General features: G+C 38.8%; 1 protein-coding gene across 1 annotated transcript; it reads left to right on the forward strand.

Moving 5' to 3' along the window:
* The first annotated feature begins 29,600 nt into the window (after positions 1 to 29,600).
* STOX2 (storkhead box 2) lies at positions 29,601 to 121,471 on the forward strand. Its single transcript, XM_070948870.1, has 4 exons — positions 29,601 to 29,766; positions 105,516 to 105,668; positions 112,028 to 114,299; positions 121,276 to 121,471. Exons 1-4 carry the CDS (start codon positions 29,601 to 29,603, stop codon positions 121,469 to 121,471), a joined length of 2,787 nt encoding a protein of 928 aa, XP_070804971.1.
* The last annotated feature ends 22,448 nt before the right edge of the window (positions 121,472 to 143,919 follow it).

Genomic DNA, 143,919 nt, shown 5'->3' on the forward strand with positions numbered 1-143,919 from the left:
ACCTTCAGCCACTTCAGAACACTTTTGCTCAAATCACACACAGCTGAGGCTCACATGGAATACATATTTTGGTCAACTGTCCCAAGGTAGTTGTATGTTTAGAAATGTAGTAGATAATTCTGATGGCTAATTTGCAAATACATTAGGCTTTCAAGTTGCCTGTAACGTTTCAGTCAGATTGTCTACACAGCAACAAAGCTCATTTTGATGAATGTTTTGTAGAGTGTGTGTGGCTTCCCTATTTTTAAGCCAGAAAGGGAATAGATATAATACAAGCTATTCCCAAGAAGCAAAAGACTTTTGTTGTAATAGATACCTCATACTGATTTAGCCTGGGGAGAGAAGGAAAAAAACCTGTGCCTAATGATCAAATAGATAATTTTTACATATATTAGCTATATTTCAAGTTTCCTTTAGGCCACAAATTATTGATGAAGGCTTGTGCCAGCCATAAAATGTCTTTGGAACTTGTTGCTGAAGTTACCTTCTTGCTGAATGTCAATATAATTTTTTCAGCTAATAATTTTTATTTAGCATCAGGTTGTGAACTACCTTTTTATTTCATTGTATAACACAAGTTTGATTTCAACAGTTTCCTTAGAAATCAGTTCTAGAAACAGGAAATACCAGCAGTTTTTTTTAAAAAAGGGGAAATGAACTTCATTATTGAATGATATTTTATACCTTCCTAATAGTTGCCCATCTTTTGACCCTTTCTCTTTTCCTTTTGCAACATCTGTGGACCTGTTTATTCACAGTCCTCTGACCCTAGCTAGAATGCCAAAATGAATTTCTTTTGTTTGTACTTGAAAGCCATTAACAGGCAAATGTTATATATAGATAGTAAATTAATCATCAGCAGTATTGTGTTCATCCATTGTTTCTAGCTCAACATCCAAGGCTATTTGGAATATTTTCCTTCTTTTGTTTCACTGCTATATATTGTCCACTGATGTAGTATAAGGCTTCCTCTAGGGTTTTTCCATAATGCATGGTATCCATCACAAGCATTTAATAACTATGGCTGAGCTAGAGAATCTATGGCCCTCCAAATATTGCTGAAGTATAAGTTCAAGCAGCTCAGCTTGTAATTCATCAGTAGTTCAGATTTACTAAGTGACCAGACAGAAAATGAAGCAAACATTTAGAAGTTCAGTTTGAGGAAAGGGTATTGAGAGAAAATATTTGTCAGGGATGGGGAGAAATTGCTGCAGATTATACTAGGTCTAGGACATAAGGGTGACCCTGCCCACCTTATCAGGATAAACTAACAAATTCTCCATTTTGGGCACAGAAGTGCTTGCAGAGGAACAACAGTATGAAGAAATCTTCTTGAAATTAGAAGAAAGCCAGATGGACAGAGAGATGGAAAAACATGACCAAAGGATCAAACCTATCAAGAAGTGCTTTGATTTATTTGAACTTATTAGCCACCAACAAGTTTAGAAAACTTGGAGAACTTCAGAACAACAATCAGACATTCCCCAGGGATATTTCTGATCCCTTGGATGAAAAATAGGTACCACGAACCTCAGAGACTTGAGGAGAACAGACTTTGCAAAGGGAAGTATTTCTGCCTCTGTCCTAATTTTCACATCCTCTGTTTCTTTGAATAATTTAATAGTTACTTTCCCATCTTGGATATAAGCCTAAAGGGTTATGCAAATATATCTGCAAGTTAAACGTAGATGTTATTTAGTCCATAAACCGGATGTCTGATTAAATTTCAATGACTTTTAAAAGTAAATACTGCATACCAAAACTATTTTACATATAACATTTAATAATGTACAACAAAATTGCCACATCTCTTTCAACCACTAGAGGTCAGCATAAGCAAAGAAATAGCAATTTATAAAATATAAGTAAGTCTTTAGTTTATCTGAACTTGATTCTAACACTGCTTTTATTATTTTATTTTATTTTATTTTACTTCATTTTATCTTGTTATTGTTATTTTGATTTAGTGAACTTTATGATGTATTACATTGTTATGACCTGGGGTTATAATAATAAACATTTATTTATCATTGATTTGATTTTGATTTGATTTGATTTGTTTATATTTATATACCACCCTTCTCCCGAAGGATTCAGGGCGGTGAACAGCCAACAGATAAAACACAAGAAATACAAAATTTAAAAAAAGTATTAAAATCCAATTAAATTAATTTGGCCCACAATTAAAAGCACCCCTGTATTAAGACCCATTATTAAACAATTTAAAAATTAAAACAATTTAAAAGAGTGAGGCCAGCCCAGTTTGCTGGAATTGAACCCTTTGAAAAACGATAAATGAAAACAGCTAATGTATAACTATTGGATTACTTTATCTGCTGTTTTATTTGTTAAGACTGACAATAGGAGGTGGGTTTTTAGATCATTATTGCTAAGGCAATATAGTGTAGCATTGTTGAGCTGATTTCTTAATTCCATTTTAAATGCAATTTTAACTTTTAAATCATATTTCTTTTGCTTAACTAATTCCAGCAGTTTTTGCCTGATACTGTAATACTAATAATAGTATTATTTATATTTATATGCCACTCCCAATGACTCTGAGAGAATTACAAATTGTTTTAAACATTTAAAACAAAGAAATAAGACATAAATAAAGGTAGGATATAAATTACACAAACAACCAAATATCTATATCTGTCCTCTGTATTTGTCTGTTCATTTATCAGATGTATATGCTGTCCCAAGAGCCAGTTTGTTGTAGTGGTTCAGGCATCAGGCAAGAAACTGGGAGATTATGATTTCTAGTCCCACTTCGATAGAGTCAGCTGGGTGGCCTTGGGCCAGTCACTTTCTCTCAGCCCTAGGAAAGAGGCAATGGCAAACCACTTCTGAGAAACCTTGCCAAGAAAACTGCAGGGACTTGTCCAGATAGTTTTCAAGAATTGGACACAACTGAATCAAAAAAAATGCTGTCCAACTCCAATCCAACTTTGGGTGACATACAACATAAAAACAATTAAAAATAGAATAATATAGAGATCACACAGAACAGACATCTGGAAAAAGAATGCGTCCATCTCCACCCACCATAACCCAAGGTCTGGGGAAAGCCAGATTTTTAGGACTCAAGTAAATAGGGTCAGGATTGGGGGCATATGGACATCTGAGGGACATTGTTTCAGCGGGCGAGCACAGACAAAGACCACTTCCTAGGTCCAGACAGTTGATCCTCTCTAATTGATGGAAGATGAATTTCTGCTCAATGGTATATAAGATCCTTGGATATATCATAAATGATTGAGGAACGTGTACTGTGCAGATGGAACATCCTCTTCAGACATTTCTAACTTATTTCTGCTACTCAGCTGTAGATAATTTGGGGCTCAAAGGGGCAAGGGCACATGCACATTTTTTTTTTAATCAAGAAATCACGCTTTGTGTTTCCTCTTCCCATACATACAAACTCATCAACACTCTTTCAAATACCTTGCAGACAGCAGCTTTCTTGGAATTTTAGTCGTTGTGGTCTCTATCTTTTCCACCTAACAATTGTCCACTCATGAGCATGTATGGAATTTCATACATCACATCTAATTTTAAAGATAAAAATCAAATACATACATACATACATACATACATACATACATACATACATACATATTGCTTCCTTCAAACTTAGTTGTTTAGCAATATTTCAAGCTCTTCTTAAAACAGGATAGTTCATATATATCTAATTTAGTAAGTATTTCTTGAATGGACAATCCAATTTTTCAGTAATGCTTGCCTATAAAACTCTGCATTTGGCTTTCTCTCCCATTTCCATTGTTTAGTTTAGAGTTTGCATACTCTGTCCAAAGTATATATTTCAATATGGTATATAATCTTGCAAGATGCAATGAATCTTAAAAGCTAAAACTTGGCAAGCGGATTGGAAAAAGGGGTTTGAATGCTAAACACCCTGATATATAATTTTACCGATCTAATGATACTTGACAGTTTTCCCTCCTCAAGTTCGTCAAGAACTTTCTAAAGAAAACGTTTTGAACTAGCATGATTGTAAAAGCTATTTTAAAAAACGCTGGTTGCTGGATGAATCTGAAGCTTATGTTTGGGGCATGCATTCTTTTTGGCATTCATTTCTTTTTATCTCTGTCTGTTTTAGCTTCATGTTTGTGTAGTGGTTTCCTTTAATTGTGTATCTTCTGAGATTCTGAGGTCAACCAGCTACTATAGGGAGCTGAAATATTAGCAGAGTAGTAGTTTATAGGGTTTCCTCCCACTAATTAATTTTCTTAAAAATAAACATGGCATTTACAAATAAAGAACAAAACTATACAGTAGTTTGACTGAAGGAAGAATGGCAATACAGGCACGTAAGTATAAATATTTGTTGCTATAAAAATTTTCAGAAGCTGTCCTTTTTTTATTAAGAGCAACAGAAGAATCCAAAGGCACACTGTACATACCATGATCACATGAAAATTACAAAATGTAATTTTGTAATTGTGTACAGATGCCTAAATCACATTTTTGTGTGCAGTTGCAACACAGATTTCAAGTTTTGCCTCCCCTGCTTTCCCAGTACAGGTAGTCCTTGAGGGGCAAGCCAATGGGGAAGGTGCTAGGTTGCAACTTCGGATGATCACAAAGTGAGCTGTTGTAACTCGGGGATTACCTGTAGTCACCCATGAAAGAATCTACATTAAGATTATGGGTTCACTGTAGGATTTGACTTCTTCTCCTGTCCCTAATTCTAAAAGAACATCCTTAAAATTAGAGCCCCATTCCTTGCGATCATAGTTCTTTGGATAGTGGTTTTATGCCATTTTCGGTATTTCACCGATGGTCAATAATATTTTTATTTCATTGTTATGTACAGTGGCTCTATTAAAAGGGCAAATAATAAGAACTTCCAAGTACTGGATTAATCAGTGCAACATTCTCCTTTTGATACTAAATAGGTTTTCTTCCTTTGTCTTTTGTTAGGATTCTTTCCTCATTCCAATAAACTTCAATTTTGGGATTGTAAAATTCAAACAGTTGTTTGTCAAGTCTCTTTATTTTGATCCTTTTCTTCCACTGCTCTCTTTTCACTTTATAAGGCTATTGTATCCAGTTTTTTTAAGCAGCCAAGGAGTCTTTGTATTCCCAGCCTATCACCTAAATAGTTAAAATTGTTCATTTTATTTATCTCTCTCTCTATATATATATATATGTATTATTATTATTATTACTTTAAATTTCTAAGGCTGCTCACTTGTCAACAATCCTGGGTAGTTTACAAGGGTAAAAGACAGAAACAATGCAAAACTTGGCCACTGCAGAGGAGGAAATACTCTTAGCCATTAATACAGAATATACCACTTTCAAGTAGATGCATATGAATTCATACTCCATCCTAGCCTAAAAGATCTGGCCTTTGGGAAGAAGCCATGCCTTCAGGACTCTGTTGAAGGACAGCAGTCATCAGGGCTGTCTGAAACTTGGGGAGGTGAGGGGGGGAATGCTCTTCCAAAGAGAATGTGTGTCTCCTAATCCCATCAGATGGCTCTGCTTAAAAGGAGGGACATGAAGCATGCCAACCTGTCAGGTCTGAAAGGACAGACACAAACGGTTGAAGAAAGCAAGTCCCTCAGAACCAGACCCACGACTACGAAGGCTCTGTAGGTGACAACCAGCATCTTAAACTGCATCCAACCACTGTTAAAATATTTCTAGCTGAAGTAAAAGGTTTTCTTGAATTGGGTTGGCAACAGCAACAATAACAAAAAAAAAAGAAAATGATGGAAAGATAATTGTGTTTGGTTTTTACGTCCCAGTCTAATTCACAGTACTAGAATTTGCTAGTAATCTTGAGTCCAAATCTAACCTACCTTAATATTTCCAGACCAGCAAAGGTTGCTAGAGGCTGCCACCACATCAGGAAGATATAAATGTTTCCAATTGGGCATAGGGAACTAAACCTGGATACCAAAGAGAAAATAAAAGATTGTTATCTCCATTAAAAAAAACCCCTAGGTTACAGTGACTATACCTTGGACAGCAGAGAATGGAAAAGTTTTTTTCTGGCCTAGTCATAATCCAACAAATCCGAAAAAATTCTGTTGTAGGTTATATTGATTTTTCAAATACCTGGAGAAACAAATTGCTTAAGTCAGAATAATAATAATAATAATAATAATAATAATAATAATAATAATAATAACAACAACAACAACAACAACAACAACAACAACAACAACAACAACATTCTGCATTGGTCAGTTGCAGAAGGCCACCTTACTAGGATCTGCTCGCATAATCCGTCGATACATCACGCAATCCTAAACACTTGGGAAGTGTTCGACTAGTGATTTGGGATACGAAATCCAGCATGGTCATTTCATTTGCTGTGCATACTGTAATAATAATAATAATAATAATAATAATAATAATAATAATAATAATAATAATAAATCATCCATCACAAAGCTATGGATTTGAGCCTTCAAGAAAAATACGCCCCTCATTGGGGACATGTTTTCAAACATGTCTAAGATCCCTCTGTGGTATTGTCATTTCACTGATTTAGATCAGTGTTTCTCAACTCAGCAAATAAGAACTGTAGGCTTCAACTCTTAAGAATTCTCCAGCCAGGCATGTAAGGGTTAATTTCTTTTCTTTGCATTTAAACACAGTGATGAATTGCTGGTAAAGTATTGGCAGAGAATTGAGCCTTCACCACTAATAATCCCTAAATATACAGTACTGGGGATAGTATGCTGCAATATCCTACTGAAAAAATCTCCACTGTTTTTCTATGGAAACGTCCCAACAAAAATTGGTTCCAGGCCCTTATCCAATGCTGAGGTTTTTTTTAGTAATATATTATAACAAACCATTCTCTGTGCATAGTCCCTCCACCCACACATTCCCTTAGGATTCAGTGTTAAATCTCAGTGCAGTAATTGGGAATGATCAGTATTAAACATCTTGAATATTCAGCTCTATAGTTTCAATGGAACACGTATACTCAGGATATTGTATATTGAGTTAGGAGTTGAACTTGCTCTAACCATTAGGTGTTTTTTTAGAATTCTGCCTTACCTTTTTTGAGGGATTTTATAATTCCTGCATAATAACAAATTTTATTTCCAAAAGGAAAGTACTTTAAAAATATTCAAGAAACAACAGATAACTAAACAAAGAATATTGTGGTTACCTACATTTGTATTGCAACCAGTAACAATAAAATACAATGTCCTAATGGTCATTATCACTGTTTTAAAATTGAAATTAGTGGGACTAGTTCTATGACACCTCTAAGTCCCATTGAATTGGAGAGAGTGTACACCCAAACCTTATAGACATTCTTAAATATCACGAAGCTACCCAGTGATGAAATAATTGTTTCCTCATTTAGAATGTATAGCTTTCTGACAAGATTATTTCCCTCTTGCCCTTTTCATTGTGGCACCTATCACACTCTCTCAGAACACTCTCTGCCCCAAGTTAGATCATCTTCATCCCTACTTATTTTCTGTGAAGTCCCTCAAGACCTGGCTGTCATATGGCCAGGGAGGGGAAAGGAGCTCAGGGGACTGGTGAAATCTTAAGGTGGCTCCCTTGCTGATCTATTTGTGTGTGTGTGTTTAGTTTTTAATTTGTCTACTTTTGGTATGTTTGTTATTTTTATATTGTTTGCTGCACACTATCCAGAATAATTTCTTGTGAGTTAGGCAGCCATATAAATTTGATAAATAAATAAAGTATGCCAGAGTTTGGGTGAAAAAAGTATTTGTTATGCTGTGAATTATGAACCATGTAGATTTGTTTGTTTGTTTGTTTGCGGTTTTTCTGTAATGAATTCCAAAATGGCAATGGGAAGATAGTCCCTACATAGGAGTTTGTTTCTATAAAGGATCTCTGCTAACATGGATTGGGTACCAGTCATACAATTATTAATTTAGGACAATACAGATAGTCGTCAATTTAGGGCCATTCATTTAGTGATGGCTCGAAGTTCTAACAGCACTGAATAAGGTGACTTATTACCAAGACCAATTTTCAGACTTACAACCACTGCAGCATCCCCATTGTTATGGGATCAGAATTTGGGCGATTGGCAACTGGCATGTATTTGACAGTTGCAGTGTCTCAAAGTTATGTGATCACCATTTCTAATCTTCCCAGCTAGTTTCTGACAATAAAGTCAATGGCGGGTACCAAATTCTCGTAATAACTGCATGATTCACTTAACAACTGCAGTGATTTGCTTAACAGCTGTGGCAAAACAGGTAAAATGAGGTGCAATTCACTCAACATCTGTCTTGCTTAGCAACTGAGCTCAATTTGGGGCTCAATTATGGTCATAAATCAAGTACTACCATTATTAACTACCTTCTCTTGTTGGCAATGATTTCCCAGACTTTGAGAAGAGACTCTTTTCCACATCTGCCTAGCACCGACACATATTGAATCTGAGGCCTTCTGCTTGGAAAGTAAGTGCTGGGCTCCATTATGGCTTTTCCCTCTAGTTAATGATAAACGTATGCAAAATATTTAGTTACTAAAAATTAGATACTGGTCCTAAGATTGAGGTTGGTTAATTTGTTCAAAGACTCCTCAAATGTGTAGAGGTTTTGTAAGTAAGATTCTGAGAAACTGAATGAGGAAAGAAGACATGCCTGAGAAGAAGAGATATTTATTAAGCAACTTCTACCATGTCTCTTCCCCCTCCCCCCGCCCCCACTCCAGGAACTTCACAGTACCCTTGACAGATTCACTCAGTTTATGAACTTATTAATTTTCAGATCTGCTTTTAAAATAAAGGAATAATTCCTTCCTTCCTTCCTTCCTTCCTTCCTTCCTTCCTTCCTTCCTTCCTTCCTTCCTTCCATATTAAACTAATTAATACATTTATAGAACTACATGAAAAATCATAGTAGTCTTTACCCTTTTAAAACATTATAGGTTAAATGAAATATGGTTCTGCTCATGACATAGGAAATTGAGCTTTTTAAAGGCCTTTGTGAAAAATTGATGGCAGTTTTTGTGATAACTAAAGAGCCCAAAATGGATCACCATTTGTCACACTTTTAAAGAAGATGTGAATATTTGAGATCCTCTTTAAAGCTTTTTTTTAAAAATGTAGTCAAATTTGAAAAGATGGTTTAGGATTGCTGCTTGTAATTAGATAATAGCAGATTATAATAATAATCTTAAGAGAAAAGTTAGCAATAGGTAACTCTACTAGTTCTTAGTTTAAAATCTTCAGCAACGTGTCAGGGTTCTTGGGTTGCTCTGATGGACCAAAGGATCATTTGTCAAAAGGTCACTCACTATCTTTGACTTCAGCAGTATCTATTTCACACGTTGTAGGAGGCTATGTACGGGGACACCCTTTGGGGCAACTGTGGTGCCAAGCTGCAAGAAGCTTATTGTACCCTTGTCACCAGCCTCTTGAGCAGCTCTAGGTTAAATCTGTACCCCTGTACAGAATTAGCCAGGGCTCCTGGCATTTTAATTTTCACTCAGCAGCTTTTAAAAAGTCTGCCTGCTAATTTAAGTAGATTGTGCGAACCATTGTTTAAAAAGCCTAATGTATACATACTTCAGCATACTTAACACTGATTGAGTTAGATGCTTGGATAAGCTAATGCAGCCTGTAAATCCTAGTCTAGACATAGCCCTTGTGGCAATATGAGGGCTGTTATGGATAGCTGGGGTGTGCCTAATGTTTTTTGTAAATTAATGGATTTTCTGGCCCAAACCAGAGGATGTGGAATGGGATACAGCCGGTAATCTATGGCACACTATCTTTATGCCTGCTTCTGTTCTTACTGTAAGTTTCTTCCTCTTTTAGATACACGGGGTAAAGTCTCCCTATTCACAAAGGGGACTATTCAGCATCATAAGTGCTTTAGAGTCTATCTTTTGGATCATCTTAGAGCTTTTCACCATCTAGCAAGAGCTCCAATTTTGCTTAAGGCCAAGAATATAACAAAAAATTCCTCATTTTCAAATATAGATGTTTGTTTATTAAATATATTTAATTTGATAGTTCTGTATACTTTGCATCTCTGATTCAATTAGGAATACAGTATAATCTAAATGTATGCAGAGTTAGCATTTTTGTCTTGCCTTGATTGGTGTTTAACTACATAAATCTTTCTTCATCCTATGTCCTCTTTTGTCTGTATTTGACCAATTTTGGGCAATATGGGATGAAAAATCCAGGTGATTGCTAAATGCAGCATGCATTAGAATTTTCTTTATCTGTTTGTGGCCAGCTAGTGATCATCTGGATTTTTGCAGCCCAGACCTTGTAGCCTTAGGACAGTTGCTTTTGAGTCTTATTGCAGAAGACAAGCCCTTATTTTTGGAAATGCATCACTTCATTAGATAGTCAGAATTTGTGGTAGTGAATATTATGTTAAGGTCCTTAAAGAGAGTAGCTAAGATTTCTTAGCTGAATGTTTGTGTTCTGTGTAACAGAACTCCCTGGATCTACATGATGATCAATACGTTTCTTTGGGTGCTTTGTATTTCTGTCTGTGCCTTCCATTCATTTCCAATTGTGTGAATTTGTTTCCTTTATAAAACCAGCAATTGGAGCTGTTTACAGTGTTAAATTTTAAAATGGATAAAATAATGTTTTACTTGGTATTATCATAGATTTGCATCTGAAGTTAGAGACAGTTCAACATCTGTATTTAAAAGACAGCTCTTGAGGACAATGTGGACAGATTTATTCATGTACTTCCTTTGTCATAAAGGATGTCATGTGATGTGGTCTTTATTGCGATTCTGCTGAGTATTTAACATAAGAACAGCCTCCCTAGCCAATGAATGGTATGGCTAGACTGTTTGCTGCATAATAGTATTTTTATTTCAGATTCCCTAGTAGCAGGACTACCATAAAAAAAAAAACGTTACTAGCAAAATCATTGTTGATACCTGAAGGAAGAAACTTTGATAAATGGAAAAGGAGAAAAAGGTTGGGAGACTATTTAGAGGCTAGTATTATAAGTTAAAAGTATAAACTGAAGAAAATATTGCTTGGCAGGTAGGGAATGAGCAATATAAGGGCCTTTAGAAGTTTTGGACTTGACTTCCAATCAGTTCTAGCCAGGGTGGATTTGATTTAAATCGAGTTGATTTAAATCACAATTTAAATCATGATTTAAATCACTAGTAAAAAGGCTTGATTTAAATCAACTCGATTTAAATCATAATTTTTAAAGAGCAATTGTCATCTCTGCTACTCCTTTGACCCACTGTTGACTCACTGATAGTCCCAGTGCAGAATATACAGCCTCATGCTACATAACTAAGCTCCATTTCATGCTGAATAAACTAAATTATTTATGTATCTTAAATAGAAAATTATCTTACGATAGATTTTTACCTCAAAAGTTTTTTATTAAAATAAATTTGATAAAAATCAAAAAAATCCGATTTAAATCAAAAAAATCCAATTTAAATAAAAAAAATCTGGTTTTTTTTTGATTTTTTTAAAAAAATCATTGATTTTTATCCACTCTGGTTCTAGCTAGGATGACCAGTGGCAAAGAATTATGGGAAGTGTAACACCTGTAACAAGCCATACTGTATTACAATACAGTCTATTTAAACTGGAATACAGTATTAGTTATCATTAAAACCATTGTGAGATGGTGCTGTTCATCATATATGCAACAGAGGGCACTGTCTAATGTCAAAAGCTGATGTGTGAAATGTGGCTTTGTTCACTGAATGCCATTTGAAAGTTGCTTTTTAAAACTGTTCCCCAGGCATAGAAAGTGCCAATAGAGCCCTCCCCCATCTCCCCACATGCACCCACAAATCAAACTGAGTATCACAACAGAAGCAGCAGCAACACATAATGAGCTTGGCTAACAGCCACGATCCATGCTATCAGCTTCTCCCAAGCGTCTTATGAATAAGTGGGGTCTTGACAGCATGGCAGAAGACTTTAATCTATAGCAGATTTCCCCAGTGAGCCCACCAGATTCATTCAACTATTGTTCCCATCACTCCCACCCAATACTGGCCAAATTGGCTGAAATTGATGGGTGTTGTTGGAGAAGACTTAGGCTGTTGGATGCATCTGCCATAGAAACGTGTTGAGCTGTGTCTCTACTTGCTGTTCTACAGATGGTGGGGAAAAGTAGAGAAAGGCCTCTTGGTGTTAATTTAAAGGTAGAGGGACCCCATTGTTTAGGAGAATAAAGGGGAATAATTTATTTGCATGAAATGTAACATAATTGATCTTATCTTTAGCTAAACATAAATTATAGTATATTCTTTATGAGAATGAAAACTTACATAGTAGAAAGATTTCAAATCCCAGTTGAGAATAAGTTTCTAATGTCTGAAATATTTAGTATGGTCTATTTCAACTTGTTTTTGCAGTTAACTGTTTTTATAGGAAACCAGAAAGGAAGAATAAAGCATGTAAAGTATCTGTACTAATTTTTCCCCAATGCTTACCGAAGGACTATTTCACTGTTTATTTTTCTTTTTGTATTATATTCTATTTCATTTTATTATTCTTTCAACTTACGAATCATCCTGAACAACAGAGAAGTGTTTCGGTTGATTTTTTTGAGTCAAATAACCATGCAGAAATATTGAAGTCTTTTTTGTATAGTCCACTAAACTCAATGTTGCTCATGAACGCATGTGACTTACTTACAGCATAGTTAACATGGACAGCTTCCTTAGTATCCATCACGTTCTCTGTTCCACCTTGTCTTTTTAAAAGATTTTCACAGATAAAATGACATGTTCCAGTGTGGTACTATTTGTGGTAGTGAGATGGGGCCACGTTCACCTTCAGATAAATGGAGTTTTATTGTGACTGGTTATGCCTACTAGGAGATGCATCAGGTTTGAAACTGGAAGACTATGAATTCTAGTCTTGCCTTAAGGCATGAAACCGGCTAGGTGATCTTGGACGAATCACTTTCTCTCATCCCCAGGAAGAAAGCAATGCAAACCACTTCTGAAAAACCTTGCCAAGAAAACTGCAGGGACTTATCCAGGTAGTCTCTGAATTGAATTGTGTCTTGTAATCTTTGTGTAGGAATACTTGACTGCCAGGAAAATAATATAAAATTATATGAGGAGGAAATTGTTATTAAATCATCAGCATTATTATAATATTTTTGTTTCTTTTACAAAGAATTAAAAGTGTGAGCATACATACTAACTCATGTTTTAAAATGTTCTGTAACTTAAATGTCTGTTTTGCTATAATTTTGCTGTTAGAATTTTAACTATGTGTAGATATAATATCCATAGTCTGTGTTTTAGAGGATTGCACAGTGATTTTCCTGAGTTCATCCCTTTTTGTTGTTTTTGTCTCACATTACCCATGGTGCAGTTTCACATCACCAATTTATATTCTGTGCTATAGTATGCTGCCTAGTTCATATGTTGCATAAATCTTGCTGTCCTGAAGAAACATGAACCAGAACATAACAAACCATGTTAGAATTTTGCACAGTGTGAGTACTTAGTTTGACAATACACTGCGGCAAATACCAGTCTAGCTAAAATCGGTAAGTGTAGGCCCCGAGCAGGATGGATTTGATTTAAATCAAATTGATTTAAATCACGATTTAAATCAACTTGATTTAAATCATAATTTTTAAAAAGCAACTGTCATCTCTGTCCCTCAGTGGCTCCTTCTCTGACCCTTTAATGGGACGGCTGTTGATGCGGCACTGACACAACAAGCTGTGGGACGTGGCAGGTGAATGGATGCCCGCTAACAGGTGCTGCCATGATGGAACTGAAATGACAGGTGCCCTTTAATATTATATTTATAAGCTGCTTAGAATGTTTCACTTTCATTTTTACTGCTTGCCCTTCCTCTTCACACTTAGAGCCTGGTGGTACAGATGCATTTCTTTTCAAACAATCATACAGTTTGTAGCGTACATAGTTTTGCAAAACAATGGGATAAAGGAATATTCCTGAACTTTGTTTTATGATTTATCTCATGGTTACTGTGAAATTGTGTGAAAGCATCAATGCAGTGCATGTTATCTCAGTTTGCAGAGCTTGGATTCATTGAACAAGTTTACCAAAAATGTAAATATTGCAGAATATATAGCCTCATGCTACATAATTTATGTGAAGCCGCTGGGTGAGATCATCCGTGGTTTCGGGGTGAAGTACCATCAGTACGCTGATGACACTCAGCTGTACATCTCCACTCTGGATCATCCCAATGATGCCCTTGAAGTGATGTCCCGGTGCCTGGAGGCTGTGCAGATCTGGATGGGGAGAAACAGACTCAGGCTCAACCCATCCAAGACCGAGTGGCTGTGGTTTCCAACGTCCCGGTATAATCAGTTGGTGCCATCACTGACTATTGGGGGTGAGTTGTTGGCTCCCACGGAGAGGGCTCGCAACTTGGGTGTCCTCCTGGACTCACAACTGTCTTTAGAAGAGCATTTGACGGCTGTGGCCGGGAGGACTTTTTATCAGGTCCGTCTCATTCGCCAGTTGCGGCCCTTTCTGGATCGGGACTCGTTAAGTACGGTCACTCATGCCCTCATCACTTCCCGCCTGGACTACTCTAATGCTCTCTACATGGGGCTCCCCTTGAGGAGCACCCGGAGGCTCCAGCTGATCCAGAATGCGGCCGCGCGGGTGGTTATGGGAGCGACGTGGCGCTCCCATGTGACTCCCCTCCTGCGCGAGCTGCACTGGCTCCCGGTGGTCTTCTGTGTGCGCTTCAAGGTTTTGGTTACCACCTTTAGAGCGCTCCATGGCTTAGGACCAGGGTATCTACGAGACCACCTTCTGCCATCAGTAGCCTCTCACAGACCAGTACACTCCCACAGAGAGGGGCTCCTCAGGGTGCCGTCGGTCAAACAGTGTCGACTGGTGGCCTCCAGGAGGAGAGCCTTCTCTGTGGGGACACCTGGAACGAGCTCCCCCCGCAGATACGGCGGATCCTGGATCTGCGCGCTTTCCGCCGTGCCCTTAAAACTTTCCTTTTCCAGCAGGCTGGCCTGGCCTAACCTCTTTTTTAAATCGTTTTAAATTTATCTTATAAATTGGGGTGTTTTAAATTTGTTTTTGGGCCATGGTATTTAATATATTTTAAATGATTTTTAACATTTGTATTATGTGCATTTATCTTGGCTGTTCACCGCCCTGAGTCCTTTGGGAGTAGGGCAGTATATAAATTCAATAAATAATAATAATAATAATAATAATAATAATAATAATAATAATAATAACAACAACAACAACAACAACAACAACAACAACAACAACTAGGCTCCATTTGTTGCTGAATAAACTCAATTATTAATGTATCTTAAATGGAAAACTATCTTTAGATACATTTTTACTCCAAAAGCATTTTATTAAAATAAATTTAATTTTTAAAATTGATTTAAATAAAAAAAATCTGATTTAAATTTTAAAAATCCTATTATTTTTATTATTTTTAAAAAATCAATTTTTATCCACCCTAGCCCCAAGTCTCAGTATTTTGTGTTTCAAAATTACATGTAATCAAGGATTCAAATCCTTTAGAATCCATGAACTTTATTCTCAGACCATTTCAATCATATTACATTTAATTAAAACTTGTTATTTTCCAGTTAATTAGACTGAAAATGTATTGGAAGTGTGTTAGCAGGCTGGTGTTTTTAGCCAACTGAAAAACAATATCAATTCATCCCCTTATTAGAAATCAGAACATACCATTTATATACCATTGCCAGCATAATTTGGGCGGGTATAGAAATGCAACTATTTTTAAAAGTTTTACTGACAAAATCTGAACACATATTTTTATTTCCCTGCTTTCATTGATTACTATAATATTCCTGTTATTTGCTTTTGAAAGGAATACATTTGGATAGCTTGTTAAAACACTGCCACTATCACCTATCCATGTCTACCCATACAGAATAATCTGGTTGATATGATGAGGTGCTGAATTTATTATCTCCGTCTTCTGCCTGCCTATGTAATCTTTTAGATATTTTATTGCTTAATTGATAAGCAGAAAAGTCATTTTCACTCTACATTTACATTTCTGCTGTATGGCAATAAATTGTGAATCTAAAGTCAAGAAAGCAAAGTAGTTGTTGCATGCTGCTCTAGGAACCAGGAGTTTGTGAGTTCTAGTGAAAGCCACATGGGTGATTTTGGGTCAAGTCACTGACTCTCAGCTCAAGCCACTTCAACTCTCTCTCTCTCTCTCTCTCTCCCTCTCTCTCTCTCTCTCTCTCTCTCCCTCCCTCCCTCCCTCCCTCCCTCCCTCCCTCTCTCTCTCTCCCTCCCTCCCTCCCTCCCTCCCTCCCTCCCTCCCTCCCTCTTACACGTACATACAGACACACACACACCTCTCATATATACAAACGGGTAAAAGGCAGGATAAAATATAATGGTAATAGAACATGAAGCTAAAGTACATGAAGCGCTGACTGGGGGATTCTGGGAGTTGAAGTCCACCTATCTTCAAGCTTCCAAGGTTGAGAAACACTGCTCTAAAAGGATGCAAATGACCAGCTGTCTGCAAGGAATATAAATCCTTCCATTCCCCACTATCCTGTCAGAGCTGAAGAAACTTCTTGGATGAGAAGCAAAACGTCTTCAAATTGCCTCCTGAAAAAGCACCTTTGGGACAACCATGACCTGGATGGCTGAGAATCTCTACAGACTTTTAGTCATAAGTCACTTTTTTCAGTGCCCTTGTAAATTTGAATGATCATTAAATGAACTGTTGTAAGTCGAGGACTACCTGTAATTCAAAAAGACAAATTCCTGCCACATAACACCCCAGACTTAACAATTGCTATAAGAAAGACAAAAGAAGTCTGGATAGTGGATGTTGCACTACATGGAGACAGCAGAAGAGAAGAGAAAGATCTACCGTAGAGAAAATCACAAAATATAAAGACTTGCAGGTTGAATAAGAACTGTGGCAAAAGAAAATTTTAATTTTGAATCATAACATTTCTTCAAGCCTTTGTGGATCCCCTTTGATGACATCATGGAGCCCCAGGAGTCCGCTGACCACAGGTTGAGAATCACCGTTTTAAACTATTTGTAGGAGAAGATTTGGAACAATCATTATATTCTCACCTCTACACTTTTCCATGAAGAATACCATGTACTGAATTTGCTCACTAAACTTTTAATTTTTAAAATTATTTCTACAAAACCAATCCTATAGACAGGTGCCTCTTAAACATCTTTATTTTCAACATTGCTTCACTACAGACCCCTCAAATCCTGGAAATAAATTGTTTCAACTTCTACCCTCAAAACGACACTTTAGGGCTCTGCACACCAGAACAACAAGACACAAGGACAGTTTTTTTCCTGAATGCCATCACTGCTAAACAACTAATTCCCACAACACTGTCAAATTAACTACTAAGACTGTATTACTATTCTTCTTCTCATCCTTACTAGTACCTATCTCTTCCCACTTATGGTGATATCCATGTTGCTTGTATCTTTACAATTTATGTTGTTTTTATTGTTTCCTAGTATGATTTGATTGCTTATTAGTATCTTATGACTATCACTAAGTGTTGTATCTTATGATTCTTGATGAACATATTTTATTTTTTCTTTATGTACACTGAGAGCATATGCACCAAGGACAAATTCCTTGTGTGTCCAATCACACTTGGCCAGTAAAGAATTCTATTCTATTCTATTCTGTGGCATGCTGCTTTTCAGAATTTTCAAGGTAGATGGTTCTTGTTTCATGTGAGCTGATCTCTAAGAATTTTAATTGTTCCATTAATGTTTAGACTGCACTTGGTATTTTTATCCACCTGGTGAGTCCTTCCCGATGACCTGGGATAAGCAGATGTTGTTTGATAGTGTTAGAGGAATTGATGATTCAGGACTTAAGCTGTTCCAAGTGAAGTTTCCTTTTGCAACTGACTGATGGATTTTGTCAATACAGATGGCATTCAAATGTGACCCTGATGTTTTGGGATTACACTCAGGGCATCTATTTCTATTGGTACTATCCTTGTTCTAACAACTGCAGTGATTCACTTAAAAACTGGCAAGAAAGGTCGTAAAATGGGGCAAAACTCAACAGAAATTGTAGTCGTAAACTCTTCTTAAAACATATGTAGCAGAATAAGAAACAAGTAATTTGGAATGGAATCTTTTAATACTGGTGATTAAATGTTAACAATTATGTTGTATTTATAAATTACTATATAGTGGTATAGAAGGACCATCCAGATTTTTATGCTGGGGTTTAGATTTTAGCTTAGTCATGGATTGAATAATTAGGGTTCTATATTTTAATTATTTTTTAGTTTCTTTGTTATTGTGTAATATATTCCAGGTGAATTTAGCTTTTTACTTGGAAAATGCTACAAGTTTATATGTTGAAGTTAAATTTGATGGTTATATAGCAACTTAATCCATATTTTTCAAAGCAAGAATATATTATATAGTCTTTTTTTCCACTCCACATCAGACTAGTTCCTGACTTGACTTGTTTGTTATCTTGATGGTTGTATAAATTAATTGTATAAATTAATGAAAGTTTTGATTATATTTATCTCATAATTGAACCATATATATCAGTGGTCTGTTGCTACCGGTTCGCACCGGATTGGGCGAACTGGTAGCAGTGGCGGTGGGAGTATCCGCTCACTCGCCCGGACACTTCTCCACATGCGCAGAAGCACCCTGCACATACACATGAGTGAACTGGTAGCAATGGGATTTGGAACCTGCCCCTGATACATATATGTATGTATGTACGTATGTATGTATGTACTGTATGTACTGTGTGTGTGTGTGATATAGTGTGTGTGTATATATACATATGTATGTATACGCAAGATGTTAATATCTTGGGCGTCCTCCTGGATACACAGCTGTCTTTAGAAGAGCATATGACGGCCGTGGCCAGGGGGGCTTTTTATCAGGTCCGCCTGATACGCCAGTTGCGTCCCTTTCTAGATCGGGACTCCCTACGCACGGTCACTCAGGCACTCGTCACTTCCCGCCTGGACTACTGCAATGCTCTCTACATGGGGCTTCCCTTGGGGTGCACCCAGAGGCTCCAGTTGGTGCAGAATGTGACCGCGTGGGAGATTATGGGAGCGACGGGGCGCTCCCATGTGACACCTCTCCTGCGCAAGCTGCACTGGCTTCCTGTGGTCTTCCAGGTGCGCTTCAAGGTGTTGGTGACCACCTTTAAAACGCTCCATGGCTTAGGGCCAGGGTACTTACGAGACCGCCTTCTGCCGCCAATAGCCTCCCACCGGCCAGTTCGCTCACACAGAGAGGGCCTCCTCAGGGTGCCGTCGGCCAGACAATGTCGGCTGGCGACCCCCAGGGGAAGAGCCTTCTCTGTGGCTGCACCTGCCCTCTGGAACAACTTACCCCCAGAGATACGCATGATACCAGACCTCCGGACTTTTCGTCGGGCCCTGAAAACACATCTATTCCATCTAGCCGGGCTGGCTTGACCCCATCCTTACGGTTTTAAATTTATAATTGGTTTTAATTGGGTTATTTTAAATTGACGGCCAAAAGTATTTAATGTTTTTAAAATTGTTTTTAAATTTTATATATTGTGTTTTTACCGTGGCTGTTCACCGCCCTGAGTCCTGTTGGAGAAGGGCGGTATGCAAATTAAATAAACAAACAAACAAACAAACAAACAAACAAATAAATAAAATGGTGACTGAGCTGTTCATATTGTTCATGGAAAAATATGAATACCAATCTAAATGAGAAAATTTAGAAAATAAAGTTAGGGAACTTTAATATGAGCAACCACAGCTTGCTTTCTCTGTGGTAACGCCCACTCTCTGAAATACCATGTCTTGAACATATGTGTACACTCTATTCTCTAATATTCCATAAACATGTTGTGTTGATCCCACAAGGCTCAGTGGACATATTGACTGAGGGCACGAATCATAAGTCTTGACTAGGTTTTGTTGATTTTCTAACTGTTTTCTATTCTTGTGTATTGCCCACAATTCTTTGCAACTGGAAGTGATTATAAATAGATGGGCCAACATACAGAAAATCAACACAATTTTGTAATTATAATTTGATGATACTGCCAAAAATTATATTTGGGAGCATTGCATAGTTTACTTGTCCACAATTTCGCTATATACCATTCCAGAAGCAAATCTTATGTACAAAAGTGTGAAATCAGCACAGTGAAGTCTCTAGAGATAGTGTATTGCAGAACAATATAACTGTCACAAAACGGAATTGAAACAAAGCTTCAAATTGAATAATTGAAATGTCTAGTGCTTCCCATTACTTTAGCATGTATTAACTCGTACTTTTGGCTTAAAGTACGAGTTAGTACATGCTAAACTAATGGGCAAAAAAGAAGGGGACGACAGAGAATGAGGTGACTGGATGGAGTCACTGAAGCAGTCAGAGTGAGATTAATGGACTCTGGGGGATGGTAGAGGACAGTATGTCCATAGGGACATGACTTCATGACTAACAACAACAACTTGTACTTGCAAGTGTATAACCCAAAAATATAAATAGCATTGTTGGAAAAAAATAATTCATTGTAATAGAGAAATTACCAACATTTAAGTCCAAAGTCTGTTGCTTTACCAGAATGTTTCTGTGTTCAGCATTAATAAACTCCTTCGATAATTTTTGGGGGAGGAGGAAAGCTGCTTTTTGGGCTTTGAAAATAAGTAAGTGAGCCGTATTTGAGTATTCTAAGTATTAGGCAATACTTGTGTTTTGTGGTAGTCTAGCACAGAATTTCCAGTTCTTGTAGCAATAGCATTTAGACTTATATACCGCCCCATAGTGCTTTAATGCACTTTCTGGGTGGTTTACAATATAAGCATTATTTACATATTGCCTTGAACAATCCTCATTTTACCCACCTCAGAAGGATGGAAGGCTGAGTCAATCTTGAGCCTCATCAGGATCGAACTCCTGACTGTGGGCAAAGCTTGCACTTTAACCACTGCACCATCAATCCTTATTGTATTTACTTAAAAAGAAACCATCCTCAGCTTCATGTTCTCCAAAATGTCAAGTAGAAAGCTGACAGCCCAGGTTTGAAACCCAAGCACCATGTGACAGGGTGAGCTCCCATTATTTGCCCCAGCTCCTGCCAATATAGCAGTTAAAAGCATGCAAATGCAAATAGATAAATAGGTACCATTTTGGTGGGAAGGAATACAACTGGACAGGGGAAACCTTTACCTTTTACCAACATTTTCCAGGAGGCCTGCAGTTTTGGAGAATCCCACATTATGGAGGGCTGACTTTAAATGTTCTTGTCTAATATATCATTGACTATACCTTAATTTGAGGTCTTCAGATGAGTTTTCAGTTCAATTGGCTTCTTTGCTTTCTGTAGTAAAAGGAAAACAATTTGCAGAATAGTGAATATCTAGAATTCCAAAATGTCTTCAAAAATGCAATTCCTAAAATAAGGTACCATGCGTTTTTTTCTAATTCCTACAGTTTTTTATATATGTGATAAGAAAATTAGTTGATCTCATGGACTGTTCACCTGGAGGGAGTGGTTTTGACAACAAAGAGCTTTCCCGGAAAAAGGCCCAGGTTAAGAGATGGTGCAGTCCCAAACTAGATGGGAGAGAGGGAAGAGTTGTTCAGGGTACCCACATACTAGAATCTCTCATGATACATCTAGTAGGTTAGAAGGCTGTAGTTTGAGTTTGGTAAAATTTTGTCCATTAAGTATAAACAAATAAATGATTGAATTTGATTGGGTTTCACTGTATTGTCTCTGGGCTTGGGCATGACCATATGTAAAATATGCACAACTTATCCATCAAGTAAAACACTTAGCTTTAAGAAATAATAAAGTGCTGTATTAACTTTAAAAGAAAATTGAAATAACTGCAATTATTTAGTCTGGAATGAACATTCATCTCAAACTTTGTCTAAAGATCCGCAGCAAAAGGGCACACATTGACATGCTGAAGCCAGCTGCACTGCATATTATATTAAATGACATCCTGTTAAACGGAAGAAGATAATACATTTCTTCTAGCAAATACCATTACACGTTTTTAAATCTGTTGTCCAAATATAACAGTAGGCACCTGTTTGGCTTCCCCCCATCTTCATCAAAGAACGCATTGGCAAATAAGGGCAAGTTACACTATGCTTTTTAAAGCTACGATCTGCAATATCTGTTCTGTAACAGGAGTGCAGCTGTTGAATGTTTTAACATTTAGCACCATGCATTTAAAACAGTAATGTGTTTTAGTCTAGAAATGGTAGGGAAATGACATAAAGCAAAAGGCTCAACAGGTGGTCCGCAGACCAGATAAAGACCATAATGCTATCTTGTCTGCCTCTTCAGCTGATTGGATCGTCCTTTCCTTTTGGCTCACCATATATCACTATAGTGATTGTTGTCTCCTGTTGTTGCTGCTCTGCTGCCCATTTTCAAATGGCAAGTAGAGTAAATATTTGCAATAATTTATAGCTCACAAACATCTCTGCAGGAAAATCACAGGATGGAGATTTTTAGTTCCCCAGAGTGGGACACTTGTCAATCTTACATATATTCTGACACAATCCCAGATTGGAAGAAAAGACAATAATTCTTTGACTCTCTTCTCTTTGGTTAAAATTACTCTGTTGTATTGGTAGTCCCATCATACATTCCTACTAAATTGATAATTGTTCATATGTAGATAACATAGAAAGAAAGTCGTATTATTTTATTGTAGTGCAAAATCTGGATGAGCCTAATAGCATCCTTTTCAACTAACAAATACCATTAAAAAGCATTACGTTTTCATGAACTGCCAGTGACTTCATCAGATGCATGGAGCTTATGCCTGTTAATAAACTCTGTTAGTCAAAAAAGTTGCTATCCAAATTCATCTTGATCATTGTTCATATGAGCAATTCAAAAATTAAGGAACCCAACTCAAAGATGGTTACCATCTTGACAGCCTGTGACCATGCACTACATGTTAAATAGAGTGTTTGACTTCTCTTTTTCTAAGCGGTAGTTTTAGTTTTTTTCTGGTCCAGACCCTTACATGTAGACATTTTTTCAAAACAGTTCAGATATATGTTAGATGCAAATGGGCTGTTGTGTAAGAAAATATCTGGTTCCTTTGGGAGTTTAAGTTTTTCTCTGATATTCTCCGAATTGCAACATGTGACATAGACAAATTGCTGCATATACATGCACTGATAACATTACCCCGTAGAGTCTTGCATGATTTCTGCAGTATAATATGCTTGTGATTAAATCTTAAACCAGCTAAGTAAACTAAATGTTTTCTGGTACCTCTGTTTGTGGAGAGAAAAAAGGATTCAATTAGATGTGCAGGTGAGTCTTGGAGGTTTTGCTATGAACATGATAGGAGACTATACAATATGTTTAAGCTTCTAGTTTTTTCCTCTCTTCTGATACAGCTTCATCCTGAGAATAAATCATGTATACTTTGGCAAAAGCGTTCTTAAACTGGCAAATACATTGGATATTTGGATATTTAAAATTTGAGGTGCTATGTATTATATTTTCTGCATATTAAAACTTAGGCTATAAGCTTATATAAGTTTATATAACACTTGTAACCTGTGAAATACGTGCCTATGAGCATCAAGCTTTGTATCTAAGTGATACAGAAACCTTTGTGCTGACTCATCCAGTTTGTTTATATGTTGTAATGGAGTTATGAACTAAAAAAATCTGCAGTTTCAGAAGAAATGGAGTAAGGCGAACACTGATAAATGTTTCTTCTCCAAATAGACTTTTCAGGATATTAAGATTGTGCTTCAGCTGTTGTCAATCATGTTTTTTTTTCTTTTTTTAACTCATTATTTTTTTAATGTTTTGATCCTGCTGTGTAAGCTGCCAACTGCCCCTTCTGTGATTGAGGGAGCCTCCAAGCTGACTGAAAAACAAATCTATTATAGAGCAAAGTAAAGGTGGGGGAAATGATATGGATATAGAAGCATGCATTCCAGAATTGTAAAAAATAAGAGAAATATGATCTGAAATAAGCTTAAGAGGTTCTGTAATTATCACTGGATTATTTTAGCAGCATAATGTACTTGCCGCCTTTTTGGTAAGCAGCAGACTAGCCTGAAGATACTTGAATGGCTCTTGTCTTCACATTTTGGAGATCCTGTTCTTACTCTGACAGGCTATGAATTATCTATTTTCATTCTATCATTTTAAAAAATGCTTTAACAATATTTTTGCTGGTATGATGTCCACAAATGTATATCTTAAGCAAGCCAAATAGTAACTGAAGTGCTAATTTATACCATTATCAGTAATCATATCTAGGCAGTCCTTGCCAGTTGCAATCCTTGCCGCTTGGTGATAGATGCTCAGAATGAAGGTCTTCTTTAAAATAAATGATAGCTGCCACCAGATACCCGGCTCACAGAAAGCATCTTCTGAAACAGACCTGAAAAGAGATAATGGAAATACTCGCTACAAAATGACATCATGTATACCTATAGTGTTCCTCCATAACAATTTCTACTATGTCTCACTTAAAACTTAAACAAATTGTGTGAGTTATCTGGCAATCATTTGTTTTTACTTTGTGAAACAGGTATATCATTTCTGACCCTCATTTTCGTATTATTTCAGCTTGAGCAAAACATTTTCAGGTCTTCATTGGTTTACAGAAACTAAGAAATGTTCCCTGAACCCATGAACTCTGTAAGATTTCAAGAGATATTTGCACTGAATACTGAAATGCTGTATTTTCTTTATTGCTGAGCTGAGCCTTTGATCTCAGGTTAAGAGATTATATTTCCAGGGTGGAGACACTGGTGATGGCCCACTAGTGCCTTCTAGCTCTATTTGAAAGGCTGAAGAAAATAGCAGGAAGTCACTCAGAGATTGTATTCATCTAAATAGGGGCGTCTGGTCCATGACGTCTTCTTTGATTTTTTAAAAAATGTTCTTTGATATTTAGCTGCTTAATTAATTCTTACATAAAGCATCAATTCAATTTTAATAGTTATGTTTAATTATTTTTAATTTACAAGAAATATATTCAGCAAGGTTTGGGATTAAATACATAACATTTTAGGAGCTGAGCACGCAGATGGCCTTTGAGTGTTCTCCTCACCACATGTGATTGGAATTAGAGCAGAATAAAACTTCATATCCAGGTGTTTGGATAGTATTACATCTAGTTGATATGATTACTTTCCAGTTATATATTTCATTATCGTCTCTCCCCAATTGGGACAAGCCTGCCCACCTTATCCTAGCGGAAGAGGCCTGCCATGGATCCTGTCTGCTAAGGAATTGAAGCAGGCAAAGTCAAGCAAAAGAGCCTTTTCCTCTGTGGTCCCATCCTTATGGAACATTCTACCACTGGAGGTGAGCACTACCCTCTTCCTTTTGACCTTCTGGAAGGATATCAAAATTTGGCTTTGCCAGCTGTGTTGGGACCCCGAAGGGAGTACTCATTGCTGAAGATGGCTGATGGAGTAAGAAGGCCTCATCTCCATCCCGTCTGGCTCTTAGCTCTCTTAGTTCGGTTTTAGTTCTTAATATTTTTTTTTACTCTGTATTGTTTTAATATTTTAACTATTTCTTGCTTGTTTTATAACCTGTAAACTGCCCACAGTCATCTTGTAGGGGAGAGGGTGGCTTAAAATATTTAATAAAATAAATAAATAAGTTTCCTTCTTCCCCATTAAAAATACAGCTTGATACCAATTTCTAAATGTTTCTTGGGGCTTTCCCAAGACAATTAAACATTACAGATCTGAAATGGCATGGTATTGGCATGGCATGGTATTCACTCACCATGCTATTATAGCTTTTTAAAAAATAATTGCCAGGACTTTGTATTGTTTAAATAGGAAATTGATAAGATGATCAATTGTCAGTTCCATGTATGAATTATCTGCTTGTCTGTAAACAAACAAGCCCCTTCTTCTCTCCTCTCTGGGATTTAAGATTTCAGAAGTATATTTAAAGAATGGTTGTATTCTCTAGCGGTTTAATGTATTGAAAGAAACAAGACAGAAGGAAATATTTGACATGTTTTTTTCATTGTAAAGAAGGCAGATTATGTGATGATTGTTATTGTTACATAAGTGATGGGTAAATGTACTTCTTGGCTTGTATAGTAAATTGATAGGCATGGATAAATCTAAGGAAGGCAAAGGATATGCTTGAGTTAGGATTAATAATCTGAACTTTCTTCAACCTCTCACTTGTTTACGTTATCATGGGCAAATCAGATTTGAATAAAGGCAGTTCCACATCCTTATTTATTTACTATGTGAATAATCATACAAATAGTGGCCAAGTTGTCTGCTAGAGGGTGGGAATTAAATTCTACATAGTAGCTTTCCTCAAGATGGAGTCTAGTTTTCTTGGTCTATAATTCCCAATGTCAAAGCACAAGTCAGAATGGAAATGATGAACCAGGTAGTCCTCAACTTATGATCATAATTGAACCTGGAATTATGATATGTCATGCCAATTGCTAAATGGTCATCATGTGAATGACCTGATTTTATGTTATTTTTTTGCAATGGTTGCTAACCAAATTAATTGTCTACATTAATATCTGTTTTCACCAGAAACTGGAAGTAAACACTGGTTCACATTACTGCGGGATGCTGCAAACAGCCATAAATGCTGTCCAAAATGTAACCACATGATTGTGGAGAGAGACAACTGTTGGACTTTTGAATCCATGTCATAAGTCCTTATTTGGGGGTCCCTTTTTAGTTTGAGTGATTGCTGAGGACTACCTGTTCAACTCATCTGGATGGTACCAGGATGGGAGAGCTACCATAGGATAGCACATTCACTCCGAATGAGGTAGGATGGTAAGAAATTAGCTTTGTTCTTAGCTGGAAATATTTTAGTTAAAATAACCTGTTAAGCTTTTGCTTGTTTCTTTTCATTATCCTGCAATAAATTAGAGAGCTTTCAGTTAACCAGTTTCCATTTTGTCTGGATCTGGAGAGTACAAATCTTAGTTCAAAACAAGCCAGGGTGTTAACTTCATTTTTAAGGAAACGTTGCTTTTGCATTTCGTTTTAATATGCCACAGACACATAAGACGTTTTATTTCAGTTTAATTATAAGCTGATGTACCCCGTATGTCTGAATAAGAAATATGAACTTATTTAACTTCTTTTTTTTTGGGGGGGGGGGAGGGGGTAACAAAAGTAAGCGTCAACATCATGATGCTTTTCTGGAAATTATCATGACTTGCTGAACTGCCTGCTATTTCAATGGTTATCCCTGCTGATGCTCCTGAATCAGATGCTAAGGAGGATAAATATTTTGTAAGGGACTTTCTTCTGAGATTGTCTGCAGTTTTTTGCAAGTGGATATTTTCTTAGAACAAACATATTTTAGTTGATGGTTTTGTATTTGTTAGATATATATGTTCTATCTTCCTATTAAAGACTTAAGATGGCAGAATTGCTCTCACCTGCCATTTTTCCTACAACTATGTGAGATTGTTGGTCTAAGAGAGAATAATTGGCTGAAAGTCACCCAGTAAAGCTTCCATAATTGAGAACTGAACTTTGAGTCTCCCCAGTGCCAATCCATTACTTTAACCACTACATCATTCTATGAGTTTTGGTGAACAAACAATTCTGAGGAATGTGCTAAGTGTCTTTGGTAATGTAGATGAGATTTATGGTATTTCTATACATATAAAGTATGTATAAAAGGGACTCGGTGGCTCAGTGGCTAAGATGCTGAGCTTGTCATTCGAAAGGTTGGCAGTTCAGCGGTTCAAATCCCTAGTGCCGCGTAACGGGGTGAGCTCCCAGCTTCTGCCAACCTAGCGGTTCGAAAGCACGTAAAAAATGCAAGTAGAAAAATAGGGACCACTTTTGGTGGGAAGGTAACAGCTCTCCATGCGCCTTTGGCGGTTAGTCATGCTGGCCACATGATCACGGAGACGTCTTCGGACAGCGCTGGCTCTTCGGCTTTGAAACGGAAATGAGCACTGCCCCCTAGAGTCAAGTGATCCATAGTTATACGTCCTTTAATAGAGCATGGGGAAAATGGGGGGGGTTTCTTTAAGTCTTTGAACAAAAAAGAGAGATTTTTCCTCAATTCTGGTGTCCCAGTTTAAATGATTTCAAGTTTATATGGAAGTGGGCCTCTTTTATCACTGTCACTGTCTAGTTGGGTGATTGGCCTTGTTTTTCTTTTCTTTCTTTTGGTACAAAAATTACAGACAATAGAGCCTGTTGGACCGCAAGTATATAGAAAAGAAAGATTGTAGGTTCCATCCATTAGTCCAGCTCCAATGGATTCCTGTCCATTGGTTTTGAGTATTTGTTTCCAAAATAATATTTGGAAATAGTTGGAAAGGCAGGCTTAGTTTAAACCAGTTTAAGACTTTTATTTTGCTGCCTTTTCTTTGTGAGAAAAGGGTGTAGAACATATTGCCCATTGAAATAGAATAACATTATAATATGTAAATCCACAAATCTGATGGTAGCCGGAGCACAAACCAAGGTCTGGAGAAGCTCTAGGCTGGGTTCTATGAAAGTTTGCAGGCTGACTCGCTCAGCGCGCGTAACCTAAGACAGCTTCTCGATTAGCATAAGGCTGGTTTGTTGCTTTCTTTCCTGCCCTTCAGTAGCTATTCACCATTTTCGGAGGGGAGGAGCAACAGCAGCAAGCAGCAGCAGCAGCAGCAGCAGACAATCCAAGGCGGATTTTCGGAGAGAAAAACATTTCGGATTAATCTCGCAGTCCGAACGCTTTCGGGCTTTAGCTGCTGGCGCGATTGACAGACAGACGTAAGCGCGCGTTCAATGAAGGGAAGAAGAGAATAACCTTGCAGGCGACCAAGAGGGAGGAACGGCTGGCGAGGGATGCTGCTGCCGCTGCTGCGGGAGCGCGATGGAGATGGGCGCCTCAGCCATCTGCAGTGAAGGCGATTGTTACCGTTGCCGCCGCTTGTAGGTTTAGGCAACTGGAGTGCGCGAAGGAGGAATATGCGCGGCCAGGGCGGGAGGAGAGGCAGTGAGTGCTGCGAACGGGAAGAATGGTTGCTGCAGCCATGCTTTTTAGGCTGCCTCCTTGATGGTTTGCTTGGATTCTGATAGGCTGACGGAGGGAGGGGGGGAAGCCAGCCTTTGGCCGCTGCCAGCCCTTCGGGCGATTCCTATGGCTTTACAGCTCGGAGGCTTCTTTGCTTTTTTTTTCGCAGCCTTCGGGGTCAGCGCCCCCAGGCCGAGCGCGCTGCCTGATTTGCTCGGGCCTTGGGTGTCCCGGCTCACCGCTGGTTGAGCTCTATCGCGCCGAATCGAAGCTATTGTTTTGGAACCGCCGCGCGCGCTTCTTCCACGCCGTCGAGGGCTCTGCTCTTCCTCCGCCGCCTTCGAAGCCGCCCCATTTGCCTTTCCTCCACATGACTCGGGATGGAAGCTGGTTGGAGTGCCCGTGAAGGGGGATGCGTTGCGGGGCGCGCGTAACTAAGGCTCTTTCGCGGGAGGGAAACCAGGCACGGAGGAACCACGATGGACGAGGCAGGGACTCCAGGTTGCGCGCTGCGCTGCCAGCCCGAGCGCTGCCTGTGAGGCGGCTGAGATAAAGCGAGCCGGGAGGCCTGCCTGGTTCATGCCGCCGCGGCGGCTCGTGCGGAATTAGCTTGCGGGGGAGCCTCACCATGAAGAAGACCCGAAGTATCACCTTACGGCGAGCCTGGCCGAGCTCGGATTTCTCTGACCGGGCTTCGGACCGCATGAGGTCCCGCAGCGAGAAGGACTACCGCCTGCACAAACATTTCCCACCAGCGTTCCTCTCCCAAGCATCACGGGGCTACATGACATCAGGTCTGTAACATCAGTGTCTGTGGGGGGTGGTGGGTAGGTGTACACACGTACATGCAAATCTGCCTGTTTCAAAGGGCTGGTCTTGGTGTGTTTGTTTATCTCCTCCGCGCCGTGTTAAGGGTTGCCACTGATTAGCATAGGTTGCAATGAAGGAGCCAATTTCTTTTAAAGCTCGCATCCACCATTTTGTACCTCGGGAAGGTTTATTTGAAGCAGGGCCTTCTCAATATGGAATTTAAAACCTTCCAGCTCCCTTAAAATAAATGGGGAGACAAGGAAACGCTCAAGCCCGCGTTTGGAATCTTGCACCCCTTTGTGAGAGCCCAAGCACCATCCCCATCGCTGGGCTCACGAAGGATGATCAAACCAGATACTGTCTCTTGTTTTACCTAAATGCAATGATCTCTAAAGGCATTTCTGAATTTCATTCTCCATCTGGAAGTGGCCCTGCCATCGTGGCCTTATTGGGAATATTGTCTCCAGTATCCATTTGGCTGGGGGCTGGGGGGGGGGGTCGGGCGGGTTGAAGGGGGAGTTTTGTTTTGCTGATAAAAATGAGTACATATGTAAACATTAGTGGGTAGGAAGGGAAGAGTGTCTGGGGGTGTGTATCATATGTGTGCCTTTCCCTATCTATTGCTTCAGCGCAGGCTCCTTAGTAATAATGGATACTGCATTAACATGTTTGTGCATGCATAACAAGATCAGAGCACAACAAAATGTGACAGGAGGGCTGCAGAAAGCTATGTATCAGGGCAACTTGATCTTTCAGTCAGGAATTATGGAAGGAAATGCCTTCTTGCAATAATGCATGTTTGCTTAACTGATGGTTTTTAAATTTCAAACTTTGAAGAAAGACCAAAAGGAATATTTTATAAGAATCCTACTGGAAAGGACATAATATGGAAATATTTTTTATTGTTTTAATTCTTGGTTAGTTTTAGTCTGAGGTCAGGTTTCATTATTACAATATTAAATTTTCTTTTATTATTGGGAATTAAACTCACTTCAGCATAAAAACATGAACCTTTATTACTTGGCAAAGGGTAGCTTTTCTCTTCTCTTCTGGCCCAGTTCTTAAAGTTAGTGGTTGTGAGTAACTTGTTTACTTAACTTGATTTCTTTTGTTAATAATTATGTTTTTTCTACTAAGCACTAAATTTTAAAGGTAAGAATAGATTGTTAACAGCCTTTTGTCAGTAGATGTAAACATAGAGGAAAAATATTTTATGGGAATCTTGTTTGACTGAGTTTTGGTCTACAAGCTTTTAGGCTGCCACATAGGCATGCATTCAGAAAAATGCCAAATCTGTATAAAAAATAAAAACCAGCCACACTTTTTGGAATATTGTTGCTTCGGTATATTTAATACTGCATTTGGCACATGCTGTATACTTCTAAAATTTGAATGGGAGTTTAGTAATTCATTATGCAGTTATTTTTTAAAAAATAGTTTAGAGTAACCAGTATTTAACTGCATTGTGGTCTGGTCTTGTGTCACTAGAATTACAGTTTCATATTTTTTCTGCAAATCTGTATTGTTGGTAAGTTTAACATATGTGTTTAACTCATATTACTTATGTAAAATCCCTAGGGAACAGCTTATATATTTGAAATAGTTACTACAAAATTTGAAGAGCAGTTTTTTGATCTAATCTCATCATCAATACTGAAATTGATATGAATTTTTTTGGGGGTGCTAGAGTTACTTGTGTTGGGTCAGGACATTGTAAAACAAAATGTTCCATCTCCCTAGCCTGGTGGCAAAGTCTGCAAAATTAACTGCAAAAATATATGGTGTCTGGGGGGGGGTGAGAAAAGAGCAGGTGACACATCAACTATGAGTAATACTCTATAATTGTTAAGAGTATATCAGAAGTTATATAAAGCAAACTTAATATATGATGCTATGACTGAAAAAAAATTAGCCTCATTCTGAATTTACTTGTGTCTTTTGTCGTTCTGTATATTGGTTGGGGGAGGAATGAATTAATGTTCTAAAACCTGGCTCTTTTTATAGGCCTCTTTGGGTCAGGAAATCTATAGGAAGCAGCCTTGCATAAAATTGACAGACTGAATACAAATGTTTTCTTTGTCGTTCAAAATGTTATACAAAAGGGACGGTCTTGATTTTTCAGACTGCCAAATTGTGTTTGTCCTGTTACTCAGCCTAATTGCTATTAACATTGTTGCAATTTTACTTCAGTAAGTTCTTGGAAGAAGAAAGAAAAGATAGGTGGGTCAATAACGGGTGAAATCCTCCCGGTTTGGACCGGCTCGCCCGATCCGGTAGCGATGGAGGCGGGTGGTTCGGAGAACCGGTAGCAAAAATCCCCCCCGCCATACCCAGCTGAGCCGCACAATCATCAGAGGCTTTTTTTTTTTACTTTTAAAAGCATTTTTTCTACAACTTCGGCCAAAAAAATGCTTTTGAAAGTTAAAAAAAAAGTCTCTGATGATTGCGCGGCTCATCAGAGGCATTTAAAAGAAAAAAACCCTTGTTTTCTTTTAAATGCTCTGAGGATCCCAGATCAGGGAACTCAGCTGGGATCCTCAGAGACTTTTGAAAACATTTTTTTACAACCTCTTAGCCGAAGAGGTTGTAGAAAAAATGATTTTAAAAGTAAAAAAAAAAATTGGCCACGCCCACCCAGTCACATTAACCTCCCACCAAGCCATGCCCACAGAACTGGTAGTAACAAATTTTAGATTTCACCCCTGGTCAATAATGTTAAAATACACAAGCAAATCATTTTTTCTTTTCCCTAAATCTCCAGGTCATTCCATCTGTAAGATTTTTTAAGCTGGAACATCCCTAGAATACCTTATAAAGGCATTGAATATAGAAATATCTAAGTTATGTATTCTGATAGGTTATGATTTTCAATTAGCATTTGGTAAGGGTCCATTTTTAAACATGGTTTTCCTTTCACTAATATAGATAGCTGAGATTTTGTGATATGGTAAATAATATTTGATACTAAAATTTTGATCCCTTTTCAGAAAAACAATAGAAAGTACAGGTAGTCGTTATGATCACCAATGAGCCCAATATTTCTGTTTCTAAGCGAGATATTAAGTGAGTTTTGGCCCATTTTGCAACCTTTCTTAACATAGTTAAGTGAATCACTGCACTTGTTAAATGAGTAACACAGTTGTTAAGTGAATCTGGCTTCCCCATTGACTTTGCTTGTCAGAAGGTTGCAAAAGCTGATCACACGTCCCCAGGACACTGTCACCATCATGAATCGGTTGCCAAGCATCTGAATTTTGGTCATGTGGCAATGGGAATGCTGCAATGGTCACAAATGTGAAAAACAATCATAAGTCACTCAACTTAAGAACCACAATTGACCCAAATTTCCATTGTTAAGCAAGACAATTTTGCCCCATTTTATGAACTTTCTTGCCACTGTTGTTAAACGAATCACTGTAGTTAAGTTAATAACACAGTTGTTAGGTGAATCTGGTTTCCCATTGACTTTGCTTGTCAGAATGCCGAAAAAGGTGATCGCATGAATGCATGCCAGTTGCCAAATGTCTGAATTTTGATCATGTGACCATGGGGATGCTGCAACAAACATGTGAAAAATGGTCATAGGTCACTTTTTTCAGTGCCATTGTAACTTTGGTCACTAAATGAATGGTTGTAAATCAAGAACTACCTGTAATCCAAAATTTCTTGAAGTTTCTGAGCCACCACTTTGTAGAGCTTATTCATGTTTATTTCATGTTGGAAGTAGAAATTTTCCATAGGAAAACTCACTGCCTTAACTTTTTCAAAGGAATAAAGAGTAGAACAATCAACATGTTTGGCTTTTGTATTTTGAGACAAATTTTGAATAGCCTCATTAATTGTATAATTTAAATACTCTGGTAGTATGTATACCTTTTATTTTCTTTGCTCTTTCTCATATCTATACCAAAGAAGTTTTCCGGTTATTGGAAATCTTTCGCAGATGGGCTATTAGTTCCATTAAAGACTTATTTGGAACATAGATGTTAAATACTAATTTTGGTAATGATTAGATTAGATTAGTGTTGAATTGAAGATATTTTTTAAAAAGATCCATTCAGATAGTTTTGTTTTGTTTTAAAACAAGAAACTAGGTGGTTTGAGGTGAAAAAGGGTTTACCTCAATTAAAATGTGGAAATGCTGGTGCTCAAATTAAGGAATAAATTAATTCACTAACTGTTTCTTATTGTCTAAACTTCCAGATTTTGGAATATTTATCTGGACAATAGAAAAAAGTTTAATCTAATAAACATTTTACCTTATATCAAAATAAAAAGTTGTTATCCATTTTATTCTACAACTGTGTAATCCATGCATTTGAATAAAATCAGAAATCAAGGATTCAGCATATTTTTGAATGAAGAAGTTACTTTTATTGTGGAAGGTTGTGGAGATCTTAACTGTTTTTAATCACTAAATGTATTCCTGCTGAGGAGTAAGATAGAAATAATATATTAACAGATCTGTAATATAAGTATTACAGAATCCTCTACATTAAAGAAAGATACTATAATGAGGAAAAAGCAAGCACCAAATTAAAATTGTCTCACCAAAATTCCACTTCGGAGAGTGAAAGTATGAATAGTTTTTTGGTTAGATTGTCAGATGGAGAATTAGATATACTTGTCACCTCCAAATCATTGTTGGTAAAAATCTGTTTTTTGTTATAAACCTGCCCAATCTCACAGTCATTGTTAAAATAAAGAAGGAATATGTATAGTGCTCCAGTTCTTTGGAGGAAGGATGAATACAAATAAGTCAATAAAAATGTTACTTAAAAGGGGCATTAGTCTTGCTTGATAGCTTTAATTATAATTACTGATTCTAGACATCACCTATTCTTTATTTTAAATTGAGAGCTAGGTAAGGCATAACCCATAGGATAGAATAAAAATGTAGTGTTTCCTGTGCACCTGGTCTATTATCTAATGTTGGAAATTATCCTCTTTCCACTTTTTGCTTAGTTTAGCTGTATAACTTGCCAAGTGAGTATATGCTCTTCTAGAATGACTTGAAGTTGCCTTGGGCAAACAGCTTGCTGGCGAATTGCCTTTGTTACAGTGATGTGTCTCTATTTGTGTGTGTATAGAAAAGTACGGTATGCAGTGAAATGACAAAGGAAAAACACTCTTTAAAAATCAAAGTCTGAACAGAAAAACAATTAAAACAAAAAATTTGCAAAATAAGAGAACAAAAATGTTACTGGATAAGAATTAGAATTGTAGCCTGATCCATAGTAATTTATTGTCTGAAAAGGCAAGTCTGTAACAGATCTTATAATAGTTGATGATTGGCCATATCATATATGGGGAAAATAGTCTTTCAAATATTGTAGCCCCAGAACAGTTGTGCCTGACCCTACACATTACAGCAGATTTTTGAATTCTAGTGAGATATATGTCTGAATTAACAGCTTTGATGTCCTATTTTGAACAAGTTGAAATGCCCAGTGCTTTTCAAAACTCACCTAATGTATAATGTTTTAGTATCCCTGCTTGGATAATTCCATAGCAGGATAATTGTGAAGGATTATCCCATTCCAGGAGACAATTAGAACAGATGCACTAACTAAAGTTAATGAAAGAAGTTATGCTGAGAATTTCACTTGGGAATTACAGTAATTGATGAAGTAGATCTAAAAGTATTCCAATCTTCTGTTGGGAAGGTTTAAGGATGTGAAAATGAATACCTCTTAATTTGTTTCTCGTCAATAGGCCTTTGGTTAGAAAGGTAGAGTATTACTATCTGGAAGTTTGCTACTAGATACATGATGAATCTAGATTTAACCACTCGGTGCTTATTCCCCCCTTATATACCTTATAAGGAATACATTTTCTGGAGTAATATTTAGTTTTATAGTGAAAATGAATAGTAGGGTCTTTGGTGTTCTCTGAGCTTTTTCTTGAAGATATTTCATTAAGAGCCTTGGTGGCGCAGTAGACTAAAGCACTGTTAAGTAACACCAACTGCCTGCAATTACTGCAAGTTCAAATCTCACCAGGCTCAAGCCTTCCATCTTTTCGAGGTAGGTAAAATGAGGACCCGGTTTGTGGGGGCAATAAATTGACTTTGTATAAAAAAGAACACCGCTGGGGGGGGGGGGGCGGTGAAAGCCCTACTAAGCAGGTATTTACAAAAGTATGAAGGCTATTGCTTAACGCATTGTAAGCCGCCCTGAGTCTCCGGAAAAGGGCAGCATATAAATCGAACCAATAAATAATAAATAAATAAATAAATAAATAAATAAATAAATAAATAAATAAATAAATAATAACCCAATAGCTAACATCATCAGTGCTAGAAGTGGGTGTGGTTTGCTCTCTGTTTATATACAATGGGCTGCCCTGTTGGTGGGGGTGGGTTGTTTTCTTCTTTGTAATTCCTTGATTAGGCTGTTATTAGATGTTTGATCATCTGAGTTGGTAGTTCCTTGTAAAAGTTTAGTAAGATACTTGGAATTTGCACTATATTTTTTATTTAGAATGTATTACTAAAATTTCTCTTTTGGTATGCATGAGGTCTTATTGGAATAGTAAATTAGAGGACAGAATCCATAGGATAGTGGTATTTAAATATAATATTAAAAAGTTGATATCTTTTGTTTTTAAAGGTGACTTCAATGAGCACTTAATGTGTGTCCACATGTATACCTTGAAGAATATATGGTTATTTGATCGATGATATCTCAGGAAGTGTGGTCAAATTATGAGATAGGCTGGGAACTATAATTGTAGCCCATGACTCCCCCATCTCTTTTAACTGGATTATTTGATGCCATTGAGCACATAGTTTTCTATTATAATATTCTGTAATTTCTTAATAATCTGGTTACTGTTATACCAGTTGATGGATTTTTGCACATTGTAAGAGCTTAAAATACATGAATCTTTTTTCCTTCCTTTCATTATCTAATTTTAATTTTTTTGCTTCTATAAATAAAACTAAGCTGTTCTATTTAGCAGTATACATTGGGCCAACATGAATAGACATTTTGTCTTCAACTAATGCAATGATAAGAACACTTCTAAATGTGTTGGGGAACAGTGTGAATGTCCCAAAGGTGCTTTTTCAAGAGGCAGCTGGACTTTCTGGTTTTTCTTGGAAGAAGTTTTGCTTCTTATTCAAGAAGCTTCTTGAAAAGCTGAAGAAGCTTCTTGGATAAGAAGCAAAACATCTTCCAAGAAAAACCAGAAAGTCAAGTTGCCTCTTGAAAAAGCACCACTGGGACAACCATGATCTGGATGACTGAGAATCTCCATAGACGAACAGTGTGAATATTTTTAATAAGATAATCTATACATGATATGTAGAAGACTCAATCTGGTAGACTGATTAAGGCATCAGACTAGAAACTGGGAGACCATGAGTTCTGATCCCCTCTTGAGCACAAAGCCAGTTGGGTGACCTTGGAGCCAGTCACTTTCTCACCCCTAGGAAGGAAGCAATGGCAAACCACTTCTGGAAAACCTCAGGGACCTGTTGAGGCAACCTCTAAGCATCAGATACAATTGCAAGGAAGAAAAAAATGTGATATTTAAAGTTGAGGATTTTGTTGTCTGTGCAGTCATTGACTCAAAAATTACATGCTGCCTCCTCCATGACATTTTTCAGGATTTTATCCCTTTTTCTTCTTGATGACAATATAAGAATTTTGTCCATCCAGAATGTCTGTGGATGATGTAAAATTACTGTTGCTAAGTACTGGTATATTTTTTTAGTATGTCAACCACTTGCTTACCAATAAATGTTTGCATTTAACAATACTAATGCCTTGTTCTTGGCTTGTTTCTCTTTACTGCTCTGTATGGATGTAGCAACTGAGAGCCTGTCAAACAAGTGTTGAGATATAACTTAACCACAAGAAATAAAATATCTGATGTAAAATCTATTTGAATTTCCATTAAGACTATTGAACTCAGTAGACAATTTTGTTTCAAGTAGATGAGGGAGCAACAGGTGGAGGGAGGGATGTCACTAAAACAAAAAGTTAGAGATTTTCTGAAGGATTTGAGTCTAAGAAGCCTGACAGATGAGCGAAGTTGATTTATTGCAGGAACTAGGCAAGTTCCTAGTGTTGAATGTGAACACTAGTTCCTTGAGAAAATCTTAGAATGTGATGACTGTTTCCCCCCACCCCCCCCCCCCTCAAAAATAAGGATGTGAATTTTAGAACAGGATGTTCTCCATAAAGGAGGGAACAGCAGTCAGGAATTGGTTAACTCTGTCTGTTAGCTGCTAGGACTGAGTCTGCAAAACTGTTAAGCCCTGCCTCTTCCTGTTGCTTCCCAGCTTTTTAGACTTAGTCTAGCTTGGACAGACGTGTCCCTTTCTGCTAATGCATTTCTAACTACTTTTCTACCTTTGAGGAGAAATATTTCTTCATAGAAGCTCCCAGGACATTTGGTTGAGCAACCAGCTTTCCAGCGTGAAAGGTTTTTAGCCTGACCCCAGTGAGGGCCGCGTGGGCGGCATCGGACTGCCAGCTGGCAGGTCTGACTGGGCAGTACTCACAAGCTTGCTTCGAAACGCTGACCCAGGGGTTTGCTTCGGCAACCCACATGGCTTGCTGATATTGATGAGGAGAGCAGTGGTGGAGGTGATGGCTGCGTGCATGAGCTTTTGCTCCGCAGTGCTACCCTTACAGTGTGAGGGACAATTCCACACTCATTTCAATCGCACTTGAAACTGGAAGGCTAGCGAGTCAGAGGGGTGAGTGAGAACAATGCCACTCCCCACACCTCATTTCTCCTCTTTGGCAAGGCAGCAATTGCAAGTCTCGGATCAAGCTGTGGATCGCAACATGGAGGGCGGTGAGTAGCGGGGCATTCTTAGCACCCCCGCAGCCCTTACCACATTGGGATGGTCTTTAATGCCTGGCCAGTGTGACTCTTCCAGCAGCAGGCCTACAGGCTGAGACTGCTAGGTCTCAATTTCAAAATGGCAGCCGCCATGCCGACAGATGGCAACTGCGTGGCTGGTACCCGGGGGAACAAACGCAGTGACTGCGACCCAAAGGAGGGCCCCTTGGGAGCAAGGCCCCATAGCAAGCACGCTAAGGCACATCAGCCTCCAATACAGCCACATGGCACGGCTTCTAAGGCTGAGCAACGGAGACATAAGACCATTGAGAAGGCCATAAGTAAAGCACAAAAGGAGGCGGAAAAAAGGGCCAAGGGTCTCCAAATCATGGAGAAGGCCTTTGACCTATCTATTGCTCCTGAAGGGTCTCAACAGCCTGACCCTCTTGAGGGGAGTCCCAGGGCATCATGGTCCTCGGATGGCTCCATACAACAAGGCCTTAATCTGCCCAGCAACACTGATCTGCTGTTCGGCCCTATACCAGAGACCAGGCTTCCACATTCTTCTTGGGTACAACCTGAGACACAGTGGGACCCATCAGTGACTTCATGCCCATGGCTGCTGGTCTTCGCGCAGATGAGCAACCAGAACTCTAAATTTGCAGGGCATTGCAGCCAGGCTGCAACAAAGGGCCGAATCAGACTACACCAGACACCTGGACCGTCATCAAGGACCCAGGTCTTGGAATGCTGTGGGGGCCCGCAAGCAAGACTACTCCCCCGTCTCTTCCAGCCAGGCATCCTTGTCCAGCGAAGATACACAACATGAATTCAACCTCTCTGACAGTGAGGGCCTGGTTCTGACCAGCCCGCCTTTGTCGGCCTTGTCCAGCCCTAGATTTTTAGATCCTTGCTATTCAAGGCACGGAACACTACCCAACTAGGCAGCATTCTGGCTTCCCTGGTGACAGCTCCAGAGGTGACTGATCCAGCAAACCCTCTATTTGTAGAACCCACTGTGAAAGCGGAGGTCATACCTGCTCCCAAACTTTTTTCTGATGTAGTGCTGAGGCAGTGGGCATTAGGTCCCAATCCTAATGGCATGGATAAACGCCTCTATAACATGGCTCCAGAGCTTTCTAATATCCTCCAAGTGCCTCCTGTAGATGCCCCTATAGTGCCTCTCTCCCTCGCCCTTAGCAGGCACCCCGGAGGAAAACCTACACCCTGAGGATAAATGGGCAGAGAAATCATTGGAGAAAGGCCACCAGGCTGCCGCCTGGTCAGTTAGGGCCGCCACTGCAGCTTCATTTTTTACAGAGCTTTGCTGCTCTGGCTTAAGCAATTACAGGATAGGATTCCGGCCACTGATTCGAGGTCCCATCAGGATCTCAATAAAATCATGGTGGCGATGGAATTCTCGGTGGACACCATGCTAAATGTGGCTAGGTTCGCAGCCAAATCCATCGGCTCTTCAGTGACGTCCCACCTCCTATGGCTCCGCCAGTGGCAGGCCAATACCAGGAGTAAATGGAGATTGGCATCGTCCTCGTACACTGGGGATAAATTACTTGGAGCTTCCCTGGATCCAATTTTAGTCGAAACCAGGGACAGATGCAAGGTTCTACTATCTCTTATCCAGAAAGGGGGGAACTCCCGTCCACAGCCTTATTTTCGTCCCTCGTCCTTTCGAGGGCTGGACAGCGGTTTCGCCATGCCACAATTCAATGATTCTTTCCTTCAAGGCAGGGACAGTTCCATAACAGTCAGAGCAGGCAGGGACAAAGATATCCACCCAAACGGCCCTTTCAGGGTGGGAGAGATCATTCCTTTTGATGCTCAAAATGACTGCTGGTCCAACCCTCCCATAGGGGAACGCCTGGCCCTCTTTGCCAGTCAGTGGGAGGACATCACCATGGATGTTTGGGTCAGGGAGACAGTCAGGTCGGGCCTCTCCCTGGAATTCCTCTCCATCCCCCCGAGGCTCTTCGTCCATTGCCCGGTTTCACAGGACCAGATGAAACAGCTCCTCATGGAATCTGCTATAAAACATCTCTTGGATACTTGGGCCATCCAGCCGGTTCCACGAGAGCAACACGGACAAGGGTTTTATTCTTGACTGTACATTGTCCAGAAGGCCTCAGGTGGATGGAGGGCAATTCTTGACCTCAAGTCTCTGAACCATCACATCATTTATCGATGGTTCAAGATGCAGTCACTCCAGACCAGTTTGGAGAGCATCAGAAAATGCAATTTTCTCACGTCAGTGGACCTGATGGAGGCGTACCTTCATGTCCCCATCTTACACAGCCACAGACAGTTTCTCCACTTCCATTACATGGGGAAACATTCCCAATACCGGGCATTGCCCTTTGGCCTGTCCTCCGCTCTCAGGGTGTTCACCAAACTGATGGCTGCTCTGGCTGGTCATCTCCAAACTCTGCCTATAAGAAGTTTGTCCAGAGGTTTTATCTGGTTGACATTCTTATACAGTCCAGTTTGGAAATCCTGGAGAACAGGACCTGGAGACCACGATCCAGGTCTTACAAAATCATGGCTTTTCCATAAACCTGACCAAAAGCCCTCTGGTCCCCTCTACATGATTGCTCCACCTGGGGGCTATCATAGATTCGCTGGAGTCCAAGGTGTATCTTTCCCAGGAGCGCCAATCCAGTCTGAGGGAATTGGCAAGACGTGTCCAGACGGAGCATTTGGCTTCTCTGCTGCTGCTATCGCAGCTCCTGGCAAAGATGGTGTCCAGCTTTGGCATCACCCCTTGGGCTCGGCTCCACAGCAGGGCTCTGCAGTGGTTTCTCCTGCTATTCTTCACTAGGTTTCTGACTCTGGAGGCAGAGGCAGTGATGCTCTATGCAGCCTGTGACGTTTGGGACTGCTTTATGCCTTTCCCTCTCTTCCATTGATTCCCAAAGTCATTGGGAAACTTCTGGAGGAGGAGGAGCTTCTGCTTCTGGCACCCCATTGGCCCAGATGGCCTTGGTTCATGACCCTATCGGTGACCCGGCCCTGGAGGATCCCTCAGGACAGGATCTCCCTCAGCCAGGGGGCATTGGCCCACCCGGACCCCCAGTGGTTCCAACTGACCGCCTGGCGCTTGAGCAGGGCCTGCTGGGGGGGGGGACAATTTTTCCTCCAGGGTCATCAAAAATATTCAGGCTTCTTGCAGGGATTCCACCAACCGCATCTATAATGCCACATCGAGGGCATTTTGCACCTGGTGAAAGAAATGTGACCTGGTCCCCATGGATGTTTCTGTAGCTCACATATTGGACTTCTTACAGGACGGGTTGGCCGATGGGCTAGCCCCAAACACCCTTCAGAGGCAGGTTGCAGCCCTTTCCTCCGTTTTGACTTGTGGATCCAGGGAATTCCTTTCTCAGCAACTGGTGGTCTGCCAGTTCCTCAGGGGGCCTTCTAACCTTAGGCCTCCGGTGGTACACTGGTATCCCACGTGGAGCTTAAACAAGGTCTTAACTGCCCCAACCCGGATCCCCTGAGAGAGGTCAGTCTATGCTTCCTTTCATATAAGGTGGTATTCCTGGTCGCTATAATATCTGCCAGGTGGATATCCGACCATGCAGACAGAGTGGTTTTACGACTGGACCCAACATTCCTTCCCAAGGTCAACACGTTGTTCCACAGGCTCAAGAACTGGTCTTACTCAACTTCTGCCCTCAGCCTGACCACCGGTTGGAACGTGTTTGGCATACGTTGGATGTGCAAAGAGCTCTCCGAATCTATATTAAACAGACCTCCTCCCTCAGGAGGACGGAAGCCCTTTTCGTCTCCTTCCAACCTGCGACTCTCGGTTACAGAGAGTCTCACAGTCTCTACAGTCTTGGTTTATGACATTGACCTTGGGAAGATGGATTAGAGCTTCTATTGCTAAGGCATATGAAGTCCAGGCCCAGTCCCAAGACATATCACTGCCCACTCTACCAAGAGCGCAGCTACTTCAGCTGCATGGACTACGCAAGCCTCTCTAGAGGAGGTCTGCCGGGCCGCTACCTGGTCATCCCTATCCCCATTTATCTGCCACTACAAGTTGGACACCTACGCCTCGGCTGAGACAGGCGGGTGCTCCATTGAGTCCATTTGGAGCGGGGGACGCAGGACCAGACTACACCCTCCCAATAGGACAGCCGGCTTTGGTATGTCCCATTCCTGGCTGCTGTTTCCTCCTTTATGGAGAAGGGGCATTGGTTTTACCTGACACGCCCTTTCTCGGGATGGAGGGAACAGCAGTCAGCCCCACCCGGTTTTTCTTTTCCGGTCCAATATTGGGATTCAGTGGGGATCTACACTACTTTTGTTTTCACAGTTCGACACGTCAGTCTGCATCGACGCCTTCGTCAAAAAGCTGGGAAGCAGCAGGAAGAGGCGTGGCTTAACAGTTTTGCAGACTCAGTCCTAGCAGCTAACAGACAGAGTTAACCCATCCCTGACTGCTGTTCCCTCCATCCTGAGAAAGGGCGTGTCAGGTAAGACCAACGCCCCATTTTATCCCAAATTGTATTGTTGAACTTTTTTTATCATCTGTTTGAATATTTACATATTTATTTGAAACCATTCCTAAATGGTAGATAGTTCTTGATTGCTAGCAATGTAAAGTGCAAGTGTAGGTGAGGAAAATAGTTAGCCACCTGTTTTTCTTTCACAGTTTTCTAGCACAGCTGAAACAAAGGAAAGGCCTTCATTAGAATGTTTATGTCTCAGGAAGCAAGGTCAGTCATAAGAACACATCTCTTAAATACTAGTTTTAGATTCTCCACTTCAGGTTCATCAAAATTCCTTTCCTCTTGCAATTTTATCCATTTTTTCCTGCTGATTTCCAATTTTAATTACAGTTTATTATGTCCTGTAGCTATATCCTTACACTGGATAGTTAAGAGCAGAATTAAAGGAAAGATCATTTTCCAGTGATAGCATTGTAACGTTGAATAATAGAACAACAAAAAAACAGAGTTGAAAGGGAACTTGGAGGCTTCTAATCCATCCCCTGCACAAGCAGGAAATCCCCTACCATTTCAGACAAATGGTTGTCCAATCTCTTATTAAAAACCTTCAGTGTTGCATATTATATTATGTATATGTATAAAATACAACAGATAAGGTGATACGAATCCCTTGGGGCAATAGGGATAAGAGATAAGAGATAAGATAATCGATAATATCCTTTACTACAGGGGTGTTCAATCTTGACAACTTTAAGAAGTGGGTTGGCTAGGGAATACTGGGAGTTGAAGTCCACAAGACTTAAAATTGCCAAGATTGTATACCCCTGCTTTTCTACATATTTCATACAAATTTGTTGAAAGAGCATTAGCACTTTTCATTAATTTAATAGTTTTGATTTAACAATTTTTGAAGGGGTAAGATTGCATCTAAATATACAGTTTGGTCAAATTTGGGGAGATTTATTTTACCCCAAAACTGTTTAATTGATCTAAGACCCTTGAATCTATTGGAGAAACTTGGGCATTTTAAAAAATTGCTGTTCTGCTGAATGTAAATCAACAGATATTGTACTCTGAAAATGCTCTATTGTTGTAATACTATTCTTTTGTCAACATTGTTTATGCCTGTAAGTCAATGGATAAATTCTATTTAAGCAGACATAAAAGTATTATGTGATTCTGACCTAGGATGTTTTGCATAATTAATCAGAATTCCTTAATTTGAATTGCCAAATTATTATATAACAATTTTTCTTTCTTTTTTTTATTATTATTATTATAACACAGTAAGACAATACAAGACATACAACACTTATATACAAAACTCTTTTTACAGCTTTTTCATAGTGGTCCTTCCTTATTATTTACTATCTCCACGAATTTTACTTTATCTTATTCCAAATTACTATCTGTCCCCATCATTTCTTTTACAATATAATTCTCTTTTTCATTTCAATCACTAAATTGTATTTTAACAATTTTCCCATTATTTTTGACATTTCTTTCTCTCCCCCCCCTTACTTTTCTTCTTCATTTTTCCTTTCCTCCAGCCACTCATGCCATCTATACCAAATTTTATAGTATTCTGTATCCTCTTTTTCTTTGAGTTCTTTTGTTAATTTATTCATCTCTGCGCATTCCAAATTTTTTTTTATCAACTCCTCCTCTGTTGGTATATTTTCTTTTTTCCAATTTTGGGCATAAGCTATGCGGGCAGCTGTTAAGATATGTAGTATTAAATATTTTATTTCCTTTGTATAATTTTCTGTGAAGATCCCTAGCAAAAATGTCTCTGGTTCTCCCTTTATTGATTGTTCTGTTATTTTGTCTAGCCACTTTTTGACTTTGGCCCAATTTTTGTTTCTTTGTCATGAAGCAGAAGCAACATTTTCAATTTTTAATTTTGCAGAATACAGTTTAGGTTTATATACATATAATATATAAATCCTAATATAGGGGAATATAACTTTCAGCTGAATCTTTTTTAAAGGACAAGCTGAATTTGGCCACGTGTTTGTTCCATTCTAGTAAACTACTGGAATGCTCATAATTACAGTTTTGTTTGACTTGCATAAGCCAGGTCTTTGTTCTGAATGTCTTCAGTTCAAGGTTCCCTTGCCACTAGAGCAGTGTTGGCGAACCTTTTCGGCACTGAATGCTGAAATGGGTGTGCGTGGGGAAGTGCCAGAAATCAGAAGAACAACTCCCAGGCATGCATGTGCGCACCAGGAACCTAAAGTTCCGGTTTCTGGTGTGCGCATGCATGCCAGTCACATGTTCTTCTGGTTTCTGGCATGCATGCATGCACGTGAGAAGACCAGCTGGCCAGCGTGCATACACGCACCAGAAGCTCAGCTTCCCGGCGCATGCATGCATGCCAGGGAGCTGCTCTTACAGTTTCCAGTGCTCCCACACAGACAAAGACCAGCTGGCTGGCGTGCATTTGTGCGCTGGAACCCGGAAAAGCAACGGGCGATGGCTGGCGTGCCTGGAGAGATGGCTCTCTGTGCCATTTCCATGTTATAGGTTCGCCATCACGGCACTAGAGTTTTCTATGTTGTTGAGGATATAGAAGTTTTCTTCCTTCATGTAAAACATACTCAGGGTGGAAAAGTACTGGCAAAGACTGCATGGTGAGCATTCACACATATTTGGGTGAATTCTTGATAGGACTACTGTTGAAGAACAGGCAATATTTCAGTCTGCAAAACGTATTTAAAAAAATAAAACATTGTCCTATGAGTTACTGGGAGTAGAACTCTATCAGGGTTGTACGTTAGCAGAATTTCTATAGAATATTTTCTGCCATTCCATAAACTTTAATATACCAGAGAGCTGTTGCACAATAAACAGCTAGAAATAGTGTAAATTAATAAAAAGGAAACTTATTTATAGGATTATTTATATACCTTACATAAGGTCTTGTAAACTTCATTGTGTCAAATACAGCTCTAATCTTTTTCTGTGATGAGGTTCTGAAGCATATTTGAGAGACTAGGGCCAAAATATTGCCCATTGGTTTATGAACAGGCTGTGGGGCTTGATTTAAATAAGGAGTGAATAGCCTATTTTTGACTTCCTTTTTTAAGGGCCTGAGAGCCCCTTTGACTTAGATTAAAAACAAGTTAACTGTTACCTAAGCCTTAAGTAGACTTGCATATTGTAGTGAATATGCAGAACTTCCATTTCAAGTTCAGTGACTGAAAAGGTTAATGAAAAGTGACAACCCATCAATCCAGTTAATGGACAGAAAATCCAAAGCCTGGGAAATGAAATGCTTAACAGCCAGTCAGATGAGCAGTTTTCCCTCTTGGGGACTAACATAGAAGAAAAAAGAGCAGTGTCCATTTTTCCTTCTCTTTTGGTCTCTCCTCCCTCCACATATCCTGATTGGTTGAAAGCCAAGAGCCATGTTCCATCCAGCAGTAATTGGAATAGAGCAGTGATGTCAGACTCGATTTCATTGAGGGCCACATCAGGGTTGTATTTGACGTCAGAGGGCCAGGGTAGGCATGGTCATGGTGAGTGTGGCTGGGATGGGCATGACTCATGTTGGGAGTCACCTGTGGTGGCCAGGTGCTAAAACAGAACTTCCCTCAGACTCTCCCTCACTCTCATTATACTCTCCCTTTGCCCATTTAGTATGACCACCTGCAATCCTTGGCATATTCATCTCATTAAAATACAAGGAAGTAAACGGGATCTTCTGTTGAAGACTGCCATCCCTATCGTAAGTAACACAATAGTACAAAGCATGATGGCCATCTTTTTGGTAGTACAGGTAGCCCTTGACTTAACAACAGTTCATTTAGTGAACATTCGAAGTTACAACGGCACTGGAAACTGACATGACCATTTTTCACACTTACAACCATTGCAGCATCTCCATAGTTACATGATTTACATTCGGATGCTTGACAACTGACTCACATTTATGACTGTTGCAGTGTCCCAGAGTCACGTGATCCCCTTTTGCGACTTTCTGACAAGCAAAGTCAATGGGGAAGCCAGATTCCCTTAACAACAGTATTATTAATGTAACAACTGCAGCGATTCACTTAACAAATGTGGCAAGGAAAGTCGTAAAATGGGGCAAAATTCACTTAGGGGCAAAATTTCTCACTTAGCAACATAAACTTTGGGCTCAATTTTGGTCGTAAGTCGAGGACTACCTGTACTCTGTTCATGAGACCATTGCTTGACCAAAGAAAAGGAACTGAAATTGAATCAAGCATTCCGATTCTAATGGGGAATCTGTTTTGGTATTGTACACTTTCTAAGTGAAAGAATATCCACACATAGTTCATATCAGATTGGTAGGACAATGGTATCACAAGGGATATTTTTTGAGCTTTGATATGTATCCTTGAATGCCACAGAATTAATTAACTAAATTATGTGAAAGATTAATAGATTAATATTAGGTATTATAACATATAATGTTATAATATAATATAATAATATTAGGTATTAAAGGCAAAGGAATCTTTTATTATTAAAAAGGAAGTATATTTTCCATATTTTATATCACCGATTATGATGTAGTCTGGAATTAATATAAAACATAAGAAGAAAATAGAATCTGAATAAAATCAAAAATGAATCAAATCTTTATTACAGCCATAGACCAGCATAAATAAAAAATTAAAATCAGGATGAAGAAAAAAAGTATCAAATTTCCCCTTACAATGAAAATGGTCAGTCAACTTACCTATAAGTCCCCAGCTATCCGAAGATGCACTGTCAAAATTATTGGGCAAAATCACTGAATGTCAGTCAATAGTGTGAATTTGGTCCCTATGTTGGGATATTGGAAGTTTCATGGATGGCGAAAGATCCCAGTTGGTCTCCTAAAGTTCTTCTGCTTCTGAAAAAATAGGCTTAAGAATTTTGGCCAAATTTGTTGCTGTCATTATTTTCTGTAGGCCTACAGAAGGCTCCTGACCCCTCAAAACTTGCCCAAAGCCTTTGTTAAAATACTTAAAAATAGAAAAAAATGTTTGAAAGAATTAAAAAAGGCATTGATCTGATGATGCCTGTAAAATGCCAGTCAAGTACTTCAGGAAAGACATTGCACAGCTGGAATACAGCCAGTTATCTTTTTCCCAATAACCAACTTCCATAGCTAATTTGATGGAGTCAAAGTCAGTTTATTCTTTATGAGTAAAACTGAATGAACCTGAGGGGCATTTGTTTTTTAAACAGATTCCTTAAAGGTCATCAGAGAAATTCTATCGCCATTTTCCTGATGTATAAATTGCATTCCTCAGTATAGAAGTCCTTCATTAGGTGGAGTGATGAAAAATAGCTAAGAGGTTCTCTTAAATTGAAAAAGACCTTCAGTCCTCCAAGAATGAAGTAACATTTTCCCACAGTATCTGTATTTAAATGCATAATTGATAATTTCTATAAAAATAAACATTTCTGTTGTTTAGGCTAAAAATACACATTTGGGATTTTTTTGAGACATGATCAATGTAGCAGGATTCATAAAACTTAAAAAAGCGTAATATACGTATACAGTATAAAGTAAACAGAGCACACTTATTTCAATCATGCATTCACCCAAAAATATGAATTGGCTTCACTTAATGCGATTGGATGAAATCTTCACTTATTTAAGAACCTGCTGTCTTATTCCATGTCGAAAAGCATGAAACCTACACATGCACACCAGGGGTGAAATGTTCCCGGTTCGGACCGGATCACCCGATCCGGTAGTGATGGCGACGGGTGTCTCGGAGAACCGGTAGCAAAAATCCCTGCCTCTGCCCAGCTGAGCCATGCAATCATCAGAGGCTTTTTAAAAAAAATTTAAAGCATTTTTTCTACAATCTCTTCAGCCGAAAAAATGCTTTTAAAAGTAAAAAAAAAAAAGCCACTAATGATCGCGGGGCTCAGCTGGGATCATCAGAGGCTTAAAAAAAAAGCCTCTGCCATCAAGCAACTCAGCTGGGATCGTCAGAGGCTTTTAAAAGCATTTTTTTACAACCTCTTCGGTGAAGAGGTTGTAGAAAACATGATTTTAAAAGTTAAAAAAAAAAAAGTTGGTCATGCCCACCCAGTCACATTACCCCACCACCACCAAGCCATGCCCACAGAACTGGTAGTAACAAATTTTACATTTCACCACTGATGCACACACAATAACAATCAACAGCAGTGGCAATCTTACAAAACTCTTGCTGTTCTTTGCCCACTGAATATATTCAATTGATCTCCTTGTACCTTAATGAATAATGCATTTATTAAGTGAATAAGTATTTTGGATTCCGTCCATTTACATAAATACATGTCCTTTAAGATATTTTAGCTGATAATTCTGTATAAGCCATGCATTTCCTCCATGTATTTGCATATTCTCTTTGTTGTAAGTGATAAGGTTGTTTTAGATTTTCCTATCAGAGTCATTTAAGGTTTTATTTCTATTGTTTCAAGCTATATAATCCAATATATGACAAGAAATTCCACTCTGAAAAATTCTTTGTTTAAAAGAATTGTTGTTGTTGTTGTTATTTCTGTTTCTAGACACAGAGTATGGATATCCCACAAATATATTCTGGCTAAAAAAATTTATCTGAAACATTTCGTTGTTTTTAAATTTCACATTGCAGTGAATTAGTTTGTAATCTCAGTTCTGTAATCAGCCTTCAACCTCCCCGCAAACTATAGCACAAAGCTTTCCAAACATCCATAATCATATATATTTATAGCAGTCAGAGAGTCAATCAGGCATTCTCTATTTAGTGAGATTGTGCTTACTCCAAAGGAGCAGGTTCGTTTATTCTTTAGCTTTGGGGTTTTTTCTTTCTTCATTTGGTCCTATAGGTTTAGTATTTTCAGATTTTTTGTGAAAAGTAGAGGGGGGGTGGCATACTAACATTATTACTGTTAACTTTTGGGACAAATACTATTTTAAAGAAAAGTTACAGGCAGACACTATGGATTTTGGAGGGAAAGTTGAAGTCCTAGGACTCAGATGGGTATGCTCATTCATTCCTCCAGTCCACAGAAGACATCCACTGCAAGTGAATGACCAGCTGTGCAAATGGTACCTAAGGGAGGGATTTGGTTTCTAGGTTGCACAAAGAGCTAGTAAAAAGGTGTTTGCCCAAAGCATAATGAGCCTAATCACAAAGGATATAACTGAACATTGACTTTAACAGTTCATAGCTTTCACTGTTTGATTCAAACTAGAAAACAGATGTATAGCTGGTTTTGCTTCAAATGAGTGCATTAAAAGTTTAATTGTACAATTAAAGATCTCAAACACAAATCAAAAGAAAGGAAATAGCCCAGGGTATTAATCTGGCTAATAAAACAGAGTTTAGTCTTCTAATTCTCATTTACTCTGATTGCTCATCCCCAGCAAGGTGTTTTGCATAGTCAAATAGTTTACTGTTTTATTACTTATGGAATGAGGAGGTGCCATTTTGCCTACTCTAGCACCATTTTGGATGCGCCAGGAATAATTGATTACAACCACTTGCTGCCTGCGCTGTCATTCTTTTGCAAAACTTACTGGGAGTAAGATATTTGGGAGTTGGTTAAATTGAGAAGACTTCTGCCATTTATTCTCCTAAACCAAGTGACAGGAAGATTGATAAATCTGTCTTCTATCAGTGGTTCCTCATCAAATTGAATAGGGGCTACAAAATTCTCTCCTGGGACTTCTGGTTTTCAGTGTTATTAATAATTTGGAATGAGAGTTGGTATGAATGCTGATTAATTTTATAGATCACACAAAAATGGGGAGGATAGAAACTTCAGAATTTTTTTAAAAAATCAAATATGCATATACATACCCATACACACAGAGAAAATGTAGATTTCTTCACTTAGGAAATAGAAAGAAGTTGCATTGGTGTAAAAGGAGATAAGTGTGAAAGGTGCTTGTGAAAAATATCTTGGAATGGTGTTGATTGAATCAGCAGTGTTATATAATCCTGTTTCAGGTTTCATCCATAGAAGTCTGATTTCCAAATTAAAGGAAGTAATAATTTCATCTCATTCTGCACTGGTCAGATTAGGGATGGTACTGTAAGAAAACATCAGTGCAATTGAAATAGCTTCAAACAAAGGCAACAAGTATGAACTGAAGAAAGATACTAAATCCTATGAAAAGAGACTGAAGGAATTGGATATAATTTTCCTTGAAACCGCAGGGGTATCTAATAATACTTTACTTGTAAATGTGTTCTACTCTAAATGGTATTAACTCAAAATTATAGAATTAATATATCAAGTAAAAAATTTATTTTCATTTAGTAACTCAGAGAAAGCTATTTGGATTTGTTGTGTCGAGTACAACTACTCCGAAGAACATAATGATGAGCTGATGAAGGTACCCAATTACTTTTGTTCTGCATGTAAGAAAAACTCTTGTACTAGACATTTCTTCATTGATTGAAAATCAACTATGTTCCTTTGTATTATTGTTTATGCTGAACTGACTTACTTATAGTCCAAGTTCCCCCTCCAAAAAGTGTGTGGGTTTCTTCTCTGTTCATATATGGTTTAAATGATTTTCGTTGCTCCGCAGATCTAGGGTCATTTCTCTGTCTATTAGCAACTTTCCATAAACTTTGTTTCATACAACAATATTACATGGATATGAATATTTAACATGAATGCGTCTCCTCCAAGCCAGCCACTACATCAGCCTTCAACCAGTGTCCACTTAAAGAAAGCATTTGCAAAATAGCTGGCATGCTACTTTTGCCACAGAAATTCAGGTCATATTTGGATGGAAACAAAGTGGGTTCTCTGTTTCTTTGCTGCCATCTATGGTCCTTTGGATGCTTGCAGTCCAGTTCTATTAATGCTAAGGAAGAAACATCATCATTATTATTATTATTATTATTATTATTATTATTATTATTATTACTACTACTACTACTACTACTACTACTACTACTACTACTACTACTACTATTTTGCTTTTATTTATTTAATAAAGTCATACAAAGGAAAATAAGGAAAACAATAGGATGTTTCTAATGAAACAGAGGAATAGTGTTTTGACAGATTCATAGTTTATCCCTTTAAACATTTTAGGGTTTGGGAGGGTGGATTTTGCAAAGGATCTTGTAGATGTGCACAGTATGTTCTAAAAATATGGATAGATATAGTTTATTATTTTACATAGAATGGAGATTGAGAATTTTATTATTGTTTCAAGATTTGAATAATTGTAACTGATCACTGACTGGGACTTCGTTGTGATTATTGTTATCCACAGGAATGGACCAGAGTACTAATTGATCATTTTATTTCAAGATTGGCAATTTAGGATAGTCCAGTTCAACTTCAACCTGGGTAGTGAAAGATCAAGAAGGTGTAGGAGAAGGGATCAGAACCTGGGGGCAGAGTGAAAAGGGGGATCAGCCTAGGAAAGTGCTGACCATGTTTGAGATTGCTGTGTGTAGGTGTTCAGCAGTAAATCAATTGAATTGAACATTCACGTGTGGACCTGGTCTTTCATGCCTGAAGGAATGAAAAGATTGGTTATAGAGGTGCTCTCTAATTAATTAGATATTATAATGTTCTAGAAAACTATGGATTGATGTTGCCTATTTTAGAAAAACTGAGACAGCAATAATATGAAACTAATCACTGCAATGTTTGCTATATATTTTCAAAAGAAATGAAAGTGGTAGAAGAATTGATAGAATTGATTTGCATTTCAAAAGAAACATAAAATATAATACATTGACATGCATGAATATGTAGAATTCCCAGATGTTACTCTGGCAAGATTGAGGATAATACATAAACCTGTTAATTTAGAATATAGAATAACAGAGTTGGAAGGGACCTTTGAGGTCTTCTACTCCAACCCCCTGCTTAGGCAGGATACCCTATATCACTTCAGACAAATGGTTATCCAATCTCTTCTTTAAAACTTCTAGTGTTTGAGCATTTACAACTTCTGGAGGCAAGTTGTTCCACTGATTAATTGTTCTGTCACAAAATTTCTCCTTAGTTCTTGGAAATTTCTCCTTTCCTAGACCCGACAAATAACTATTCTGGAAAACCTCTGATATTTTCTGCTACCCTCTAGACCCATGATGGCAAACCTATGGCATGTGTGCCACAGGTGGCACGTGGAGCCATATCAGTGGGCATGCGAGCGTTGCCCTAGCACAGCTCTGGTGTGCATGCATGGGCCAGCCAGCTGATTTTCGGGCCTTCCGGGCCCACCAGAAATCGGGAAACAGGCTGTTTCCGGCCTCTAGGGGAGGTAGGGAAGCCCATTTTTTCGAAAAATGGGCCTACCAGGCCCACCGTGCCATCGTGTGCCAAAAGTGGGGGTTGCGTATGGTCATGCATGCATGCACGGGAGGCGGGGCACATTGAATTATGGGTGTGGGCATGCACATGCGCGATCCCCCATGCTCCCCCTGCTTTTGGCACACGACGGCAAAAAGGTTAGCCATTACTGCTCTAGACTATGTAGTGTGGTGGTGGGGGGACATTCGGCACTCCTAGATTAGAAGCAGTTCAAGATTTTTGATGCACCAGGTGCAGCAGGCCAGTTTAGAGACAAGACCACCTATGGAATAGCTTGAACAGTTTCCAGTCAGAAGATTTATTTCAGCTAGAGTATCATGGTCTATGACATGATCTGGAGGAAGAGAATTGACATGGTCTTGGGAAAAATGGAATATTCTGGCATTCTCAGGATCTGTCTTTTCCAGGATGAACAAATGTTTGCACCCCTATCTGTCTTCATGTTATTTTTTAATAATTCATTTCAGTGGGAATATTGTACTTCATTGTTCTTCATTGTTTTTGGACAATGTGTTATACTTGTGTATTTTCTATTGCCAGTTTGTCTGATACTTGGAATTGAAATGTGTTTATTTTGGAATAGTAATAATGCTGAGTAAGATAAATCTTAAAAGAATGTAACTACAGAAAGAAAAACAAATGTCTAGGAGAAATCACTGAGTTTTTGAATAATAATTGTTCTGCATATGAAGTTATTTTCTAAAGTTATAAATATAAAAAGTATACCTCATCTTTTATTATGTCTCCCAATAAAATCGAATGGCTTAAAGATTTAAATTGTCCCACATTTTTGGAAGTTAGAGTTGTAATGAGATACGTCAAGCAGATGGCTTTTTTGGTTTGGGGGATATACAGAACTATCAGCTCTTAATTGCAGAAATATTTCCTTCTTTCCCTCTCCCTACAATTCTGATAATTCACTTTTAGCATAGCAAAAAATAAGGATGCATTGCGTTGCTCCTAATATATTTGCAGAGTGATGGAGTTTGCAATGTATAAACTTCTGATTTGTGTGTGAAATGTGTTACATTCTTCTGATTACTTTTTGTACTTCTGAGTTCTTTCATGAAAAGTATATTTTCCATACTTTTTGTGGAAAACAATGTCAAAGACTTTTCCTTAAAGAAGCCATGTGGTGTTTGAATAGGTGGGAACTTAGTTTGATTGTATTACTGGAAGAGTGAGCAACCATTTGTAGCCAAAAATCTTGTGATGAGAGCTGCATGCAATGTACAGATCAGTATTACTATGTGAACAACATCTCTGCATCCATCCCATAACAAAGGACATAGAAGATACATATACTACTCAATGATAGGATATTAAATCTCATATGTTCTTACATTCCATAAGTAAAATAGCCATGTGTTACCTCATAATTGAAAATTTAGGCAAAAAGACTCAAGAGTACAATATTGGAAAATACATACATACTTCAGTGCCTTGAAAATATTTTTTTATTTAGTGTAGGACCTCTAAAGAAGTAATACAATCACTGAAATACAAATTTAGTTTAAATAAAGTGTCAGCAAATTCGTATGTGTGTGTGTGGGTATCCCACAAATGTATATATACACTGAAAAAAGTGATTTATGACCATTTTTCACACTTATGACTGTTGCAGCATCCCCTTGGTCACATGATCAAAATTTAGATACTTAACAACTAGTTCATATTTATAACAGTTGCAGTGTCCCAGGGTCATGTGATCAACTTTTGTGACCTTCTGATAAGCAAAATCAATTGGGCTTAATTGTGGTCATAAGTTGAGGACTACCTCTCTCTCTCTGTGTGTGTACACATGTACATATATGTACATACATATACACGTGTGTTTGTGTATACACACATAAATATATGATTTGGGGGCAATACAATATAGGAGATTATATATTAAGATAAAACCATAATGAAATCATCACAATATGGAGGGATAGAATTGCATCGAATAGTTACAATTCGATATCTAAGGAAGCTAATCATCTAACTGCTTCTGGTGTGATTGTGGTGAGGTCATCCCAGGTGCCTTCAAATTTCCTGAGGGAACCTTCTTTGTGTTATAGTTCTGGTGTGCCACAGTCGCATTGCAGGCTCTTGGCATTCCCCATTTAAAGAAGTTTGCCTTAGTTCTGGCATGTCCTGTCCTGATTCTATTGAGGTGGCTCCATCTTTGGGGTGGCAACTACATTCCTGGAAGTGATTTGTTCGATCTGTGATCTGTTTGGTTATGGTTATTAAAAGTCACCCATCTTAATCACCATTCTTCATCTAGATTGTAAGACTGTGGGTATGTTGTTCCAAATTGGTTTCCTAGAGTTAAGCCCGATGAGAGGTAGAAAGTCTAATAATTTATATATTGGAAAATCTCTGGGAGTTAATAGCGAGTTTAGTTTTCCCCAATCTCGAATTGTATGTTGTCACCTGAGATCAAGAGGGGCAAAGTTAGAAAGAACATGGACCCATGAGCAGTGTGAATTTAAGGGTTCCAGATATTATTCTCAATGTGTCATTAAGATGAACATCAATCTTGTTGGTATGACAACTTCTTCTTCATACAGGTGCACAGTATACTAATGATTGTGCCACTATCATATATCTAATATTTTGACTTGTTCCTGTGATCTTTCTGATCAAGTTGTTCTGGTTTTCAATTTTTGTCCGATTATTTCAAGGTGTTTTCCAAATATAAGGGATCAGTCAAAGGTTATTCCAAGATATTTTGGATGATACCATAATTGTGTTTTTTCCTCTTCCCACAAGAAGCTATGTTAACTCTTTGCTGTACATTTGTTTAGATGGAAGGTGCGTACTTCAGTTTTATTTGGGTTAGGCCATAGCTGTCACTTCCCATAATATTGACTTAATGATCTCTGATCCTTAGTAAGAATGTATTCTGCTTCTTCAAAATCCTTGGTTTGGATAGCTAGTGCCATATCATTAGCATAGCAAAATTTTTCAGAGTTGGTTTGATAAAATGATTCAGAGTTGGTGGATAAAAATTGATGACTTTTTTTTAAAATAAAAAAAATAGGTTTTTTAAAAATTTAAATCAGATTTTTTAAATTTAAGTCGGATTTTTTATTTTTATAAAATTTATTTTAATAAAAGAAAATAAATAGTTTCCTATTTAAGATACATTAATAATTTAGTTTATTCAGCATGAAATGGAGCTTAGTTATGTAGCATGAGGCTGTATATTCTGCAATATTTACATTTTTGGTAAACTCATTCAATGAATCCAAGCGCTCTGCAAGCTAAATAGGAAACCTTAATTTTGTTTGCAAATAATATTAAAGATACTAACTACCGGCAAGAATGAGTCCTTACATTTAAAGAGCACCTGTCATTTCAGATCCATCATGGCAGCGCCTGTTAGCGGGCATCCACTCACCTGCTGCCCACCACATCTCTTACATTGTTGTGTCACTGCCTCATCACCAGCTGTCCCGTTAAAGTGAGTGGGACTGTTGGCGAGTCAACGGGGTCAGAGGAGGAGCTGCTACGGGACAGAGATGACAGTTGCTCTTTAAAAATTATGATTTAAATTGAATCCACCCTGTTTGGTTTCGGGTAAATCATTAGTATATAGATTAAATAGGAGCGGGGTTAGAACCGATCCCTGTGGCAATCCATTCTTAATGGAGAAGAATCTACTAGTGGTGCCTTCTACAGTAACCTTAAAGTATCGTTTTTTAACATGTTCTTCAGAAGCTTGTTACTTTAAGACACAGAATAATTTCCTTCAGCTTGAGCATCAAACCATCAAGCCCCACCCTGTGTCATAAACTGCAGTCAAATCAATAAAAGCCACAGAAATTTGTAGTTCTTTTTGGAAACCAATTTCGATAAATGAAGTAAGAGCCAGAACTTGCTCACAGCAGCTTCTCTTGGTGCAGAAGCAGCCTGGAAAGAAGAGGCAACCCTATTATCAGTAGTTGATAGTAACTGAGAAAAGTAGTTGTCAGAGAAACTACTGTACATTATATTAAATGAACATAATGGTTTGCAAACCATAACAATTATTTACCACATAGTGTATTAGCTGTAACATGTGATAGGTTGCCAATATAACATGAATTTGTAAATTTGTTAAAATGAATTTGTAACTCCAGTGTGTGGCTGCTACTAGTCAGTCAACAGTCTGGTGAAGTTACATTTTCTGTAAATGATCATCTTATTGTCCATTTACTTGCGATAAAAATGTACTTTTCACAGGATTAGAGGCCACAGATGATATCTCTTCCAGGAATTAAATGTTTGCTGATTCCAGTTGGGTAACTGTAGTCTAAATGTATCTTTCCTGTGGTTGGGGAAAGGACAACATTATGATCCATTCATACAATTGTGTATGGTATTCAGAATTTTTGAAGGTTACAAGATCCATTGTCCATCACTGTTCACTGTGCTAGGCTTGAAGCAGGAGCTGTGCTGTAATGCCTTGTTTGTATCTCTTTAAAGCAATATATTTAAAGGTTTTTAATTTTAACAGGCTTTTGCAGTTTGTTCACTATAGGAAAGCTTTTGATTATTAAATTTTTAAAATGAATTGCTGAATTGTTTAAGATAGATATAATGTAGATATTTTGAAACTGGGTATTGTTGTCTGATTTGTTAATACATTTTGTCTTTATTTAAACTGTTGACATTTCCAAATGAATTTTAATTGTTATAATATAGTTTAATGCTGTGAAGTCTTTTTTGTTTGTGGAAAGTAACTGCATATAAAAGAACTAACAGTAACTACCACCACTGATTTGTAACATTTATTTTTCCAGTCTCTAAAGTGAGCATCTTGATACTGCTTTGAATTGGTGCTGTATATATTGTAAACAAAAGGAGTACAGTCGTTGTCCTTTACTACTGTCACACAGAGCCTTGGTAGTACAGTGGTCTAAGACACCCTGTTATTAAGCTGGTTATTAAGACCAGCTGCCTGCAATTACTGCAGGTTCGAATCTCGCCAAGGCTCAAGGTTGACTCAGCCTTCCATCCTTTCTAAGGTAGGTAAATTGAGGACCCAGTTGTGGGGGCAATAAGCTGACTTTGTATAAATATACAAAAGGATGAAGGCTATTGCTGAACACATTGTAAGCCGCCCTGAGTCTCCGGAGAAGGGCGGCATATAAATCAAATTAAAAAAAAACAACAAAAAAAAAACAGTCATACTAGTCATGAAAAATACTACCTGGAATTTCCACTTTATTGGTTATACCATTTTCAGTTTCACAGACAAATGAAAGGATTTCAGAGCTAGGTGTAAAATTTCCACAGTCTGCAGTACACAAGTTCCTTCATAGGAGAATGATTAATCATTAACTGTAAGCTGTACCAGATATTGCTAGTGTAAAGGAGAAGAGGAATAATGTTTTTGGGGTTGTTTTTTTTTACTGAATTAAGTTCATCTTAAAAGGAATGATTTCTCTCCATTTGGCCATCTCAGTATTGTTTTGGCTTACCCTATCAACAAAATCAAAATACCGTTTGTTTTTCAGTTCATAGAGCTAACATATTTTGCCTTGTAATTGAAAAAGAAGCAGCAGTGCGCACACACAGCTTTGTCCAACTTGTTACTGGCAGAACTTTCACATCTACTTATTCAGTTAAAACTTGTAGATGTTCTTATTTGAACCCCTGCAATTTTGCATTAAATAATTTCTATATTTGAAGGATTCTGTAGAAGTAGAGTTTGTTTAATGATTGCCCGGTTTAACAACCAGTTGTTATGGTTTTGAAAAAGCAATAAAGTAATTTTATGACCAGTCCTCACATGTGGCAGCATCCCTGTGGTCACGTGATCAAAATATGAGTGCTTCACAGCCAGTGGATGTTTATAACCACCAGATAACCATCTTAAGGTTACGTGAGCACCATTTGCATACTTGACAGTTGGCTTTAGACAATCAGAGTCAATAGAACAGTCACAGTCACATGATGTCTCACTTAATGACCATGGGTGATTTACTGAACCACAGAAAGGTTGTAAATCTGTCATATTCTCCATAGTGGTAGAGACAGCATCCAGGAATGGGTTAAGTCCATTTGCCAGCTAATTGGACTGAGTCTGCAAGTTGTGATGACATGCCTCCTCTGCTTGCGTCCCCAGCTTTTTAGACTCAGTCCAGCTTGGACAAGATGTGTTTTTTCCTGAATGCTTTAAACTCACCTTCTGCAATCACAGAAAACTTGGAGTCATCGCAGCGGCTTCCAGTTTCAGCTGGTCGAATCACTCGCTTATTCCAGTGTGTGAACGGCTTTTAGCCAGAGCCCGCTGAAGTCCGCATGGGCAGCAAAAGACTGCCAGCTGGCAGATCTTAAAGGGAAGTGCTCACAAGCTTCGTTCCGAACCACTGACCTTGGGGTTCGATTAATCACCTCGATTCGGCCTAAAGTAAGTAAAGTAAAGTAAGAGCTGCCAGATTGCAGCATGGGCGAAGGCAGCATGCATGAGCCTGGCTCCACAGCGTTAGCCTTGGAGCGCAAAGGAGGAATAACACGCCATTTTGAAAGCCCGGAAAGGCCATGCCATTTTGAAATCCAAAAGGGCTGCTGGAGCTGAAGGTGCGCGGGCCAGCAGGGCAAATCACACAGTTCCCGCCGCATAGCCACGATTCCAACACCGAATCACAGAATGGGACAGCGTTCGTGATACTGGACCTGGGGGCTCAGAGGACTTGGAGCTTTGCGCTTGGGCGCGGTGAGTCACGGGACTGTCGGATCACTCCCGCTGCGTGGTAATCAGCCCTACAAGGAAAGATTTATACCGTGGTGCAATATGAGCCATTCTAGCCCCTGCCCGCACCCCGGGCATACTAGATGCGACAGGCCACTTGCCAGACCACTCAGGCGAGCAACAGGGCCCTATTAGGCCAAGACTGCTGGGCCAGACAGCCCAAAATGGTGGCTGAATTTCCTGGGAACACCACTCTCAGGGCAGGAAACCCAATGATCCCTTGCCAGGACATGGAGCAGGAAGCAGGGCCCTCCGGAGCGAGGCCCTCAAGAAAGAGAGCAGCAGCTGAGCACCACTCGAACAAGCCACCTAGAAAGGCCTTTAAGGTCACAGAACGGGAGGCCAAGCAGAGGCACAAGGCCATAGAAAAAGCCATTGAAAAGACCCAAAGGGAGGCTGATAACGAGCCCAGAAGCCTTCAAATTATGGAGCTGGCCTGTGCCCAACCCTTTGCCTCAGGACAGTTAGAACTGCCTGATATTCAGAAGGAATTGCCAGAGGCAGCATGTTCCCCAGATGGCACCATGAAGCAGGTTTCTGATCTGCCCAGCAAAAGCAAGTTGCTCTTTGGCTCAATGCCAAAACTCAGGCTACCAGAGACCACCTGGGAGCAACCTATAAGACAGAGGGTTTCCTCGGCTGAGACAACCTTCACTGCTCTGGTTGAGGCAACTACAAGACAGGATTCTAGCTGCTGACACAAGGTTGACTCAGCCTTCCATCCTTTCAAATGTAGGTGAAATGAGGACCCAGATTGTGGGGGCAATAAGCTGACTTTGTATAAATATACAAAAGTATGAAGGCTATTGCTTAACGCATTGTAAGCCGCCCTGGGTCTCTGGAGAAGGGTGGCATATAAATTAAAGCCAAAAAAAAAAAAAAAAAAAAGGTCCCATCAAGACCTTAATAAATTAATGGTGGCAATGGAATTTTCAGTGGACGCCATACTGAATGCGGTGAAATTTGCGGCCAAGTCCATAGGCTCGTCGGTAGCAACCTGACGTCTCCTATGGCTCCGCCAGTGGCAAGCCGATGCCAGGAATAAGTGGAGACTGGCATCCACCCCAGGGCTAAATTGTTTGGGGATTCCCTGGATCCCATTCTAGTCGAGTCCAGGACAAGCGCAGGGTTCTGCCCTCCATGTCCCGGAGAGCAGATTCCTGCCCAAAGCCTTATTTTCTTCCCTCATCCTTTCGAGGACCAGACAGCGGATTCGGAATGCCACGCTCACAAAGGTCTTTTCTCCCCAGGGCAACAACAGGACAGGCAGGGCAGGCAAGGGCAATGGTACCCACCCAAATGGTCCTTTCCAGGTGGGAAGGGTCGCTCATTTTGATGTTCGTGGTGACTGCTCATCCAACCGTCCCATTGGGGGTCACCTGGCATTCTTTGCCAACCAATGGGAGGACACCATCACGGATGCCTGGGTCAGGGAGACTGTGAGGTCAGGCCTCTCCCTGGAATTCCTTTCCACACCCCCCCAAGGTTTCTCATCCAATGTCCAGTGTCAAAAGATCAGATGAAGCGGTTTCTTGTGGAATCGGCCATAAAACATCTCTTGGATATCCAACCGATTCCAGAGGAGCAGCAGGGACAGGGGTTTTATTCCCTACTGTTCATCATCCCAAAACTCTCAGGGGGATGGAGGGCAATTCTCGAGCTTAAAACTCTGAACCGTCGCATTGTTTACCAACGGTTCAAGATCCAGTTGCTCTTGATCATCTTAGCGTCAGAAAGGGCGACTTCCTCACGTCAGTGGATCTGACAGATGCATACTTTCACGTCCCCATCCTACCCGCCCACAGACAATTTCTCCACTTCCATTATGCGGGGAAACACTATCAATACCGGGCATTGCCGTTCGCCCTGTCTTCCGCCCCTAGGGTATTTACTAAGCTGATGGCTGCACTTTTGGGCCATCTCCGGACTCTTCCAATAAGGATCCAGTTTTAGCTGGATGATATCCTTATTCAGTCCAGCTCAGAACCACAGGCAAGGAGAGACCTGGCTACCATGATACAGGTCCTAGAGGACTATGGCTTTTCTATAAATCTGACCAAAAGCCATCTGATTCCAACAACTCGCCTACTTCACTTGGGGGCAATCATTGATACTGTGGAGTCCAAGGTATATCTATCCCAGGAGCACCAATCCAGCCTGAGGGAATTGGCACTTCATATCAGGAGAGAGCATACTGTATCACTGCTCCTTGTCTCTCAGCTCCTAGTAAAGATGGTGTCCTGCATTTCTATCATCCCATGGGCATGACTTCACAGCAGAAGCCTACAGTGGTTCCTACTTCCACATCAGAGATCCAGCAAGAGCAGCTCTCAGGCCAGAGTACATTTCCGACAGAGGTGATCTTTTCTCTCGATCGTTGGACATCCCGGGCCATTTCCAAAGGCTGCCAGTTCAGAGAACCAGATCACCTGATATTGACAACTGATGCCAGCCTATTTGGCTGGGGAGCTCACTTACAATCACATATGGCTCAGGGACAGTGGACTTAGGAGGATCTGAGCCACAACATAAATTAGTTAGAGCTCCGGGTGATCCAGCTGGCCCTCAGGAGGTTCGAGGATGTGGTTTCGGGCTGGCACATTTTGGTCTTGATGGACAACATTGCTGCCAAGGCCCACATCAGCTGCCTAGGGGGGACCCACTCCAGGCCTCTCATGCAAGAGGCCGAGCAGCTGGGCCTCTGGACAGAGATTCATCTGCTGTCCATCAGGCAGCACATATATCAGGAGTGGCAAATGTGCAGGCGGACTGGCTCAGCAAAGCAGTTGACCACGCAGAGGGGCGCCTGCACCCATCCCTGTTCCGGGAGATGACAGACCACCCTCCCGGCAGTCGACCTTTTTGCCACTCAAGACAACCACCAACTTCCCAGGTTTTTTGCTAGGTTTGCAACTCCGGGGGCAGAGGCAGTGGATGCGCTGCGCAGTCCATGGCCTCCAGAATTGCTCTATGCCTTCCCTCCTCTTCCACTTATTCTGAAGGTCATCAAGAAGCTGCTGGAGGAGGAGGAGGAGGAGGTGGAGCTTCTGCTTCTGGCCCCCCACTGGACCAGAAGTCTTTGGTTCACAGACCTGGTAAACCTGTCGGTGGCTCAACCCTGGAGGATCCCTCAGAACAGGGTCTCCCTCAGCCAGGAGGCATTGGTCCACCCGGACCCTCAGTGATTCCAACTGACCACCTGGCACTTGAGCGGAGCCTTCTGAGTGGGGACAGTTTTTCCTCCAGGGTCATCAAGATGATTCCGGCCTCGCGCAGAGCCTCAGCCAACCGAATTTATAACGCCACATGGAAGGCCTTTTGTGGCTGGTGTGACAACGAGGGTTTAGTCCCTATGGACGTTTCCATAGCCCAGATCCTGGAGTTTCTCCAGGAAAGACTGGATAACGGGCTATCCCCAAATATGACCTGGAGGCAGGTGGTGGTCTTGTCCTCTGTTTTGACATGTGGAGCTATGGACTCCCTTTCTCAGCACCTCATGGTTCGTCGGTTCCTCAGGGGAGCGACCAACCTCAGGCCACCAGTGGTGCACACATTCCCAATATGGGACCTAGCCAAAGTCCTAACTCCCTTAAAGGGGGCCCCTTTGAGCCTTTGAGAGAAGCCAGCCTACGCTACTTTATGTATAAGGTGGCGGTTTTGGTGGCCATCACATCAGCCAGGTGAGTCTCAGAGCTGGTGGCTCTGTTGCTACACAAAGACCTTTGTGTATTCCACTCTAACAGAGTGGTTTTGCAGATGGACCCCTCATTCATCCCTAAGGTGAACACTTGGTTCCACAGGACTCAGGAACTGGTGCTACCGAACGTCTGCCCTGAGCCAGTCAACCGATTAGAACATAAGTGGCACACTGTGGATTTGCAGAGGGCCCTCCATATATATATCAAAAGGACTTCCTCCCTGCGAAGGGCAGAATCCCTGTTTGTCTCTTTCCAACCTGCCACACTGGGAAAAAGGGTTACCCCCTAAACCTTGGAAAGGTGGATTAGGGCATGTATTGCCAAGGCCTATGAGATCCAGGCCTTGCTGGTGCCATGGTGAGTAACCACCCACTCTTACCAGGAGCGTGGTCACCACTGGTGCATGGGCAATGCAGGCCTCTATAGAGGAGGTCTGTTGTGCAGCTATCTGATACTTGCCATCCCCCTTTATCCGCCATTATAAGTTGGACGCTTATGCCTTGGCTGAGGTGACTTTTGGCAGGCGGGTGCTTCAGAGTGTCCACATGGAGCAGGGGACTTTGGACCGGACCGCACCCCGCCCATAGGACAGCCAGCTTTGGTATGTCCCATTCCTGGATGCTGTCTCCACCAATATGGAGAAGGGGCATTGGTCTTACCTGACATGCTCCTTCTCGTGGGGGTGGAAACAGCATCCAGTCCCACCCAGAGTAGTGTCCGATCCTGGACCCACGAGTGGATACAACTACAGCACAGCACAGCACGTCAGTCTGCATTAATGCCTTTGTCAAAAAGCTGGCAATGCAAGCAGAGGAGGCGTGTCATCACAACTTGCAGACTCAGTCCAATTAGCTGACAGACGAAGTTAACCCATTCCTGGATGCTGTCTTCATCCCCACGAGAAGGAGCATGTCAGGTAAGACCAACGCCCCATCTCATAATGTTTTGCTTACTGACCATGTGACTTAGCAACAGAATTGCTACCCCAATATTTCTTTTCAGTGTTATTAATATAATATTATAAAATACATTTATTTAAAAGGTGGAAGAATAAGAAAACAAAAACAAAATAGTGTGACTTGTCCATCATTCCATTCCTTTTCCAAATTATTTAGGATCAGTTACATTTACACTGTTTACATCAGCTGCGACCTTGGAGACTATGTACAATAATCTAAATGTGACATATCCATAGTTGAACAACTAGAACTAGGTCTTACCTGTTTAGCAAAGGGTTAGATGGCATACTGGCTAAAGCTGGCAATAGCACTCTTGCCTACAAGGCTCACTTCGGTTTCCAAAGACAGTGATGATGTGTAGAAGGATGGCCAAACCAAATACCTGATATATTTGACAGACTGCAACCCCTTGGTATTTCCAATTGTATGCATCAGAACTGTCCACCCACAAAGTTTATTTTTTGATAGTTTAGTCTTTATTCTACTGTAATTTCTACTGTAATTTCTATAAAAATGTTTAGGATTTTTATTAATAATAAATTGTTGTTTATTTTTGCCAGTTTTGTTATTTAAATATTATATATTATATATTATATTATATTATTATAAAAAAAAATCCTTTCTCAATTTTGAACCATTAAGTTGCTCTATATCCTATTCTGATTTTGCCTCTTTGTGCCTCTTTTAAATCCAGTTTACATTGTATATCTGAGCATTCTCATGTCATGTATTGTTGAAATCTTGATTACAAAACGCAGAATATTTATTTTGCTAGCATCTAAGTTATTTTATTAGGATGTGTTGTTTGATACTGTGAGCATCCTTAAGCACTTTCATTATTGGACTATAGATCAATATTTTTCTAGTTCTGTGTCCACTATTGTGCTTTCTGTGTGCATTTATAAATCATGTAGCATTGTATTGCAAGGTTTTAAACAGTTCTATGTTGTTATCAATTTCTGCAGTTTCATTGTTTGATGTGTTTTTTAGGGTCCATTTCATTTTACTTTCCAGAACTTCAGTTATCTACTAAAGATATATACTATCTATGTACTAATAGTGCTTGCTGACTGACCCAAATTGTCATGGCTCTGAAAACTGATACTTACAACCAATCTTCAATGTTCTAGCTGTTGTGCCCCCCTCCCCAGTCACATGTTCACAATTTGGGCACTTTGTAACCAGCTCACAATGGTAACACCCTGCACTTATGTGGTCACCTTGTGCCCTTCCTTGACAGCTTCCTACACACAAGTTAATGGGGAAGCCAGCAGGGAAGACGGTCTCAAGTTCTTCTGGTAAGCCTATACTCACATATTGATGCTCCATTCGTTCACCTGGTCACCCTGTGTTCATGTGGCACCATGCCATTCATTTCCCCTGCCTTCCTGTGCTTGTGTAGTGCCACACCTCCTGGCCTCCCCAATTATGCACAGCCTGTTCTGGGCAACTGGGACTGATAGATTGTTAAGCAGTGCAGTCACGTAATGTCATACAGGTAGTCCTCCACTTACAACAGTTCACTTAGTGACTGTTCAAAGTTACAACAGCACTGGAAAAAGTGACTTATGACCGTTTTTCACACTTAACGACCTTTGTAGCAGCCCCATGATCAAAATTTAGATGCTTGGCAATGGTTCATATTTATGACCGCTGCTGAGTCCCAAGGTCATGGTATCACCTTTTGCCACCTTTTGATAAACAAAGTCAATGGATAAACCAGATTCACTTAACAACTGGGTTACTAACTTATCAACTGAAGTGATTCACTTAACAACTGAGGCAAGAAAGGTCATAAAATGGGGCAAAATTCACTTAACAAATGTCTCGCTTAACGACAGAAATTTTTGGCTCAATTGTGGACGTAGGTTGAGGACTACCTGTACTTCACAACTACTTTTCTTAGCAATGAAATCCTGATCCCAATTGCCATCCTAATCCAAGTGCTACTTATTAGTGTCATCTGTTTTCTGCATGTTTGCACCATCTCTTTTTTATATCTATAATAGATGTTTTCCATCTTTTGTCATACAAAAAAATTTCCTTTGATTTCCCATCATTTCTTAAATAAATCTCTTGATTTCCCATTCAGCTGCTTATTGCCATTTTCTTTAAGAATAACAAGTCAGTATATAGTTTGTCTGTGTTGCTTGCATACTGCTTTCTTAAATTGCCTTTCAGAATATATTTGTTTACTTCATATTTAATGATATGACAAATTTAAGTCCACATACTGTGTTTAATCCATTATATTTATTTCCTTCTCTACATAAGTATGTGGAATATTGCTGAGCTAGTTTTGTGATGTACTGATAATATTCTTTTATTTAAAGTAACAACTTTGCAAGGAATTTGTGATTTGAGTTGCAATCAGGTTTTGTTTTAACTGACTGAATAAAGCTGTCTTTGCTTGCAGGGTATTTATAGATTAATTAAACATATTTATATGCCCTCCAATAAAAAAATAGTCCTGACAAGTCACATTAAAAAATACAGTTAGTTGTCAAGTTAATAGTCGTAATTGAGCCACAATTTTGGTTGTAAGTTGTGTCAGTCATAAAGCGGGTCACCACATGACTGTGGCTGATTTTATGACTTTTTTGCGAGGGCCCGTAAGCAAATGCCACGGTCATTAAACAAACCCATTATTTGCTATGGGCTGATTTTTGCACAATGACATTAAGAAAAGCAAATTTGCTCAGCTTCATGTGGTATTCTGAGGCCAAATTTTCATTGTTCATAGTACTTATTTACTTCCAACTTGTTTATTCTTCTAAGTTCAGCATTCCAGTCTACTATAATTAGTATGATTTGGGAGGGTGTTATAATATAATAATATAATAAAAGTTATTTTATTACAGGTTTTTAAAAAACATACAAAAATCTCTCCCCCCCCCCGAAGCCCCAAATACAAATAAAGACCATCTAAGGAAGAAAAAAGAAAACAATAATAAAGAAAAGAAAAGAAAAGAAAAGAAAAAAAGAAAAAGAATAACGGTTGGTGTTTCCTTCTCCAGCAGATTATATTTAGCTTGACGTGTTTTCCAAGCCCCCTTTCTGGGAATCTGTATTCTCAAAGAATAACAATGCGCAAAGGGCACAATAAAAGTTATAAGCCAATAAGATAATAGATCTGAACATTATTAAGGAATATTGAAATAAAGTTAGCTAAAATTACTGTTAATATACTGTACTGTGCAAAAAATCATCTTAAAACGGACAGGGATGAAAAAAATCTTATATTAAAAAAAATAAAATAAAATTTCTCTCTCAACATATTTCATATTAGGGGCTGCCACAGATAAGCCTTTGCTGATACTTAATAGCTTAAATCAGGGGTGTCAAACTCAAGGCCCGTGGGCCAGATCCGGCGATGTGGCTAGATTTGGCCCACGGTGCTGCTCTGGAGATAGTGAACGACCAGCCTTTATGCCATAGAGCATTCCTCAGTGAATTGCACTTGCAAGCTAATATGATTTTAGGGTATCTTTATGGTGCATTATGGCTTTGGAGTAAATTTTAGAAACAATAGGACCTGTTTTTTGTTATTTATTTTTACTTCTAAGGTTGTTACCGCTTTCTTTATGAAAGGATTGTGTGTCATTTGAAATATCTGAATACTACTTGTACACTGCTTCATAGTCCTGCATAAGTACAGAATACTCTGTTTATATGAAAGCTAGTGATGAAAGTAGTTCTGACAACTATGTTAGAACTACTGCTTTGAATAGTTAGGTGCAATATTTCCCACACAAATGAGACTAAAATGACTTCAAAAGTTAAATTGTTTTCCTATGACTAACTTTTTCAGTTGATCATAAGCTTTAGCACTGTGCAGGAATCTAGATAAAAAAGGCAAAGTTGATTTGGAACATGTGTGGGTGTAACCATAGCATCTGTTGGAAGTATCTTAAACCAAATGTGCTTTTTTCCAGGATTCCATGTCAGCTGCATAGGGCAGCTGTGCAAGCCTAGGAAAAGATGCAGCTGCTTTAAAGTGTTCCTTACTAAGTGCTAGATACCTATTTACAACATAATGTACTCCAAGTCACATTTTGCCCTTTGATCAAGATTGTTGCAGAAAATAAAATATTAATAGCAATATCAGTAATAATATACTCATAATAATACATTAGGAGGATTGGAAGGGATTATAAATTTTACCTAGTCCAGCTCTAGGCTCAGTGCAGGAATTTTGAGCTTGCATCTTGAAATTCGCTCACTGATCTAGGAAGTTTGAATTTAAAGCATATTAGCCATAAATATTCTAGGATACCCAAAAATTATTTTAATAATACAAATCGCTTGCTGGATCAAGTCAGAAGTCCCTCAGTATGAAACTGTCTCCAGTTATTGCAGTTACTATTACTGCAGTTACTCTAGTTACTTGTCTCTCCCAGTTTCCTGCAAACTAATGCTCCCAGATGTTTTAAGACAGTTATTTCTCTAATTCTCTGTATACTGTTATCTGTTTTGGGTTATCATTATCCTAAAAGTAATATTTTATTAATGCAGGCATGTCATATTTGCCAAATATAATATTTCATTATGTTTTAATGAAATAGAGTGTTGGCAAAAAAGAAACAAACTAAAATCATTATTCTTTTGCACAGTTATCTGAGCCTGTGATATGTTAGAACTGGAACAAAAAAATGTTTTATGTAGATTTGTAGGCGTGCCAAATAGTTGCTGATAATTTAGTGCATTTTAAATTTACCTCCCAGCCAGATGGGATGAACTACAATAATTGAGTGCTATTTAAAAAAAAAAAAGGGGGGGGGGGGGCGGGGGGATGCTCAAGGGCATCATAAAACTGGCAAATAAACAATGAAGAAGGTTACTATGGAAATTGCATATGTTTCAGTTAAACCTATGTGTCTTTGTCAAAATTGGTAGAACTTTGAATGCGTGCTGCAATATATTTAGTGGACAGGATTAAAAGTGTATCTTTAAAAACCTTTGTTATCTTTTTAAGCAGAGCACATGTGGAAACTTGCTATTTTAACTTCTTTTTTATGATAATTTATTAAAAATTACTGCAGCAGTAAAAAATAATGCAAAATAAAAAATAGAAAAAGAAAAAATAAGAATATAATAAAGAGAAAATCTATAAAGGAATGACTTCCTCCTTCATCTCAATTAGCATAAGCAATTTTAGTAACTTTCAATTCAGAATAGAGCTGGAAGATATCTTGGAGGTCTTCTAGTTCAGCCTTTCGGACCTCAGGGACCACTAAATTAATAATTTTAAATCCCGCAGACCACTAATATGAATCCAGCGCGCCGCTCACTGAAGCGGCTGGATTCCCAGTGACAGGATGGGGTCCTTCAGGCACTTAGTTCAGTCACCTGTTTCTGCAATCGTAAACACTCAAAGAGCCATTTGGACCTGTTTCCCACAGAAAACAAAACTGGGATCTTTCTCTCCTCTCTCTCTCTCTCTCTCTCTCTCTCTCTCTCTCTCTCTCTCTCTCTCTCTCTCTCTCTTTTTCTGATTCTCCGGTGCTTTCTGGGTCTCACAGGCGCTTCTTTGGCCTTTGTTGGTGCTGGATGCACTTCGGTTGCTCAGGGAGCATGACCTGCTGTCTGCCCTGAGACACTCGCCCGACCCAGCTGCAGCCGATGCTCTGTGTTGTAATGGGCTCCAGGAGGAGAAGAGGACGCCATCTCCCCCATTGTGAAGCATGCTAATTTTAACTGCGCTGCAAGAGCAGCGGCCAGGCCCTGGAGGCGCCAACAGCAGCATCGGAGAGGATCAGCCGGGCTGGGCCAGTGTCTGAGGGCTGAGAGGAAGTCACCCATCTCCCCAAGAGACCGAGGTGTGCAGAACACCAACAAGGACCTGAAGAAACTCTCGCAAGACCCAGCAATAGATGAGGCTTCACTCCCACTCTGGAATATGGAGCGAATATCCATCCCCCGCCCTTCCCTTCTCAGGCCAGGCAAGGAGTGACGGGGAGGGCGAGGGTCGGAGACAGCCGGTGGGTTCAGCCGACAGGAAGCCACAGCAAGGAGAAGAAAGAGCTGCGGGTTGCCGACACTCGTTGCTTTGGCCCACCTGCACTGCCACCCCCCCCCTTTGCACCATTACCTCATTCCGGCCGGTGAGGGCTGCGCTACTCCTTGCATGTTGCACCTCCTGCAAAGTTGCATGTAGCTCCCTCTACGGCGGCGATTTCCAGCCCCACCACGAGCTGCCTGGCCAGCCCCATATTCCAGAGCTCTAGTCACAGGACTGACCATTGGTCATCCCGGAGCAGCTCAGGTGCACTGCAGACCACCAAACTTTTCTCCTAGACCATCGGTTGGTGACCTCCGTTCTAGTCCAACCCCCTGCTCAGCCCTACAACTTCTGAAGGCAAGCTGTTCCACTGGTTAATTGTTCTCCTTAGTTCAAGGTTGCTTCTCTTCTTAATCAGTTTCCATTCATTGTTTCTTGTCCTACCCTCTGAAAATAAGTTGACCCCCTCTTCTTTGTGGCAACCCCTCAAATACTGGAATGCTGCTATCATGTCAACCCTAGTCCTTCTTTTCACTGGACTAGCCATACCCAAATCCTACAACTGTTCTTCATATGTTTTAGTCTCCAGGCCTTTAATCATCTTAGTTGCTCTTCTTTGCACTTTTTCCAAAGTCTCTTTTTTGTAATGTGGTGACCAAAACTGGATGCAGTATTCCAGTTTACTAAGCAGTACTAAATACTTAACATAATTTTTCTTCTGTGCTGTGCCAAGGATTGTATTAGCTGTTTTGGCTGCTGCTGCACGCTGCTGCCTCATATTTAAGTGATCATCCACTTGAACTCCAAGGTCCCTCTCACAGTTACTGTTTTTGAGCCAGGTTTCGCCTTATCTGTACTTGTACCTTTGGTTGTTCCTGCCTAAGTGTAAAACCTTGCTTTTCTGCACATTAAATTTCATTTTGTTGGATAGGGCCCATTGTTCAAGTCTGTCAAGATCTTTTTGGATCCTGACCTTGTCTTCTGGGGTGTTGGCTATTCCTGCTAGTTTAGTATCATCTTCAAATTTGATGAATTCCCTTTCTATTCCCTCATCTAAATTATTTATGAAGACATTGAAGAGTACTGAGCCTAAGATGGAACATTGTGGTACCCCACTGCATCCTTCCTTCCATGTAGATGTAGCACCATTAAGGACTACTCATTGAGTATGGGTTGTCAACCAGTTACAAATCCATTTGGTGGTTATGCTGTCTATCCCACAGTTTTCTAGTTTACCAAGAAGTAAGTTGTGGTCTATTTTGTAGAATGCCTTACTGAAATCCCAAGTATACTATGTCCACAGCAGTTCGCTCGTCTACTAATTTAATCACTCTGTCAAAGAATGAAATAAGATTGGTTTGGCATGATCTGTTTTTAACAAACCCATGCTGGCTTCTAGTTATAGCTTCATTTGTTTCTAGATGTTCGCAGATCTGTTTTTTGATTATCTTTTTATTTATTTTGGTATTTATTTACTTATTCCTTTCTCTTAAAATATAACAAATGATCTTTTCTTCCAATATCCCATCTCTTATCTATATACAAGCCCTATAGGTTATCCTGTTTTATCATTACAGATAGTCCTTAACTTATGACTGAATAATAGAATAACAGAGTTGGAAGATACCTTGGAGGTCTTCTAGTTCAACCCCCTGCAGGAGGCCCTAGAGCATTCTGGACAAACGGCTGTCCAGTCTCTTCCTAAAAATCTCCAGTGATGGAACACCCACAACTTATAAAGGCAACTGATTCCACTGATTAATTGTTCTCACTGTCAGAAAATTTCTCCTTAGTGGTAGATTGCCTTTCTCCTTGATTAATTTCCATCCATTGTTTCTTGTCCTGCCTTGTGCTTTGGAAAATAGGTTGAGCCCCCTCTTCTTTGTGGTAGTCCTTTGTGGCAGCCCAACTGCTATCGTCACCCTAGTCCTTCTTTTCACTACTCAAACATACCCAATTCCTGCAGCCATTCTTCATCCTTGTTGCTCTTTCCAGAGTTTCAACATCTTTTTTCAATATGATGACCAAAATTGGATGCAGTATTCTAAGTGTGGTCTTACTAAGGCTTTATTAAAGTGGTAGTAAGTACTTCACGTCATCTTGATTCTATCCTTCTGTTAATGCAACCTAGGATTGCATTGGATTTTTGGTGGTGGGCAGCACACTGCTGGCTCATATTTAAGTGATTGTTCTCTAGAACTCCAAGATGCCTCTCACGGTTACTGCTCTTGAGCCAGATTCCACCTATAACAGTATAGGTGGAACCTGGCTCAAGAGCAGTAACCGTGAGAGGCATCTTGGAGTACATTTGGGTTTTCTTGCCTAAGTGGAAAATCTTACTTTTCTCACCATTGAATTTCATTTTGTTAGATAGGGCCCAATATACAAGTCTGTTGAGATTCTTCTGGATCTTGAGCTACCTTCTGGTGTGTTTGGCTATTCCTGCCAGCTTAGTGTCATCTGCAAATTTGATGAGTTCTCTCCTGTTTCCTCATCTAAATCATATTAGATATTGAACAGTACTGGGCTTAATACAGAATCTTGAGGTAGCACACTGCTTACTTATCTCCATTTAGATGTAGTTCCATTAAGGACTCCATGTTGAGTGTTGTTTGTCAATCAGTTACAAATCCATCTGGTGGTGATGCTGTCTATCCCACATTTTTGTAACTTACTAAGAAGTAGGTTATGGTCTACTTTGTCAAATGCCTTACTGAAATCCAAATATACTATGTCCACAGCATTTCTCTGGTCCACTTATTTAGTCACATTGTTAAAGGGTGAAATAAAATTTCTTTGGCATGATCTGTGTTGGCTTCTGGTTATAACTTTGCTTGCTTCTAGGTGTTCACTAATTGTTGTTTGATCTTTACCAGGATTTCCCCAGATATTTATGTCAGGCTGATTGGTCTGTGGTTTCCTAAATCCATTCCCCCCCTCTCTTTTTTTGATGATGCAAACTGCATCAGGGCTTTTCCAGTCCTCTAGTAGTTCATTGGTGTTCCAGGATCTTTGAAAGATATGATTCAATGGTTCCAAGATCACATCTGCTAGCTCCTTCAGAACTCTAGAATGTAATCCAACTGGTCCTGGTGATTTGAACTAGGGTGGACAGGAGTTCTCTTACCATTTTCTTGCCTATTTTAATTTGTATTTCTAGTCTGTCTTTACAGTTGTTTTTGGTAAGTTGTGCTATTTTTTTCCTTTTGCGGGAAAACAGATGCAAAGAATGAATTAAGCAGTCCTGCTTTCACTTCTTTGCTTGCCATCATCTCCCATTAGTGGACCAATTGTTTCCTTGATTTTTTTCTTGTTTACATGTTGAAAGAAACTTTTAAAATTATTTTTGACATTTGTTGCAAGTCTTAGTTCATTCCTGACCTCATCTTTGCAGATTTGGACTATGCTGGTATTCTGCCTTAGCTATGTACCCCACTTTCCATTTTTTATACTTATCTTTTTGTCTTTCAGTTTATCAGAGAGTTATTTATGCATCCATGTTGGTTTCTTCTTGAATTTCTTATTTTTCTTTTTCAGTGGTATTGTGGTGGACTGGGCTTTTATAATCAGAGTTTTCCAAGCTCCTTGAGTTGTTTTCTCTATTAAGATTTTCATCTATTGAATTCTTCTCAAACTTCCTCTAAGTTTGTTGAAATCAGTTCTTTTAAAGTCGAAGACACTAGCTTGATTTTGCTCTATTGCTTGTGTCTGCATTATATTGAATTCCAGTATGACATGGTCACTCCCCCCCAAAGTTTCTCCATCCTCTCTATCATTTTTAAATATTTTAAAGTCATCACTTCACTTCTGATATCAACAAAAATCCATTAAGAGTCACCAGAGATAAGATATCTATTTTAATCTCGATCAAATAAACCAACTTTATGTTCCTTCCTTTTACTTTTGATAATCTTGATGTTTATCCTTTTAAATAATGTTGTAGAATTTATTGATTTATTTTCATTTTTTTCTTTGTCCCTTCTCACAAAATTATTCAAATGTTTAACAAGCCTTTTTTGAACAATGCAATTCAAAAATTTTCTTTTAAATAGATTCCATCTACAGAGGCAGAGGCTGTTTAAATTAACTTCTGGATGCATTGGTTCAAAAATATTCTTCAGTATGTCCAATGTTATTTTTCTTCATTCTGTATCTGTAAGTTGAATTTAAGCATTCTCCTCCTTTAAATATAATTTTTAGTTAACTTCAGTGTCCAACCTTCAAAGTTCCACCCTGACGTGCTTCTTTATAAATAATTCAAAACAAAAAAACATTTTGTCATAGGAAGGAGTTTTATAATTAATTCTAAAATCTTATTTCAAATTTGGACCCTTAGTTTTATTTGAATCTTTCCAAAATCAATGTTCTAATCACTTGTTTCTGCCAAAAAAAATTTAGAGTCCTAATTTGTATTTAATACTTTTTTTTTTTTTTTTTTGGCTAAAGATCAAAGGGAACTTATCTAGAGTTTTCAGACTAGTTTATCCAAAGGTTCCCAGTAGCTGAAAAGAAGCTAATTTCTGAAAGTGAGTAGAAAAGGAAGTATGTGAACCCAGTGTCGTTTTAACAGGGACAACTAGTTTGAGCAAGATGGCTATTCCCTCATCCCCCAGAGTTCTTAAAACTAACAGTGACCATTGTCTTGTGTCCAGAGAAGAATTATGAAGGGCAATCTACTTGCTAGTTTTTTTTCCTGATTATTGGATCCACTTTTTAATAAAGCCATTTTCAGTTTGCCATTTCTTTCCCCAAAGTCTGGAATTTTCTATTTTAACTTTTTCCTCCAAATATTAATCTGTTCTCAGAATGCACATTTACGTATCCAAAAGTACATATCCACTTTTAAGAATTTTCATATTTGTTTTGTATACATAGCTTATATACTATAGCTATTGCACAATCATTGCTAACCATTCCACATTGAGGAATTTTTTGAATCACATTTTTAATGTGTCTAAATATGTAAATATATGGTTCTTATTTATTGCATGTCTTTAAGCCACTTGGAGTCAAAATGGGTAGCATAGAAGTCAAATAAATAAATAAATAAAGACTTTCTGAATAGTTAAGTCTTTTCTTTCTCAGATAAGAAAAGGCAGTGAGTAAAACCAGTGTGCAGATAGTCCTTGCTTAGTGATCACAACTGAGACTGGCAACTGCAGCATGTTGCAGAGTTTCTGTTACTGTCCTGACATCTAATCTTCATAATTTAAAGTATTCCTTTTTACAATTCATGCATCATTCTGTTGTGTGTGTACTTGGTAGAACAAATGAAAAGTATCTCTAGGGATAATTTTCCACCATTATTATTTTTTCTCCTTAAGGAATCCCTTATTATAATGTGTTGAAAGTTATCATTTGACAGTGTTTGAGTTGTGGGGTGATTTAAAAAAACCCTATATTTGATATGCTATTTATGAAGTTATATATTTTACCCTATTAAAGATATTATATCTGATTTTTAGCACCCATCTGACAAATATTGCTACATGGTTAAGATCTGCATAGGTTGAGATTGTTTAGGAAAAGAGATGGAAAATGTCATATACATATTCACACGGACACAAATTGTGCTGGAGTTAGAAAAGGAAGTAAACTCTGAGTAAGATCTCTTCTCTTATACAACCCAACTCTACACATTTGTTTCAATATTTATATTGTAAATTATGATGTAGTCATTATTATATATTATCTGTTAAAATTATTTGCCGCCTGTTTCACCATGGGGCTACTCTAGGTCAAGGGTCCCCAACCCCTGGTCCATGGACTGGCATCAGGCCACGGCATGCCAGAGCAAACAAACAAATCCCATCCGTGGGATGCAGGCAGCATGCAAAACCACGCCCCTTCCAGTATGCCGAAAAACCTCTGTCCACGGAACCAGTCCATAGTACCAAAAGGTTGGGAGCCACTCCTCTAGGTGGCTTACAAAAATGTAATATGTTATATCAGTTGTATTGTATTATGTCATAATAAAATATAATTAATATATAATATATAATATATAACATAGTTGTTATTAACAGATGTCTTAATTTCAATACCTAATTAACTAGCTATTATATGTTACATTTATATGCCTCCTATATTGACTCTGAGAAATCATGTTGTAGATCTCACATTAGCTATCTATACTTCACAAATACTAAGGTTAGTTTTGTATATAATCACTTCTTGGATTATCTGGAGAAAGTAAGGCTACTTTCAGGCTATCAGTCTGTGAACAGGTATTTTGTTGTGACAGTTGCTATGTTATAAACGAATATAGGGATGAATGCATAACTAGTCTAGTAATAGAGATGATGTATCAGTGCTTTATAAATTATTCAGTTTTATCTTTCTGTTTCTGTAGTTTTCTAGTCCTTGTTACTGACAGATTAATAGAAAGTTGTGCAAAAACACAGCCTTTATGCCTTTTTATGCCAGTCTGCTGTTTTGGTTAAGCATCAGCCTAGAAACCAGAAAACCATGACTTCTAGTCCCACTTTAGGCATGAAGCCACCTGGTGACCTTGAGCCAGTCAAATATCTATAGAGGTTCTCAATCATCCAGGTCATGGTTGTCCCAAAGGTGCTTTTCAAAGGGCAACTAGATGATCTTAGGTTTTCCTTAAAAATGTTTCACTTCTCATCCAAGAAGCTTCTTCAGTTCTTCAGCCAGTCATTTTTTCTCAATCCTAGGGAAGAGGCAATGACAAACCGCTTCTGAAAAACCTTGCCAAGAAAACTGCAGGGACCTGTCTAGGCAGTCTCCCAAGAGTCAAACATTATTGAATGGAAGGGAAAAAACCTTTTTGGTACTGATGTCAGTGGAGACCTCCAAAGGGTGCTAACGATAGCAGAGTCCTGCAAATCAAGATTCCAGAATACACTTTATCTCCCTTTCCATTTATAAGAACTGGTGGGGGAGGGGAAGGCCCTGATCCTAAGGAATAAGGAGGCCCCTTTCATACAAGGACAGAAAAGTGAAATGTACCTTTATTGAGATGGGCAATTACAGATGGAAAGCTACTATCTGATTTGATGACAGGGAAGGAACCCATAAACTTTGAGTTTAGTTTGTTCAGTAGTCAAGAGGAAGGTTAAACCTTAGTGATATAAAATCTCACCCCCACCTTGCAGTATTGGTACCTCTTGCCTTTGTGCATTGGTTGGATATATGTACAAAGCCTTGGCTAAATCTAACTGTTATTTTAAGAGGATCTTTATCACCTGAGAAAAAATCAAGACCTTCAAAGATCTGTAGAGGCAGGAGTTTTAAAGGGCAAATGATGGAGATAATAGCTATAAACCATTCAGAAGGCAAATGTGTTCAAACACAGAGAAGAGTCACATGCAAATTCTATAAATGACAACAAATCCAAATGTCCTGTTGATAAAAAAGTACGACACAGCAGAGTATTATCTTTTCCAATTGCCTATTCTAAATCTAGTCTGAAAACAGGCTTTCCAAATATCACTAATTACTTACAAAATTATAAAATCTATTACGTCACTTAAAATTATCTAAGCTAACATATCTATTAAGAACCATAGTTAACACTAAAAATTATTGATTAAAATTGATTTAATACTAGGAATATAATTTCCCATGAGATTATTTTAATTCATATGAAGTTAAAATATAGGCTGTATGGATAGAAAACCTCATTTTTCAGTTATGATATAAATCTGCGTATTAGATTATAGTCTAGGAATGATTTCCATTACGGTAGAATTTAAAGGATTCTAACTCAAAAAGAAGTTACAAAGTGATGTGGACATCAAAGCATATTCTTATAGATTGTTTATTCTTTCAAGGAGGGAATCAAATAATTTCCAGTAAAAAGCAAATAGTGTCCTTAAAAGTGATTAACTGCTTCGCTTTTAAAACCCTAGAATTTCTTAAAAGAAACCCACACCGGCACATTGGGATTGTAGCCCTAAAGATACTGGTGCATTCACAGATTTGTTATTTCTGACCTCTTCTATTTGGTCAGCTATGGTTATCTCACTATTTAAGCATATCATTGTGACAATGTAGCTTTAATCCTGATGTAATTCATTTTTAGGTCCTTTCTCTTTTTTGATGACTTTACCCATCATTTCAATTCGAAGGAAAGCTCCATGAGGTCATTTGAGGGACTTCATGTAGGCTCTGTAATATTCAATATAACATTGCTCCTTGACAATGTACTGTTTAGCCATGGAAAGTTTCATTTTGTCCTTTCTCCTGCCTCACTTCACAAGAGCACTCAGAGCACTGTTGAGAAAGTGTTCTAGCCAGCTGATAGTATAGAAGCCATGATTTTAAGGAGAACGATGTCTCTGTCTCAGCATGGTCTGCAAGATGTAGAAGGCGATGCTTTTGGTCTGAGCTTGTTTGCTGTAAAACAAAGACGGGCTTGAGTGAGAAGTTCATCTGTCCAGGTCCGAGCAGCGGACCTTTGATAGGTTAGAACAGATCCTGTAATTAATTTTTTAATTGTGCACTTTCAGCTTTTTTCAAGACCAAGGAATCTGTTCCTTTCTGTTTGCTCCAAAACGCAAAACGTGGGCCTAAATTTTTAATTAGCAAAAGTGAGTGGTGAAAAGGGAGAGGGGCTGAATAATATAACAAACCTCAGTGGAGAGCAGCTAAGATGTGTTGCCATGACAACAAGTTCAGCAGGCTGCCAGCGAGCATGTCAATGGGCAGTGCAGGGAGGGAGCTTTCAAACAGTGCCTGCTTGCCACAATGTGATTGGTCACACCTCTGTTGTCTTTGTGTGAACCAGGGAATGCTGGGTAGAGCCCAGAGTGAATGCTCAGTTTGTCTCAAAGCAGCGGTGAGGTAATGCTTTTGAATCTTTGGGGATTATAGAATGCATCTTTAAAAGGCTGCAGAGTAGATTATTTTCATTCCATTTTGGACTAATTGCCTGCCTATGATTTGCAGGGTTTCTGTCTGTACTAATGTGATAAGAGGTGGGGAACGTAGGAGATCAGTGTTAAGGTTTATCTGATTGCAGATTGATTGACATTATTTAGGAACAGCTACTTTCAGCATCATGCCGCCGTAACACTCGGCATGGTTATAAACGTGGTGGCGTTACCCTTTGTAACCCATCATAAAAGGGCTGGTGTTGGAAAGTTTGGAATTACTTTCTCCTCCCCTGGAAGGAAAAACCAAATTATTTCGTGAAGTGATTTCTGGGATTTGGGTAGTTCGTTCAGTTATATAGTAATTTCCTATAGTCAGTTCTGTCGCCTGTAAATAATTCCTCTGTGCAGAAAAAAAGTATCTAATGTAGTTTTAGCACCTGTTAATGGTCTGGAAATATGTAGCTATTTAGGATGCTAAGAGCAATGATATGCAAATATATTTTGTGTTATTGTTAAAAACAGAGAGTGTTTCTAAGACCAAAATGTACTATCAAGTTATACTGTATTTGTATAAAAAATAGTCCCTGAAATTAACTAGGAATTATATGATTCTTTTTCTGACTAAGCATTGGAAGAGGTTTTTATAATGCTTTGAGCCAATAATTTTTTTTGGAAATAATTGCTGTGCTTTGAGTTACATCATGTTGTGGCATCACTTTCTTGAATGTTTAGTTTGGCCTGTTTGAGCACATACATAACCAAATCAAAACAGTTGCTGCATTATCAGATTTGCATGTTGCAAATATAAATTCACATGTGACTTGCATTAAATACGTAGTTTCAATATTTATAAAAAATATTTCCAAAGAAAGCTTAGCAAATTTCCAGGAACGAAAGAACACTAGAAACAACTTGATTATTTGGGACACAAGAGTAGCAAAAAGGGTGACTCCATTTCCACACCACAATGTTGATTAGGTGCAGTAACTTTCCACATTGTGGGGTGTGTACCTAAAATGCACATGAGATGTACTTCATGCTTCTTTTCAGTCTGTAATGTGTGTCCTTAACTGACAAATGAATAACAAGTTCAATTTTAAAGTGACCCTTGGTGAGACTGACCTATTCCTTTTCCTGTAGCCGGATAGAGAAACATACAGAAGCAAACATCAGAAAGATAAAAGATATTTAAAGAAAAGGGCGGGGGGGGGGGGAGAGAAGAGAAGTAGAGAAAGAAAAAAAGAAGTGGAATATGTTTTGATTTCATCCTGCCTACCACTGGCTCTATCTACATTTGGTATGTAGCCCCCTAGATAAAATAATTCATATGGGAATGCGGTACTTAAAGAAAAACAACTCTTTGTCTCTATTCCATCCAGCACCTTAGTATTTTGGACATGAACAAGTTATATATCCTTTTTGCTGCCCTTTACTATGATGGAAAATAACCTTTTAAAAATATAGGCCACATGGATTAGAAGATAGGAAAGCAAGTACTGGTATGTGGATTTCAATGAATAATTGTTAAAGAGGAAAAAAGTAAAATTATTTGGTTAGCGGACAGCATCCAAAATTGTAAATTATGCTGATGGGACAGAATATCTCAGAGTTGCTATGAGTATCAATGAAGCTAATACAGTAGGTTTTCTGTCGTGAAACTGCCTTGCTCCGTAGTGAAAAGTTTAAAAGTTTTTATAACTTGGTCTAGCAGTGGGGATTAATATTGGAAACATCCAGGTGATCCATAATGGGTACACTTCTAAGAACAATGTTATCTGCTAATTCAACTGAAAAGAAAAATTACCTCTAGCGCCTTTTTTCTCTTTCACATAGGACACTGTCATTGGAACTGCAATTCTTGCCTTGCTATAGTTTTCTGACTAATAATTTGTACTGTTATAGCTATTATGTTGTTTTTTTTAAAAAAAAAACTGGTTTCTCTCTTCTTATTTAGGAAAAAGGATCTGTGGCTTAGCAGGAAATTTGGCGAATGGCCAGGAACACAGAGTGCAGTAAAGTCAGAGTGAAAGATCTCTGCCCCAGGGAAGTTAATGTTGCCAGTCAGGTAGACATACTGGTATAGATAATGAAATGTCCAGCAGGAAGACAAGACACATATATAGATGGTAGAAGTGTAGTTCCTAACACTTTCACGTATACAATTAGGTTTTTGTATTGAGAATCTAATCCAAAACAGAAGTGAATATTTGTTCTTTGTGTGCATGTCTATGTATGTGTTTATGCATTTATGTGTAAGATAGGGCCTGGTGGCTCAGCAGACTAAAAGCATTGTGATTAACACCAGCTGTCTGCAATTACTGTAAGTTCGAATCTCACCAGGCTCAAGGTTGACTCAGCCTTCCATCCTTTCTAAGGTAGGTAAAATGAGGACCCAGTTTGTGGGGGCAATAAACTGACTTTGTATAAATATACAAAAGTATGAAGGCTATTGCTTAACACATTGTAAGCCGCCCTGAATCTCCAGAGAAGGGCGGCATATAAATCAAATTAAAAAAAAAAAAAGATGTTGAGTATTCCAGTGACCCAAGAAAGAATGTCAATTCAATCTTTTTTAGTCAGTAGATTTCCAGAATCCTATAAACTTGTATGGTAAATTAACATACTTTCTGAAAAATATTTGCTCCTTTACTTGTGTGCTTATTGTAAAAGTTGATTGTATTTATTTCATCATAAACTTGCATTTAAATTTATATCCACTTGATTTTTAAATCTGTTTTCTTTCTCGTCTATTTCAAGAATGTTTGGCATGTTCTGTTTATGAATGATTTGAACTCACATTTCCTAGAAATATTTTGAGATTATTAAGCTTAATGTAATGCAATCAAATCTGGTATCTGGCTTTGGAAAAACCAAAGTTTAAAATCTTACATTGTGAAGCTTCCAGTTCCTCATAGATTTGCTTCAGAGGCAAGTATGAGCCTGTATACTTTCAAGGAAGGGTGTGTGTGTTTGTGTGTGAGAGAGAGATAGAGAAAGATAGAAATAATGTCAGAAATAATTACCCAACTTTTGAATTTTCAGGAGTGTTATAGTTATTGTTAAGTCGGGTAATTCTGTTTGCAGACTTTTTTTTTTTTATCAAAACACATTTCAATACTTCATTAGTTTTCAATGTATATTCTGTTAACTGGGCTTATTTTTTAAAAAAAGTTCTTTATAATCCAATCCCATTCATATTTACTAAACAGTAAATCTTATTGTTTTCAGCAGGCTTATTTTAAATATATATGTATAGGGCTCATTTAAGTTGTACTGGAATGATATGGAATGGAATAGCTGAGAAAATACTTTGATAGTACTGGGAAGAAGTAGTTCATCAAATAATGTATTAGAAGATATTAGAAGACAAATATTTGATTATTCTACCACTTTTCCCCTGGTAATTTAAGTTTCAGTAATTTTGAGTTCAAGCCAAGACCTTATAATTTGTAGTTAATAGTTGTACAGTCCAATTACTTTAGAAACAGTAGCAATAACATTAGTTTACTATTGTAAATTTCTAGGAATTGTATAAATACTGAAAAATAATACATTTCCTGCCCAGTGACCTCTGAACTCATGCATGCAATACAAAAACAATACAAGACATGAAAGGAACAGATTTGGGAAATGATTTGTTTATAACAAATAGGAACTTTTTTCAAAGACCACATTGATTGATAAAAGCTAAAGTGGGAGTGGAAAGAATGCATAATAACTGTCCCTATATCAGGCTTTAAATATTACTATAGCTGGAGCTGTTCAATTGGTGCTCCTTGAAGTTTCCCCTGGTGAGCACAGGATGAAAGAGTATGTTACATCACAACCAGAGGCATCATTAAGGTGACTAATTTATTTAATTTCTTTATTTAAAGCATTCATACCCTAGAAAGTCTCCCAGATCTGCTTACAAATAAAAATGAGACTATGCCTTCAACAGTACAAAAGGGAAAAGGACTCCGGAAGGAATAAGGAAATCAAAACAAATGAAGGCAAGTTACTAAATCTTATAATGATAGATACAATGCAGAGAGGCATTATTGCTCTTGTTCCAGAGGCAAATGAAATGTAAACAGTTGAAAAATGAAGGAAGCTGGAAATGGTTAGTCTTTTAGAGTTTGCTGTGGTGGATGACAGTTTGGACACAGGTATAAAGTCTAGTGAAATTTGCTTCGCAGATAATCCTGTTTTCTTTATCTACGCCTGATAGTGCCTTTGAAAATAGCTGTTTGATAATCTCCTCATCCCCAGACTTAATATCTACTTCCAGGGCCTTGTTAATATATATGATAACAAAACAGATTTCATTAAAGGAATTTGAATGGCAAATATTAGAACGGGAAACATATGCAGGCAGGCTTTCAGGGATGCAGGTACTCTAATAAATAAATTTATTGCAAAAACAAGCAAATTAAATAATTATATAAGAATTTCAGTGACTACATAGTCATTGAAATGCTTGTGACATATTCTTATACCCTTTTTGCGGTACAACAGTGTGGTACAACAGGTTTGAAGTTTCTATGTTTTAGATGGGAAGACAGTACATACCTGCCCCTTATTATGGTAATGGATTAATGCAATTTCAAACTTTTTACTTGTAGCCTTGCCAGAATTAACTCTTTGCCTGAGGCTGTCTGCATTGACTACCATCACTAGCAGATCAATCTCGAGACCCATGTTGTTCATTGGACATGTTTCAGTTTTTCTGGTTGTATCTCACAGGCAAAAGGAGATGCAACCTAATAAGTGCATTAAGTGTTGACCAGTGCTCTATCTTATCTCAGTGCCCCTCTTTGGTTTGCCTTTCTTATCATTGGGCAAAATTGTTTCATCATTGTTTCATTCACATCACACTGTAAGTGCAGAGAATTACTAGGTGAATTTACTGCAACATCAGGGACCAGGAGATCTGGTATCTCCCATATCTTTAAAATCACCAAATACTTGGCTGGGGGGAAGTAAGCCTGTTCCTTACCCAGAGAAAGGATCTTGGAAAATGGCACACATGCTTGGCAGTTGCATGGGGAACAAATGAGCAGTGCAGAGAGAGCTGTTGCATAATCTACAGGATTGTCCTGAAATTGATCAATTTCTCTCCATACAACTGCTTCTACGTCTATATGGGTGGGAATGGTGGAAAACAATTGCCTGTACCTAGTGGGGAAACATTACTTCCACCATATGGTTGAAGTGGAGGCAGCAACCAGCAATTTATTTAATAAATTGTTTTAACAATTTTCAAAAAGAGGAGACATAGACTGCTGTTTGTTGGTGGGCTGTGTAGAATGTTGTTCAAAAAATTAGTTGTGCTATGTTTTATCATTCACATTTCTTTTATGTATTGGCCAGAGGTACACTTAATATTGTTAACAAATTGCATTCAAATTATGGCTAGAAATCACAATTTCTGTGCCTATAAATAATTGGCTTCTCCTTATTTTGTAATAGAAGTTAAGATCCAATTACAGAATATATGCATTTCTCAAGAAAAGCGATGAAATTTTTCTAGAAATAAATTACAACTATAGAAATATTGTTTAATTTAATGGTTATAATTTGGAGCAAAAGTTGCTCTTTCTACCAGTTGCATCTGTTGCAAATTCAGGTAGTCTTCATTCAGTGTCAACCTTACGAGTAGACCATACAGGAAACATGACCCAGTAAGCTAATTCCACTTCATTGTAAGGCTACACTAACACAATCTTGCAAGTCTGAAAGTACTTCTCTCACCTTGTCCCCTTTACAGCCCAGGAAACCAGAGTGAGTCTCTCTGAGACCCTTCCTCCACTCATATTCCTACTATAGGCTAAGCTGTCTTTTATCAGCTTGTCAGAAACCATATATACCAGTAGTGGGTTTCAGTTTCGTTTGCTACCGGTGTGCTCGCAGGTGCGCTTGCATGTGCAATGCTTCTGCGCATGAGCAGAGACGTCCAGGTGGGTGGGCGGAGCCTCCATCCGCCACTACCAAGTCGCCCGAACCGGTAGCAACCCACCACTGATATATACCATTATATTTTTGTGACCACAGTTAAGAGCAGCAATTCAGTTGTGAAACAAAAAGATCACTAAGTGAAACTTCGTGACTATACACCTGCAAAAGGATTTTTTTGACTGCAAGGATTGGTCACAAAGTTACTGAGTGAGTACTGACATAACTGAATGGCTATCCGGCATGATTGTTAAACTACTTGTACAATTCCACTCGGAATGCAAATTTCAGAATAAGCTATTGCTAACTTGATTTAAGGTTTACAGATTCCCAGTTTCTTTTACCCTAACCCTTCAAATCAATGTCTTCTAAGAATTCCTATATCAAAAGTGCTGTAAGTTTAAAGTAAAAAAAAAAAAAAAGATGGCAAAACCATGCAGCATGTTAAAAACAAGCTTGCTTTATTTATTTCTTTGTTTATTTATTTGCTACCTTTATTATTTTTATAAATAAGGCGGCAAACATATCTAATATTTCTCCCTCCTCTTATTTTTCTCACAATAGCAACCCTGTGAGGTGAGTTGGGCTGAGAGAGTCAGCCAGCTGGCTTTCCAGGATAAGGCAGGGCTAGAACTCATGGTCTTCTATTTGCTGGACTGGTGGCAGAAATAAAATTTAATATATCTCATTTCAATAGAAAAGTTATTAACATAGTTTAAATAAACAAGTAAATAAATAAACTACTAGCCCAGGAAATTATCAAAGGTAGGAACTAGCTATGCCTCACTTAGGAGACCTTTCTAAAGCTGGGAATCTTCATTTAGAAGGCAGCAATATTTCATATCTATACAGAGAGTATAGGCCTCTGAAGCCTTTGGGTAGAAATATCTGGAATGTTTTGGGTAGAGTTGGATAGAAGGTAAGTAAAAGAGTCCCTGCAGATTTTACTCTACTAGTCATAGCTGACAATAGGGGCGGTGCTCATCTTCATTTCAAGGCCACTGAGCCAGCGCTGTCCGAAGACATTTCTGTGGTCCTGTGGCCAGCATGACATTACCTTCCCACCAGAGTGGTACCTATTTATCTGCTCACATTTGCATGCTTTCGAACTGCTAGGTTGGCAGGAGCTGGGGCAAGGACAGGAGCTCACCCTGTTGCGAGGTACTTGAGTCTTGAACATGAGCTGCTGACTTTCCAGCCAACAAGCCCAGCGTCTTAACTGCTGAGCCATCGTGCCACCCTCGAGTTGGGTAGAAACATGGAAATAAATGGGATGATAAATCCATTACTAAAAATTGTGTTTTTCTATTAGAGTCTTAGTTCTTTTTATTATTTTATTTATATCTCAGCAAATTTTGGGTGAGGGGGCATATTTAAAAAGTAAGTTGAGCAATGTTTTAATAACATCATTAATGCAGCTGAGAGCCAGATTTCTGTTGCATTAAAAATACAAATTTTTCTTCATTTCTTAATTTTTTTAGGTATCTGAAGATAAGATCAGCTTATTTTTTGAGTATACCCTGACCTGTCCTAGAAAATTGCTTTTACAGGTAGTCCTTGAGTTATGATCATTTGTTCACAACTGTTCAATGATCGCTATTCACGCAGATTGCAACCAAGTTGCATTTATGATGGTTACAGCATCAAATGATCCTCATTTGTGACCTTTCCTGTCAGTTTCCCACAAATTGGAAGCTGACAGGAAGTCATAAATTACTCCTGCCACTTTTTTTACCTGCCTGTCTGCACTCCATAGTGCTGGACCAAAGCATCTACCCACCAGCAAATTCATTTGCAGCACTCACCCACCAGCCCATAGCTCTCCTGGCTGGCCGGCTTGCCTAGGTTTCCCAACTTTTTCCATGTCCCAATCATGTGAGCTCTTCACTTAATGACGTACATGGGGTAGAATTACAGTAGCTGTCAGAACTGCCGGGATGGCTGGTGCTAAGGATGCAATTATATGACATGCTTTAGGACCACACCATTAGCAACAGAAATTCCCAATTGCCACCATAACTTGAGGATTATCTGTATTGAAAAGCAGTCCCCCACAAAAGAAAAAAAAAGAAAAAAAAAAAAGTCCTTGACATTCTGTGTTTAGACCATCCATGAGTTAAACTTTTGAAAACTGTCTCCTGCAATGAAAATACCAACCTTTCACTGAAAAGATACTACTCTTAATTTGTTGCATGGGAAGTTCTGTGGGTTGCCTCCCCCTCCCCAAATTTTTGAGGGCTACATATGGTTCTCAGATTGCCTGTCCCTGACTATGTTAAAAAATAGGAATATAAAAAAGATTTTTATTCTCATCCAGTTCAATGCTGCATATTCAGCAGTGATTTTATTCTACTAGCAGTTTGCTTTAAGAAACAAAGTAAACTTTTAAGAACATTTTTAGAAATTGCATGCTACAAATAAGACTTTAATGTATGTATTTTAAGACTAAATTTTTATGGTTTAAGTGAATCTGTTTTATAGTTTAAGTGAATCAGCAGCCAAAAAAGCTAATACAATCCTGGGTTGTATAAACAGAGGCATCGAATGAAGATCACGTGAAGTATTAGTACTGCTTTATAAAACCCTAGTAAGACCACACCTGGAATACTGCAACCAATTTTGGTCACCATACTACAAAAAAGATGATGAGACTTTGCAAAAAGTTCAGAGAAGAGAAACTAAAATGATCAAAGGCTTGGAGACTAAACCATATGAAGAACAGCTATCCTAAAGAAAAGAAGAATTAGGGAGGACATGATAGCAGTATTCCACTATTTGAGGGACTGCACAAAGAAGAGAGGGTCAAATTATTATCCAAAGCACCAGAGGGCAGGACAAGCAACAATGGTTGGAAACTAATCAAAGAGGGAAGCAACCTGGAATTAAGGAGAAATGTCCTAACAGTGAGATCAGTTATAACCAGTGGAACAGCTTGCCTTCAGAAATTGTGGGTGCTCCATCACTGGAGATTTTTAAGAAGATACTGGATAGTCACTTGTTCTCCTGCTTGAGCAGGCAGTTGTACTAGAAGACCTCCAAGGTCCCTTCCAGCTCTATTCTATTGTTATAGTTGTGATTCTGAGTTGTTTTACGTGTATTATAGCGTTTTGTCAGCTTTGTTTGGAAAACAACCTGGGCTAGTCGAGACTTTAATTCATTATTAAAGATAAGAACATGTTTGGAAAAACACCAGAAGATGGGGAGATATCTTCTTTATTTATGGTCCCTGGCCATTTACGAAGTATGGGAGTATATTTTGCAAGTCAGCACAAAATTAAATACTTCCTAGGAGCAACAACGGTCTATTTCTACAAAGAATGCTCCCCCTGGTGGTTCATCGGCACAGCCGTTTGCAATTCTGGGCAGAATTTATTCTGACTTCTTTTAAATGAGATTTAAAGCATTGGGGAAAAAACCCTGTTTCTTACTAAGCAAATTGCACTGTATTTATCCGGGCTTACTCCCAAGTAAGTCTCTGGAGAATTGCCCTACACTGTATAATGTTTAAGGGGCTATATGTGGGTGGGTAAGATATGGCCAAACCAAACTACAAGGACAATAATATATTTGTGTATGGGTGCTTTTACATGGTAGGGTGGGATGGGAGGGTGTCTGTCTATGTATTTTTATAGTAGTTCCTTTATTCCTTGAGAGTAAACCAAATTTTTGGTTACCAAATTTACCAAATTTTTGTGAAAACTCATTTTGTGATTTTTTTTTTTCAAAGACTGAATAGGAAGAAGGAATTTGGACTTTTAAGACAAACTTTTAACATAATTGTTATATATAATACAGCTCTATGAAAAAAAATTAAATTTCCTTGTGTAATCATAAAAATCAAACCATTATCTGATCACTCTGAGAAAATTAAATCTCTCAGTGTTTCATCTCACTGATGGTTATTGCCTGTTAATTTACCCTTTTCTGTACATAAATTCTGTTTCTTATGAATTGCTAACTATCCTATTTTACTATTCTCATTCCAATATAGAATATCAAATATATTTTTGTGACTTCAGTCTCACCCCCCCCCCCCGTAAAGTCAGTCTTGTTTTTACTTTTGAGAGTTGCAGTATTTAGCTGTGTCCAGTCAACAGATAGAAACATTAAACTGAAAATAACTTCCCAAAGTTACTCATTATCAAGAGCAAGAAAAGTAAGTAATTCCTATGTCAGGAAGTTTCTGTCAACATACTGGCATGATCTCAAGACTTCTCATAGATGCCTTTGTTTCTGACTTTGGGGAGAGCATTGATGAATTTAAGTCAGTTCTGCTGAAAGCGGAGCTGATGATCGTGGCCGAATAAGACAGCAAATGGATCAGTTTCTCAGCATTCTTGTCACAAGGGGACTTGAGATTGCCCACACATGCCCCATACAGTAGTTTCCCTATGAGGAGATTGTAACACAGCAATTTTCGCAAGTTTAGGGCTTTGGGAACTGAGGGATTGTTATCTTTGCCCAAAAGGACACAGGTTTTCCATACTTTCTTTCTTAATCACTTGTTGGTAATGGTTTCTCGGATACTAAGAACCTTCAGAATCCTTGGCAAAATAAATTTTATTTAAATTTAAGGACTTAAAAATTGTTATTTTTTAATAAAATGGCAAAAGGTTGACCTGAATGTTGATTTTGAAAAGTTATAAATGAACTAGATGAATTTGAAATAATTTTTTAAATGAATTACAGGATCCTTCCTGGGGGTTGTTTAGCATTCTATTTAAAAATATATGAAGATTTGGAAATTAAGAAATCTTTCTGTGAGAAAATGTTGTTGATTAGAAAAAGAAAATAATAAGATGAAGGTTGGACGCTAGAGAGAATCGGGAAGAAGAGATTATGAAGATTATAATTAAAGGAGAAGAGAGCTAATAGTACAGAATGGAGCAAAATACTCTAACTTTGGAAGAATTCAATATTGGGGAACAAAGTACTTAAGAGCTAAGATTACCTATTATAAAAATGGATCTAAAAGAGGTTATAGGTTCTGGACAAGATTAAGACTAAGTCTGATTTGAATGTGGATTTAACAATAACAGGTTACAAAAATGATAAGGAAAAGATGTTACACTGGATTTATAAATGAAATCAGCTGATGTCTTAATAATTAAAAGGGGTATAGAAATAACAAACTGAAGAATGACTTGGGAATCTTAATTTGAATTTGCAAACGAGAAATGTTAAATTTTTGAAGAAGCTTCTGAGAGATGACGAGAAATGGAGAAGAATCAAATTCTGAGATACTATGTGGATCAAAGATCAAGATTGATATTTCTCAAAACTCTTAATGGACTGACTGGCAAGAACCTTAGATAAGATATGAGTTATGGGAAGAAAAGGGTTTTTTTGTTGTACGGAAATGGTGATACATTACTGAAATTGTACTTACGATTAAAGGGGAAGACATTTCCTTATTTTTCTATTTTGGTGAGGATAATGCTTATAATATTATGTTTTTTATCACTGGAACTAGATGGCAGACTTTAAGACTTCTTCTTATCATAACTTGATGTTTCAGGAGCATGTTTTCATTGTGAACCAAAACACCAAAAGCAGTCTAAATGTCTAAAGACAGATGCTGGGAAACATGGAGGAAAAGAAACTCTTCCTATTTCTATAGCATACTTTTCAAGCTTCAAAGAATGTGAAGAAAAATCTAGTAGGTTAAACACTAGAATGCTGACAAAATTACTTTCTTATTATGGTTGCAGTTTGGGATTCCATACCATAAAACTATTTCAACTTCAGATCATCAGTGGCTTGTACATATCAATATATACAGATATCCATGGGGGTATATTGATGTGATAGTCCCTTAGAGGTTCCTTTTTCTTTCCAACACCCAAGAATATTGGATGACATTGCAGAAGAGCTCATGACTCCAGGTGACGGCCCACCCATTGGCAGGTTAATGCTTAATAAACTGAACGGAATAAACCCAAATTTGGTACCGTTTGAGAAGCTGGAAAAAGGAAGGCTGAGTTCTAAATAGTACATCAGGCTCAAAATTGCCAAGGAGTGAGGGAATGGGGGAGAGATGATCCCCCACATATGGAATAAGCAGTTGAGTGGTGGTTACCATCCCTCCTTCCTCCTGGTCATATGACCCAGAACAGAGTATATGCAGCTTATTCTTTGCTTCTGGGTATACAAATACCCATGCTTACCCACTGATGTAACACGAGGGGTGAGCAGGAAATTTATAGATGCAACTGCTGTGTCATTACAAAGAAGAAAATAGAAGTGCCTCTTGTGGCAATTGCTGGTGAATGGACTAGAAAAAATTGCAGAAGCCATATTTGCTTATCTTTTCTCCTGTTGCAGTGTTTAAAATGTTTAAAGAGTTGGATATTTAGGTATATTAAAGATTTCACATAATAATACATAGATCAGATATATGAATGGGCACAATGGAGGTCATATTCATTTGTATGGCTACTAACTTCACTGTACTTTGTATTTTATTTTGCATCTGTAAAATGGGATAGTAATTTATGTTGATTGAGAGCTGAACAATAGCTTTGTAAATTAATGAAATTCAGTTCTGTTTTACAATTCTGTAGAATCTATAAGCAGCATCTTGTTCACTAATACAACTTCTTTATGTAGACATTTTCATGCTGGGTACTGAAAATGAGAAGGTAACAGGGAGCAGGAATTTCTGTTTTGTTTGTTCTGAGTTGACTGCTGTTTCTTTCACTTAATAGCAGTAGTTATAAGACCTTTATTGGAAGCATTTGAATAAAATGCACAGTCAAGTTGTAAAATCATTTTATCTTGTGGCCCTTAGTTTTCCATTTCATTTGTAACAAAAATATTGACAAGCTGAATCTAGTAATTTAATGGGAGTTTATGTTTGATTTTGTCCATACCAGCAAAGAGGAGTAGCATTCAGAAGAAATAACATATTTTCCTGTGCGCTGCTCCCACTATCCATGCATGGGTTAATCCTTCAGTATTTGGCAACAACTGAGTGAAAGAAACAAAAAAAGCTCTTCCCCTTCCGGCCCCCAAGCCACACCTCTGTACCCATGATCCCCCAGTCTTCACTCAGTTGCTGGCAACTACTGAAGTGTTTTTTTGGAGCTCCACAGGTTTTACAGGTATTGTGCCTCTGTGGGTCTTCTCCTTTCCCTTGCTTTTAAAACTCCTTAGAGTCTTGGCTTTCCCCTTCCCTTAAGCGTCTAGGCGTTTGTTTGTTTTTCTTTTGAATAGTTGCTTTCGCGCCCCGTTTTTTTCTCTCTTGTGCCTGGCGCTTCGGCGCGAGGCACTTTTTACCAGCTGGTGGGGGGAGGAGCGGAGCCTCGCAGCCCGTATTCAACCGGCCGGCTCCTTATCAGATCGGAGCGCTTTCTCCACGTGCGTTGTGACCGCTAGCGTCCCGCGCCCCCCCCAGCTGGCCGGCGGCATCGGATTCCCCCGCTCACACCCTCGATCGGCTGCAGGCACAGGATCGCGAGGCAGAGGACTGCGGGCGGCCTCGCGCTCATCAGCTGGGCGGCGGATTTGAAAACGCCGGCCGCCCACGCAGTCCCGATCAAGCCGCCGTCGCGGATTTCTCGTTGGCGCTAGCGTGAGGGAGAGGAAAGCGCCAGTCACCTCAGCAGCCTTCCCCTGCACAGGGGAGTCGCACGGCACCTGGTCGGACCCTCGGGCCGCCAGTGTAAGTCCGTTGCAAGAGTCGGGCACAGCGGAGCCACGTGCCAGCGCCATATTGGTGGACCTGCGGGCCGCCATTTTGGACAGACTCTACAGCCGGCACCTTCAGAGACCAGCGGGCCGGCTGCAGCCCCCCCCCCCCCACGCCTGAAAAGGGGGCTGAGCATCTTACTCCTCTGCCATCTGAGGAGAAGATTTTGCACGCCCCAGCCCCTCGTGGAGAGATCTGCCCTCTGGTGGCGGTGTGCAGCATCAGGGGGTCTGCCCAGCGCTCTCAAGCTTCAGCCATGCCACACTCCCCCCCCTTCCTCGGATATGGAATTGGAGCTTAGCCCTCCTCACAAAAGCAAAGGGGGCAAGAAGAAATCCAAAAAGAGGCACTCGAGCGCCACCAGCAGAGCTGCCTCGGAAGGGGCCTTGCCTTTTCAGGACAGAGATGCGTTAAGGAGGCACAACGCGCTCGAGAGACAGTGGGAGAGGGCGCAGAGGGCAGTGGCAGCAACACCATCCAAGGAGCCCGCAGCCTTGGACCTAGCGCGTGCTTCCCCTAGAGGCATGGAGTTGGGGCTCTCATCTGTATCCGACATTGCAGTGACCCCAAGAACTCCAGATGTGCCCAGGTCTGGCCGCAGCACACCTCGCCCAGAGGCAGGCACAGGGCTCACAGCGGAGGCCTCGTCGACCCTCCTCCCTGCACAACCTCTTCGGGCCAGGGAAGCAACTAGCCCTCCGCCAAGCGCTGACCAGCACCCCCAGGGGGGACCTGGGATGGCTCCCCCATTGGACTTTCAGGCCATGTTTTCGGCCGCACTTTCCTCCTTCTTCAGCGCAACCATGCAGCAGTCCTCTCAGGCCCCAATCCAAGCCGCCCCGAGCCAGTCACGGCGCCACCAACCCCAACCCCAGCCTCTTCCCAGGCGAGGTCAGGACTCTTCTTCGGAAGAATCAGACCAAGCAGAGGATGGGCCGGAGGAGATGGAGCTATCAGAGGATGAAGGCCTAGCGCCAGACACACCGGCATTTACAGGCCTCTTCCGTCCGGCTTTGTTCAAGTCCCTGCTCCACAAAGCCCGACTCACAACCAACCTCGGAGTACCAGGGGATGTCACAACCGCGGCCCCACCGGCAGCGGGGCCGCACGACGCCCTTTTCAACCCATCAAAGCCACAGAAGGATTTCATCCCGTGCCCTCAGCTGTTTGCGGAGGTCATCCAGAACCCCTGGGGGCAACCAGCTTCCCTGGCCACACCCAGCAATCTGGACAAGAAGCTCTATTGCGCAGCCCCAGAGCTAGAGGACCTCCTAACGCTCCCTACGGTAGACCAGCCTGTGGCAGCATTGTCCTCCGGGGCCTTGATCTCCACTGACCCTCTTGACTCTCTCAAGGCAGAGGAGAAGAGGATGGAGGGGGCCTTCCGTAAGGCACATCAGGCGGCGGGCTGGGCAATCAGAGCTGCGACAGCGACGTCCTTCTTCAACCGTGCGTCGCTTATTTGGCTCCGCCACCTGCAGGACAGGCTACCTCCTGAGGACACCAGGCTCCAGCAGGATATAAACAAGATAATAGCTGCCACTGAATACTCAGCAGATAGTTCTTTAAACGCAGCCAAATTTGCCTCAAGGACTCTAGCCTCAACCCTTTCGGCTAGAAGACTCTTCTGGCTCCGGCCCTGGAAGGCCGATTTCAAGGCAAAATGGAAATTGGTGGCCGCGCCTTACAAAGCCCCAGAGCTCTTTGGCGCTGCGCTGGAACCGTTGCTAGTGGAGGGGAAGGACAAGAGAAAGATCCTCCCATCGACTTACCGCCGCCAGGAGCGCCGGTACACTCCTTATCCGCTACAACAGCCCTTTCGTGCCAGCGCGGGACCCAGGGGGTCCTTGTCTCATCGTCCCCACTATCAGGGAGGAGACAGATTCCAGGACCGGCAGCAGTTCCGAGACCGAGGGCGAAACCAGCAGCCAAGGCGCAACTTCCGTGGTGCTGGACCGAAACCAGCCAAACGAGGGAAGTGACTCCAGGCCCGCAGGCCCCATAGGGGGAAGGCTCATTCACTTCCACCAGCAATGGGCCGAATCAACCTCGGACTCCTGGGTAAGGCGTACGACTGGTTCGGGACTATCTATCGAATTTTCCGGTCAGCCGCCCCATCGGTTTGTCCGTTGTCCAACGCCCCGCTCCGCCGAACAGCGGAACTTAATGTCACAGGAGATAGAACACCTCCTGGAAGTCAATGCCATCGAAGCAGTGCCGCACGCCCAGAGGGGGGCCGGGTTCTACTCAACCCTCTTTCTAGTACCCAAGAACTCCGGGGGCTGGAGGGGCATACTAAATTTAAAGCGGCTGAACCTGTCGGTTCAATACCACAGGTTCAAAATGCACTCCCTCAAGTCCATCCTAGCGGGGGTGAGACAGGGCGACTTGCTCCAATCAGTCGACCTCCGGGAGGCCTATCTTCACGTGCCCATTCACCCGGACCACAGGCAGTTCCTGAGATTCGAATTCGCGGGAACACATTACCAGTACCGTGCAATGCCATTTGGACTCTCGTCAGCCCCCCGCACCTTTACCAAATTGGTGGCGGTGGTAGCGGCCAGGCTTCGAACCATCCCGATCAGGTTGCTCTGCTATCTCGACGACATTCTGATCCTGTCCTCCACTCGAGATCAGGCCACCGAAGACATGAAGAGGGTCCTGCAAGTCTTCCAGGATCACGGCTTCACCATAAACTTCGAAAAGAGTCATCTGCAGCCCACCACCAGACTACTTCATCTAGGGGCACTGATAGACTCGGCCAGCGGTCAGGTTTACCTTTCGCCGGACAGAGTCCACAGCATCTGCACTCTGATACAGCAGATCCTGTCGAAGAGGAGAGTGGCCCTGATCCACCTTTCTTGCCTACTCGGAAAGATGGTATCCTGCTTCGGCATCGTTCCGTGGGCACGCAGACATTCGAGACCTCTGCAGTGGTTCTTGCTCCCATTTCAGCGGGCAGGCAGGGCCAACTCCAAACGGACAGTACTCCTCACTCTTCAGGTCCGCCAGTCCCTCAGGTGGTGGATATCGCCTTCGCTCCTCAAGGGGTCCAGTTTCCTAGAACCGGAACGACTGATCATCACCACCGATGCAAGCCTTCGAGGGTGGGGAGCCCACCTCCACAACCTGGTGGCACAGGGACAGTGGTCCCGGCAGGAGAGTCAGTGCAGCATCAACCTGCTGGAACTTCGGGCGATCAGACTGGCCCTTCGGGAGTTCCAATCGACGGTGCGAGGACGTCACGTCCTGATCCTGACCGACAACATTTCGGCCAAGGCCCACGTCAACAGAGAGGGGGGCACGAGGTCCCGCACCCTGATGCGAGAGGCCACCGATCTCTTCAACTGGGCAGAGAGCCACCTTCTCTCGATCAAGGCGGACCACATCTCGGGGGCATCCAATGTCAGAGCAGACTGGCTCAGCAGAGAGACAATAGACCAAGCGGAATGGCAGCTCCATCCACATCTGTTCCGGGAGCTCGCCTCACGCTTCGGAAGCCCGGTGGTAGATCTCTTTGCAACCCCGGCCAACGCTCAGCTTCCCCGCTTCGTGTCACGCTACCCGACACCGCAAGCGGAGGACCACGATGCCCTGCGCTGCAGGTGGCCCGAGGGTCTCCTGTACGCGTTTCCACCAGTGCCCCTAATTCCCCGCCTCATCCGAAAACTGCTATTGGAAAAGGCCGACCTGCTCCTAGTAGCCCCAAACTGGCCCCGGCGGCCGTGGTATGCCGACCTAGTGGCACTTTCCGTGGACCAACCGTGGGTGATCCCGCCACGGCGGCTCGTCCTTCGCCAGGGGGAGGTCACGCACCCAGAACCCCAGTGGCTGCAATTAGCCGTCTGGCATTTGAACGCGTCATCCTGAAAAAGGACAACCTGCCAGATGAGGTCGTGGCCACCATACAAGCAGCCAGACGTCCGTCTACGACCCGCATCTACGAGGCGTCTTGGCAGGCGTTCTGTCGCTGGAGTGCCCGACAACACACCGACCCAACATCAGCGGATGTTCGTGACATCCTGCAATTTCTACAAGCCGGCCTCGATAGGGGCCTGACCCCCGCAACCTTACGAAGGCAGACAGCCGCGCTATCGACGGTCATTGCTTGCCCCCCGTACCAGTCGCTCGCGCACCACCCGCGCATTAAGGGGTTTCTACATGGGGCCACGAACCTTCGACCTCCCGCAGTGCATCGTTATCCATCATGGGACTTGACTCTGGTTCTGCGAGCACTGACCGGACCCCCCTTCGAACCTCTAAACTCAGTCCCTCTCAAGTACCTCTCATTTAAGGTGACCTTCTTGCTGGCGATCACTTCGGCGAGAAGAGTCTCAGAGATAGCGGCTCTCTCAGTCCGCAAGGACTTATGCATATTTCGTGAATCCACGGTGACGTTACGCTTGGACCCGGCCTTCATCCCAAAGGTTAACTCGTGGTTTCATCGGGCCCAGGAACTCATTCTACCGGATTTCTGTCCTTCACCTCGAGATGCCAGGGAGGAGAGGTGGCACACGCTGGACGTCCGACGCGCTATCCGCATCTACATCCGTCGGACCAAACCCTTCCGTCGCACCGAGGGCCTCCTGGTTTCCTTTAGTCCGAGGTCCATGGGTCAGAAGGTTTCAGCAGCCACAGTCAGCAGATGGATTAAGGCCTGCATCGCTATGGCCTATGATTCAAGCTCCAGACCGGCACCGAGCAGAATCCTCCCCCACTCGACACGCAGTGCGGCCACGTCGGCGGCCTGGGCCACTCAAGCCTCGGTAGCGGACATCTGCAGGGCAGCGACCTGGTCGTCCCTCACACCGTTCATTCGCCACTACAAAATCGATGTGTACAACTCCGCTGAGGCGGCGTTTGGCCGCAGAGTTCTTCAGAAAGTGGTGTCGGAGGTCAACGATAGAGACAGTCAGCCTCCCGCCCAGGGGATTTGAGCTTGGGTATATCCCATGCATGGATAGTGGGAGCAGCGCACAGGAAAATGGACGTTGTCTTACCTGAACGTCCTTTTTCTGGGCGCTGCGTACACTATCCATAACCCTCCCTCTTGGGCTGACTGCTCCCCCTGTGACTGTCGGGGTTCCCTTCTACCGGTCCCTGTTTCAAGTTGATGTTAATAAAGTTGAGTTTGATAAAGTTACTCTTGTGGATTCCTTGTTAGCTGCGCCTTTCGTTCAGACTGGGGGATCATGGGTACAGAGGTGTGGCTTGGGGGCCGGAAGGGGAAGAGCTTTTTTTGTTTCTTTCACTCAGTTGTTGCCAAATACTGAAGGATTAACCCATGCATGGATAGTGTACGCAGCGCCCAGAAAAAGGACGTTCAGGTAAGACAACGTCCATTTTATTAATTAAAAGGATTCTCATTGTTGTGGTTTATTTTTGAAAGTCCATAACAGATACACCATGGCAAATATATTTTATAATGTGTTAAAGCTAGAGTGCAAAAACTGTAGCCAACCAACCTCTATTGGGGGGGGGGAGGAGATACTTTCCTGAATTGAATGGATCCTAACATTTCACCTTTTTAAAAATTGACTGATGGATTAAGGTGAAACCAGTTTCATCTCTTAAAAACTCAGCCCTCCATATATTTTGCCTATGCATATATTAGAAAAGCAGACTGCAAAACTTAGTATGGCTTAAAACTAATGCAACTGGTACAGTTCTGGTTTAAAAATGTATTTTGCAATTATTAATGAAATTGAAAATTCCATCATTTGAGCATCCCACAAATTATTTGCTTAACTATTGTTATAAAGTACTTGAAATTTCCTAGTCCCAAAGGATATTTGTGGCCAGTTATCATTTCTGTGAGAAGAAAGAAGATGAGCTGACATTGGTTCTTTGTAAGCTTTACTAAAGTACTTGTCTTTTAAATGAGTCATTTAGTAGCTTATAGACATCAGTTGAGTGCCTTTAAAATTAATTCTGGCAGTAGAGAAGATGAATGAGGATTGCACCGTCATGATACACAACAAGTAGTCATTATCTAAGGTACAAAAGAACTGAATTAGGATAGGCTTTTAAGAGGTGGAACAATTAGACATATGTAAACATTTATTACTTTTTTATTTCTTTTTTGATGTGCCATAGCCAGTGCCCTTCTTCTTTGGAGATTGGTTAGCACCAACTTGATGGTATTCAGGAAATTTGCCAGAAGCAAATGTTTCAAAAATGTATAAGAATTAATGGCATGGCAGACTCGCCTCCCCATAAAAGATGATTTTTGCTGCTAAAAGTGTTTTCCTCAGTGTAAACTTTTGACTAGAAAGTTGATTGGGTTCTTTTAAAACTTCCTCCGTTTTATTTTCTACAATTTGTAAGTAGCTCTGAACATATTGGACTAAGCAGCATATAAATCACAGGAATGAATGAATGAATAAGAGAGTAGGGGGGGGAATTACTGCATTAGAATATCTGTTGCCTTATACTCTAGTAGGGAATTTGTTCAATATTTTTCAAGTTTTTTAAAAAGTCCAATAATATTTTAAAGTTTTAATCAATTGGGTTAGCTTCTATTTGCATGTTTGTATCCTTAAAAATATGAGACAAGACTTCATTTACAAAATATTTATTTTATTTTGTAAATGAAATAAGCAAGACTTATTCTTCTTTATGATTATTTTTTCTTCAGTAACGCTTCCTAGTATTTTGCTGGTCAGTATTAAAAAGAACTTTTATAAGTGCTCTTCTGTTGAGGTTGCCTTATTTGTGGCCAGTCTGAAATCCAGCTCATTGCTCTTCAGCCCACTAAAACTGGCAGATTTATTTCTGAACTACGCTGTGACTTTCACATTTATGTTAAAAAGCATGTAAAGCAAATGAGAGTACATATGGTGCTTGATAGATGGCCCACAGATCCTCTGGCAGTTTTTCCCAGTTTTCCCACCTCCCATCTGATCAGCATTCTGTTAGAAGTTTCAACAGATCACTCATTGCCCACTATTAATGTTAGCAAGAAAATAGCCTTAAAATAGAAGTGCTGGGTGGGGATGAAACAAGGTCAAACTTATTTCCTTGGTATTAGCAGCAGAGGGGAACCAGAAAGCTACAAGGAATTTGCAGGTAAAATAGGAAGAAGTTTTCTTCTCCCATGATGTTCTCTTTTTTTTTTTTTAATTGAAAAAGTTTTTCAAATACAAATTTTTCCCCCTTTGCCCCCCCGCTCCCTAACGCCCCCTCCCATCCCCTCCCCCCATGGCTTCTACAAGATGAAATCCAAATTAATATCACATTATATAATACTTTACCACCCTTTTACACCACCTCCTATGTGCTAAACATTTCTTTCTAACATTATTATTATGTCCCCCATATACTATACGTTCAAAACAACATTCGGCTATGAAACTATATAATAAATCCTAATTTGGCATTTATTCTACTTATAATCTACCCATTTCCTCCACCCCCATACGTATATCTCTTAATTCAAATCTTTTAAGTATATTAATTTCTAGACATAACATCCCTTTTTCTAAACTAAGCAATCAGTAACGTTACCTATCACCTTGTACCATATCAATTTTATTTCACCCACTTTCCTACAGGTCTACCATACATAATATATTTAATATCTTTATTCTTCTGCCCATATCACTAAAAGATATTTCCATATATAAGTAAAACCCTCAAATGACTTTAAATTTGTATTCCATGTAGTATCTTCTGTAATGTCTTTCAACTAGATTGTTAATTCCATCGACCATGTTAGGGTAACATCAAGTCCTGCTCCAACAGTATATTCAGTATCTTCAATTACCATCTGCCCCCATCATTAATAAGTATTTCTATATATGAAAAAAAAAAAACCCCGAGTGACTTTATATTTATATTCCATATGGTATCTTCTCTAATGCCTTTTATGTAGATAATTAATTCTGACAACCACATTAGGGTAACAACCAGATCATCTGCATGCCCCAATTCCATAGTTCTCTTGCCTTATAGCTCCACATATACATAATCCATTTTTCAGAGAGTCCAAAATAGAAAGTTACAATCCGCTCAATTACAGGCCATCTTCCACATCCCAAAAACACCAGCACTGCAGAGATCTGTTATTCTTCTCAAAATAGTATAAGTCTGTAATTTGCCTCAGCTATATTTTCATGTATCAGCCTTCTATAAATCCCGCTTATTATATTTAATCGTCTCTTAAATAACTGGCATTAATCTGTTGGCTAAAAAAGAATTGTAGTTTAAAAATTTTTAGTTTTGTAGAACCTGCTTCTTCTTTTCTTAACTTGTTGTGGTTTAGATCTCCACCCTGGTTGCCTTTCTAGGACTTGTATATCAGCTGATTGAGTTACATGCTGGTCTTTAACTTGATAAGACATCAAATCGAGATCCAAAGCCGCCTCTCTTATATTTATAGGTGATCCAGCTATAGCCTCTGAAGGAGAATCCAAAAGCGGCTCATCCAAAAAGCCCTCTATAACTTGTCGTTTTTCCATTACCTCCATCTCCATCTGCTTAGCCTGAGTTTCAATCTCTTGTTCATTTTGCTTTTCTTTATCCCCCTCCTGTATTCCTGACACTGATGACATATGTGGAGATGTTGGACCCATTTTAAAAACCTTGTAGTAAAATTCTTCCGCTTTTTCAACAGTGTTTAATTGATATCTTTCTCCTTGATATCTCAATATTATACCAACTGGAGCATCCCACCTAAATGGGATGTTTTGTTTCTTTAGCTCAGTCACCAAAAATCCAAAGTCCTTTCTATCTTTTAACATCTTGGACGGCAGCTCTTTATATATCCAGATCTTCATTCCATTCATTTCTAGAGTGGAGTTAAAAGACCTTTGCACAATATCATTTCTTATTCCTTTATCAGTAAAATAAATCACCACATCTCTAGGCAATTGTCTTTGCTTTGCCACCCAAGAATTTACTCTGTAGCCTTATCAATCTTACAGAATACTTCTTCAGAGCTGACCTTTAAAATCACAGCCAGAACTTCAGCAGACATCTTTCTCAAGTCCTCACTGTTGTTTTCCTGTATTCCTCTCATTCTGATCGCAAATTCCATGGATCTAAATTGCATCATTGTAACTTCATTTTCAATCCTTTGCTTTATATTATCTGCATTGTAAGTCTTATAGACTCTACTTCTGAGCTATTTTCTTGAATCATTGTCAGATCATTTTCAATTCTTTGTATTTTATTATCCAGATTATGAATCTTATAATCAGCTTCCTTCATTTTAGACTCTATTTCTAAATTAATATCTTTATCCATCTTTAGAATTACTTCTGAGAAGCTTTTCAAAGCTGTTACAATATATCGCTTCAGGTTATCATACTTTTGTTGAACCAACTCTTTAATTTCCTGTCTAAATTTTTCAAGATTCTGGTTCATAATCTCATCATGTCTTGCCAACTCCTCCACAACTAATTCCTTTAAATCAAAACCATTCTTCTGCATCTGCGAGCTCAAAAATTGCTCTTGTGATTTATAAATGGGGGAGCCCCCCCCCCCCACAACTTGGTTGTCTGGCTTTGTCAGTTTTAACGCCATCCTGCCACACAAACAGACTCTTTTTAAAGAAAAAGTCTTCTCTCCACACAATATCAATATCAAGTCTCTAAGAAAGGAAGAAGTATGAAACAGAAATTTTTCTCTTCTCTTGTAGCCAGCGCTATTGCTTCAGATACTTTGTAACATATTAAACCATTCAAACGGAAAGACTTTCGCTTTCAGCTTTCTTCTCAAGCCTCAGCCAGCCGCCATTTTAAACTTTTTTTTCCCCTTTTCACTCTTTCTTCATTCTTAAAATCAATCATAGGGTTGTTACAAATACTTGCGATTTAGAGTCCCAAATCCGGATTTCATCTTGCTTATTCAAGCAATCTGTTAGTTTTTGCTAATTAGGTTGGTCACATCGTCTAGCTCTGCAAAGCGCAGAGTTCTCCCGAAGCCCGGAGCAGCGGCGAGCTGGATAGGGAGCCTCATCCTGCTTCCTCCCCTAGAGTAAAAAAAAAACTCTGGGGACTTCGCAGAGGGCTCTACCTGCTCTCGCCGGCTCACCTCACATTTCCTTAAGGAAACAGAGTTTTTCGAGCCGCCTCCCAGCTGTAAGGGCAGCTCTTTACGGGCGGCGGGGCGGGTGGCGGTCCCAAAAGACCGTCTAGCGACGACGGAAACCAAACCGGAAGCCTCTCCCATGATGTTCTCAATTCAGAAGTTTAGTATGTTGTATGAATGCAGATGGGCATGTGTAATATATACATATGTGAATATTTGTGGCCCCAACTAACCATGTAGCACTATTGAAAATACAATTAATAGGTTCAGGGAGGCATGATAAATACTAAAAACAATGATTGCCAAACAAACCACATGACTTCCCCCTTGACCCTTTGTTTTCACCAGGAAGGACTTCCTGTCTGTTCCTTTTCCTATAATTACAACCTTCCTCTGCAACGTACGGTCCCCCTCTTCCTTTTGCAGTGACCTTCCTTGCATGACCAACTTCCTGTCCGTTTTCCCCAGCTGTCTGCCTTTTCCTATTGCAGGGTATTTAGTACCAAACAAAGAGTACTGGGCAACATTTTCTCATCAAAGTATGTTGAGTACCAAATTCGACAAGTTTTGAAGCAATTGAATACAGAGGTACCACTGTAAAATGTTTGCTTATCAATAATAAGTACTCAATATTCATCTGAGAGATTGAATCCAACCCTATTAACCTTTCACAAACATTTAGTGAACTTATATTTATGTCTACTTATATCAGGCAGGGCTTTAGCACTGTATATACTTCCTGCTTACAGTCAAAATATTGTTACAGAGATTTGGGATATTTATCTTGTCTGTCAGGTTCCGAAAAAGAATGGGAAAGGAAACGCCAGACAACAAGGTGGAAGTTGTAGTAAAGTTTTACCTTCCAGGTGATTCGGCACGCTCTAACAATCACCCAGTGCAGTTTCAGTGAAATATTGTCAACTCTAATCATACGTGCTCCCATCACCGTTTTTAAACCCAGTGCGCCCCACCCTGCTATTCCACCCACTAACTCCACCCCAAACCCTAGCGCCAATTGGAGGATTCCAGTTGCTTCCCCTAGCTGGTCATTAGTTGTGAGTAGCCCAGGGACGTCAAGTTCGGTAAGCCCCCATTAATGTTGGCTAAAGTAGCCGGCTTGGCATCTGCATAGGCGTGGCTCCATCCGTCTCTCAGCTGAGGGGCGGCAACCCGTCCGACGGTGCTGGAGACCTTGAGAATAGTGGTCAGAAGAGGAAGCAGGCGGCGTTAAGGCAAGAGTGTCAGTGCCGAACAAGGGTGGCATGCTTTGTTTGTCTCCGTCCCCTCCGGAATGACAGACCCGGCAAAGTGGGGCTGACATTGTCTCTGTCTCCACTCTCCAAATAAAATATATTTGATTTTAAATAAATAATTTGACAATTTTCTGTCAAAGTTATTTTTACCTTAGGAGCATAAGCAGTCACTTCATTGATTGGATTAATAATGTATCTGATATAATATCTTGAGTTGACTACCAAGTATCTTTGAAAAGCCCCCGCCCCCAAAAGCATGAAATTAATCGCCTATTCCTATTGTAGTTTTCCATCACTTTTCTAGCATGTTGTTTTGAATCTGAAGAACAATAGACAAAATGCAGTTTTGAAAAAAATAATTTGGCTCCTAAAATTGATTCTATCATGCACTCATTGTGGATAATTTTAAAACGATAATCTTACTGCTGTTTAAAAACGATCTATATTATACCAATATAGCTATTGTGAAGTACTTGATTTGGATAAATAGAAAGTGGCCAGTAAATGCTTGGCTAAATGACCTAAAAGGTAAAATTGTCAATTCTGACATTTTGTATCAGAATATGTACTCATTCATTACTTTTTGAAAATCCCAATTTAAGGTCAGACCACTCAATGATTTTAGGTATACTTCTCTCCATTAGTTTCATTAGATTTTTGATGTCGCTAATACAATGAGTAAATTATTTACTATTTATCTGTTATACTTATTTCACTAATTCACTAATGGTATTTAATTATACAGAATTTACAACTTAATATACACTTTATTTAAAATTGTTTATAATTGCAAATGTACCTTATTAATTATACATCTTAATCTCTCTTTATCTCTTCCTCCATTCAGTTATTAAGCCAAACTTTGAATTAACTAGGTGTTGCTATTTTAATCTCTATAAAAATACAGTCTGCATTTTTTATGTTTTCAAAATATTATTAGGCTTTACTCTAAAGTTGTAATGGAAGCATGTGTCTCATTACAATCACTTCAGGATGGTTAAGCAAAATCTCGTTTTCTATCTACAGGTGATGTATCGCCAATCAGTATGTCACCCATCAGTCAGTCACAATTTATTCCACTTGGAGAAATCCTTTGCTTGGCCATCTCATCAATGAACTCAGCACGAAAACAAGTCACGCAAGAAGCATTAATAGAGCACCTAACAACCTGCTTTCCTGGTAAAATATATACTAGTCTATCTCTAAACACATTGATGCATGCACAGATGATTAGGTGGATAGGTATATGCCCTGCTTCACTATAATAATTGATCAGGTTTTCTTTTGATTTTCAATTAGATATTGCATACAATATATGCTAATATATATATATACAACTATCAATAGATAATTGTATATATAATTGTTCTGTATCATTCACCTGCATATCAGTGTGATTCCCAGCTATACATTTGTATTGGCTCTGAACTAATTGCTCTTTCATTTTTTTAAAAAAACTACATTACCTAACATTTAACCTATATTGTTCTGTTTCCATGGTTCTCCTATAATGGTAGAATCTACTATACCTTTACGTTCATTCTCTTCTCTTCCTGGTTACTTTTGTGTTTTAAATAAAACCTATATTCTTTTATTTTTCTTCTTGTTCTCTTATAGGTCACATGAATATATTTTTCACATACTGATATTTATTTAAAGGTGTCATAATATTGTTAAGAATAGAGCTCTTAAAGAAAGAAGCCTTAGGCCTGTGTACGATGATTAACAAAGAGGCTACATTTATGTTACTTTTACTTCTTTAGTGCTAAGTACATTTCTATCTTCAGTTCATGAGGTCATACATTTTATTTAAATTATTTTACAATCTCTGTATATGAACTATAGTTCTTTCATGGTAGATCCAGTTAATAAACAAGATGAAATTTAGTTTATCATTCAGATCAACTTTTACTCATTACTTCTAGACTGGCATACTTTCTTAGAACAAATAAGAACATTGAATTTCATGTAAGGAATCACAGAATGTTTTCTCAACTTTCTGTGGACATGAATGGCATATGATAATTACTTAACATTTAGTAATATTTTCTCCTTATACAAGTACCTAATTGTTTTTTAGAAGTGATTTTCTGTTCTTTATTTTAGATATATGCAATTAGTAATTTAAAATAACACGCTTTACAGAAAAAGATTCAGTTTCTTGCCCAGCTTGCAGTTTTATATTGTTTAAGAAAGTTATTGTATTTTTATAAGTCTGAATAATGCATCTTTTCAATTAAGTTTTCATCTCTGTTTTAAAGAGTTTCCTCCCATGTATCGTGATGCATGGAAGGCATATATTGCAAATATAGCAATAGCAGTTAACACTTATATACCACTCTATACTTCCTTACAGCACTCTCTGAGCAAATTACAAATGTCAGTGTATTGCCCCCAGCAATCTGGGTCCTCAATTTACTGACCTCAGAAGGATGGAAGGCTGAGTCAACCTTGAGCCGGTCAGGATTGAACTCATGGCTGTGGGCAGTTAGCCTGCAATACTGCATTCTAACCACAGTGCCACCACAACACCTTCCTATTCAAATATATTTGAAATAGATCCATCAGGTTTTAAAGTAGGAGTTGAAAAAATACTAGCAGTTTGAAAACAATTATTAAAGTCACATATAGTCTGACAACATGCATGTTTTTAAATGCATTCTAATTTGGGGGTAAAATTTTGTAAATGCTCTGATGAATGTAGCTCTGTTTTGCCTGTGTTCTGAAATGCATGTGTATAGATTGTGTGATGCCTACGTTAACAGCATATGAAACCAAATTGAAATGATGGCATGCATAGTTTACTAAGCAATGGGGTGGGGGTGGGGAATCTGAACCACAGCTATATAAAGAAAAAATGGGCTAATTATTTATGGCATCACATTGCCAGCATTATGCATTTTAAATCAAATATATTAAGCAAATGTTTTGTTTATTGAATCTTAATAATACATTTTAGAAGAAAATGATACTAAAACAGGGGTGGGCAAATGTGGCCCTTTTACAACCTGTGGACTTCAACTCCCAGAATTCCTGAGACAGCCAAGCCAATTCTGGGAGTTGAAGTCCACAGGTTGTAAAAGGGCCACATTTGCCCACCCCTGTACTAGAAGATTATGTAATATTTGGAATATGTTGTTTCATACCTATGTTGTTTCATACCTATGGACTATCTAGGAATATATGGCTAGCCATAGAGCATCTGCATGCTCACATTAATAGTTGTTTTTCCATCATTTTTGAAGAGGATCTTGACATCTAAGGATTGTGGGCTGTCCACAGTATACATTAATAGTATATAGCAGTGATGGCTAACCTTTTTTTCCTTTGGTGCTAAAAGCAATGCCCCTCCCACACGCCACACCCCCCTGCACATGCACGAACGACCCTCCCTGCATGTGCGCACTCCCCTCCTCCCACACATGCGCACACAAAACCCCCCTCCTTTTGGCCTCACATCCCAAAACAGCTCTGGGGGGGGAAGCCTCGCCTTCCAAAACAGGGCTGGGAGGGGGGGAAAAAGCCTTGCCTCCCAAAACAGCATTGGGAAGGGAATCTCCGGGGATCTGGGAAGGCACAGCCAGCAGAAAGTAAGGAGAAAGGTAGCCCCCCCCCCTCTGCGCATGCGTGCGCATCTCCCGTTTGCAGGGCAGAGACCTGAAAATCAGCTGGCTGGTGGGAAGCTCATACGCATGCGCGATGGAGCTGGGCGACGGCTCATGTGCCCGCAGAGAAGGTTCCACGTGCCACCTGTGTGCCATAGGTTCGCCATCACGGGTATAGAGACATCTGAGTTCCATTATGAAGGAACTTCAAACTATAATGTTAATTTTGAGGAGAGGACTGAACATCTTATCCAGAATCAGTGTCTCTCTCTCTTTTTTAAAGTGAAATAAATCTTTAGCATATATGCTACTGGCTGCTGCTATACTGCTACTGCTGCTGCGGTCATGTGATCTTCATTTTCAAAATTCCTTCAAAGGTTCCCAACCAGTCTTGCAAACTCTTTCTTGCTCCTTCACCCACCAAGCAGCAGCCACTTAACTGCCTGCTTGAAAGGGAAAGTAAGAGAAGGGAAAGGGGAGGGAGGAATAGGGAGGAAGGAACCTCTACGCACTCTTTCATCCATGCAGCTTCTCCGACCTATGCTGTACTCCCCTCCACTTGAAACCATTAGCAAATAAGATCAAATTGGTTGGATTCTAACTGTTTACATAGCAGAAAGCTATTGAGGGCAGCAATGTACAAGGCCCTCGGACACCCCACCACAAAAAAACCACACTGAAATGCTAAAAATTATGCATGACTACCACAAAAAAGCCGCCTATAGAGTTAAAATGTAGTCAGAAGTAGAAGTTTTAATGAAAGGAATAAATTCAATTTTCGTCTGGACTACTGTATCAGATTTATTGAAGGAATGTAAATTCCAATTCAGTATTCCTATTCTAACCCTAATGGGGGAGGATTTGTATGCAAATTTATTTTCCAATCCTAATCATACTAATAGCCTGTGAAAACCTTCCTCTCTGGCCTGAACTGTCAGAATAGATATTTTTTTAAAACTAATATGTGATTTATTCTTATAAGATTCCAGCTCTCACTTTTCCAAGTTTGACTCATGAAATGGTTGTCAATGGAAACCATTGGCCAGGTAAATGAATATATCCAGTATCTCTGTAAATGAAATAAGTATTTTCTTTCTTCTTTCATGATGCTAATTTATGTCAACGTAAATAGTTCAGTTAATTATTGTCAGGGAAGCCAGATAGATTCAAATGGCTTCTAAAGTGTCAATGTTCTCCTTGTTGCTTGATTTGTCACCTTGTATGAATTCATTTAAACCATTCTCCTACTAACTGCACATTATTAATTCTAATAGTACCATGAAATTTATAGAATCGGGTTTCCGTCATATTCTGGTGATACACAAATTATTTCTTTGTAAACCTTATTTTAGCAAAGCACCTGAAGGCAGGACAAGAAGCAATTGATAGAAACGAATCAAAGAGAAAAGCCAACCTAGAACTAAGGAGAAATTTCCTAACAATTAGAACAATTAATCAGTGGAACAACTTGCCTCCAGAAGTTGTGGATGCTCCAACCCTGAAAGTTTTCAAGAAGAGATTGGACAATCATTTGTCTGAAATGTTAAAGGGTTTCCTGCTTGAGCAGAGAGTTGGACTAGAAGACTTCCAAGGCCCTTCCAACTCTGTTATTCTGTTAATTCTGTTAAGATAATCATGTGGTTCCTTTGAATGGCTGCGGCCTTCAGCTAGTAACAGATTAGATGAGAGAAAATCAATGGAAGTCAAATGCAGTCAAGATGGAGATGGGTATTGTACAGGATTACAACTCTAAGAAGTAACTGATCTGGCTCCTAGTTAGGGTTACATTTCCCCAGAAGGGAAGGGAAGGTCTTTGGAGGTGCTTCTCAATATGAATCTCTCAATTTTTTTCTGACTCCGGCAACAGCCAGGAACACCTTTAATTATGTTTGGCATATAGATCAGCTGCACCATTTCCTGGAGGGGAATTATCCAGTGGTAAATGCTATGATAATCTCCAGGGTTAACAGCTATAGCGTAATCTATAAGGGGGCTACCTTGTCCTTGGTCTGGAAACTTCAATTAGTACACCACAGCTAGCTGATCTCCAGAGGTTCTTAGAGAATCTATATTATACCATTCCTGAAACCTCATATGTAGTTATTTTATTGATTTAATATTGCATCAGTTTTTCCTACAACGCTCTGGGATAGGGTGTGATGAGAAATAATATTTGACCCATCAACTCAAGTAACTTTGATACAGTTTATCTAAAAAGCTGGTCTTTTCCCCAGAATTAAGTGGCTGCCACAGGAGCTTAGTAGGAGAGATGCATTTTTTTCCCAATAGATACTATGTGTGTTCTCACTTGTACTCCAAGTCATACATTGCCTTTTGAATCCAAATCTCTTTGTAGCTTTACTGGTTATTATATTTAAAACTCTACATATATTGTACTGAAGTCCTTAAAATAATTCCTCTTTCAGCAGCAGCCTGTTCATGTGAGAGATTTCAACTTACGCTCCTTGAGTCTTACTTAAGGACCATGGTGGGATATATATCTCACTGGAATAGATGACCTGTTTTCCATTTGGGTTTTTTAAAGGGATAAAATTGTTACTGTAAGCCATGCAGAGGATTGGAAAACCAATAAAAAGGATGAAATTGCCCTGTGGTGGGAGTAGGATTTTTAAGGGTGCTTTAATCCTCCATAAGACTTTTAAAATACCTGCTTTATTCTACCGTGTTTTCCCGAAAATACAACTTTCCCCGAAAACAAGCTCTAGTCCAATTTTCATGCCTGCACCTAATATAAGCCCTACCCCAAAATAAGTCCTAATTAAGCCCCGCCCACCATCTGGTTGTTCGAGGTGGGGTGAGGCACAGGCGAAAAATCAAGCTTGGGTGGTGGATGGAGCTGTCCCATGTGCCCTGTGCCGCTTACCTTAGGACCGCCGCAGCCAGACCTCCCATACATATACACCTGTCATACCGCTGTCCAACTTCTTTTGCAGCCACTTGCAGCAGGATGCTACAAGGTTTGTTGCACTGGTGCCACTGTTCACGTGCGCAATGACACAAGACACCACGCAACGTCGTGCTGCAAGCGGCGGCATCCGTGAACATACATATATAACTAAAAAAAATTCCAGGCCATAGTGATAAGATAGATAGACAGCAAAAGTGTAAAGAAATATAACTGTTTTTATATTAATGAAGTTAATATGATTCTAGATACATAGTAGATTCAAATAAATATCAGGGGAGGCATTATGTCATAAAAATCTACATTAAGACAATAGTTCATTTATTTCTATCCAATATTTTATTTCATCTTGTACAGTTACAAGTCATGTGTAAAGATATATAATTGTATTTATATTTTCCTCAATAAAATAAATGGATCCTGTACAATTTAATTTTACAGTATATTATATGTGTTGCCATTGATTGTATGGATATATAGTGATTTTTCTAATAGCTGAATTTCTTTTTCATAGTTGTATCATGGCAATAGTTAGTGTTAAATCTAAAATGTCTTTAAATATAAAAGAGTCCTCTGTTAGTCTTTTTTTTTTCCTTCAAGTCATAAGATAGTAATCTGAAAGTCCGTGGTGGCTGTAATGGCTGTAAAATGTGCCCCAGGAAAGTCAGTGAAACACAGCTAAGAAGTTGTTTGTATTATATTCAATTTATATGACAATTTACAGAAATTCACCTACATGCTAGAACTGTTACATTGTATTTTATAACTATTAGGAAATATATGTTAAATTGCTTAATCTGGAGCATTTTTATATTATAGTTGCAAAAAAAACCCCATCAAAGCAGCAGTGGTCACTCAGATATCAAGGAAAAAGTTCCAAAAATATTTTGCTTGACATCTTCATATCAAAGTAGTTTGTTGAATTATATGTTGTACTTCATTTTTTAGATCATATATATACTAGAGATATATTGAGAATATATTTTCACATTATTGTTTTTTTTTAGGTGTTCCAACTCCAAGTCCTGAAATCCTTCGTCATACCTTAAACATGCTTGTACGAGAAAGAAAAATATACCCAACTCCAGATGGTTACTTCATTGTGACCCCACAGACTTATTTTATAACACCTTCTCTCATAAGAACTAACAGTAAATGGTACCATCTGGATGAGAGGATACCTGACAGGTCTCAGTGTACCTCTCCACAGCAAGGAACTATAACTCCTTCCACCTCGGGCTGTGTCAGAGATCGAACGTTACCTAAAAACCACTGCGACTCTTGCCATTGTTGCAGAGAAGACATGCATAGCATGCATGCATCAACTCTACAGAGGAAATCAACAAAAGACTGCAAAGACTCTTATTGCCCCCCTTCTCTTTGCCAGGTGCCACCCACTGAAAAAAGTAAAAGTACTGTAAATTTTTCTTACAAAACAGAGACACTTTCAAAGCCTAAAGATGGAGAAAAGCAGTCTAAAAAATTTGGGCTAAAATTGTTTCGACTGAGTTTCAAAAAAGATAAGACAAAACAGCTGGCCAATTTTTCTGCCCAATTTCCTCCTGAAGAATGGCCTTTAAGGGATGAAGATACTCCTACCACTATACCTAGGGAGGTAGAAATGGAGATTATTAGGCGTATCAATCCTGATCTGACTGTGGAAAATGTCATGCGGCACACTGCACTAATGAAGAAGCTTGAAGAAGAAAAAGCTCAAAGGAGCAAGGCTGGATCATCAGCTCATCATAGCGGGAGAAGCAAAAAGAGTAGAAGTCATAGAAAATCTCATGGGAAATCTCGGTCGCACAGCAAAACTCGAGTCTCTAAAGTAGATCCTTCAGAGGGTTCTCATTTAGATGTGCCAGGTGAAAGGGAATATGATTTCTATGATCCTCTCATGAGGTCCCCAAGGGAAGGCTGCTACATAATAGAACACAAAAGGGACAACTTCATCATGCACAGCAGTCCTAATGTTCTTGAGTCTCATTTTCCTATGACGCCTGAATGGGATGTATCTGGTGAACTGGCCAAAAGAAGAACAGAAATGCCTTTTCCTGAACCTTCAAGAGGAAGCTCTCATTCTAAGGTCCATCGAAGCCACAGCCACACACAGGACCGAAGATCAAGAAACGAGAGATCTAATAAAGCCAAGGAACGATCTCGATCTATGGATAATTCAAAAGGACCTCTGGGTACTGCTTCCTTAGGTACCCCTGAAGACATAATTGAAGCTTGCAGCCAAGATGACCAAGCAACCAGTCAAACATATATAGATGATAGCACCTTAAGGCCTTCACAATCACTTAGTCATCAAAGGGCTCTTCTGTCATCTGTAAATTACAAAGAGGTAATTAAACCTGAAAAGATTGTTGGCAGTGCAGAAACTCCTACTTCCTGTACCTTGTTAGAACAAAGCAAACCAACTGAGAACTTACCACCTTATAATGAACTCAGTTCTTGTACAACAAAATCAGCCATTGATGATTATTTTCAGTGTAATACTTCCAGTGAAACAGTACTCACAGCTCCTTCACCTTTAGGAAAAAACAAAGATGACAGTGACCCAGTGACTTTGGCAGACAGCACGAAAAAAGTCTCTCCCTCAGAAAGACAGTCACAGCACTTAGCTAGAGAACCAGGAGTTCATAGAGAGGAGTCACCTAAAGGGCCAAGTAATAGTAGTGGGCCAATTGCTACAAGTCAGACAGCTGAAGTAATTACAAATGGCCGACTAGCTCAACATCATAGCACAGAGTCCAGTAGCCTTGATAAGAGGAAAGAAATATTTAGTAAAGACACACTTTTTAAGCCTCTCCACAGTACTCTCTCTGTCAACAGTTTTCACAAACCTAATGTGCCACACTTAAAACCTCATCAAAAGACACCTTCTGAAACTTTGCCGAGCAGATGTGATAAACTTGAACAAGCTATGGTAACCTCAGTCACACAAGTCATACCAATTTCCCAGAGGCAGCAAGAAACAGCTGGAAACCAAGAAGCAGCTTTTGATTATTACAATGTCTCTGATGATGATGACTCTGAGGAAGGGACTAATAAGAATACAGAGGAAGAGAAGAATCGGGATGATGTGGGCACTATGCAGTGGCTTCTTGAGCGAGAGAAGGAAAGAGACTTGCAAAGGAAATTTGAAAAGAATCTCACTCTACTTGCTCCAAAGGAAACGGAAAACAGCAACAGCCAGAGAGCCACACATTCGGCACGGCTGGACAGCATGGACAGCAGTAGTATCACAGTTGATAGTGGATTCAATTCTCCACGGTAAGATTTTAAATTAACAACATTAATTTTAAATACCTTAAATGTAATGTCTCATTACCATAAACAACTCATGGAAATATTGCAGATTTATAGTGTTTTAGGTTGGAGGTTTCCTACAGCTTGAGGCAGTGTTTAGGGTCTTTGATTTGAGTAGAATCTATATCACAATGGCTTGGTATCAGTCACCTAAATAATTAAACTATGACTTCATATAATAAATCAGACTTTTTCAGAATAACATTTACATTATAGTAGCTTAACTTCCCATGATTGGAAGATTCTAACTTCACCTCTGTTACAGATGCTTGCTGTCTTTGGCTACAGGATGCTACATTTCAGGTGTCTGTATATTATAGATTCAGCCTATTGGTAAAATTATTGTTTCACTGTGAGTTAAGGCTTAACATAAAGCTAATACATAAACCATGTTGGTGCAAGTGAAGCACCCCTCTTTGAAGTGTTGAAGCAGGTTCTGTATATTCATGTACAGATATTTTTGGTGACTATTGCTGAAGTGAGGCATTCTAGAGAATGCAACTGCTTCATCACTTCAAAGATTTCAGATGTGTTTTATAGCCATACTATTTACTGTTTTGCAATAAATAGAGTACCTATCTGTCTCTGTCCACTTGTGGTAATAAAGGTTCAGAGTTAAAATAATTTTTATCCTAAAATGAATTGAAAAATACTATAGAATTTCAAATGTTCTATAGTTCTCCCATGGTGGAAGCTCTATTTAAAGATAAATAGGTTGGAGGAAGTTATAAAACTATTGACTTCAGATTTATTCTGTCCCTATTGCTATTACAAACAAAGAGAAAACAATACTAGGAAATAAAGTTCCTTTCATTCCAACCTTTGCAAATTTATTTAATGTCATCAAATATTGCCCTCAGAGTTTCAAATACCATCTTTGAAGGGAGTTATGAGAAGTATTTATTTTTAAAATAAAAGCTGTGCACTTAAAACTAAATTTTGCAGCTATACCATATTCTATAAAGCGACTTTTCAGATTTTCTTCTTTTCCTAGATATGTGATACATTTGCCTCCTTAATTGTGTTTCTGATTTATTCACGTTATGCATCTCTTCCTGGAAATTTCTGACACTTTCAAAACTATGTGCAAAATAGAAATATGCATGAAGTATTGTCAGGTTATGATTTTCTTCCTTTTTTTCCTGCAATTTTTTGGACAATTCTTAGAACAGTACAAAATCAGTCCATTCAATTATATCGGAAGGGAATAATGTAGAGCAAAACAGATATAGATAGATATATGACTGTGATTGTTATGGCCAGACTCTACTCTAGAAGAAAGCTAGAGGTTACGAAATATTAATACCAAGTCAAAACTATCTCTCCAATTGCGCTATTCAGCTATTTGATTCTTTGTAGTACCTTTAACAGCTTCAATAGCAGAGGATAGCTGGACAACAGGCAAGTCAGTTAGACGTTGCAATCAATATTTACCACTTCAATTGACATTAGATATTTTAACAGCATTGATTTTTAGTATATCTTATAGAGTTAATCTACATTTATTAAACTTGACTAAAAGCCATAATTATTTAAAGTAGAAATTTTCCATCTTTCTCTAGCTAGCTTAACTCTACTGTATATAGAGTATCTACTTATAAAACAGGTAAAAATCATAGGGAAATCCATTGAGGTGAGACCAAAATCTCACGTTAGACAGCAAGAAAAGAAGCGAGAAAAGGATTGAACAAACATCCCAGATATATTTTTCCTTAATCTCAAAGGAAAATATGGTACAGATACTTACATACATTGAATAATATGTTGCTCTTTATATGAAACAGTTACATTATTTTAATAGACTTGGAGTTAGCTTCAGAGTTTCTATTTTTCTGAAAGTTGCTTGTCATTTAATGTTTCTACACTTGTGCCAGGAAACCTGAGTTTCTCAACGCATCTGTAGACCTTCCCTTTGTTTTGTGGTCAGTTTTTGAGTTATGATGCTACTTCTCAAATTGGTTTGTTTGCTACTAAGCATGTAGTTGTATCAGACCAGACTAGACTATATTATTTCAGCTGTTTTGAGTCTTACATAGTTTCACATAACAACTAATAAAATTGGCACAGCTTTCTAAGAGATATAGCTGTCTTTGCATAAAGAAAACTTTTGCTGTGGCTATTTCAATAAGGGCCTTTTTGTATCACTTCAGCGAATATACTATTGATATTATCATAAACGTAAGACACCAATCTTTTCCTCTTCCCACAGATTTTACATTTCTTTCAATCTCCTTATTTCCATTGCTTCAGAGAAGATGCATTTATTTCCTAGTCTTATGTTCCCCTATTCAGTTCTCCAATTTTTCACTATGATCTGAAAAATTAAGGATATGATTTCAGAATCTTAAGTGCAGATTAGCTGTGCATATTGCTTTTAAACAGAGGTCAGCAAGATATTACCTGTTCGTTATAGAACTACAGTTTCTGTCATACATAGTCAGCATAACTAGTGGTAAGGGATTATAGGAATTGCACCTATCATATTGTATAATAATATCAGAATCGTGCAAGTCTGTAATAGCCTATAAAAGCAAAAGTTGGATTTTAAAGAAACAGATTGAACTTGGGTGTTGGAGGAGACTCCTGAATATACCTTGGATACCCAGAAAACAAATCATTGGATCATTGAATAAATTAACTCAAAAAATCTCACACAAGGCACAAATGACCATGCTCTAATTGTTCTACTTCAGACATGCAAAGACATAATGTCCCTTAGAGAAAGCTCTTATGCTGGGAAAGGTGAAAGGAAAGATAATGACCAGCAGCAAGGTGGATGGATTCAGCTACAATGGTGATAGATGGCCATTTGGAAGCCTTGAAGGACCAGGTTTAGGACAGAGAAAATCTATGTAGGTGCTTAAAAAGTCAGAAATTTGATGGCACATAATCATCAATCAGTGTCAGGAAGTCTACTGATTACCCACCTCAGCTAATGAGGGCATGAATTCCCCTTCAAAATGTTGCTCTAGATATAATTACTTTGGCTGTTTTAATCCTGAGATGATAACAGTTGGAATTCAACATATATGGAGGATGTTAGCTTGGAAAGTCAACATTAGTAAATTATATGTTGTTTCATATCTGTCTATCTCTTTGCTGCAATTTACCTACTCTGGGCAGCTGATGTGGGATCTAGCAAAAACTCTAACCCTAAATACCCCCCCCCCCAGCTTAAAAGAATACACAAACAAGTGAAGAACATAAGCAAGGCCATTCTGTCCAGGAATAGGATCGGTTAGCTTTGTCTAGGAAAGTGCAATCCCATCAAGAATTAAAGATGAAACATCACCAGATCTTGGGAAGCCAAAACCCTAAAGTCATTCTACTTGCTAATCTTTAATTGGAGCTGGTTCTCCCCATCCAAATCTTCACAGACTCCAAGAATTAGCTTAGCACTTCACAGCATCATCTGACCAATCAAGGGTGGTAACATAACTGTGTATCATCAACTTATTGATGACACCACAACCTATGTTATTGAATGACCTCATCCAACAATTTCATATAAAAAGAGTAGTGAGAGACCCAAGCCTTGAGGCACACCATACTATAAGGGCCTAGGGTGGACCTCTCCCCCCCACATAGCACCAACATAAATACGTACAGAATTAAAATATTTATCATTACAGACTAAATTTCTTTTGTAGTGTTCTGTAATTTATTCTTTCATATAACATTATACTCAACCATTCGGTTTGTTTCATATGCAGTTATGATTACAGATATGATAATAAATTTTTGATCGGAAGAAAAATCTGTCAGTGGTACATAGATTTTTTATAAAGGTTTCTTAACACTTCTTCAACATAATATTATTACAGTAATTTCTAGCATGCAACAAATACCAAAGAGTATTGCATTTATCTAAACCAGGGGTCCCCAACCTGTGGGCCACGGCCCACTACCGGGCTGTGGCCTACTCGCAACCAGGCCATGTGAGTTGTGGGCTCATGCATGTGCAGTCCCACTTACACAAGCGGTGGGCACTCGCAGCTCCATTTGCACAAACGTCCAGCGCTTACAGCCACTCTACACTTGCAGTGCCCCAAAGGCTTCTCTCTTACATGAATGGAGCTACCCGTGCGTGCACGTCGGCCCACTGCTTGCATACCTTGTTCCTCTTTACCTCCCTCAGCCAAGCCACCTGTTCCCTATGCTCCAAAAATGGAACGGTGAGACCAGAGGCTGAGTGGGACAAGCGCGCCTGCTCAACTTTGCTGAGGCAGCCTCACTGAGGCTGCCTGAACAGGACACCCATTCCACTTTTGGAGCGTTGGGCAGCCTCAGTGAGTCTGAAGGAGTGCAAGACCGTGCCCCCAAAGGTTTCTTCACCCCAAAAGCTTTTGCAAAGAGATGAAAGGCTTCAGAGGAGCTATCTCATGCTGCTTCAGGCCTTCTGTACCTTTGCAAAAGCTTTTGGCATGAAGAAGCCTGAAGGAGCCGAGACTGCGCCCCAAAGGCTTCTGTTTTCTCTTGTATGAGTGGAGCTACATGTTTGTACACCAACCTGCCACTCATGCTGCCCAGTTCCCCTCCCTGCAGCTGAGCCGCCAAGCCACAAAGTTTGGGGACCGCTGATCTAAACAACCTTTATGCATAATTTTTATTTGGAAGGACTCAATATTTTATTTCTTTTACCAGCATTTCTACACTGAGAATATAAAAACACATAGAGCATCAATGTATAAATGAGAACATCTGATTTCCTTCCAGTATTCTAAATTTATACATCATCATTTTTATTTTGAAATATCTAGTTATGTTTCTGGCTCCTTTGTAGTATAACCCATATTCCTGAAAATCATGAGTCTGGTAGCACCATAATATAAGGCATAGATTTTAATGAGCTGCAGCTCACTAAATCAGATTCTTTTTCATTTATTTATTTGCTTTTTTTCCACCATGATGTTACACCAATGTCCATATTCCTGAAGTGATACTGAAGATAATAAAAGGAAGAATAATTCATAGGAGCTGACTAATCTATTACTGTTCACAAATATGTGGCCTGAGGTCTAATAAATAGAACTCTCCTCTGTTTATATTGAGAAATATGGCAGACATGTTCATTCTGATTTTTCACTGGTATTAACTCATAAGTAATTTTATATTTCTGTTAAAACTTGCATTTAATATGTCACCGATGCATGACATCTTAGAAAAGAGATATTGGCTTTAGTAGTCTAAGTGCAACAGAACAATTGATTGGCTGGAAATATTGTATTCTATTATAAGATGAACAATTAATATTGTGTGAAATATAAGTACCAAAATAAAGTAAATTATACTCCAAAATATGGCAAGGAGAACAGCCTTACTTTCCTGTTCTGATTTTTGTATGTACTTATGTATGCGTAATATTAAGACACTTATAAGAAGAATTAGAAGGAAGGTAAAGGAAACAAGAAAGTTACTAACTTTATGTAGTACAGTGAATCCCAATTTCTGATAATTCTGGCTTACCATGAATCAATCAGTGGTAGTAGACGTTGCTCAATCATCACTCTCAGCAGAAATAAATAGATTGGTAGCAATGCTTTACTTACTGACTGAAAACTTAGTTCAGTATTTGTAGAATATATTTGAGGTATTTCTTCTAACTAAGACAAGAATCAAATAACAAGAACAAATAATGATTTTTAATTCTGGCTTTAATTCTGACAAAATCACTAACACCATAAAAAACAATTTACAGAAGTAGTTTCCAGTGTCTCTGTTTACTTGAGCCAATCTTTTTTAGTTGTTAACAAACATATTGGCTTGTGTATACTAAGCCAGAATACTTGGAAATCCTAATTTACTGTGACATACAAATTCTATCAATGTCATTTGTCCCAAAAATACCAATTGTTTTTCCATATTATAGTGTGCCTAACAACTACCAAGTGTTACTTGCTGTACATGTAATTACTGTTTGCCTTCCACTGCTGATTATGTTTGAATGTTTAGTTAAATTTCTATTTAATATATCAATGGACTAAGCATAAATTCAAATATTGGACATGGTTAACAGATATAACTGTGGGAGAGAGTTAACATTAGAAATACAGTAAGTTATTTTGAAAAGTCTATAGGGTCCTCTATGCTATATGAGAACTTGTAATAAAACACTAATTCCTCTATTTTTGTTCAATCATGCAGGAACACAGCTTATTGAGGATAACTGTATTGTTGGATGGACAGTGCAAAATGCAAAGATGCCAAAGTTCACCTGCAGTATTAGCACACTGATTCTCCCAGTTGAATGACAAGTGATAAATCCAGCAATTCTAACATTAAAAAAAAAACATTTTAACTACAAAGTGTTTTTAATAATTCCAGCATCTTTAGCTCCATGGTTTTTTTTTAAAGTTACTTATTTATAAAGTATCATTGTAGATTAATTCTCAAAGTCAATTTTAGAAAGAGCTATGAATATTCAATATATTTAAAAAGATCAACACACACACACACACACACACACACACACACACACACACACACACACAACAACAACAACAACTGGTAAAATCAGACCCAACAGGAAATGGTAAACAGTGCACAAAAGGCTACATTCTGCAACAACAATATAATATGGAGTGAAATAAATAATTTGCTTCCTTAATGTACAGAATTTATTCTGATTCTGCTCATAGTGCTAAGGCTTCATGTATGTTTAAAATTTGCCACTCTTTGGGTAGTGACTTTGCAGCAAATATTCTTTAGACTCTTTCATCTGTCTTTATAGGCATGGGGAACTAAAGCATGGTTTTCCTTAAAAATAAGTATAAAATATGTGTTTTAGTACCTGAGTTGGAATTTACAGAATGCCCAGAATAGCATATATTTATAATCAGAGACAGAAGTTTCTCTTGATGGCACTTTGTTTTTTTCCTTATGGTCGGCTCATGGATACCTACATAGGTTACATTGATAATTATTTTTTCTCTTTCTTTAGTACTCGTGAGAGCTTAGCTTCCAATACTTCAAGCATTGTTGAAAGCAACAGACGCCAAAATCCAGCTCTCAGTCCTGCGCATGGCGGTGTAGGTCCAGTGTTCAGCTTCCGAGCAACTGCTGACCCTCCAACAAGCGAAACTGAAAAACTGCAGAAACCCGCTAATTGCTTGCAAGCTTCTGTTACAAGTGTTTGATAGTGCTTCTGCCTCACATCTTCTGTCTCATCGTATGCATCAAAGTTTACGACACACAGATTGATGTTTACGTGTTTGGAGGGAAAAAATAAACCAGGCATTTTAACTGCATAGTTTTTGTATCAACTTAAACTGTGCTGCTAGATAGGCTAGGGGCAACAAAGAAATCTTTATTTCAAGGCATTGCTTTTCACATTTTGCGGCTCTGTAGCAACAGAATAGGGACAATATGTACACTTTTGCTTCACTTATTGTAACTGAGCACATATATGAAAGTCTAGACACTGTAAGTGTAATCTGCATTTTCAATGTCATGCAGTTGCCAACTTCATTTAAAAATGCCACAGATATGTGATGCCCCCACCACTGATTAAACTGTTTACTACAGATGTGATTTTTTTTCCTTTATAAACTGAGCCTTCATTGAAAGTAAACAGCTAAGGGTCACCTTGAAGGTAAACAATGCCAAACAAGATTAGGAAAGACCTCAGCTCTACCTGTGAATTATTTATATATCTGTCATTTTCACTGTGAGTCTTCATGACATGATCTTGCAAGAAATCATAGCAAAAGTAAGTTAAAAGAGGTCATGTTTTAAAAATGTGGGAAGAGGTAGGCGCTAATGGAAAAGTTACCTATTTTTATGTTACTTGAGTTCTTTTAAAGTAAAAAGTAGATATTTGCCTAAATCTTATTTCTTAATTTTGCATATTTGCAAGGAGGGGTTTAATACTTGTAATAGATGGTGAGTAAAGAAAATGCTAACTTTGACTGGGACATATCATTAAGTGATAGGAGAGGTAGCAAACATAGCAAATACTAAATAGCAAATAAAGTTAAGCAATCACTTTAATGTGTTACCCCAGCTATTACCCCCAAATATTACTAATATTGAAAGAATTTGAACAATTATTAAAAAAAGCTCTTTGTAATACAAATAATAGTGGCCTGAAGAGTTGATTTCTTTCTATGGAAGGACATATTATATTTCTATTTTATGTATATTTTAGAGTGCCTAAATTAGGCTATTGAAATGAGCATACATTGTAGAAAACAGATATAGAGACTAATAAACTTCAGGCTTTTTATTGAATTATATTTCTTTGTAAGTAAACATTGTATGGAAATACTAAGTTTAAGAACAATCACAGAAATTGAAATTAAACATATCTAGAAGTGTTGCTGATATGCAAAGAGGTCACTTTCCTGAAAAGAGAGGTGATAAAAATTGATGCATTGATGCATAGAAAGCTTAATTAGATTTTTCATCATCAAAAGCTAGGTCCATAAAATACATTATTTACCTCTCGCATAAAATTCACAAAGTTAATAACAAAATTTCTGTATGCATTGATTTATTATAAAGTATATGTCCTGCAATGGCTAATCCAAAGTAATTTATTTTTGAAAAAAAAGTATACTAAATTAATGGTTAGAGAGGTTTACAGTTTCAGAAGTAAACTTGAATAATATAAAGGGCCAAATTCTGCTTCAGTTATTTATGCAATCCCACATTGCAGAGAATTAGTTTTTCAAACAATCATAATTGTGGTGCAAGTCAGACTATGAAATTCAGTAAGATCAGGAGTAGTGTAAATTGTTGTGCACATTGACATTTACACTATTTGTCTTTTGTTGATCTTCAGGTGATAAAATCAAATATACCATTAAAGGCAGTATTTCATCAGCTATTGGTGACAATATAATTTTTCAAGCTTCACTTGTGTTCTGTGTTGTCTTCTGAAGGTGCACTTTGAAACCGGTTTTGAACAGCTTGCAGGTGCTTCTTGAAATAGCTTTATAAATCTTAGACTTACTTGGTTTCAGTTTACATTTTGATCAATTATTCCATTGTAAATCGGGGGGGTTTGGAACCATTTGAAAAACTTAGAAGTACCTTTTGCATTTCTGACAAGCAGGAGCCGCTTTCTTCCCTTCAGTGTTGGCAAGCGTTCCACTATGCTTCCTGAGTCACTTCATTTTGAGTTGCAACCATTCTATACTTAGAACAAGCAGTACAGGAGAAGGACTAGATACTTTATTTATTATCATGTGTAAGTTCTGTTTCCTGTAAAGAGAAAGGTAGAACCCACTGCACGTAATGAAGAATATTATGCTGCTTGATTCCTTGGTCGCCTCTCCTCTAAATTTGAAGCTATGTTGCAATAAACCAGTAAGTCATTGCTGGACAGAACTTACTACTGACACATATAACAGTAGCAGTATTTTAATACATGCAGATTCCAAATAGGTTTTGAGGAAAAAACTGTTATCATAGTCATTATAATTTGAATTTGAAATATGTTCTGATAGTATCATATGTATTAGTTCACCAAGTAAAAATTGTAGAAACAGATTGCTTAACTTATGGCCAAAAGCAAAAATTAAAATTCAGTATTAAAATGGGGCAGATATTACCACATATGGGAAATTACTTTTTTCATCAATGAGAATTATTGAAATGGGTACCTGTAGCAGTTATGCAAAATAAATCACACCGCTGTTATATTTACAGATTATCTTAAGTTGACATTTAAGGGTTCCCAAAGAAGAGCTTTAAAAAGGTCCTGGCTATGTTGGCATGGTTATTGGCCAATAGTATGTTTATGACTTTTTATTAGCATTAATGTAATTCTTGCAACATGTAATATAAACAGAAGTTACAAAAAGAAATGTTCTTATTGTGCATTATTTTTAAAGGAAAGCCCATCTTGAGATTATAGATATATACCCACAGGAGCGGAGCTTGAGTGTTGAGTGACAAACTGTTATCCTGTGATAAAATTACAATGATCTTGTATTACATGGTTGATTATCCTCCTTTTACTATATCAGCTGAAAGGTTTGCAAAACCAGAATGCGTTGAATTTCTATGTTGTGACTTTAAAGGGTCAACACAAATCTGTCGGCATTTTGCACACTGAATATGTATTATTATAATACAACATATTACTTTTATGGTAAAAAAAGATTTTTTTACACATATAACTACCTCCATGAATTTGATGAAATGCAGCAAAAATTTTTAAAAAAAGGTAATGTTAAGAGCAGCATTTAAAACTTTATGAAGAAAAAAAGGCCATGATGTTCTCTTGTGTGTCGGTGCTTGTGTATGAAGTCATTTTTCATTGCCATGATTTCCTGTTACTGTGTTAAATTGGCTTTTGACTTTAGTAGTACAAGATTTTATAAAAAGTTGTAGAATCTTTTAGATAAACAAAGGGAGGATCAAAATTGTCCTTTGTATTTCCATTTCTGTCGAAATGTTGACCTGATAGAAAGTCAAGTGTTGCTTGTAATTTAGAAGCCTGTTAATAGATACAGTATATGGAATATGACTGGCAGTTTAGGGCTTAACAGGAGACACGCTGGCTATTTTAACTGCCTCCATTGGAACACTTTGGGCCCTATTCTGCCCCACTTGTGGGCAGAAGCATGCCAGAACTTAACTTACATCCTTACATTAATTGACCATGAGTGTGATAAATTTCTCAGTTTTTGATCTTTGGCATCTTGGGGGTTAAATGTTATAAATTGAGTCCTTTTCACAATGAAATAAGTAATCTGATGTCTTGACATTGTGACATCGGGAATGTAGCCACAATAGAAGATGAAACCACTGATTTTCATTTTTTAAAATGAAAATCAGGTTGCTTCCTGTTGTTTTTTTTAATGAGCAGTTAAGAAGTACATTAAAAAAATCTAGAGAAAGTTGGAGGATCAAGAGGCATTTAAATGGCAGCTGCCTTACAACAACTATATTGTTTCTGATGTGCTAGACATACAGGTTGAATTTTTCAGTTCAATGCAGGATTTTTTTAAAAGATAATTGGAGGAACATATTTTCAGAATATTTTAAGATGTTAAAATAGTATTGGCTTTATTATATTCATGGCCGTGGACACAGTGTGCCTGAAACACACTGCAATACAGCAGTTATCCTGTACAGCAGTTATCAGGATACAGCAAAGTTATCCAGATTCTGCACCTGCAATCTGAATGCTGGTTTGCTCCTGTCCTCCTTTGTTCACCTGAAAGGAGAACCGCAACTAGACTTTTCCTAATGACAACCCTATGCAGATCCATCCAGAAATCAAGAAGTAATCCCCAGAGGTGAAGGGATTAATCTCCCTTATAGAAATGCAGAAGGTGCCAATTCCCAGAATTCAAGCTGTGTGGTGCGGTCCTGGACACAATGACAACAGTCCTCCCTGAATATAATAACTAGATAAATATAAAAGAGTTGTGTAATTAAACAGCATTCTTACTCTCAGTAAATCACCAGCATTAGCTGTCAATCATAAATGGCAGCTGCTTCTATTTTGGGAGGTAGTGAATGATTTTAATACAAAGAGTAGGTCTTGAAACAGTGGTAATAGGTTGCACTAATATTGTGCCTTGACTTTACAAGTCCAAACTCCACTGAAATACAATGACTTGCTTTTAAGTAAGTGTTCTTAGGTTCACAAATTTATCAAGTAAGGGTGCTGCCATCTGACCTGAATTTATTGTACATCAGGGCATCTTTGCCTGCCTGCTTATAATAAATGTTTAAAATAAGATCAGTATTAATACAGAAGCATTCATTTAAAGTTATTGAAGAAAAGAAACTATTATGAATCCTTGCACTAGCTCTTACCAGAGTGCCAAAATGTCTCACTTCCAACAACATAGCTGTTTCCATTGACAAAAAAACAAAATTAATACAAGCAAGGAAAATAATTTAAATAATTTAAATATATTTTATGCAGGACTTACCTTAACAGGAAGTCACCAAATTCATTAATGTAGTTTGGTGTAGTTTATACTTCTTTCTGCTCCTCCATGCAAGTGATATTGTAAAGTAGAAAAATTTTCAATTCTTTTTGTGGACTGGCTTTTGAAAAAGAAAAGAAAATCCCCTTTCAGCCCTAAGCATTCAGTTAATTATTGTAAGCATTATTATTTTTTCAAGGTCTGTGGCACTTCCAAACTGCCCAGCCCTTATCTACCCTTTTGAGAATTTAGACATTCTTGGATTACCTACCAAGAATTGATCACAGCCTCTTTGAAAGCACACAAACCAGCTACTGGAGGTTTTCTCTCCGTACAGCTGGCATTTTAAGCCTTTCTCTGCTGCAGATTTATATACGAGGTGCTATCACTGGATTTGGGATCAAAGGAAGGCTAGTAAAATATCTCATGATATTGTTACATGCTGTCATTCCAAATCTGCTTTCATGTTCATTGGTGCAAATCATGTTTACTTTAATTGAAATGATAGAATATACATAGACTTTGCGTTTTTACAATGGCTTGAATATTTGTGTTTGTTTTAAAGATAACATTACTGGAATAGAACCATTAATGTCATAATAATGGTTTCAGCTCAGCTCAAGTAAGATGAATGCATAAAAATGTTTGTATGATGTGCATTCAGTACACAAAGTGTAAGACAAATGTGGGGGTTAAATAATGTGTGGAACTAAGTATATCGTACTATAGTTTTTTGCTCATAATATTGCAGTCTTCCTTGGATCCGCAAAGACAGAGAGCTTAAACATCAGGTGATAATTAGGAAAACTGCTGATCCCCCATTTTTGGAGCAGAGACAGATTGAAAAACAGACCCGCTGCATAGCATGATGGCAAAATTAGCAGGACGATTCAGGCTTCTTCTGTGAGCCTCCCATGGATAAAACAAAATATGGTGCCTCTTCTAACATGTGACTGAAGCAAAGGCTACACTCAACACTTCAGAGAAGTGTAATGTATTACTAGCTTATGCAGCAGTATAGAACAGTAGATGACTTCTATATGTTGGACAGGTAGTTTGAATAGAGTCATTGGGATTTACTTTTACTGGAGAAATACACACAGAGCTATTGTATTTCATAATTTGAGCCTGCAAGCTCCTATCATGTCAAGTATATGATACACAAACACTTCATAAACTCACCAGAGTGCCTCCACTTTGAGTTCTGGATCATAAAAGGTATTCTAGACAAATTGCTCTTCTCTCTGTGAGAAACTTACCCACACACACCCCTTGATGCTAGTTGATAATCATCTGTAACAGTACTCTGATTTTCAAGTTAACAATGCTGTTAAAATGGATATACATCAAACACCTGCCTGTGAGCATGAAAGATCTTAATAGGGCCCAATGAGTAACTTATATGTCATCAAAAGACTTTCCATTTAAGGGTTCATAATTCTGCAGGTAACCTTTTGTGAGTGACTGAATGTGACTGTTGCATTAGGTTTAAATGAGTAAATAAATGCAAGTGGGACTTACTGTATGCTAGAAGGGAGTTTTGCAACCAAGACAGCCTTGTACAAATGTGTTTGCACTGAAAAAGAAATATTAAAATTACTTGGTCTCTGGTTGCTGTAAAGGTCATCCAAGCTGGATGTTCTGTTTATATTGTACAGAATTTCATATGAAATAATTACAGTTCATGAAATGTCTTCCCTTAACGTTACTGATTTATAACAGCACATTTGTGACATGGTTTTTATTGTGTCAGTGTACCATATTGTAAATGATGATAACTTGTCATGCTTAGTAAAATAACTTAAAAAAAGGACAGGGATTTTTGTAAGTCTATATTTGAAAGTCCCTTCATATGGTAATACTGTGTTCATGTTGTTTATGTAGTGTTGTGTGAAATATCCATTTTGGATTGTGTTACTTTTTAAAATATTAAATAACATTTGGTTATATGTTGTGTTTTCAAGCCTTTTTTATTTTATTTTGCAAATTCCAGTGCTGTAAGGAAAATGTGCATACAATTATGTTCTGTGTTTTCAACTCATTTTATCATGTGAATGTTATACTTTTTTGTGTGTTAGAATTTTTGTAAAAAAAATTAAGCCTTATGCCACCTAATAATTTATTTTGCTAAATGCTGTCTCTTCCCAACTAGCAGTTGTCTTCCTCCTTAGGAAGAGGAAATAAGCAGACTTTTCCATCTTGATTCCTTAATGGTGTGCTTGAAACTTGGTTCGGCCATTGAGGTATGAATTCTCCTTACACCATTATGTTTCAAACTTAATTATAATAATTGAAAATACAATTTTCTCACAGATCTTTCAGAAAACATCTTATATATTGAAAGATCAGTTTGAGAATACTTATGAAGTCTTCCTTTAGTGAAAAAAAGCTTTCTTTCATTTATACCTGCTTCTCCAAGGACCTCAACGCAACTAAACATCATTTTACTGTGGCAACAGTCCTTTTAGTTAGTTTGAGAGTTAGTAGCTGGTCAAGTATCAAGAAAGCTTCATGGTCATGTGGAATTTGAACCTAAGAATATATTTGAAATTGCCTAATACAAAACAGTTGAACTGTATAATTTAGAGTCATCTGTTGGATTGTTATATTTGTTCGACAAGAATCACATATCTGACCCTTCACTGCAGGATTCTGGAAAGAGATCTTTTTTCATACCTGATATGTAATAGTTTATTATTAAAACTAGCATTTTTCTAAAAATTAAGCATTTAGTAAAAAGATAGGTATGCAGGAACTGAAGCGTGCAAAACAGTTTGAATTGCCCAGTTTCGAGTTTGAAACCATTGTTTTGACTTTAAAACAGCTGTTTTGTATTGGAAAAGGACTGTTTGGATCATTGTGGGATTGTTTTGAAACAAAACAGATGTTTCAGAACACTTTCTAAAATAATTGAAACGGCTGTGCTCAAATGCAAGACAGGCTGTTTTGAATTCAAAATAGTATATTTGGAATTTACAGTGGTTAGAATTCAATCTGCTTTGCATGCCACTGTGCAGGATTATTTTGGGGTGAAATCATTTTGGCATCTGTGCACACCTTTATGCCAAAATATTGCTTTAATTGCATTTTTCTCAAGTGCTAAACTACCAAAAAATCACCAAACCCTAGATTTATCATGTTCAGCTCTCAGTTTCTTGGAAAGAAAGAACAACCAGTGTTTGTAGGACACTGGTCCATTTTAATTTGAGTGGGGCACAAAAGTTATATATTGTAGGATAACCTCATGGACAAAACTATTTTTGCAGTTTGTGACTTTTAGGATCTTTGGGGGCCTAAATGGCATACATGACTAGCTTGAAAAATTACCAGCAAACTTGCTGATTGGCTCAAGGGAACTCATGTTCTACCGCCTCAAACATACCAGATGTTCTCTCCCAGGCTTCCAGCTTTATTTGCTTTTCACTCTACAATTCACTTCCTGAGACCTGAGCTCTCTCACGCAGACAGCTGTGCTGTCTCAATCCAGAAATTTTCTTCAGGGATATTGAAATGCATAAAATTGCTCCCTAAATGTCCAAATAGACTCCTTTTCACCTTTTATTTCCTCCAGTACTAATGGAAACCTATATATTCTACTGAGAAAAAAAGTTCCATTTAATTCAATGATTAGCCACGTAACTGGCTATAGAACTCTTATTTCACCTTTTTGAGAGTTTTGCATTTCAGATTACATGCTGGAAGAACATATTTAATTACCACTAATGGGAAAAAAACACTGATGGCATAGGTTGGAAATCATATGGTAAACAATAGCTCAAGGAATCAAACGTGTCAACGTTATAATAGAAAAACAAGGCCTTATGGTCTGACTCTGTTCTTGGGAGTGATAGAAATTTGTCATACTGTATTTCAGATGAAGATGCTTTTAAAAAGATTCTTAGTACTGATTAAAAACTCTGCAGCTTTTCTGTCACTTTAGTGAGCTTTATTATGCATTCCAAGCTTTCTGTCAGTGATCACTGATGATATTGACAGAAAGGGTGGTTTCAAGTATAGAGTTATACACAGAGAAGTTCTCATCCATGCTGCTTTGGGGCAGGGCATGCTGACTCACAAGCAGGCTGCTGTCATTTGAATGATATTAGTTGGATTGGGGCTTATCTAGAGCACTCACTGTGTAAACATTCCAGATAATTATTTATTGAATAAATTTCAATAAATCTCTCACACAGATACCTGAACCTATAACCCATTGTCTATTAAAATGTTTTTTTTTTTAATTCCCTAATCACTAATTTAAGCAGGTCATGGTAAGGACGCCTGCCAAAGTGGACTTTAGGTGACATGGGTGCCCAACAGCTGCCATTAAACTGAGAAAGTTTTTTTTTTTTTAAATTTGATTTATATACCGCCCTTCTCTGGAGACTCAGGGCGGCTTACAATGCGTTAAGCAAAGTTGTTGCTGCTCAGGCAAAGTGGAGCTCAGAAAAGGTTGTGTGCATGTCCATGAGAGAAAAACAAAAATGAAGATTGTGTTAAGAGTTGAGTATTATGTAAAGGGGGCTCACATTCAGTGTTTGGACAATGAATTTGTGAGTTTCATGATGGAAGCCAAACCAGAAAGAAATGAAACAAACCAAACCTGATCTGAATCAATGACTTCTTACACTGATAGTATTTTCAAGGGGGGTTGTGGCAAAGGAGATGATTTGTAAAACAAGTTCATTGTGAATCTACTGTATTTTGAATGCAAAACTGTACTGTATTAATCCGTTTTTGTGGCTCATTTGAGACTTGGAGATGGATTTTATCTAGAGAGCTTCATAACTAAAAAGAGAAGTGTGAGGCTGCCATATCCCAAAGTACATTCCTTTCAGTGCATTTTTAAAACTTGCTTCTGCCCCTGTTCAAAGGTGTGAACATCAGCAAAATGTAGTTTAACAAACCAGGTCGCAGGCACAGGAGACAAATGCAGCAGAGGAAGCTACAGCAAGAAGAATTTGAGTTCATTTCAAGGTTCAAGTGACATAAATAAAACCATCGGTCCATAAGGTTGGAGGCAGAGAACAGCTTATGATATAGAAGTCCTTATACCTAACTCTCTTGAGTAGAGCAGAATTCTAGGCAGATTAATAGAGAATGAGAGAGCCCCTTTTTATTAGTTTCCTGTGTTGCACTTTAAATTTCAGGCATTTGATTTTTTCTTCAATTCACTCTATCACTATTTCTACATGATTTTTACTCCTAAAAAGCCATTTCTCCCAAGGGTCACATTCTTATCATCCTGCACCCTTGTGTTTTGCCTCCTTGACACAATGGTGACACTGCATTACATAGGTCAGAATCTGCAGAGTCATATGACTGTTATGAATCTCGCTGCTACCATTGAAGTCTGTAGACAAGATAGGTTCCTTAGGGTCATCATCTGAGAAACTCTCTAGGGTCGTTGCCTATAATTATGGAAATGCTAATATCGGACATACAGCAAAATATTGCAGAGTAGTTCAGGAATCCATCACCCTGATGGGGCTTTTCCAGAATGCCCCATATGGTGGAAGTCAGATTTTTGTCCTCCCCCACTCCAAACAGTCTTCAATCTAGGGCATTTTAGCATGTTATTAATTGGTAGGTTGCCTCTTGGCTGACAGGGAAGGGGGAGTGCAGCAGGATAATAATGAAAGTAGGAAGGGCAGCGTTTTCTAAAGGGATTTGTGTTTTATTCTTGCTGAACAGGAAACTTCCCTGCCTTCCAAAGCTAATAGCCATATGCAAGAAGCTTTTCACTCTAGTTACACTGAATATGTCTGTTTAATAAAAGCACATCTGGGAACACTTGAGCAAACCACTTCCCAAAAGATTGGAGGCTTTCAGTATGACTTGAAAGCACATTAAAGAATTTAAGAACTCTAGACAAAGAGAAAGACAGGGCAGATCGTGGAATTGCTCGAATGAAGGAGGGTCAGTAATTCTGCCATAGTAACTCCTTTTTGTTAGTTTCAGCTGCCAGGCCCCTTGGCAGTGGGGGTTGCGAATAGCTTGTGCTATTTGTCTTGCAGTTCCCTGAAACTGGGGAATAGCTGACTTCTGCATCAGATTGATGGTTCGGCTTTCAAGTTTATTTCACTCTTCACTCAATTTTGGTTCTGGTTTTCATTTGCCTGTTGGGGAAGCGTTGTTAGATAGCTGCAGTTTGGGGAGGGAGTGTTGGCAAATTAGTGTGGGCACATTAAACAATTCATTCGTTTCAATTGAGGGCAAACAAACTGAGTGACATTTGATGACAGCTAAGAGTAGCAGGTATTCTGGAAAAAAAAACCTAGCAACATGATCATCAGCAGAGTAGATTTTATGACAAAGAGGTTTAAACTACAAACCAGGATCTGACCATTTGGAAGAAAAACAGTGGGATGCCATAGGCAGGAGTCAAGACTGACTTATACCAAAAAAAAAAAAAAAAAAAAATGGCAGAGAACAAGCAAAAAAGAGAAAAGGATGACATACTGATTTAAGCAGAAAGAAACAATAAGACATGGATAAAGTGTTCAAGTTCAAAAAGTAACAATTTAATACCAAGGGAAAAAACAGAAACAACTACAAAGAAGTGAAAAATATGTGAATGCAAAAATAGACTGTGAGGCAAAGAGTGTTGATAGCAGCATTACTGTTGAAGGAAAGGAAGAGCTAACTGTTCAGAAAGTCCTTTTTTAGAGCATTCAAAGCAACACATGAAGCATAAACAGAAGGAGGAAAAACAGTATTCAGTTTTAAATGCCAGAGTCAGGCAGAAAGAATATGATACAAATAGTATCTCCTTTGTACAGAGTTGATAATGTGAGTTAAAATTTGTTCATCTATTATAGGATTTTGCTCATCAGAATGCTGCATGTGGGTCACCTAAGATGATACCCATAAGTTATGATGGGCCATTAAGCCTAAAATATCACCTGCCACAGTGCCTAATTCAACAGAGGGGGAAATGGGGAATTTTTTTTCTATTTTAATTTTATTCAAAAAAAGGTAAAAATACAAATACAAAACTTCAAAAAAAAAATTCTTTCAAAAAACAGACAAAAAACCCTCAAAACAAACAAGACATTAAAAAAAAATCCCATCAGAAGGAATAATGAGGAAAATTTCTGATCTGATTTTTTACTACTTTTGAGACTATTTCTTGTGACAGTTTACAGTGCCATCCCTGTGCCTGATTCCCAGAACTTAAAATAATTGTGAATTTATTATTCACATAGAAATGTCATTTTTATATGGATTGACCTTAGAGCATCAGCTCTACTAACTATAATAACCAAGGACCTTTATTCTAGATAATGATTCTCTGGATACATCCAGACTTGCCAAATGTTCTTGCTTCTCTTCTTGCAAGTTGCCCCCACCCCCAAAAAATTGTCTTAGAACAGCTTTTCTTGTCAATCAAAAATTATTCTTCTTGCATTTATTCAAATTCATTCCTTATTCTCCTAGCCTTGTCTTGCCTTTTCCACTCCTCACTTTTTTCTAACTGCTCCTTTTTCACCTTTCGTATTAAATTTCTCACAGTCTTACATTTAGATTATCGATTGCTTAGAGGAAAGATGTGGGGTCTTCTCTCTTTGACTACACATTTTAAAGCACAATAGAAGAATTACTGCCCTTGCGCCAATGTTTTGGATAAAAATCAAAAGGTGTGAGATAATGAAGTTTCTGACAGTTGGTTTCACTATCCTCATTTTCTTTTCCCTTGAAATATTCTTCTCTTCTCTCCCTTCCTCCATTTTCAAATTTATACATCCTATTCCAGAATATCACAGCTAACACAAATCAAAAGTTTTCCTATTATAATAAGCAATACTGGAAAAAACACAGTAAATGTATATTAATATACAAAGATTACAACATTCTACTTATAAAATTTTCTGCCAAGAAAAATACCAGTTGAGGATTAGTAACGCTCAGGGCATAGAAGAAGACTACGATAGTAAATTTCTCTGGAAATTATCAACCAATTCAGTCTTAATTCTTCTAGTTCTGATCAGATTTATAAGCCCTCTTCCCAAAAAAGAAAATCCATAGGTCTCATTTCCGCTTGCTTTATTTTACCCAGAAAACTGATCTTAATCCTTTCAGTCAGTTTCACATTACCAATAAAACAACCACCATAGTCTTTGACTTAATTTTCCTGCCTATATTAACAGCCTGGGCTGAACTCTTGCTTCGCCCTCACTCCCAGGCATTGTTACTTCCAAAAGTGAGCAAACTGGAAATTAAACATTTAATACTATGTAATATAAGCTGCAAAACTTTCCTGGGCTGCCTCCAAGTGCTGAACTAGTTTTATTTGCTATTTTCTTTGTTTTAGAGTGCCAAAATGATTGTCAACGGCCTTTGTTAAAAAGTTTTTAAATTACAGAAGACATTGGGAGCTAATTCCAGAGAAGCAGCAATCTACACAATGCCCTGGGTCCATATTTCTGCTGCTCTGTCAACCTTTGCACTTCTCTAATGTCCATAATATCCTTTAAAACAGGGCTGGGCAACTATGGCCGTTTTACAACTTGTGGTTTAAAACTTTCTGAGATTGCTTTCCATTCAATAGTCAAACATTATTATTTGCCCATATGTGTATGCTACCTTTATGCCTCTGTTGCATTTGGTGAAAGAACTGCATATACATGAAACACAACCCCCCCCCATATTTGTTATTACTTTCTTGCCTTTTAATTCCTATTTAGCAAGAGTGTCTGTAGGATGCAGCCAAAAAAAATCAAGACAGTGACCATCCATTTTTATTTGCAGATCTTTGGTATTGCCATGACTTTTTTGACCATCTGCTACTTTAATATTATTTTGTCACAGTTCAATTAACCCTGTTCTACTTTTCCAATTTTAGAAGAGTTAAGTATTGGGGGAGGTGTGCTTTTCAGTGCTTGGGTATGCATAGTGCACTATCCCTATGTTATAAGCTGCAATCAAACATGAATATCCTCAGATACACATATAAACTCATGCCCACATTCTTCTCTCGACTATAGGTTTCACTGCATATATGGCAAACTGTCATATGTTCATCATGTGGGTTGGAATTTAGAGTGTATTAATAGAGGCTCAGGCCTTATATAAACTAAACTCATAGAAACAGATAGAATTGTTTCTTCCCTAGCAATCAACTGAAAATTCCCACTGTAGCTTAGAACTTTGGATGTAAGTCAAAACCACTTCTATATCTTTCTACATGCCAAGGGGTGCCATGACCTGCATTGAGCATTAGAGTCTACAGGAAGTGATGGCCCCAGTTTCACTTTGAGGGACACGGATGAATGCCCAGGAACTTTTCTTTCTAACACCATGGGGGTAGCTAATATACTTGAGCTATTGGTGAAAAACCTCCAAACCACAATTTAAGTAACTGATATGGTCCTAGTCTCATCCTACAGTTCTTTCTCAACTGCTTCTTTTAATGAATTTCAGCTAGCAAGACAAGGAAAAGAGCTGTTTTATCAGACTATTCCATTCCATGGGAAATATGCATTTTCAATTTTAAGCCATTTGCATTCTTAATCCCTGGTTTTGAACATTGGGAACTGTAGAACAGCATCTGGATTCAATCAAATAATTATCTTCTTAGTTGAGATTATCAGACATGGCAGAAGATAGTTTTTTTAGTTTTGGTTTATTAAAATACAGTCATAGACCAAACATAAGTTTAAAAAATCATTATGTTGAATCTATCTTGGCCTTTTGGCTAAGATTGGATGAGGTATGGAGATGTTTTATTGGTTCTGGTGCCTTCAAGTCTGTCTTGAATCCTGACAACAATATGAACAAGATTATGCAGTTTTCTTTGCAATATTTTTATATGTCGTTTGCCTTTGTCTTTTTCCTAGGACACAGACAGAGTGATCAATCCAAAATCACCCAGTTGGTTTCTGTGCCTAACAGTCAAGGCTAGAACTCAGAGACATCTAGTTTCTAACCTAGTTCCTTTAATCATTACACCGAATTGCCTCTTACTATACCTATGACAAAATTTCTCTGTGGCAATTACAAGTTTGAAAATGGACTAGACTCAAATTATCTACTGGTACCTTTTTTTTATTCAAAAAACTGAAAATTGCTGAATACAAAAACCTGGATCTCTTTTTATTGATTTTATTGGTTTCTACAAAAGCTCTGAAACAGATCATCAAAATATTTTTAAATAATATAATAAGCCGATAGGATTTGACATTCCCATTACCTTTCCTTAATCTCGCAATGACATTGCTTACAGTTTAACAATGCTGTCCTCTTTTCTCTTCCATATTCATTTACAGATAATACGGTTTAAAAGGAAAAGAATATTCTAAACCTCTCATAATTTCCTGGTTTTGCTATAAATTGGTGGAAAGGGTGAGCTTCGATTAGATTTCAGTTTGCTAATATATTTAGAATATGTTCAACTATGCAAATATAAAAGTTGAATATGAGTTATTGTAAATAAGACTAATTTTCAGATTGCTTCTATCAAAATTGTGCATTTATATTTAATTGTATGCATAGAAGTATAGTCCTATAAATCCAGAAGAGGGAGCTCTGAGTTAGATAATAAAGGGAGATAGTGCTACTGTAATCATAGCTAAGATACAAGTTCAGTTTTTGCCTGTGTTATTAATGACTGTTATTATTATTCTCTTTTTCTTATACTCAAACAAAAAATCCAACATCTATAAGGGAAATATTGCACGAAGGGAGAGGCTTTTAAGCCTTCGAGAAGTAAAACAGGAGTCATGTCCCCATTTCAGAGAGTGAGTATTCCAAAAAGTATTATCCCTGCAGAAAGTACTTGCCTGAAAGTCATGATGACTTCAGGTGGTGATCTTAGTGATGGATCCATTTCTAATTGTGAAGCCTATCAATCAAGTATCCTGGTTGTATACAACCAAATATGCTGCTTATGTTTTTACATCTCATAAACAACTTTCTGGATCTGAGTCAATAATAAAATAAGTCAGTGGCATAAAAAATGTGTTTCTCTGAGAGAGGGCATATAATCAGGGATTCCACTAAACAACCTGATGGCTGAATTTGCATCAGCCGCAGCTACTAGACTAAGAATAAATGTATCTCAAAATATAGCATAATATAATGATTGAAGCATTAGGTTACCAGTCCATAGACTACAATAGCTAGGAAAAGGCGTCATTGGCATACAATTGGTGATATATGCTCCTGATCATCCAGATTAGCATCCAGCTAATACACCTGATCTTTCTGAATTGGAAACACAACTTATTTACTCATCTACCTGAAGGAGCTATCACAGGGAAGAGGGCATTGATTTATTCTCCATAGCACCTGAGAGCAGGCAAGAAGGAATGGGTAGAAGAGAGAGATTCTAACCGGGAAATAAGGAGGAATTTCCTAACAGTGAGATCAATTAATCAATGGAATAGCTTGCCACCTAAACTTATGGGTACTCCATTGATGGAGGTTTTTAAGAAAAATTGGACAATCATTTGTCCAGGATAAGAACTCATTTCTTGAGCAGGGGGTGGACTAGAAGATCTCCAAGGTCCCTTCCAGCCCTATGATTCTATGAAATCTTTCAGAACTCCTGGAACAGGAGGAACTGCCAGAGATCGGAAAAGGTGATATGATTCCAATCTTCAAAAAGATAGAACCACCATCAGATGGATTTGCAATTGGCTGACTAACTGCACCAGTGGTGGGATTCAAGTAATTTAACAACCGGTTCTCTGCCCTAATGATTTCTTCCAACAACCAGTTTGCCAAACTGCTCAGATAGTTAACAACCGATACTCCCGAAGTGGTGCGAACTGGCTGAATCCCACCACTGAACTGCACTCACTGTTTATCCCTCAATGGAACTACATTTACATGGGGAGAAGCATGCCGTGGAATACTTCAAGGTTTTGGCTTTGGCCCAATGCTCTTTAACATTTTCATAAATGACCTAGATGAGGGGTTTGAAGGGATGGATGGCCACATTGGAGAGAATTGCTAACACTTTTAAAGTTAAGACTCAAGACAGGTGAGGTTTTGACTCTGTCCAACATGACGAAGTTTAGTGGTATGAAAAGTAAGGTCCTGCATATAGGCAGGAAAACAAATGCAGAAGTACAGGATAGGTGGTTCAACATTACTGCTTGTGAGAGGGAACTAGGTGTCCTAGGTGGACACCATTGAAGTCTGAGCCAGCAGTGTGCTGCAGTTGCCAGAAAAGCCAATGCAGTCCTAGGCTGTATTAATAGAGGGACTGCACTAATGAGACCACACTTGGAATATGGTGTCCAGTTATGGTCACCAAAGATGTTGAGGCTCTAGAAAGAGTGCAGAAAAGAGTAACAAAGATGATAAGGGGTTTGGAGGTTCAAATCATATGATGAACAGCTAAGAGAACTAGGTATGTTTAGCTTAAGTTAGAAAAGTCTTAGGGGAGACCTGAAGGTACCGATAAAGGAGAATATTTGTAGTTTAGGGATAAAATGCTTTCTTGCAGATGTTTCATTACCCAAACTAGGTAACATCATTATTGTGCTGTTACCTAGTTTGGGTAATGAAACATCTACAAAAAATCAACCAAGCTCAGAGAATACCAAGGACCCCTCAAAGGGCTGTCATGGGGAAGAGAGATCAATTTATTTTCCATTGCACCTGAGGGCAGCACAAGAAGCAATAGGTGGAAGCTCGAAAGAGCCCTATGATTCTATGATTGTCCATCTTGTTAGGTTCTGTCTCAATTTACTGGTCCTCATCCACTAATTCACTGCACCTAGATATTGATTTAGAGCATGCCCAAGCCCTCCTGGTGCAGAATGTTACTGCTATAAAGATTTTGTTGACACTGAACCCTGAATGTTCAATGAGAACTTCCATTAGCTTCATATGCACTACTCCTAATTGCTATTAAGTGTGCAGCCTATAAATGTGATAGGTTAGGCTCATAGTAGATGATAGATGGATGTTAAAGAGTCCTGGGGACAAAACAATGCTCTGGAGTACTATGGAGCATAAACGCCTGAAATCAGAGGCACAGCCACCCATTATTACTAAGAATGTTCCCAAACATAGAAGAAAAAGCACTCTGACATAATGTCTCTAATCCCAGCTCACACTGGCATTTTATCAATAAGAATACCATCATGGTACAATAACAACTGACCAAATCCCTTGGAACCAGATAAGCTTTTTGAGGAATAGACAAATCCCTTCCCATCTTCTGAGCACTTATTCTTTGTATGACTCATCGTGAAGATTTGTAATTTTGTTCTCAAAATGTCTTGCACATCTGTCACAGCAGCTCTCTTAAGTGTTTTCTGGAAGAAATGACAGTACGTTCTTAGCCTGTATAAAGAGGAAGGCTGCTTTAGAACCTTTGTTGGCACTTAGTAAGCATGACTGAATACTATGTTATGTCTAATCAGCTTCAAAATGAGTCTTACCCCATTTGCACTCTAGCTTTTTTCATCATCTGGAACCCCCCAGAAAGATCATGGAGAAACCCTGATGTCATAGTGCTAAAGAAAGGGAATACTGTCAAAGGACCACCCTCCATGTCCATAAAAGGGATTACTACAATCCCTGACTCTGACTTCTATAAAATATCCCAGTACCATCAAAAATTCACCAGCTTCCATAAGTTTCTGCAGCAAAGTCCTTCATCTCTGCAGAATAGAAATGCCATCATGACAGAATAACAGAATAATAGAATAATAGAATTGGAGTGAACTTGGAGATCTTCTAGTCCAACCCCCTGTTCAAGCAGGAAATCCCATACCATTTCAGACAAGTGATTGTCCAATCTTTTCTTTAAAAACTCCAGTGTTGTAGCAATCTTGAGAAATGAGACAAACCATTGTGAACTTTGATCAGAACAATGAGTTAACACTAACTGCCCCAATATCCCTAACTACCCATCCCAATTCAGCTTAAAGCAAAAACTAAAATGAGTTTTGACTATTCATTAGCCTGATTATAATTTGACAGAGATCCATATATGTCATAGAGACCATGAAATTCCAAGCATACTAGGACTGTCTCAGCATAAATATCAACATTGTCTCCCAAAATTAGCTTCTTAGAATTACAGAGTTACATCACACTGTATACCACTCTTACAACTTAATCATCAAGGAAACTGAATGATAAGGTGGTGGTATACTAGTAATATCTTCATTCTGTTGATTCAGCAACTAGTAAAAACCACAGTTGAAGTTTTCTCATAAATGGGAAGATATTCTGGCAGACCACAAAAAGGTGTTTAAATCTTGTCCCCACAACCAAGGAACCAAGTCAGCTGTTCCGGGTCAAATCCATACCAACCAGCTCATCTATCTGGAGTTCTGAAGCACTTACCAAGTCAATTCTTTCATTCATGGTCAAGTCATAAAGCAGTGCTGTAAAACTTTATAGTGATCTGACCTGGTATTTAACAGCAACTTTGCAATAGCTTTCATGGCTTAAATTTTATATTCTAAAGATAACTGAAATTCTACATTCAGATTTTGAAATAATTTAAGGCAACTCTATAGATTTGGTCTTGATTGCAAGACTTCTATATGTTAGTAGAATGAAGAAATAAATTGGAAACTCCATTACTACTAAAAAAAACCACATGTAGTTAATGATTATTCAATGACCCAAAAGGTAATATTTAACATTGGTCTAAGGACAGCTATGTTACAAAAGCTCTGATCTCAAATAGCATTTGACACGATCTTTATTCTCTGGAACCATGCTACTGATTGAGTGTAATAATTTTCACCTAGTTTGCTGTTTGTTGAAAAATTCATTCTGTCAGCCTTCTGTCTCTCACCTGCGTTTTACGCTTTTGCACTTGGGTTGAACGTGAATAAAATTAAGCTAATTAAAAATCATAAAGGAAGAATTTAGAACACATCAGCTAAATAGTGTTGGGATATTTCATGAACATATTGTAGTGTTGATTTTCTGTGCACGATTCTTTACATAATGCTGAATAATCTTGTATTACATAAATACACACTTTGCCATAGTCACCTAAATTTGGATATATTTAGATGTATCTTTTAAGGTTTTAGGGTTCGTTTATTAAAAGACAAAAAACATGCTCCCATACGATCATTTTGCATGAAAAAATTAACATAGGAGAATGGATTTAGCTAAAGAAATATTTAATTTATACAAGCTGAAAATATTCATATGCAGCAGACATATTCCTGTAAAGGTTGTCTCTAAAAACCCAACAAAGGTGGATTTATTAAAAGAATTATTTGATTTAATAACATCATTCATGAAAGAAAAAAACATTTACATTTTTGCCTTGGGAAATAATTTCTCTTTAGAAAGTTATATTAATTTGTGGCCTATTTTAATGGTGAAATTGTGCAATCTCTCATTGAACACTTTATTATCAGGATAAATATAAACACTGTTGACATTTTCTTTTTTCCAAGGAAGACAGTCAGTCCAGTGTCTTCCTGTAGTTACGTGTACATAACTACAATTTACCTTTAGATCATATGCCAGAATTATTTTTTTTATAAAAGGTAGAAATTTGGCAGATTGCTGCAACTTCTGTGTGGTATCTGTGTTTGAACTGAATATGCACAATCATTGGCGAAAAGATTGTAGAAAATGTCTATCAAGGTTGACTCGTAATGTACCTCTACTTGCAACTTGACAACAGAAATTAAGGGAGGAGGGAGAAGAGTGCTTGGAATGTATTGGCAGCTGGGAGGTAGGTGAGGAAGTTATGTGAGCTAACATAACTCAGGTTTGCAGCCTGAGAAGATCCTGATATTTCAAGGCCGTGTGATGGGAACCTTCTGAAGGTGCAGAACGTTTTCCCCCCCAAAAAAGGTCAGAGTCTGCTATGGCTACACTGGCATGTGTATCACGTACAGGAAAGCAGGATTCCCAAGAAGAGGTGACGTAGAATAATATAGCAGATGGAAGTGATATCCGTGGATAGATTCCTCTTCTAGGCACTTTTGTGATGACTTGGTCTTGCATTAGAAAGTAGATATTGGATAAATCTGCCATATTTACTGGCGCTATCCATAGCAATTAAAATATTTTCCTACTCCTCTACTCATTGTCTTCTATTGCTTCCCAGATGGTTCCTCTTATTCTGCCCCAAACCTCATTGCTTACCTTAGTCAAGGTACCAGAATGGCCTCTAAGTCAAAAGTAGATTGCAATTACTGTGACCGAGGGCCAAAAAAAAAAAAAAAAAAAAAAATCAAATCTGCACCAATTGTTTAAAATCCAAAACACAGATGCAGATGACTAGCAAGGAAACAAGAGATTATGTATGCCTGTCATGACAAATTGATTCTTTGAGGAAACTTGTGAAGCCAGCAGATTATCACCTACAGTATTTCCAATCAAAGATTACCTCCTAAAAATATATACAAAAGCTTATGAGGAAGAGTTTTCTACGGGGAAAGAAATAGCTTCCCCATCTTATTTGTTGCAATCCCAATCAGGTCAACCAAATGCAAGAGTTACTTCATTATTTCAATTTCCCCATACCAGGCAGGTCTGCAGGGAGTGGCTCAAAAAAGCCAAAATGGTGACCACAAGGTGCAATCAAAGCCTATCCCTCCCCCCCCCATCTATGCTTTGTGCCAAACATCAAAGGGTCAGGATTTTGACTGCATAGTTGTAGCCACTTCTTGACCTTTTTAAAAACCTCTTGAGACTATCCCTGTCCCCCATACATTGGTAAGTCTATGTCATCCACATTAGATCTGGAAGCCTGCTTTGGGTCCTATCGATTAAAAATGGCCATCCTATGGGATCCAGGAAGGGTGCCTTTGTCCTCATGGTGTGTATCCTTTGAAAAAAACTTGCTACCTGAGATTAGATTGGCTCCAATCCTCTTGACCTTTCAGAAAGTGCTGAAAACTTGGTCGTTTGCCCAGAAGGAAATTAGTGAAGCCTGGCTGGCTGATGTCATTCTGTGGTTTTTACCCCTGGCTATTGTATGATTTTATATTGTAATTTCTGTTGTAATCTTTGTTCACCAACCAGAACTCTGGAAAGGGAGGTGGCCATGCAAATCTAAACAAAGAAATAATATGGCTATTGACCTCAATGAAGAATGTATTGGAGCTAAAAATGACATAGATGTAGTCTGAGGGGTGGTAAAGGTGCAGTGGGCAGGAGGTTTTTTCCACAGGGTGATTTTTCAGTCTTCACAAACAGGGAAATTCTGCAGAGCACAGCTTCTGGATTTCTTTCCAAAATCATTTCAAGCCGTGGTCATAGGAGGCACCAATAGATGTGTAAGGTGGTGTCTAACATAGTGAATTGTCATTTGTGTGTGCATGCATACGCCTGGGCGCTAAAATGTATAGTACAGCTAGATCAGTGGTGGGTTGCTACAGGTTTGCACCGGTTCGGGCGAACTGGTAGCAGCAGCGGCAGGAAGCTCCGCCCACCTGCCCGGATGTCGTCAAATACGCTCTGCGCATGAGCGAACCGGTAGCAAAGGCAAGTGAAACCCACCATTGAGCTAGATATATTGGCTGTAGAATGGAACACTCAAAAATATTTTAAAATATTTTTTTCTTCTATAATCTCCAGTTTGATCTAGTCCATTTCTGAGCTGACCTTTCTTTTGTCAGCTTCTCTTCCCATGCCAATTTGATCCTGTACTGTTAAGTTTTCAGAGAAGACAGAGAGACAGATGGACAGAGTTCTGACCCTGCTTGCATAATTTCTTTCCAGCCTTCTGTTAGGCTGAGAAGAGA

Source organism: Pituophis catenifer, unplaced genomic scaffold (genome assembly GCF_029215685.1).
Source record: "Pituophis catenifer annectens isolate HBS135680 unplaced genomic scaffold, rPitCat1.0.hap2 SCAF_8, whole genome shotgun sequence".
Lineage (NCBI taxonomy): Eukaryota > Metazoa > Chordata > Lepidosauria > Squamata > Colubridae > Pituophis > Pituophis catenifer.

What these genes read in the sequence shown, in the direction of transcription:
- STOX2 (XM_070948870.1), top strand. Translation starts at nt 29,601, where the DNA reads ATGAAGAAGACCCGAAGTATCACCTTACGGCGAGCCTGGCCGAGCTCG. An exon ending in ACGGGGCTACATGACATCAG is followed by an intron (nt 29,767 to 105,515) that starts GTCTGTAACATC and finishes TTCTATCTACAG; the next exon opens with GTGATGTATCGCCAATCAGT. An exon ending in AGTGGATTCAATTCTCCACG is followed by an intron (nt 114,300 to 121,275) that starts GTAAGATTTTAA and finishes CTCTTTCTTTAG; the next exon opens with TACTCGTGAGAGCTTAGCTT.